This window comes from Hyperolius riggenbachi, chromosome 2 (genome assembly GCF_040937935.1).
Source record: "Hyperolius riggenbachi isolate aHypRig1 chromosome 2, aHypRig1.pri, whole genome shotgun sequence".
Classification (NCBI taxonomy): Eukaryota; Metazoa; Chordata; class Amphibia; order Anura; family Hyperoliidae; genus Hyperolius; species Hyperolius riggenbachi.
In genome coordinates, this window is record NC_090647.1 from 259,643,936 (window position 1) to 259,782,092 (window position 138,157).

The 138,157-nt window shown below is 43.4% G+C and overlaps 3 protein-coding genes across 11 annotated transcripts in view; 1 reads left to right on the forward strand and 2 right to left on the reverse strand.

The window, feature by feature from the left end:
* Nucleotides 1-15,083: 15,083 nt before the first annotated feature.
* On the forward strand, nt 15,084-73,882 carry SUMF2 (sulfatase modifying factor 2). 5 transcript variants are annotated; one of them, XR_011026223.1, is made up of 12 exons: nt 15,084-15,217; nt 19,130-19,286; nt 20,208-20,322; nt 22,785-22,829; nt 25,823-25,973; nt 28,787-28,842; nt 29,749-29,833; nt 31,644-31,800; nt 32,073-32,211; nt 55,711-55,766; nt 57,737-57,890; nt 73,605-73,882. XR_011026223.1 is itself a non-coding variant. In XM_068268580.1 (10 exons), the coding sequence occupies exons 1-9, from the start codon at nt 15,151-15,153 to the stop codon at nt 32,167-32,169; spliced, it is 930 nt and encodes a 309-aa protein (XP_068124681.1). In that variant the 5' UTR covers nt 15,084-15,150; the 3' UTR covers nt 32,170-32,211; nt 73,605-73,882. The 5 variants fall into 5 exon arrangements, 2 of the variants coding, with proteins under 2 accessions (XP_068124681.1, XP_068124680.1); XR_011026224.1 differs by lacking the exon at nt 55,711-55,766; XR_011026225.1 differs by lacking the exons at nt 57,737-57,890; nt 73,605-73,882 and adding an exon at nt 57,158-57,695.
* Nucleotides 50,167-109,268, reverse strand: PHKG1 (phosphorylase kinase catalytic subunit gamma 1). 5 transcript variants are annotated; one of them, XM_068268576.1, is made up of 10 exons: nt 109,181-109,268; nt 89,915-90,029; nt 80,283-80,458; nt 71,499-71,553; nt 63,038-63,103; nt 58,855-59,018; nt 56,842-56,932; nt 53,495-53,648; nt 53,258-53,383; nt 50,167-50,559 (listed from the first exon to the last, which is right to left on the reverse strand). In XM_068268576.1, exons 2-10 carry the CDS (start codon nt 89,995-89,997, stop codon nt 50,299-50,301), a joined length of 1,176 nt encoding a protein of 391 aa, XP_068124677.1. In that variant the 5' UTR covers nt 89,998-90,029; nt 109,181-109,268; the 3' UTR covers nt 50,167-50,298. The 5 variants fall into 5 exon arrangements, with proteins under 5 accessions (XP_068124677.1, XP_068124679.1, XP_068124676.1 ...); XM_068268578.1 differs by lacking the exon at nt 109,181-109,268 and adding an exon at nt 109,081-109,100; XM_068268575.1 differs by lacking the exon at nt 109,181-109,268 and adding an exon at nt 108,770-108,990.
* Nucleotides 109,269-131,573: 22,305 nt separating this feature from the next.
* Nucleotides 131,574-138,157, reverse strand: part of CHCHD2 (coiled-coil-helix-coiled-coil-helix domain containing 2) — a 20,484-nt gene continuing 13,900 nt past the window's right edge. The window contains exons 2-4 of the mRNA XM_068265350.1: nt 136,691-136,922; nt 133,101-133,263; nt 131,574-131,863 (exon numbers count right to left, since the gene is read on the reverse strand). Coding sequence (XP_068121451.1) covers nt 131,853-131,863; nt 133,101-133,263; nt 136,691-136,922 — 406 coding nt within the window. The 3' untranslated portion in view covers nt 131,574-131,852. The remainder of the gene's footprint in view (nt 131,864-133,100; nt 133,264-136,690; nt 136,923-138,157) is intronic.

The window sequence follows — 138,157 nt, forward strand, 5'->3', positions numbered from 1 at the left end:
TCAGAAATGACTACATGTCATATTGTATCCAGAACTGCCTAACCTCAATTCTGTAGGAATACTCTCTAAATCAAACAAGTCAGAGGCACATGCGTTACATTCCCATTTGTGCTTATCTCCTGCTATCTGCCCTGAGTTTGTTGAATAAATATTTTTTTAAATGGAGATAAGTGAAAAAGGCAGAAATTGATAAAATGGTGTAAGGAATAGTGAGCATTGGAGAATACTAATGCTAGGTACACAGGATACAATTTTCTGACCAATGTCCTGTCTGATTTGATTGATTTATTTCTGACAGGTTCGATATGATTTGCGATCAACTTTCCGTAGAAATGAATGGAAAATCTATCGGAAATCAAATCGGAGTTGTTGGAAATCTATCTGACAGTAAATCTGTCAGAAAATTGTATCGTGTGTACCTAGCATTAGAACCCTACTAAGCAGAAGCTTTGCTGATGCCACAAAATGGCAATTGTGGGCATCCAGAAGTAATAATTGAACTTTTAAGCTTTGCTTAAAGAGAACCTGAGGTGTGTTTAAAGAATGTTATCTGCATACAGAGGGTGGATCTGCCTATACAGCCCAGTCTCTGTTGCTATCCCAAACCCCACTAAGGTCCCCCTGCACTCTGCAATCCCTCATAAATCACAGCCATGTTGTGAGGCTGTGTTTACATCTGTAGTGTCAGTCTCAGCTGCCCCCCCGCCTCCTGCATAGCTCCGGTCCCTGCCCCCGTCCCTTCCCTCCAATCAGCAGGGAGGGAAGGGATGCAGGCGGGGACTGGAGTTCTGCAGGAGGCGGGGAGAGCAGCAGACTGACACTAAAGAGATAAACACAGCCAGCTCTGACAAGCTGTTTGTCAGCAGCGTGGCTGTGATTTATGAGGGATTGTAGAGTGCAGGGGGACCTTAGGGGGGTTTGGGATAGCAACAGAGGGTGGGCTGTATAGGCAGATCCAGCCTCTGTATGCAGATAATAATCTTCAAACCCACCTCGGGTTCTCTTTAAATTTATGTAGGTGGGAGGTTTCCCTGGGGCAAACCTAAAATCCTTACTTCCTTCATCTCCTCCTTCCGATGCCAAAATGGTATCCCCTCCTAACTGAATAGGTTAGTAGTACAAACCTGTAGGATAGAAGAGTTTGAATGTTTACTTTGGTGAAACTGCACCCAGGTGAATAGTGGAGCAAAGTGTTGTTTCACCCAGGACACCAGTTAGCGTCTCATTGCCTTTTCATACATCTATGTATGAGTATCTTCTCGGCCAGTCCAGGCACATTTGCTCATCAAGCTGAGTTGAAGGTACTGACATTTGACTAACATTGTGAATCAGTATTGCCTATGTATAATCTACCTCCTGACGCCTGGTTCGGTTTAGGTCAAGCGATTAATGGACATTATATTTTACTTGGGTTTGCCTTTCACTGAGCACCTGCCAGATTTGCTTGTATACACTCCTTGGCTGGGATGTTCTGAAAGGAAACCAAAAGACTGTCGACTATTGGCACATCCCTTTGGCTCCTGTTTTCCTACTGCAATTTTTCAGGGTCCATTAAGCATCTCTTCCAATGCCTAAAGGTGCATACACACATCATACCATAGTCTTTGGAAAATGAAAGATCACAGACCAATTTTACCCCCTTCCATGTAGTATGAGAGCCATACCTACACAGTCTATTCTATTGAGCTGAACTCCCCATCAGATAAAAATCTTTGCAAGTTGCTGCACACAAAGATGCTGTACACATGCAACAGATCAGTATCTGCAAAAGATCTGTTCCTGCAAAATGCATTCATAGTCTATGATATCTGCAGATCCTCATACATACATAATCTGCAGATTAGATCCACCAGGATGGATTTGCAGATCTGCAGATCATTGTCAGATCTGCAGACAAATGTCTGTTAAACAAGGTGTGTATGAGGATCTGCAGATATCATAGACTATAAATGCATTTTTCAGGGACGGATCTTTTGCAGGAACAGATCTTTTTCAGATACTGATCTTTTGAATGTGTACAGCATTTTTTTTGTGTGCAGCATCTTGCAAAGATTTCTGTCTGATGGGGAGTTCAGCTCAATAGAATAGACTGTGAAGGTATGGCTCTCCTACTACATGGAAGGGGGTAAAATTGGTCTGTGATCTTTCATTTTCCAAAGACTATGGTATGATGTGTGTATGCACCCTTACACAGACCTTATCACTAACTTGATGCTTAGCCTACTAAACCCACTTTAAAGAGAACCTGAGGTGAACCTCAGGCAAAAAAATAGATACTTGCCTAAGAAGAGGGAAGCCTCTGGATCCTCCACCTGATCACCGTGGCTGCCTGGACCCCTCCTGAAGATCATGATTTAGGAAAATTGTATACTTACCTTCGGTAATTTTCCTTTCCTGGTGTACTCCATGTCAGCATACTACTGGGCAATTCCGCCTCCCACTGCCCCAATAGGACGTCCCAAGATGTTAAATAGGTCCACCCCATGCCTACGACCCCATTCAATGTAACTAGAACGAGCCGACAGCATAGGGCGGGCCGTATGCTGACATGGAGTACACCAGGAAAGGAAAATTACCGAAGGTAAGTATACAATTTTCCTAATTCCCTGGTGACTCCATGTCAGCATACTACTGGGTATTAACTAGACACAAACAGGGTGGGAATGCCAGAAAACAAATGCTTTACTTAAAGAAACAAAATTACAGAACAGAAATTAAATTGCAGAAACAGTGGATGAGGAAATAACTTTTTTCCCAAATTGCACTGTTGACAACACTGCTGGATCTACACGATAGTGTCTGAGAAAAGTGTGTCCAGAAGCCCAGTTTGCAGCTTTGCAAATATTGAACAAGGAAACTTTCCCAAAAGAGGCCCAAGAGGAGGAGATACTCCTCGTTGAATGGGCTAAGATGTCCTGAGGCGGTTCAAGGCCTTTAGCTTTATACGCCCTCTTAATCAAAGTCACAATCCATCTCGCGATTGTTCTAATTGAAGCCTGTTTTCCACGACGATATCCTGCTGGAACTATGAATAAACTGTCTGATTGTCTGAATGTTTCTGTCGTCTGCAGATATAGCTTAACGGTAGAAGGTACATCCAATGTATGTGTACACTCCGGGTTATTCAATTTTTTAAAACTAGGAAGGGACCACTCCTGATTGAGATGAAATTCTGTAGTGACTTTTGGCAAAAAAGACTGTATTGGATATAATACAAGCCTGTCCTCAAAAAAAGTCAAATAAGGCTCTTTACTACTAAGTGCATGAATCTCAGAGACTCTTCTGCCAGACGTTATAGCAATAAGGAAAACTGTTTTAAGGGTAAGATCATAGACACTCAATTGTTTGATATCTGGGTTAAGATTTTGTTCTACAAATTCCAACACAATCGGAAGATCCCACTTCGGAAAACGAGGCTTAATAGGGGGACGCAATCTTATTGTTGCTCTAAAGAACTGTTTGATTAAAGGATCCAGAGCCCATTGAATTCCAGAGACTGATGATATGGCTGAAACATGTCTTTTTAACGTGGAGTAGGCTAAACCTAATGTGAGACCCTTCTGTAAAAAAGATAGCAGATGACATACCGAAAAATCCTCAAACGAAAAACCAGATTGTACTGAAAAAGATTTGAATGCTTCCCATACTTTATTATAAGATGCAACAGTGGGAGGTTTTTTAGATTTAAGTAAGGTTTCAATTACTTCCACAGTACACCCTGAAGCTAGAAGCCTAGACCTTTCAAACGCCATGTTCTCAGGTTCAAATGAGCAGGATTTTGATGAACTATGCAATTTTGAGATAGAAGGTCTGATCGGGTCGGTAAGTGTAGCGGATTCCTGGTGCTCATCTGTAATAGGAGAGGAAACCAAGGCCTTTTCGGCCAGTATGGCAGCACTGCCAACACTATTATCTTCTGAGTTCTTAATTTGAGGAGAAATCTGGCGATTAGAGGGACTGGAGGATAGGCATATGCCAGCTTGAAAGTCCATGGCTGGAGCAGTGCATCCACTGCTAATGCTCTGTGATCCTTGTATCTTGAGAAGTATAGGGGAAGTTTGCGATTGTTTGCAGAGGAAAACAGGTCCACCTCTGGAAGACCCCACGTTCTCACTATGTATCCGAATGCCTCTGGATGAAGTGCCCACTCGTTGTTGTCTATCAGATTTCGAGACAGATAATCTGCCTGAACATTTTGATTGCCTGGGATGTATACTGCTGACAAGTTCTGAAGATGATGTTGAGCTAAGTCCATTATGGGGTGGAGTTCTCTCAACAGGGACTCTTGTGCACGAGCATGGCCATACTGCACTTGCACTTGCGTAGCTGTGGAAGAAAATGACATAATGCACGGTGGACAGCTTTTAGCTCTAAAATGTTGGAAACTACAGTCTGTGCTGGAAATTCCCAAAGTCCTTGAGCGAAACTCTGTTGATATGTCGCTCCCCATCCTGTCATGCTGGCATCTGTTGTCAACACTTGCCAGTCTGGTTGTTGTATGGAATGACAGTTCATCAGATTCCTTGACGACAGCCACCAAACTAGGGAAGATTTCACTGTTTTTGACAAATAAATTTGTTGAATCATGCTTTGTTTGTCCCATTGACTTAGAAAAGAAATCTGAAGTGGTCGAACATTCCAGTGAGCCCACTTTATCATAAGAAACGTTGAGGACATGAGACCCAGGATCTGCATGCAGACCTTCGCTGACACTGATGTCATTAAGCTTAATTTCCTGATTTTTGTTTGCAGCGACACAATCTTTTGTTGAGGTAGAGAAATCGTGTCTTTCATCGTGTTCAGAGAGGCCCCCAGAAATATCATCTGACGAGTAGGAGACAACTGGCTTTTTTGGACGTTTATGATCCACCCGAATCTTTGCAGAGTGTCTATGAGGATACCTCTGTGTTTTAGCAGAACTTCTTCTGATTGGGCTAAGAGTAGTATGTCGTCTAAATAGTGAAGGACGCGTACCCCCTGTACCCGTACATAAGCAATAACCGCGAGCAAAACCTTTGAAAAAGTTCTTGGACTTGTGGACAGACCGAACGGAAGACAAATTTGTGATACGTCGAACGTACGGGCACATGGAAGTACGCGTCCTTGAGATCCACAGAACACATCCAATCTCCTGGTTGGATTGCCAGGAGAATGGATTGCAGACTTTCCATTTTGAATTTTGGAAGAAACACAAACTTGTTTAATTTCTTTAGGTCTAGAACCGGTCTTAGATCTCCAGATTTCTTTTTTACCAGAAAGATGGGAGAATAGAAACCTGTACCTTTTTGGGAAACTGGAACCTCTACAGCAGCTTTCTGAACTAAAAGATTGGTTACATAATCTAACATTCTTTCTCGTTTTAGCTTTTCTTTTGGAATTTTTGTTCGTACAAAGTGATCTGCTGGAACTTTCCTGAACTGCCATCTGTGACCTGACGAGACTACGTCTATTACCCACTGATCTAAGATCTTTCCCGCCCAAATTTCCTTGAAGTGGGAAAGCCTTGCTCCCACCGGAAAGAATTGGACGGGCAATCCTTCAAAAAGACTTCGTAGGATTTTGGGAGGAAATAGAGGATTTACTTTTGTTCATCCTTTGGAAGTCAGACTGAGGCCTCTTCCAGTTGCGTCTAAATGCTTTGCCCGGCATATAAGATCTTGCTTCACTGAATCTATTTGCCCCAGATTGCCTTCTATTTTGGGAAAATCGATTCTTAAAGAATCTACGATCTTGAGGGAGGAGGCCAGACTTCCCCCCCCGTGACCCTTGTAATAGCATCGTCCATCTTGGACCCGAATAGATTTTTACCATCATAAGCAATTTTAGTCCATGACTGTTTTGAGGTAGGGTCAGCTGCCCAAGGTTTGGGCCATAGCGCCCTTCTCGCCATTACCGAGTATAACATGGATCTGCTGGTAGATCTAATAATGTCCACACTAGCTGAGCCTAGAAAGTCAGCTGACAGTCTCAGTCCATCCAAAGCGATCTCAACTTGCTCTGAAAAAGCAGTCGTCTGTACTTCTGTTTGGATATTCTCAACCCATACTTTAATTGCTTTAGCTAGCGAGGTTAAAGTAATAGCTGCCCTGGACGCTTCCCCTGAAGACAAATATGCTCTCTTCATGTCCTGGTCCATCTGTCTGTCCATAACATCTCTGAAAGCGACAGCGTCCTCTAAAGGCAGAGTGACATTACGTATTACCTTCATTAAGGAGGCATCTACAACTGGAGAGACTGACACAAGAGCTTCATCCTGTTCAGCTAGAGGGTATAATTTTTGCAACTTATTTTTTAATGGAGGTTTCTTGACCGTTTTTTCCCACTCATTCACAATCACCTCTTTAATCTCTTCCATTAAGGGAAAACTAACTTTACTTTTATTAAGAAACTTATAATAACATTTTTTAGACTGTCTTGGAGAAGGAGCATCATCTTTCCAGCCAATAGCTTGCTTAATTTGAGAAATAAAAATAGGCACTAGAGAAAAATCAAAACCCTCTTCCTCTCCCACAGACAGCTCGTCTGAGGATATGTCACTAGCGCACAGCTGAGTCGGTTCAGCGACCGAAGATGGAAGATTTATATTCATTTCTGTGATGGTGTCTTTTACAACTTGTCTTATGAGTGTAGTAACGTCTCTATCTTCGCTTGCTATGTCGAAATGACATAGTTCGCACACTTTTTTATGTTTGAGAGACGGTCTGCCGCAAATCCAACACTGATTATTTGGAGGAGCAGAAACTGTTTCACTAGTGGTCGGGGCGAGACTTGAATCAGAATCACTAGTTGTGGCGTAAATCCTCCTTGTATATTTGACCTTTGGTGATCTTGATCCTGATCTAGACCTTGGGGATCTAGTAGCTGGATGAGAAGGACCTTTAGTAGAGGATCCTGCATCCTTGCGATCAGATCTGTGGAGAATCCAGAGACAAAATTAGTCTACTGGAAAAAAACCTATGGACCTTTATTATGTCATAAAAAAATAACAACCTTACCTATTTGTATTTGCACTCTCAACTTTCCTTTTCCCCATAGTTAGGCAGCTGTAATTTAAAATAAAAAACAACCTTACTGAATGCTACTTTATACTGAAAAAAATGACCACAAAAAAATGTGACAGCAGAGAAACTGAACTTCTATATACCCACAGATATATATATATATATATATATATATATATATACAGACATACATACTTGCATATGTATACATATATGCATATACACACATAACCTGTACTATACATAAACATTATATGAAACCACACCACACATCCAGCACCAGCTAATGGAAGTGTGCATAAACATATAAATCTATATCCCCATATAAATACACCTAGAGTATGGTAATCCTCTAGCCAGCACTCCTACCTAGCACAGAATCGGCAGAGTCCCCAGAGCATCCAGCGCGACAACCTCCTTCCTTGGACACAAGTTGTCCACTGATAAACTTGCTTAAATGCGCTGGACGCTCCGATGAGGACGCCGCCCCTAACCAAAATGGCCGCCCGGGCATTTCCGCCCAGAGAGTACAAAAACCGGAAGTGACGCGCGCGCGCGCTAGGAAACCGGCATAACGCTGGCAAACACCAGTCAGAGTGGAGCGCTCCGAGTACAACTCCTGACAGAGACAAGAAAAAGGTACCAACTTAAACAAGGCACAGGTAACTAACCTAAGCTGCCGGGGAAACGCCACAACATCATTTAAATGTTCAAGGAGGCCAGGACAGACAAGGCAATATCAAATATACATACCCCTGGAGAGCGCTAGAGAGGGGTTTCACAACTCTTAGGAGCATTTAGCATCCTGAGATGTGAACTCCGACAGGAAAAAGGTCCAGAAAACCTGCCGGTACCCACCAGGAAAGGTGGAGGTAAGGTAAAGGAAAAAAAAAAAAAAAAAAATCAAGGGACCTCCTCTGCTGGAGGCGAGGACGAAAAAAAGAATGGGGTCGTAGGCATGGGGTGGACCTATTTAACATCTTGGGACGTCCTATTGGGGCAGTGGGAGGCGGAATTGCCCAGTAGTATGCTGACATGGAGTCACCAGGGAAAATAAGCGTGTGCAGTACCTGCAGGGGTACAGCCATACCTGTGCAGTGAGCTGGAGCCGCTCGTGCATGCGTACTTACGCAAGTGCAGTATGGCCATGCTCGTGCACAAAGGCAAGCACAGCCGCAATCAGAAATCCAACCAGCTTGTCAGATTTATTTGGGGAAGATGTGGGAAGCCTCTGGGGAGTCCATAGGCTTCCCTCTTCTTAGTTAAGTATCTAGTTTTTTGCCTGAGATTTGCCTCGGGTACGCTTTAAAGCTAACCTGAACCAAGATTTCTTCCATTTGGCCCCATCTCTGCCCTGCTCTACATAGCTGAATAACCTGTGTTGTAGTAGTGCACAGTGTCATTTTGCCTTGCTGACTATTTCTGCAGAATCTGCTGTCTCTGCCCCTTTGTGCTGCCATCTTACTTCTTATTGATTAGTCTGTGGGCTACCTAATTATACTTTATATAAACGCTTAAGGGTCATCTCTGCCTCTGCTAATCCCCGGCTAGAAGTTTGTTTATACTAGATGTGCAGAACAGGGTCAGTTAGCCAGACAGTGCTCTCAGATTCTCAGAGACCTGAATATGTACTGGACAGAGCTGCAGATCTGCTGACAATGTAGGTGTGGAATTTTCTTTGTGAATGTAGTTTAGCCAAAGCTTTTGTCTGCAACAGGATTCCACACTTCAGGTACACTTTAATGCAGATGGTTATAGCTATGATACACTAATCAGCAGCATTGTGTATCTGTATAGTGATGCAGCCAGCTACAAAACTCTTCAAAATTCATATGTTCCATCTACAAAGTAGCTAGCATGCCGCAATCCTTACTGGACCTAGAACACAATCATTGCACTTTTCACTGCTTTGTTTATACGGGCATGAAATGTATCTGTTATTTTTTCAGGTCGCATAGATAAGTCATTTTACTTGCTTTGTAAGTTCATAGTGCAGAAGTTCATCTCCACAAATGTAACCAGTGTATTTTCCAATCTGCCAGTATTAGATGTACCGTACTTCCAGACCCAAAGTGGTTTCCAGTTTTAATGTAAATGTACTAATAAAGCCTCCTTGCAATCTGTCGTCGTGTTTTGCTCCAGTTTATTAAAGGGACACTTTGATGACAAATAGCAGATAATAATATTACATTATTTAGGATACCCAGGGGCGTTGTTAGCCCCAAAGATCAGTGGCACGTGCCACAGATCTATTCTGGGGTGCCCTGGATGTTTCCCAGGCAGAGTCAGACAGTGGGCGCAGTACTCACCTCTGGCCGCCTGGTCTCTAGACATCTTCTCTTCCGGGCATCTCCCCCTAATGTCTGAAATGAATCAGATGCTAGAGCCCCTAGCGATTGATTGAGGCACCACAGCTCCCAGCATACCCCCATAGAGCTATGAAGCCATGTTGGGAGCTGTAGTGCCTCAATGGCGGACATGCTGGGAGCTGTAATGCCATGTTGGGTACTGTTCTACCTTTATGGGGGTATGCAGGAGGTTGTGGTTCTTCTATGGGGCATGCTGGGAGTTGTGGTGCCTCAATGTACGAACGTGGGAGCATGGGAGGGGGTCCAGTAGAAGGTCAGGGAATGCTATGGGGAACTGCCGGATAACTGATGGCAGGCCAGCCCACCCAGCAGAAAGCCAGCCCACCCAGCACAGAAGCCAGGTAGCTCTGCCTAGTTATGTTTAAATGACACTACCTATTTATGTGATTTGCAACATTTTGGGGGGATTTTTTTGTATCAATGGAGAGGGGGGCCTCATCTAACATTTTGCAGGGCAGGCCTACTTAGACCACTGTTAAAGGAAACCAGAGCTCAGGTGACTAAAAAGATTTATAGATGCCTGGAGCTTCCTCCAGCCCCATCTGCTTGGATCACTCCAACGCCGCTGTCCTCCGCTGCCCGCAGTTTTGGTACCGGGTCCCGTCACTGCCGTCAGTCGGAGCCAGTCTACAAAGGAGAAGTGCACTCTTTGTGTATCTCTCCAGCATACTTCTCTTATGTCAGACTGGATCTAACTGATGGCAGTGACGGGACGCGGTACTGAAGCTGCGGGCAGCGGAGGACGGTGGCGTGGGAGCGATCCGAGCGGATGGAGCTGGAGGAAGCCCCAGGTATGTATAAATCTTTAGTTACGTGAGCTCTGGTACACTTTTTAAGTTTGTGTTCATTTGTCTCCACCCATAACCACACTGACATTCTGGTACATGGCCACACCTATTTTTGGACTGGAGTTCCTAAAGGTGCCCCGGATACTGGGGTTGACTGCGGTAGAGCGGGTTCCAGTGGGCGGACACTGAGGGAGATGTACATGGAAAAAGGACTCCAGGGAAAGTTGGGCACCAGGAGTGTGCCAATTGTAGAATATTGCTACATTTACCGATGATTCTACTATTTACAGTGGTAATTTTCAAAAGTAAAAGATCAGTAAACATTACTACAACTAAACCTAACCCTACTCTCACACTGAACCCTCCCCCCTGATACCTAATCTTAACCATCCCCCATCCAATCCCCCTTCCTGACACCTAATCTTATCAACTCCCCTCCCCCACTCGGCACAAACCCCCTTCCTTAGGCCTAACCTTAACCGCCCCCTCCTAGAGCAATCCCTCATCATGACTCTTAACCTTAAAGGATGCAAGAGGCAAACGTAAAAATAAACAGACTTACTTACCTGGGGCTTCCTGGAATGTTCCGCGCTGAACACTCCAGGCCCCAGGAGTGCTGCGGCAAGAGACACATACGCTTCTAGGGGCTGGAGAAGCCCCAGGTAAGTAAATATATATTTTTTAAAGTTTGCTCCATGTATCCCCCCGCCCCCCCCCCCATGCGCAAACCCCCTTTCTGACTCCAAAAGGAAACCCAAGGTGAGAGGGATTTGGACGCTACCAAATTTATTTCCTTGTACACAATCCAGTTTCATGGTAGTAATGTTGATCTTCTGGCATATGAAGTATCTGAGTCTAAGGCCACATACAGACATCAGACCATAGTCTTTGGAAAATGAAAGATCACAGACCAATCTTACCACCCTTCATATAGTATGAGAGCCATACCTACACAGTCTTTTCTATGGAGCTGAACTCCACATCAGAAAAAAATCATTGCAAGATGCTGCACACACAGATGCTGTACAGACACAAAAGATCAGTATCTGCAAAAGATCTGTTCCTGACAAAAATCCATTCCTGCAAATTGCATTAATAGTCTATGATACCTGCAGATCATCATACACACATGATTTAACTGACATTCATCTGCAGATCTGCAGATCCGAAAATCCATCCTGGTGGATCTGATCTGCAGATGAATGTCAGTTAAATCATGTGTGTATGATGATCTGCAGATCTCATAGACTATCATTGCAATTTGCAGGAATGGATTTTTGGCAGGAACAGATCTTTTGCAGATACTGATCTTTTGTGTCTGTACAGCATCTTTGTGAGCAGCATCTTGCCAAGATTTTTCCTGATGCGGAGTTCAGCTCCATAGAAAAGACTGTGTAGAGTATGGCTCTTATACTACAGGAAGGGTGGTAAGATTGGTCTGTGATCTTTCATTTTCCAAAGACTATGGTCTGATGTCTGTATGTGGCCTAAACCCTAGAACAAGCATATGGCTAATCCAGTTAAATATGAGTCAGCTGAGGCAGAGTATCTGATCTGCATATGCTGGTTCAGGGTCTATGGCTTAAAGTATTAGACACATAGGATCAGGAGAACAGCCAGGCAACTGGTAATGTTTAAAGCGGAACTCCAGTGAAAATAATGTAATAAAAAAGTGCTTCATTTTTACAATAATTATGTATAAATGATTTAGTCAGTGTTTGCCCATTGTAAAATATTTTAAAACCCTGATTTACATTTTGGCATTACATGGTGATATTTTTACTGTTGGCAGGTGATGTAGCTGCTGCATGTTTTTTTGGCAGTTGGAAACAGCTGTAAACAGCTATTTCCCACAATGCAGCAATGTTCACAGACCGGAAACTGCCATAAGTAGTACTTTTCTTGTTTCTTGTGGGAGGGGTTTCACCACAATATCAGCCATACAGCGCCCCCTGATGGTTTGTTTGTGAAAAGGAATAGATTTCTCATGTAAAAAGGGGTATCAGCTACTGATTGGGATAAAGTTCAATTCTTGAACTTGGACAACTGAAGTGAGGAGAATATGGAGGCTGTCATATTTATTTCCTTTTAAACAATACCAGTTGCCTGGCAGCCCTGCTGATCTATTTGGCTGCAGTAGTGTCTGAATCACACCAGAAACAAGCATGCAGCTAATCTTGTCAGATCTGACAATAATGTCAGAAATATCTGATCTGCTGCATGCTTGTTCAGGGTCTATGGCTAATAGTATTAGGGCTCGTTCAGACTATACGTGCTGCTGTGCGCATTTTGGCAGCACTGATACTGTACGACATGCAAGAACGGTAGAAGGGCATAGACAGCCCTTCTACCGTTCCCATCATATGCGCTGTGCAGCAGCGCGCTTGTGCTATCACGTGCTGCACGCATTTTTGGGAATCGCATCGCAGATCCCATTCATTGTAATGAATGGGATCTGTAGCGCAGATGGCATGCGATCAGACGCATTGCGTCCCGATAGCACAGCCATCTGCGCTAAATGATGTGAACGAGGCCTTAGAGGCAGAGGATCAGCAGGGCTTCCAGGCAACTGTTATTGCTTAAAAATATGGCAGCCTCCATATTCTTCTCACTTCAGTTGCCCTGCCAGTCCTGAAGTGCTTAAAGAGGAGCTGTTAGGTATAGGGTCTCAGAGAAAATAAACACATATATCAGTAGCTAAAGATTGGCTGTACTTACATTACATATGCATTTCACTGTCCACGTTTGGATTTCACAGAATTTGTATATAGTATATGCAGAGATAGATGCTCCTGACAGCTCATGGCAGGCTCCATGTTTTTCTGTCAAATGTGTCGTCATGTCCTGCCTGCTTCCTGATCACAGATAAGCTCCTACTTGAACAACACAGTGTGCAGTGAATATTAATGAGCCATGTGGCTAGGAACAATAGCTGACTCCTGCAGTGTACTCTGCCCGGATATTTATCAGTGCTACGCGCTGGACTGATTAGAAGCTCCTGTACCGTCTCATTAGCAGCTGAGGGGAGGGCCCCAGAATGCTTTGCAGTTTAGTATGCGGCTTGCGTCCTTATGGTTCTATAACAGCCTTTAAGATAAGCACACATCAAAGGTAACTGAGATTTTTATCTTCACTAATTGCTTTATGGCTTCCTTCTAAACTGTTTAACACAGGAGAATAGAGGTTTAAATTAGCTTCTGCAGCCTGACAGTTACTCTTTAAACTCTATAAGGCTCCCTGCACACTGCAAATCCGTTTTCCGATTCCGTTTCCGATTTTCAATTCCGATTTTCCCTGAATACATTTAACAGAAAAACGGATCAAAAAAAGCAGCATGCAGTAAAGATTAAAAATCGGAATCGTATGTAAAAAGCGGAATCGGAATTGCATGCAGTGTGCAGGGAGCCTAAACAAGACAAGGTCTTACATTGCCTCACAGCCACATAAGAAGTCAACTAGTTGTCACTTTTCCACTTGGGTGTATATACTGTAATTGGCTAGGGCTGAGGGGGACATGGTAGTTTAATGGAGCTGGGGGTATGGGGAGAATAAGAAAAAAAAAAGGCTAACTTTTTTAGTAAATAAAAGGCTATGGTAAATAAATGCAGTTGTACTGTGTCAGTGCAAGTATTGTTATGCCTGTGTGCCCAGCCAAAGCCAGTGGTAAAGCCTGCTATTGGTTACCACAGTTTTGCACGCCTTCAGCACCTAAGTTTCCATTATCTGCTGGTGTTTCTTCGAGCACCTACGGTGGTACTTAAAGGGAACCCGGTGTGAGAGGGATATGGATACTGCCATAATTATTTCCTTTTAACCTCCTTGCCGGTTATCCCGAGCTCAGCTCGGGGTAACCTGCGTAGGAGGATTTCTCAGGCCCCGCTGGGCCGATTTTCAAATTTTTTTTTTCCTACACGCAGCTAGCACTTTGCTGGCTGCGTGTGGTACGCAATCGCTGCCGATTCACCGCTACCTGCCGAGCCCCCCCCACCCCTGTGCAGCCTGGCCAATCAGTGCCAGGCAGCGCTGAGGGGTGGATCGGGATTCCCTATGACGTCGGTGACATCATCCCGCCCGTCGCCGTGGCGACCGGGGAAGGCCAGCAGGAAATCGCGTTCTGAACGGGATTTCCTGCTTACTCTGATCGCTGGAGGTGATCGGAGTGGGTGGGGGGATGCTGCTGCTTAGCGGCTATCATGTAGCGCTGCTACCCCCTTGCCGCGGGAATTGGACCGGCAAGGGGGTTAAAGGACAACTGTAGTAAGGGGTATATGGAGGCTGCCATATTTATTTCCTTTTAAGCAATACCGGTGGCTGGCAGCTCTGCTGATCTGCTTAGCTGCAATCCGGGCCAGCCCGCCCATGAGGCGGGGTGAAACTTTTGCCTCAGGCGGCACTTCTGGGGGGGCGGCACCCGCCCGTCCGTGGGTGTAGGGGGCCGCCCGAGCTGGAGGGGATAGCGGGCAGGAAGGGGGTATTGGGCCTAGCGGCGGGAAGGGGGGTTGGACCAGCCCCTCCCTCGCCTGGGTCCCCCGTCCTCCGCTCCCCTCCAGCTTTAAACAGTTACGTCGCTGGCTGCAGCTATAAGAGGCAATGGACGGGCGGGGATCACTCCCCTCTTCCTTGTTCCAGCGTGCGCTCCACTGATGTCACTTCCTGCGATTTCTTGAGACCTTAGGAGTCTAATATTTTTATTTTACACTTTAACACTACCTAGATAACTATGGAATTATGCATGGAAGCATTAGAAATACTTAAGTTTCAAATGTATTCATATTTTCAAAAGGATTTAGCATGTTATTTCAGCATTTTCCGATGATAAGTAATGAATATTACTCATTGTAAAGCTATGGCAAATTCATATGTCTCCACAAGATGGCGCTAGCTTTTCCACTGTCAACGCATTTGCACTGCCCGACATTAGCTTCCGGGTACAGCAGGCTGGTCTCTGACAGTGTGCTGTGAGTGAGGCTGAGCTGAGGATTCCCCTGGAGAATGAGAAACCGGGTGCAGGTTGCGGTGACGCTGCTGCTGGCTGTGCTGGGGCAGCGAGTGTCGCAGGGTGAGCTGGGGAGGCCGCTGTCACTTTTCCCTGTTGCTACAATAGCCTCACGCTGCGATTGGGTAGACGTGCACATGTATGGCACCCACAGCTCACGTGTATCGCTATAGTGATAAAACTAAGGATCTTTAGTTTCAGGTTTTAATAAGTACATTTTATTTTATTAATAGTTGTGGTGGGGGTGTTAGCCTCACGGTTTATCTAGACTATATTCTGATCTTACTGAAACAAAGCATATAGTGTATGGGAAAACCAGATAAGAATCTTTACACAAATATTTGAAAAGATACAAAATATGAATGACTGAACAAAGATATAAACTGAATATCACTAAATAACAATCCCTCAACGTGAACATCTGAGTTTTTCCACAAGCTTGTTGGATGTGTTCTCACAGTTGCTCTCCTACAGATCATTAAAGCAAACCTTCTATAAAAAAATACTAAGCGATGTAGTAGGGAGTATGATCATCATCGACCCCACCCACTGCTGGATAGGCCACTTTTTGTGCTTCTACAAGCTTGGCCATGGTACCCATGTGCGATTATGGTCCATGCCTGCGCACTAGACTACTCAGGGGCAGCCCATACTTGGGAGGCCTCTGGATCCTCCTACTACTTGAGTAAGTGTCTTTATTTTTTTTATTTTTTTATTAGACATTACAGGTTTGCGTTCATGAAAGTCATCTTTCACGGTAGGATTGGATCTTACCTTGACCAGACTGAAAACAGTTTTGCCAGATGCAAGTTGCCTACTCTACCTGGGTGGCTAGGAGCACACTAGGCAGAGTCACACGCATTACAGAAAACATGCATTTTTGCCTATAATGAAAGTCTATGGGATGCATAAAAAAACGCATATCTCTGCGTTTTCCAATGTACGTTTTTAAAATGCACAACTTGCTACATAATTATGAAAAACGCACATCATGTATTTCAATGGAAACAAAGAAGATGTGCTTTTTTTTTTAAATAAAAAAAAATATATAATACTTAATTGAAAAATGAAGAATATTGAAAAAATACAAATGTACAGAAAAAGGAAAACCTGCAGAAAACCCGTTGTATTGCTCCCAGCCTCATGCGGAGACACAGCTGCCTGCGCAGTAGAGTTCAGCTGTTTCCACCAGAGCCCGAGCAGAAAGCTGATAGTGTGCCTGTGCGCAGGCAGGCCTCTGTTACTACTATTGATTGTTCAGGGGTGCCAGTGCCGGATAAGGCTAGCTGAGGCATGGGGGAAACCTCATTAGGATGCAGAGGTTTACCCCTTTCACGGTATATGTTTTTGAATCTGTTTTTTATTTAAGCTGTTGCCGGCGGCCAAATTATGCTGTCTTTATCGTAATTTGGGCTCCGTGTCTGGACGGTCCAAAATTACTGCTTGAGTGCTACTATGGCCGTAAATTACCATATTTGTTTTTTTTGAGCGTTTAGGGAGCGCTTTCAATTGCTAGCAATTTTCCTAAACGCTCTGCTAAAATATATGGATGGGACAGAATCCACTAGAGTGATTGTGATTAGGCAAATTACAATTGCAGGACATGCCGCATTTTGGAAGCATTTCCATTCTAATGTATAGGAGCTGGGATATTGCTCCCAAAATTGCTTGCAAAGCGCTACCACAAATCACTAACGGTTGAAATATCGATTTGCGCTTTGTAGTGGGTCCCAGACCTGAGGGCCCATTCACACTTGCTGATCGCTAAATACTACCGATTTTGCTAGCGTTTTGCTCTGGGTTTTTTGGCGATTAACACCAAAAAACCACCCTTTCACACCTGGCGATTTTTTTTTTTAGTGATTGCGTTTTGCGCTTCTATAGCACTGAAATGCGATCACCGGGAAATCGCCTGAAAATGGTGCAGGCTACGTGTTTGCGTTTAGCGGTTTTGGGTCGATTTGCATCGATTAGCGCAAATCGCCCAAATGAGAACGGGCCCATAGACTTTTATTATCTTTGCGCTTTGAAAAGCGCTAGCGTTTGATCGTTTTGCCGAAATTGCCGGCAAAACGCTCAAGTGTTAATGGGCCCTAAAGGTGGCCACACACGATACAATAAAATGATCTGATTTTACGGCAATTCGATAAATATGATTGGATCTCCCGAAAAAATCAAAAGCTTTTTTTCATTAGAGTGAAAAATCTGATCGGATTTCCCATTTTTATCGATCCGGAATGCTGGAAAGTTTTCTTCAACTTTCTAAAGATTGTATGGTGTGTGTTAGATTGTCAATTTATTAATATACACACCCTTGCAATTTTCTCAGCGTTTCCAATCATTTTTATCATAATTGGGGAAAAAATGAACATATGTGCGTGGTACATTGGTCATATTTTTGAAATGTTACAATCAGGAAAATTGATTGCAATTCTTAAATTGATCAGATATTTAAAAAATTGTATGGCGATGTGCAGGTACTCTGCAGGAGAATGAGGGGATTATTCCTCAATGCCTCTGCACAACATTCTCAGAGGATTAAAGCCCCATCTACACCATGGGACTTCGAAGCGATCCGGCAGCTCGATTAGCCGCCGGATCGCCTCTTCCGCGTGCCCGCCGTGTCGCCGCGCGTGCGCCGCATTCGATTCCCCGCTCGTCCCCGCCGGCGCCGCTTATCTCCCGCACAATTCCCTGCCATTGTCCCCTCGCGGGGATCGAGCAGGGAATCGGCGGTGCGAAGATCCGTCCTGCCGGATCTTATCAATCGAGCCGCATCAGCGGCTCGATTGATAAGGAGCATCGCGGCCGCATCTACGCGTGTAGATGCGGCTTAACAGCTATGCAGGGAGTGCATATGAAGATTATAGTACCACTGTGTAACTTAATTTGTAGTCACCAACCCCAAATTTAACAGCATATCAAATTCATTGAATGAGCAAAGGAAGTTTGAAAAACATGTAGAATTGGTATGGGAGCTGACAAAAGTTACATATGTTAACACTCAAATGTACTTTCTAATTAAAGCTCACATATATTTCCTGTGTACACAATCAGATATGCATCTGATCTAAACACTGCTATTGCTGTATATACAAGTTATTTATTATGACTTGTCTGAGAAATACAACATTTTATCAGATTTTATCTTTTAACCCCTTTGTGGTATGAGTCTTTCTGGATTTTAAAGTCTAAAAGCGGTGCAATTCTTTTGCATGTTTTTAGACCTTAAAACTGTGAAAAATCATGCTGCTAGGCAGATCTGCAGCAGCTCAGCACTCACTCAACTCCCTGTGATCCAGCGCTGCAGTTTTCCCTCCATCCTCTGGGTGGCGCTGTAACCCAATAGTGAGATTGCTGGCTGTCGTCATGACGACAGACGTGATCTCACCAGGGGAAAGCAGAGACTTGGAGGAGAGAAAGAAGAATGGCGGCCGACGTCTTGATCCCCCGGCAGGTGAGTGAAAAATGCCCGCTGCGCGCATTGCTCTGCATAGACCTTCGGCGGCTACCACAAGTTCAGCTCGGGGTTACTGCTCCTGGCATGCTTTTTCCACCCTGAGCTGTACTGGTGATTACCGCTAAGGAGGTTGATTACAGTTTCAATTTATTAGGATTTGGAGTCGGTACATTTTTTATGACTCTGAATCAGGTACCCAAAAAATTGCTCTGACTCCACTCCATAGCCCTGGTTGCCTTGCATGCAGTGAAGCATACAATCAATGACAGTATGCTTCACTGTACCGTGCACTGGATGTGCAGTGTGCTACTATACCTCAACATGTTGGGCACTAGTCTAGTTTAGGGGACCCAGCAGGAAACCTCATAGTGAAATTCCACCAATGTGATTTGATGTCTGACAACTAAAGGAACTATTTTACATTAAGTATTGGAGTTTGGAGCAATGTTGTGTATTGGTATAAATATATGTTAATTTATGTTTCCCGAGGTCACTTTAAGCATTTGTATTTTCAGGGCAAGAACAACATGGTTCAATGGTCACACTTGATGGTGGAAAATTCAAGATGGGAACAGATGCCCCAGACAGTAAAGATGGAGAAAGCCCAAGTAAACCAGCAACTGTGAATCCATTTGCTATTGACAAATATCCGGTCACCAACAAAGATTTCAGGTTAGGTGAAAGAATTAGTTCTGTTTCCTGTTATTAGAGCCAATTCCATTGCAGGTATTAAAATGGATTTGAACCTGTTTTTAGCTGCTCGTCTTTTCTGGGCACCACAGAAGCTGCAGTGTCCTATATAAACAATGAAAGCCTATGGGAACTGTCTGCTCTCACTAGGCCTTTTCCTGTATCCCTTTGTTCGCTTCTTCATCTGTCACCTTCTGTTTCGCCGTCACTTGGCAAACCCACCACTTGGGTCCGCTGCTGGGGACTAGCGCTACATTACCAATGGGAACCCCTGGCAGCTACCCTCTGGGTTAACATAGACCAATAGGAATCTTCCCTGGTAGTATCTGCACAGAATATGCTGTGAATGCACTGTGGTACATCTGGCATAGTGTGGATCTAGCCTAATTCATATAAAACTGCAAATATAACATCTTAGTTGCACTCACTGCATCTTTCCTTTCTCACCAGCATTGCACACAGTTTACCGGCTGATATAAAAGTCATTTTAGGTCTTGTGATCACTGTATAATTTCCAAATGACCTAGCACATTACATTAAGCAACCTGCGTAACACAAAGGTGTTTTTAGGCATATTGCTGGGAGATTTCTATTGCTTTTGCTTAGCTATCTTCTGCACCACGATTCACTTATTGCTTTATTTTTAATAAAATGTTTTTTATGAAAAGACTGCTTGTGCCACTGCTCTTAAATTGTTTGTCCAACTTCAGGAAAGGTAAAGGAATGTAACTGAGCATGGGGGGATGTAATTGAGCAACACATACTGTTCCTGGGTTTGTAAGGAACTGAAACTGCAATTTTTTGGCATGTTAGAAATACATAGCTAGCATCGCAGATTGATTGCATAATATTTACAAAGTCAGATCTATGAAACAAGGTTTTATGTTATTTGTTTCTTTTTAGAGAATTTGTACGAGCGACAAAGTATAAGTCAGAAGCAGAGACGTTTGGTTGGAGCTTTGTATTTGAAGATTTTGTGTCAGATGAGCTGAAGAAAAAAGTCACTCAAAAGTTGGAGGTTGGTGGATTGTTTTTTTTTTGTTTTTGTTTTTTCCGTCTAGATTATACCTACTAACCAGAATGTAATCACTATAAACTGGATGTTGGCTCTATGTATTACTGCGTGTTACTGAGATGGCAGTAAGGTTTCAATAAATGCAGTTTTACCTCTCCATGGTATCTGCTTTGTAACATAATCATGCCCTGATGTAATTCTCTGACCTCTGGACCGGACCAATGCATGGGTCTGTGCACAGAAGGGGAACGTCGGCTGAAAATTTTAAATTATTTTCCTGTGGGGATCTGCTGAGGTTTACCATGTGACGTATTTTGCAAGGCAACTATCATGGTAGCTAGGTAAGGCTGTATTTTGTATTGCTGCAGGTAATGGAGCCTTAGGGCCCTTTTACACTTAATGCGTTGGTATGTGTTAATGTGCGTTAGTATGCATTTTTTCCATAGCAGTGCATTGTGAAAATCAGTTTAAACACGTATAGTGGGAACTGTGCCATAGGAAAACATGGAAATTACTTTGAAATCAGTTTTCTTTCAGTTTAACTGAGAGCAACTGTAAAAGGACCCTATAAGGGCCTATTTACACTGCACGTGGATTCTGGATGCAGAAAACTGACTCCAATGAATGCCTATGGGCCTGTTTCCACTAAACGCAATTTTTCTGATGCAGATTTCCCATAGGCATTCATTGGAGTCAGTTTTCTGCATCCAGAATCCGTGTGTAGTGGAAATAGGCCCTTAGGCTAACTTCACACTGAATCCATTGCGATGTACTGCATGCACGAGCGGAACATCACCATGGCTCTCAAAACTGGTGGCTCACAGTGATGCACACTAACTCATTGGTTATCATAACATGGGCACTTGCATTGTGTCCAGTAGAGCACTGCTTGGCTCGCGTTGCTACAACATAACCCAAAGCACCATGGGACCAATGAAATGATATGAATGCTCCAATTGCAGAATCATTGCAGCAGGTTTCTTTGCATTTAAAGTTTTCGCGCAGTATGGATCGGCCCTTCTTCAGGAGAGCTCAGGGACACGCGCACTCCTGAACCCTTCCCAGGGCTCATGGAGGTGTAGTTGGTCGAATAGCTCTAACGGACAGTGCTGGAACCAGGACACCGCGGGAGGAACGGGAAGGCTCTTCAGTATCTAAAGCCTCCCTCTCTACAGGTAAGTATATGACTTTTTTTTTCTTCATTTCAGTTTTACTTTAATCATTTTTATTTTTGATCTTCGCATTTGTTTTATTGAACTGCATATTTCCTACAATTATGCATCTTCTTTGTCAAGTTAAACCCCCCTGTCAGGTGACTGCCTTATTTGTTTGGGTTGTTTTCTCTACTCTTTCAGATTAATGTAAGCCTGCTTTGATAGAATCCTGGAAGTAGTAATTACTGACCTTCTGAAAATTCTAGATGCAGATTCTTTAGCAAGTGACTTATTGGGAACAGGTTTGCAAATCTGACCTGCACAGTTATTCTGACTGAGAAGTGATTGTAGGCAGAGAATCCTCATCAGAGCCAGGAAACTAGTATTAGTTAGTACTATGGATGGAGAATTACATGCAAATAATTCCATTTTTTTTTTGCAGAAATAAGCAAAAAAGAAAAATGTATGGAGCTTGAAAATATACCCATATCAAAAATCAATATCAAATCCCACCTCAGCTTCATTTCATTGGTCCATTTTCGAGCTCCATAAATTTGCATAATCATTTTGCATAAATCTGCATCAACTCAGAATTACATGTATCTTTCTGACCAACTCTGCTCAGAAGGGAAGGCAGTGGTACTGAAGTAATTTAAAGAGAGCCCGAGGTGGGCTCATATTAAAAAACAAAACTAAGCTACCTGGTGTGGGGTGTGGGGCGGATCAGGTAGCTGCCATCCCCGCTGCTCTCCGCTGCTCTGTTGGCCTGCTGGGACCTACTTTCAATTTCGTGACCTCTGGGTCACAACACTGGAAGGAGAGAGATCTCTTTCCCAGCGTGTAGGGAGGCGGGGGTGCAGTCAGGGAAAGAGAGCTGCCCAATGGCAGCTGGGGAAAGCCTGCAGGAACGCAGCCAGCGGGCATCTAAGCAGGGAATCATCACCATCACCCTACAAGATAACAACAAATATTGTTGCTAATTTCAGGGGGGCTATAGCGCGGCAGTGGGGGGACACAGGCGCATGCCATGAGGCAGAGAACATGTGGGAGAGTAATAGCCAGGACCTCACAAACCTTCCTTCGTTTGTGCTGCAGAGTTTGGCTTTTCCCCTACACTCTCCCCATTTCATCCACATGCAACACTGAGCTCTGTTGTTAGATAGAATGCTAAGGTATTAGTTGTAATGACAGCGGTATTCTGTCTTGTTTTAGCTTGTTACAGCAAGCATGTATTATTATTAAGATCATGAAAATAATGAAAGTTCTTGTTTTAGTTTTCATCAGTGTCTTACACATTTCTATTATTCACAGTCTGCACCGTGGTGGCTTCCTGTAGAGAGAGCGTTTTGGCGCCAGGTAAGCATTTCTGACAATAAAATATTGCTTTCCGAGGTTACTGTTTTTTAAAAAATTATTATTATTCGTAATACCAGCAGAAGTAATTAATTGCTTCATGATAACTATGCGCTGTAAAGTTTTGAAAAGAACATCTTTTGTAAAACCTTGAAACACATACCGGAAAGTATCTGAATATTATATACTTTACTTAAAGGGACTTCGAGCACCTCTCATGGGCATGCCTTTAAGACTCCGACCAGTACTGCAAAGTACTTAATAATGCATACCATTCTGTTGCTTGTGCTCTCCTCTTTCATCTGAAACGCCTTTCTACACCAAATAGTTTTCGTTCGATTTCAATTTAAAAAATGCTGCTGCCATCTTGGCTATGTTATAACTTCAAGGTCACCCCTGTCTTCTCTGCTAGAGAAGTGCATCACTGAATGAAGCAGGAAGAGGAAGTGACACGCATGGCCATTGCAAGAGGCTCCTCCAGAGGGGTCATAGCAGGGCTTTGTTGGAAGTCGTCTGTCTTAAAGGCATACCCATGAGAGGTGCTCGTAGTCTCTTTAAAACTTTTTGGGTACTTACATATTAAGCCGTCCAGCAGAGCTGCCCGGGTGTTGGGATTAAAGAGCAGCTGATTCATCACGGATTGGCTGCATTCCAATTTCGGCAGTGAAGAAACTGATCCATGACAATTCTCTTAAAGAGAATCTGTACTCTAAAATTTTTACAATAAAAAGCATACCATTCTCTTTATTATGTTCTCCTGGGCCCCTCTGTGCTGTTTCTGCCACTCCCTGCTGCAATCCTGGCTTGTAATTAACAGGTTTAGGCAGTGTTTACAAACAAATGACATGGCTTCAAACCAGAGTATGATAGGCTGAGAACAGCTTACTGTGTGACTCATGCAGAGCTTGAAGACAAGCAGTGCTGCACATTCCACACATTCCAGCCTCAGCCCGACAGAGCCTACAGATGAAAGGAGATAAGATTTATTACAGAGACAGTGCAACTACCAAAGGCTGCAGTAAGACAGACCACATACGAACAGGCATAGAAACTTATAGGATAGAAGAAATAAGGCTTAAAATGTTGTTACAGAGTCCCTTTAAGGTGGCCATACACTGGTCGATTTGCCATCAGATTTGACCAGCAGATAGATCCCTCTCTGATCAGAGAGGGATCGTATGGCTGCCTTTACTGCAAACAGATTGTGAATTGATTTCAGCATGAAACCGATCACAATCTGTGGTGGTGCTGCTGCTGGAGGATAAATCTGACCAATTATCATGCAGGTTGGAATGTGTGTACAAGTCTTTTGAACAACTTTTCATTTAGCTTGCGCACATAGTATTTTAGTGAGTTGGGTGTTTAGTTGGTTGGTGTGTGTGTGTGTGTACGTACTTGTAATGTAAACAACTCGTTGTACGGTTGGTCATGTTGTGCGGTTGGTTGGGCATTAAGTTGGACATGTGTATGAGCCTTAAGATTTACCACACAAGGCGAGTAATGAAAATGTTTCCCTCGCAGCCTGGTCAGCATACACTGTTTACTGAATGTCACACCCAGATCATCCTGAGCCCTTCAAATGCAGACACGCCTTGTTAGTGTGAGCAAGTTTAGGTTTTTTTTTCTCTCTCTGTCTTCTCCCACTCATCGAGTATAATGTCTCTGATCTCATCCATCAATGGAAAGGTTGTAAACAATTTCTTGAGATGTTTATAATTTCTCTTCCTCTTAGGAGCCGATGGGTCCGGCTCATTGTCTTCCTTGTCCCAGTCAATAGCCTCTGTACCTGCTTTAACAAAGGGTTGGACAAGGCCAAATCCAATCCAATCTCCAATTTGTCCAATCCTTGGGTACTGGGAACTGAGGAAGTTTAGGGCTGTGACTCACTCTGCTGAACTGGTACCTGTCCAGGTGGTATTTGGGACAGTATCAGTCATTGTATCCTGCACTGCAATGCAATGACTTCCTTGACATCAGCTGGATTGGAAACAGCCTCCCTGGTGTATACCAGTTTCCCTGGCATCACAGTCTTCTCACAGGCCCAACACTGCTTTGAGTGCTGTCTAGAGGATGATGATCGAGAATATAAATGACCATGAACTGAGTGGCTATGGCGGTATATATATATGGTCTGTGGGGGCATACTGGTGTCCAAAGTGGCAGCCAATGGAGCTGCAAGAGGAACGACAGGCTTTAGAAGAGTAGGGATAGGAGGTAACGAACAAAGACACAATGGATTCCCCACTGCTACACTAACCTGTACAGGTACTGCGTTTTCACCTTAAGCAGGCTGATGCTGCAGGCTACTGTGGTCTGTGCTGAGAGCCTGGTGAACAGCTGCCACACTCTGCTGAACAGCCGGGGATTAAATACAGTAGTCTGCGTGGCCTGAAAACGAGGCCTTTTTGATCCACCCTGTCCCACTTCTGTGTTCCAGAGTGGGACAAACTGCGTGATTGGCCACACAGCACTCCAGTGGGCATGAGAGATACGCTGGAACGCACGTCGCTGCTCAATCGAGGAAAAGGGAAGAGAAAGGAGAAGAGGACACTGCACCATACCTGCTCTTTTAGAGCAATATGTAAATTTATGCCTATGCGATAAAGACAAGCTTTTAACTTACATACGAGCCTCCTGATAAACAATATGACCCCCAAGGCCAGCAGAACTCAGGCACATCCTACCTCAGGTACTTTTATGACCTACATAGAGGTCATGATCCTGGTGGTAGCAAACCTGGGATGGACAGCCACATGATGTGGCAAGTTAGGGGACAACAAGTAAAAACGTTATGTGCAAAGACACCAGCTAGGTGAGGATGCTGATGGTGGGATTGCTTAAACTATGATTTAACTGTCCTATGAGGTAGTGGATGTGGAGCCACTACTCCCACAGGTGCTGCCATGCAGGCATTAGGAAATCGTTATACAGGGTGCCCTGGGGTACTTGGTTTAGTGAGATGAGTGATCTGCTATATTATCTTTCTTATTTTCCAGCCAGCAGGACCAGGGTCAGGCATCAAGGACAAGTTGGATTATCCAGTTCTGCAGGTCAGCTGGAATGATGCACGAGCCTTCTGTAAGTGGAGAGGAAAAAGGCTGCCAACAGAGGAAGAATGGGAATTTGCTGCACGTGGCAGATTAAAGAGTATGTTATAAACAGTCTTCTCTCTGGTGAACCAATTAACTGATTTTTTATGTATCAATATAGAAGCCATATCTGGAAATTTGAAACTTGTTTAAAGAGAACCCGAGGTGTGTTTAAAGAATGTTATCTGCATACAGAGGCTGGATCTGCCTATACAGCCCAGCCTTTGTTGCTATCCCAAACCCCACTAAGGTCTCCCTGCACTCTGCAATCCCTCATAAATCATAGCCGTGCTGTGAGGCTGTGTTTACATCTGTAGTGTCAGTCTCAGCTGCTCCCCCGCCCCCTGCATAGCTCCGGTCCCTGCCCCCGTCCCTTCCCTCCAATTAGCAGGGAGGGAAGGGATGCAGGCGGGGACCGGAGTTCTGCAGGAGGCGGGGAGAGCAGCAGACTGACACTATAGAGATAAACACAGCCAGCTTTGACAAGCTGTTTGTCAGCAGCGTGGCTGTGATTTATGAGGGATTGCAGAGTGCAGGGGGACCTTAGAGGGGTTTGGGATAGCAACAGAGGCTGGGCTGTATAGGCAGATCCAGCCGCTGTATGCAGATAATATTCTTCAAACCCACCTCGGGTTCTCTTTAAAGGTTACTTCATTTTAATGGAAAAATCTATACAACAGTCGGCATCAAGACATTTTGTAACAGAATGCCATTTAATATTAGCGTTACGCTCTAATCTGTATCTTCAGTAACCTTGAGGCCTTGTTCAAAATCACTCTGAAAGCGCTTGTGCAATGATTCTCTATGAGAAAGTTCATATCAGAGCGGTTCGTTTGTGATCCGCTTTCAAAAGCGGTGCTTGGGCCATTTTTCAGGCGATTTGCTTCAATGGAAGGTATAGGAAAAACGCAAAATGCTCACAAAATCGCTTTGGCAAGCGAATGCGTGAGCGTTTTAAAAAAAAAAAATACATTGTATTTATTTTTTCCGGATCAAAAGACAGAAGCGATCTGCAAAAGCGCTTACAAAATCGCCCACAAAAACGAGCGAACGCACAGAAAACGCGAAAAAAGCCCACTGCGGACAGACACGCGAGCCGAACGCAATGTGAACAAGGCCTTAAGGAAACTTTCTGGATGCCAAGGCAACAGTATGTGGTTTGCTGGAAAAAAAATGCCAGAATTCTCAGCTTATTTTTTTTGTCTCAGTGGTTAAACATAACAGGAACTAAAAGTTTCAAATAACTGTGTAGAACTGGCACTCAGTGGAAATAGGATTGCAAGGTATTGAGATCAGCCAGTCTGTCAATAATAATCGAAATTACAGTATATGCAATTATTTTATGAAAGACATCCTAAAAAAATAAAGCCAATCACTATATTCTGTACAGATCTTATAAGCCAGTATCCTCCTCTTTATTTTGTAGTAAACAGTAAAATTATGCTCAAAGTTAAAATACTTTACTGCTATGTCCTATTTTCAAGTAATTATCCACCACCTAGTGCAGTCTCCTGCCTGATGCTAGGGCACTAACACCAGGTTCAATGAATCACCACTGAAGATGTCACTCAGCATCCTGTGTATGCCGCAGATGTGTGGGCAGCATCGGGCTTCATACATTGGAACTTATTCCCTCTTGCAACTCTTTAAAGGGAACCCAAGGTGAGAAGGATATGGAGACTGCCATATTTATTTCCTTTTAAACAATACCGGTTACCCAGCAGTCATCCTGATCCTGTGTCTCAAATACTTTTAGCCATAGACAGTGAACAAGCATGCAACAGATCAATGTACTCTGACTCAGCTGACTCAGGTTTTACTGGATTAGCTATATGCTGTTCCAGGGTTTTGACTCAGACACTACTTATGCCTGAAGATTAACATGGCCGCCAGGCAACTGGCATTGTTTACAAGGAAATAAATATGGCAGCCTCCATATCCCTCTCACCTCGGATTCCCTTTCAGTCCTCTGTTGAATCCCTCCACTGATTTGTGGTAATGATGTGCTTCTGCCACGTGAAGGAGCTCTCCTGCTTAATACAAACTGTGCAGACTGTTTGTCTACCATCAGCTGAGCACTCTTTATTGAAAAGACTTAGAAGACAATTCTTGTGGCATGACTTATCACCCCACCCTGGTTTCAGCCCTTTAGCCTTCATCGGGACTGTGAATCAATTCCAAAAGGGGGTCTTTCATAAATATATTAGTTCTCCTCCCTTCTATTAGCATTACCTGCATTTGACAATCAAAAATTCTTTGCCACCAAATTAAAGGATACCAGAGCCAAAAATGCTTGGAGAAACAGGGGAGAGAAGGCATGTATGGGGAGCTGTCCTGACGTCCACCACTCCCCCGTTCTCCACTGTCCCTGTCAGCTGAGGGACACACGCAGCCCGGCTATTGCCTGCGTACTGATGCCCAACTCTGGCGACCCAGAAGAGGCTGCCGGAGGAGCTTTAGGTATGGAAGGAGAGGGATGGAGGGGAACGGAGAGAGCGGTGTCCCTCAGCACGGCTACCCATAAAGCCCCCCGTTTCTCCAAACATTTTCAGCTCTGGTATCCTTAAAATGAGTTCCACTCACACGAAAAAATATATCCAATAAGACCTTAAAAAGTCTGGATCAGTTATCATGGATGCACCTAACATGGAAATGAAAAACTGCAATAAAAACATATAAAGTTTATGTTTTTCACATTGAAATAGGCAGAGCTACTGAGCTGTGACCTGTGAAAAATAGAGTATTTATGTAATGCAGTCTGTTAAACAATTACTGGTATATAGAAATGAGCTGATAAAGATTGGGAAAGTAAAGATTTTCCTTTGGGAAAGTGGATACACACATTAAATGTGCCTGATTTTATGCTGACAGGCATGACATACCCGTGGGGAAACTCGTTTGAGGCCAGGCAAAGCAATCTCTGGCAGGTAAGCTCTTGCTTTTAAACAGACTTATCCAAATACAGTCTTAGCAATTTCCTATTCTTGACTAAAGTCTATTTCATTTTACGTCGATCCACACAGCTACTGGAGTTATAGTGGCAGCAGGGGCATTTACTAGGCAAGGGGAGTTATGTTGCTTGTGCAACACGTGCTATGTCAGTTGTGTAAAGGACGCCAGGGGACCTTGCGGGCTACAAATTGTGTTTTTAAAACCTGCTCAGTATCCCTTTAAGTCACTGGTCCAGAATGAGCATGCTGATCAGATGACTCTGGTGTGACTCCACTGGCTGCATCCGTGTTGCAGGTGTGAAGATCATGGTGGCAGCACAGTGAGACGACTGGGATATTTCATTACACAGAGCTTTCAGGAAGAACTTAGTGCATCAGGGGTGGCTATGATATTCTGTGAGGGTAAAATAAGACAAGGTTGTGTTTGTTATAATAGATGGAATGAAATGTTTGACTCTGTATTGTCCTGACGGTGTCTGTCATTCTATTAACCTTCCTGGCGGTAAGCCCGAGCTGAGCTCGGGCTATGCCGCCGGAAAGCACCGCTCAGGCCCCGCTGGGCCGATTTGAATATTTTTTTTTTTTTGCTACACGCAGCTAGCACTTTGCTAGCTGCGTGTACAATCCGATCGCCGCCGCTACCCGCCGATTCGCCGCTATCCATCGCGGCGCAGCTGGGGGAGGGGCTGGGGTGATGCCGCTGAGCAGCGGCTATCATGTAGCAAGACCTTGTCTCGCTATATGAGAGAAAAAAAAAAAAAAAAATAGCTTTGCTGCCCCCTGGCGGATGTTGACAAACCGCCAGGAGGGTTAATCATGTACTTATTATTTATACATGAGGTGTCTCAAAAGGTAAACCTGAGAAAATGCTTAATGTTTCAGGGAAAGTTCCCCAACATGGACTCTGCTGAAGATGGTTATCATGGTGTGTCTCCAGTAACTGCATTTCCTGCACAGAATGCTTATGGCAAGTAATCATTACATATAACACAGGAGTAATCATTACAGATGAACACAAGATGCTGTCTAGTACTTCTCAGGGCTGGTATCAAGTGTCTGACTGTAGAGCATTTTCTGCTCTTTGAGCAGCAGCAAACAGGCAAGAGTGCAAGCTATCATTGTGTAGATGTGGCTGGCTGTTACTACAGTCATGCATGGCTCCTTTTATATAAGTAGGGATAGAAATCACTAGTAGATGTTTACAGCAGCGAAAGTGAGCAAGATGCTAGCATTTTTCAAGCATTGCTCAGTGTCAAAGCACTTTTGGCTATTGCAGTCATAACTCATATATTGCCTGAGTGTTGGTTTCACTGCATAGCTACCACAGAAGTCCATGCAGTGTTAGGATGTCAATTCTTTTCCTGTCTTCAGTGATCTAGCTGCCAGCCATATGCTTCGCCCGGTGGGGATCAGTGTGGGGCACGGAGGTTCGGCCCACCATGCAGGAGGTCGACCCTTGATCTGCACAGAGTGTTTTTCATTGGTTTTATTGTGCATGTATGTCTTGGGACAACTCCTTTACATTTTTTCCAATTTTGACCACACATAATAAAGGTAATTTGCACTTGTGTACTAATTGTGGCTTGCAGCCAGCTTTTTCTTTCTCTCTTTTAATGTAGATCTTAAGGTTGGTACATACCATGCAATTTTCATTTGAGATCCTATTTCTGGTCAAGACAATGATCAAGAGCTTATTCAGTCAACAACAACAACAACAAATAACATTTGTAAAGCGCTTTTCTCCCGTGGGACTCAAAGCGCATAAGCATGGCTCAGACCATCGTGGTACAGAGGAAGAAATTTTATAAATCTGGAAATGCCAGGCTAAACAGGTGGCTTTTCAGTCTGGATTTGAATAGCTCCAGGGATGGTGCTGTCTTTACTGGGTGTGGTAGGGAGTTCCAGAGAGTAGGGGCAGCATGGCAGAAGGCTCTATCTCCAGATTTTTTGAGGTGCACTCTGGGAGTGACCAAGTTTTTAGAACTTGCTGATCTGAGGTTGTGAGAGGTGTGGTGCAGCTTCAGCAAGTCCTTCATGTATCCAGGGCCTAGACTGTGCAGGGATTTGAATGTCAGCAGTCCAATCTTGAAGAGTATTCTCCATTCTACTGGTAGCCAGTGCAGTGAGCGAAGGATCGGTGTAATATGACAGTGGCGAGGCTGGTTTGTTAGCAATCTGGCAGCAGAATTCTGCACTAATTGCAGGCGGCGCAGGTCCTTTTTGGGGAGGCCAACATAAAGGGCATTGCAGTAGTCCAGACGTGATGTGATCAAAAAGTGCACTTTACATGGATCCTCTTGTAATAAAAAGTTATAATTACCTGGCGGGTCTTTTCCTTCTGAATCACTCTCAGAGTCCTGTGTCCACTGGTTTTTGGCACATAGCCCCACCCCCTGCAGAGAAGTAGCATGGCACTATCTGGAGATAGGGAAGTGCCGAGGACCTTTTCTGCAAGGGGCAGGGCTACGAGCTGGAAGCATACACGACATATGGTTCTGGGAGTGATTTAGAAGGAAAAGACCTGGCAAGTAATTATATTACAAGAGGATCCAAGGAAAGTGTGTAATTTTGATTGAATAGGCTCTTTAAGAGTAGTAGTAGTAGTAGCAGTAGTAGTAGTAGTAGTAGTAGTAGTATCTTATGGCTTCTAGTTCCAATGTAAAGGTGAGCATACCCCATGCATATTTTTTTTTTCTAGATCTTTTACAACCAATCAGTTTTCTTGAATGAGTATTGTTTGAACAATCAAGTTTCATCTGCAGTCTTTCCTATATTAGGTTTGTACGATATGTTGGGAAATACATGGGAGTGGACATCCACAGAGTATAGAGGTTCTGCCCAGCAATCCAGACAGAAAATGTTTGTTTTGCGTGGAGCCTCATGGATTGACACCCAAGATGGATCAGCCAATCATAAAGCACGAGTTACTACTCGGTAAGAGCCCATTGGCATGTCTTTTCACATAAATTGTTTGCTATGAAATGTACATTATGGCCTAAATTCACAAATAATTACCAAATGTAGCAAAGCTAGAAGCATCTGATGTTATCAAACATTTTGCTAAATGTCAATTAATAAAGGCTGCTACCACATGGAAAACTAGAAGTAGCAACTTGTGAGGTAAATACCTCATAAATCAACTTATCAACAGCACTGTATAATTCTGACTTTCTTGTTGCCTCCTTTCACTAATTTGTGTGCATTAGGATGGGTAACACTCCAGATTCTGCCTCTGATAACTTGAGCTTCCGTTGTGCCAAGGATGTCACAAGGTCTGCCAAACATGAAAAAGAGGACCTGTAAGGGAAAGCTGCAGATTCATACTTTCTTGCCTCAAGAATCAAGGTACTTCCCAAGGAAGAAATCAGCATTGAATGTTAGGCGATATACTGGTGAAAATGACTGCTTCCCAACCAGTGGACCAGAGTTTCATGATCATTGTCTTCCACTTCAGTGGAGGTCCTTCTTTGTATATGGTTGAATTATGATATTGGTAAAAGACCTAATAATCTTTATTATACAATATGTTACATATACATCGGATATTCTCAGATAGAATGCTCAAGTGCACCAAGTTTGCTTTCACCGTTAAAAAATAAATAAATATTGGCATGTTGGTTGGCTACAGCCCTCTACCACAGCAGTTGTAGTAGGGGGCATCATACTATGACCCCATTTAAGGACAAGGAGCATTATGAACGGTCCAAATGCTCTCTGTAACGTGCTGCAGAGAAACAGTCAGCACTATAAATGTGTCAAATCAATAAGGGGATAGTTTCACAATGTATTAATTACTTCAGGTCAATCATATTCTACGGCAAAAAAACATTCTCTGTCATAAACCTTGTCGGCAGCTCTGCCGGCGTATCCGGGCAGCGGCGGAAGCTGCCCGAGTCGTTCTCCTCTGCTGGCATCCCCAGCTCCCCTGCAGGAGTGGATTGGCGCAGCGATCCCTGCCGTGTTCCCAGGCGGGCGCGCACGATTCACAGCAGCCTTTATAGGCTGAGGAGACGAGTGTGAGGTATGTCAGCTGATGCTGGCTCCTGCAGGAGCACTGCTGATTGGCTGGAAGTTCCAGGGGGCGGGGATTGCTAACTCTACTCAGTATATAACTCCTGTCTTGTCAGTTGTCTGTTGTCTGTGATAGCTATCAGTTCGCTGAGCGCTGGACCTTGTCTTGCAATTGTGCCTAGTCAGCTAGTTCTCAGAACTACAGTGGTTTGCAAAAGTATTCGGCCCCCTTGAAGTTTTCCACATTTTGTCACATTACTGCCACAAACTTGAATAAATTTTATTGGAATTCCACATAAAAGACCAATACAAAGTGGTGTACACGTGAGAAGTGGAACGAAAATCATACATGATTCCAAACATTTTTTACAAATCAATAACTGCAAAGTGGGTGTTCGTAATTATTAAGCCCATGAGTTAATACTTTAGTTGAGGTAAAAGCTCCGCCCACCAAGCAAGAGATGCGCACGCAGCCTCCTGCAAACTGCTGCCCCAGGACTTTACGCCGATTGGCGTTAGGCGGTCCTGGGGCTGCCACCGTGGCCACACCCATTGACCTGACGCGGTCGGCAAGCAGTTAATCACACTATCTGGACAGTTAACTGTAGCAGTTTACCACCTCTTAACTGCTCAAATAAGAAGTATCAAGGCAGCTGAGTGGGGCCGTACTCGCTAGAGAGCTTAAAGAGAACCTGTACTGAGTAAAAATATTTAAAATAAACACATGAGGTAACTTCAAATGAACATTGCATAGTTACCTTGCCATCAGTTCCTCTAAGAAGCTCACCATTTTCTTCTGACAATTATCCCTTCCAGTTCTGACAATATTTTGTCAGATCTGAAATATAACATTTGCTGTCAGTAAAATATCAGTTGCTGTCAGTTATAGCTTAGAGGAAAACTGATGTACCAGGCAATGTCCATGTTTCCCTATGTCTCAAGTGGGCGATGTTACAGTTTAACTGTGTGCTGACCAGAAAGCTGTTATGGGGTAATGGCCATTTTCAAAATGGAGGGTGGAAAATTCCCTTGATCACAGTGAACAAACAGGACGCGGGACAGGAGAAAGACACTGAGGAGTAGACTACATGGAAGGTAAGTATGACTTGTGTATGCTTATTTTGACTTTTAATTTTCAGTTCAGGTTTTCTTTAGAGGTATCCAGTGAAAATAATGTAATAAAAAAAGTGTTTCATTTTTACAATAATTATGTATAAATGATTTAGTTAGTGATTGCCCATTGTAATTTTAAATCCCTGATTTACATTCTGACATTTATTACATGGTGACATTTGTACTGTTGGCAGGTGATGTAGCTGCTGCATGAATTTTTGGCTGTTGGAAACAGCTGTAAACAGCTATTTCCCAATTCAGCAAGGTTCACAGACAGGAAACTGCCAAGAGGGGTTTCACCACAATATCAGCCATACAGCGCCCCCTGAGAATAGATTTCTCATGTAAAAGGGGGTATCAGCTACTGATTGGGATAAAGTTCAATTCTTGGTCGGAGTTTCTCTTTAAAGAGGAACTCCAGTGAAAATAATGTAATATAAAAAATGCTTCATTTTTACAATAATTATGTATAAATAATTTAGTCAGTGTTTGCCCATTGTAAAATCTTTTAAATCCCTGATTTACATTCTGACATTTATTACATGGTGACATTTTACTGTTGGCAGGTGATGTAGCTGCTGCATGTTTTTTTTGGCAGTTGGAAACAGCTGTAAACAGCTATTTCCCACAATGCAACAACGTTCACAGACAGGAAACTGCCAAGAGAACCACTGTCTTTAGAGTTTCTTGTGGGAGGGGTTTCACCACAATATCAATCATACAGCGCCCCCTGATGGTCTGTTTGTGAAAAGGAATAGATTTCTCATGGGAAAGGGGGTATCAGCTTCTGATTGGGATAAAGTCCAATTCTTGGTCAGAGTGTCTCTTTAAATAGCAGCAGATTTGAGCACAGTGAGAAACCCATGACATGCAGTGCGCGCAAGTGTTGAATACACAGGTGGCAGACCACGTCCATTGAAAGGAATGTTAACCATTTACAAGGCATTTCTGGGGTGCTTTCCCCCATGTAAATGTACTGTAGGGGCTGTCCTGAATTCTATCAGCTTGCTTCCTCCAGGCAAAATTACTATACAGTATGTGGCTGCCCTTGGAGCTTTTCAAAATGACTTAATATGAATGGAGCAATAGTGTTTCAGTGTCTTACCAGAGGTCATAACGTGCCAACCACAGAGGGGGACTTCCAATAGAGCCAGACAGTGCCCAACATACGGGGGAGAGCCCGTCCATAAAACTCTGTTTTTTTTTGTCAGCGGAATCTGTAAGTGCACAACTTTTATAGAGTTAATACATTTTATGGTTTTACACTATGAGAGGCTTTTTACTTTGCGGTAATGCTGCATATGAAATGAACAGGATCAATGATTGTGGCGTAGCCAGTGAGGTGGGGGACAGCCTAGTGTCCCAAGGTGTGTGCTGACCTATGCTTAGGGCTTGGGCTTTCCTTACTTTGAGGTACTGTCAGGAGGGAATTTGGGATTTGAAATATGGATGAGAAAAGGACTTCTGTCTCTTTTTGCTGTGTTGCTGTTGAGGTGGGGACAGCCTAGTGTCCCAATGTGCATGCAGACCTAGGTATATGTCTTTTGATCCAGTGAGTGTATACACAGCGGGTGGGGTGGAAAATTATTAATACTATCTTGTGAGTGCAATTTAAGTTTCATAAAGAACAGTTGACTTTTGATGGACTTTTTGGGGGATAGTGTGTTGTGAAGCGCTGCCATCTAAAAAATTGGACTTATGTTAGTGTGTAACTGTTTGGGAAACTGTTCATACACACGAATGTCTGTCTTGGACAGGCTTATTAGTAAACCAGGTATTTTTTTTTTTTTTTAAGTATACTGTATAATATTTTTGCGAAAGTACTTTTAGGTAAAATACTACAATTTCACAATTGGACAAATAAATACAAGGGAGTTAACATAACCTACATATTAAAGTCAATTAAAAGCAGTTACTGAAATTGTTACACTTTATAAAGAAACAAATTAAAAATGTATGATCACAAACCTCTATTGCTAACACCAGGCAGAGCAGCAGCAGTGTACTGTGGATAAATGATCTTCTCAGGCTGTAACATTCAAGCTTCACCTGCTCACCACTTGCTGTGTCCCTTCTTCCAACAATGTAGAGAACATACAACAATGGAAGTCAACCAGAGCAGGCACTTCTATAAGGGTAAACTGGACCATTGCCCTGCGCCGGTAGGGGCCCCCAAGTCTCTCCCCACACTTTTAGTGGCTATGGGGACATGGGGTGTAGCACACACCAGGTGCCCATGTGAGGGGGGAGATACCTTGTGGTTTATTCAGAATAAGCACAGCACAGTCTAATATCTCACCTGTCCAGCCAGGGCACTCCTCCTTCCTTTCCCAATCTGTCCTCCAGGCTCCACAGGTTCCCACAATAGTGTCTCTTTCCCCATGACTTACATCAGCGCATACATGCCTGCAGGGAATAGAAAAGATGCACCAGCAGGAGGATACAGGAGGCTGGAGCATGCTGAGGAAGGAAGGAGCTCAGTGAAGGACAGGTGAGATATGCTCCACTGTGCTTACTCTGCATTGTTCAGGGGGGGGACAAAGGCCACCTAATAACGCTTTCTGGGGGAGGAGGGGACAAGGGCCACCTAATACCACTATATTGGGGAAGGGCATGTTCATTTTGTCCAGGGCCTAATCGCACCATGGCATAATATCCACGCCAAGGTTAAGCTATTATATTGGCAAACTCCAGACATAAGCAATAACTTAGTAGGCGCCACAACTACACCTCTACTTTCCACATCCATCACACTGCCACACGTGGCCTCCCCACTCCTTCACATAGTCTTGCCATGAAGAGTTTATAAATAAAAGAATGCTTTTATTTTTCAAACCAAACTGGTAATTTCTTCTATAGCGAATTCTATGCATCCTAGTATTTCATTGGTAAATATATTTGTTTGTAAAGATCTGTACATGAAAAGTAAACAATGGACATTCGAGGATAGGATAGAGAACAAAGGTGCTGGTAGAATAAAAATAGTGGCAGTGGTGGACTTGCCTACTCTGAAGGGCATGCCATATACGTAGTGACCCCAAGGAGTAAAAATAAATGAAATCACTACTTACCTGGGGACTTCTCCAGCCCACCGTAGGTCGGGAGGTCCCCTTGGCGTCCTCCTGGCCCCGGGCCTGCTGCCGCATACATTACCGGCGACACCCAAACCGGGTGTCGGGCTGCCGCTTCCTTATCTCTGACGCTCCGCGTCATCACGCTGACCGGCATGACAGTACTGCGCATGCGTGGTTTAACCTCAGGGCCCCTTTGAACAGAGAAAATGTATTAATATACTCCACAACGATTTGCAACGCGTTTCGCAGGCGTGACCCCGCTTCATCAGGCAATAGGAAGGAGCATACAGCAAACAAAGTCGAGGTCCATATTGAGCTCCTCTGTCATTAGAGGAAAGGAGGGGGGTGAGTGGTTTTTTTTTTCTAAAAGAGGGATAGTTGGATGCTGTGTGCAGCAGTGTATGTGTGAAATTCCTTAATATACTGCACTGCCCTCAGCACAGAGTAACCAAAAGCAGGACATATAAAACACAGCGCCAACACACCTGCATGTGTTGTAACTGGACTGAGTTCTCTTGTTTGCTTCTCCAGCTACCCAGCAGTATATAATGCTTTCCTGCTTGGGTGGAATACAAAAGCGCTGTTCTGGGACTGGCACTGCCTGCAGAGAATTCTGATCTTGGTGTAATGCTCCAGTTACTTTTACTAGGCAATTGGTGGATGGTGAAGACAAAGTCCTGCAAACGAAATAAGATCATGTTCTGCATCTATATGAATGACAAAACGTTCTTTTCTTTTCATATCTGTTAGGAGCAACAGACTATTTTTGCAGGATTGCCCTGGTTCAGCTTCACATTTTTAGTGCATATGACAGCAAATTATTATTAATTAGCTATGCACATAGACTATTAACAATGTTTAGGCAGCATGACAGTGCAGTCTTATTGGACAGTTTGTTCAAACTACTCCCCTATCCCATCATTACCTGCATGAGGTAGTCAGGTAGGATCTGGGAGGGAGCGCCAGTCAGTCTTGTCCTCTGGGCACATATTTAATCACCAGGCTTCTCCCACCTCTTACCTCTTTTACAAAATCAACTCTGTGGCAAGCACTGCAGCTCAACAGAAATGAATTCCTCAATCCCTGCTCAATGTGAAAAAAAAATTGCCCCTATGCTCTATACAGTGCCTTTATACAGGAGTTAAATGAAAAAACATTGAAAATGACCTCTTATACCTGGCAGTATGGGATGAAAAGAAGAATATGTGGGGGGATGGGTGTGAAAAAGGTTAAGGGCTTGTTTCCATAGGCGCACTTTCAGCTTAAAACAACGTGATCGCAGGGACATCAGAGAGTGCAAAGACTGCATTGTGTGCTGTTTCCATACTGCGATTCACCACTGAATTGCAGCACCTGATTACCTGCATTTCGGGGCGATTGCACCCGCGATCCCATTCAGTATAATGAATGGGATTGCAAGTGCCACCCTCCTGGGGAGTCACGTGCAACGCAGAACCGCGCGGCTCTGTCTGCATGGCAAATGGAAATGAGCCCTAAATTCTTTATTATACACTTGAGTAGGGAGGAACCTGGTAGAACGATGATTAGGTTGCTGAACTGCAGTGCTAGCTACAAAGACTTCTCTTAGCAGAACAGAAAGGAGATGGGTGTGGTTAAGTGACCTGTTCAGTGCCAGCCACATGCTTTTAATATATTTATTGTAAAAACTAAGGCGTGCAATGCAAATTTACTTTTTTATTCTCTAACTAAAAAGTAGGCTGAACTGGGGCTTTCAATGTTCTCTGAAGATGCATTTATAATAGAGGTTACCATCCATTCTGAGAAGCAACACAGGCAGTCTAGATAAATTGGTAATTTAATTAAATTAAAACCCCGGTGTGACTGCAGACATAATTGCGTATACTAGCCTACGCTCCTGTATTGCTCCAGGCAATTGCTGTCTTTGCAGGCAGGAGAATCAGTGAAGTGAATAAATGGCACAGTGAAAGCTGAATAGTATCAGTATGTAATTTTCCTCTACAGAGTTACAGTTTAGATTCTGAAATGTCGTACACAATTTGGAACATTAGTAATCCTCTCTTGCTGAAATGACTTTGGCTCGGCACATCCTCACAGTGTGAATATAGTGATGTGACAGTGTAACAAAAAACACTGTAGAGGAGCAATCTTCAAACAGAACTGAGTGGCGTAGCAATAGGGGATTCAGAGGTTACAACCGCACTGGGACCCTTGGGCCAGAGGGGCCCTCCCTCAACTGTAGTATTAGCTCTGTATTGGTCCTGTGCTTATAATAATCACTTATATAGATGTTTTGAATAGTGGTAATCATTCACAAACTTCCCAATCCCCTTCTTGCACCTCTCATACTGTGGTTGTCCATGGCAGGTTTTTTATAGCAGTAATGATAGCCCGAGATGGCAATTAAGCCAATCTTTTATTTTTAATATAATGTACAGTTGTGGAACTTCCCAAATATTTTTTCTAACTTACAAATCTATTTTGACCATTCTGATAATGCACATCATGTAACATTAACATTTTAGAGTCTTTTTGTAATTATAATTTACCTCAATGCAAGTTTCACGTGTGAAAATAAGGTATGTACGTAGTGTATACCATCAGGGTAAAGCTACAAGAGCTGTACATGTACAGTGGCTCCTACAGCCCAGAAAGGATTATGTTTCTATGTGTTTCTATTGCGGGGGTAGGGGTTGCCAACGGGAAGATGTTTGGGAAGGTATGACCACAGATCTTTCCCAAAGTATATTGAGCTGGGTGGGGGCAGTGATTGTGGCAACTTGGCATAGCAGGGCATGCAACACTGGGATTGATACAGAGGAGATGCAGGGTTTGTGTGTGTGTGGGAGTGGGGGGTGGAGCGGAGGGGATTGAACAAACACTGAACAGGTGCTTTAGCTCAAACAACTGTCCATCCATGTCAATATACAGGAAAAGTGTGGTTGGTGGACAGTTGTAAGAACCATCTGCCTAAGGTTCCAATGCCAGGTATGAGAAACAAATACAATAACTGTTATTTGTTAAAGGGACACTTAAGTAAAAAATAAATAAATGAGTTTTACTCACCTGGGGCTTCCAATAGCCCCCTGCAGCTGTCCGGTGCCCTCGCCGTCTCCCTCCGATCCTCCTGGCCCCGCCGGCAGCCACTTCCTGTTTCGGTGACAGGAGCTGACAGGCTGGGGACGCGAGTGATTCTTCGCGTTCCTGGCCACAATAGCGCCATCTATGCTGCTATAGCATATATCATATACTATATAGCAGCATAGAGGGTGCTAATGTGTCTGGGAACGCGAAGAATCACTCGCGTCCCCAGCCTGTCAGCTCCTGTCACCGAAACAGGAAGTGGCTGCCGGCGGGGCCAGGAGGATCGGAGGGAGACGGCGAGGGCACCGGACAGCTGCAGGGGACTATTGGAAGCCCTAGGTGAGTAAAACTCATTTTTTTTGTTTGACTTAAGTGTCCCTTTAATGAAAATACTATTGAAAAGTTTTTTATGGTGGGGAATAAATGTCAGATTTGTATTACCTTTTATTCCATTTAGTTGAACTTGGCCTCATTCCCTAACATATGCCAGATCACAGTGCATCAGTTGCATTTCAGAATATTTCTGCTTGTCAGCTCAATGCTCATACAATTCTATAGAGCTGTTCACAGTACTCACAACAACTATGTAGTGCACATGCGCAGGGAGCTCCCAGCCGAGGGCGCGCAATCAAGGATGGCGTTACGCAGTAACACAGGGGGACGGAGGAGAACAAATAGCAACTGCTGGTCATGCAGCATTTTGGGAGCGTTTACTTTGTTCCTATAATGAAAGTATTGGAACGCTGCAAAATCGCTCCTGAATTTCTGTACAAAGGGATTTGTGTGTGATTAGTAAGTGCTGGGACTACCCACAAGCACTTGTTTTTCCCAGAATGCAAATTGCTCACTCTAAAATCAAAAGCATTTTTTTAAATTGCTCCCTAAATCGATGGAAATGGCACCTAAGGACTCAAACCCACTAAAAGCCTTTTCTGAGCACTAGTGAATTGAAAAAGCTCTTGCTAATGCAAAGCTATGGGGTATTTTTATAAAATCACATCCCTCTAGTGGGATCACACCCATAGCAATACATTAGCAAGAGCTTTTCAAATCACAAAGCTCTCAGAAAAGCGCTCCTAGTGGGTTTCAGGCCTAAAACCGCTTAAAAAATTATTGCAAAAACCGCTAGCGATTGCAAGTGGGTCCCAGCCTTTAGTGATTCTTTATCAAAAGACATGAAAGGAAGGTAAATGTAAATAGCATTGACAGAAAGAAAACTCAATATCAGATTACTTATTTTTATTTTATTGTGGTTATGTTACAAATGGGGGAAATGCAGTAGATTATGATAAATACAAGCTAATTCGGAAGAATGAAAACAGCTGACAAATTCATATTCAGTTTCCCAATTTTCTAAATATATATTTAGACCACACTGCGTAATACACAACTTCTCAAGGGCATGGTGGGCGTCGGCGACAGACAAGGGCAGTCTTTAAATTAGGGTGTCCAGAAAGGAATGCTCTGCCCTTTCCACAGATGCTTTCTTAGCGTGTTAAAGAACAACCATACGCATGCTGAAAGCTGGTTTACATAGAAGGGTTTAGTACTAAATTTAGAATGGATGTAGTATAGTACTGTGAATTGTTTTCTGCTACAAGCCTGATTTTGAATCCGTAATTGCAAGGAACGGTGATGAAGTTCAGCAAACTACAGAATACACATCAAAATAATAAAAGCATCAGATATCTAATTATTCTCTGGATCAGTGTAAATATGAGGCAACTAAAAAACTGCAGCAAGTCAATTCAAAGTAATCTTGGACAGTTTTCTTATTTCCAGATCCTAAATATTAAATTTTATCTCGATCTTTTGCTTCCATTTTGGTCAAAATTAACTTCAGCAAAGTATTAATTTGTGGGTACTGCTGTTGTGTTCTCCAGGGAAGGGAAGGTACATATCCGAGGGTAGGTGGCCATATGCATCCAAAGCTGGACTTCTGCAAACTAAGAGGAGTAGTTGTATCTGGAAGTGGAGGATGAGAATGGAATAGGGAGGCTGCAAATGGGGAACATCAAAAAGATGGGAGCTTCTGCCCAGCAAGGGCTGGACATGAAAGAGAGGAGTGGATGTATATGGATGTCATGTTACACATGGAGGTTGAACTGCACATGGAATGGTAGAACAAGAAAGTTGGCCTAGTAGTACAAAAAGTATAAATCTGGCATTGTATGCACCTGATCCAATCATTGCAACCTGTGGCCTAGCTAACTAGCTTGGGCAGATGAGCTATGCATGCAGGCTCATTCCTATATACAAGTAGGAGGTGGAGGTAACTGCCAGTCTCGGGAATGAAATAGTGAGCAGATGCTTTCTCTCTCCAATTAGGGTAAGCCCAGGATATGTGTGTGGTAGTATTAAAGTGAACCAGAGCTGTTTTTCCTATAAAAAAAAAAAACATACTTCCTGATCCGGGGGGCTAGCTGGATCAGGTAGAGACCCTTACTGCTGCTCCATTAATGTTTTTTGCTTTAGTTTATTTTTCATTGTACAAAACATGTCCATGACCCCGGGGTCACGACACTGCAGAGTTCAGCTCTGTGCTTCTCAGCAGAAGTGCAGACAGGCGGGGGATTGAGGTGGAGAAGGGATGGGATAAAGGCGAAGGAGCATAAAGGGGAAGGGGCATTATGCAGGAGTGCATCTCTTGCAAAGGACGCACCTTCCCCATTAGCTGCCAACAAGCTAGTTAAAAATGTAATAATAATAATATTTTCGGCAGATATGGGGAGGGGAGGAACAGCATGGTGCATGGGGGGAGAGAGCAGCGCAGAGGACACAGTGGCTTGGTATTGACCAAGGAACATGCCTCTGTGTCCCATTTGCCTCCGCTGAATCTGCCTCTGGTACACTTTAAGAAAAAAATATCTTCTTATCTGCTAAGCAGCCTCATTCAGGAGTAAGAAGTTAGCATTAGCCAAAGTTTCTAGCAACTGACTCATTTAACTTGTAGCTGTGTTAATCATTCATTCATTTTCAACTTCCCTTTGCAGTGTGAAGCTAATTAGCATGGAGTTCATAGTCATTAGAGATGTCGGCAAACACATCACCCTGTACTACTTCCGGGTCGCTATGACCCGGAGTAGTACGGCTGCGCTGGGCCGGCGGTGCGCGTCTTTGATCGTGCGCCTGTTGCCGGCCTCTTTCTGCGCATGTGCGTGACGTCATGAGTGATGTCACGCTTGTGGAGATATATTGGGGTGCTGATGCTGTTAAGGATAATACAGTAATATATTTTCATTTTCCCATTTTTATATCTGCTGTGGTATGTCAAAGGTGTAGAGATGCAGGCTAGATTCATTGACTGTTCCTGTATTTGTGTGGGTGGGTCACTAGACCTACATTTGCATCTAAAGAGGTCTTCAGTGAATACGACCAGTCACCTATCACACAGGACATCCTGCTGCAATGTGAAAGCCTTAATCAATTGTCACCTGTAACCTGGGGAGATTGGAAGTGAAGGAAGTCTTTTGTTTTGTGTGTGTGCTATAGTACCCTTTTCATGTATGTGGATCTCTGGAAATCCCATTTATGTCTGAGAACGGAGACAGGAAAACGCCTTAATCAAGTTTTCACCTGGAGTTGAAAGCCTAACTTCACAATCTTTGATGTATAGTAGACTTTTACCTGGGAAATCAAATTATGTCTGAGGATGTTATTAAATCTAGCTTCCCCCCGTCCACACAGGCTTACAGCCTCCAGGCGTATTTCATAGTATAAAACCGCAGCTAGGATAGCCACAACTTGTAGTTCTTGGAGGTAGCTCACACGGCTAGAACTAACCTGGTTCCTGACCAGAAGTGCGTACCGCCCGCAACAACACCAGATCGATACGCTGGTACGTTTATTTCCCGTTTATTTTGGTAAGCAAAATCGCTTTGTGTGTTATCTTTGTACATTTTATCTTGTAACTATTTTTACTTTGTTTTTTTGTAATCTTTTTGTATATATTCAGTTCTGCACTGTTTTATGTTTTTTCTGAAATATTAAATTATTATTTAATAAGTTTGACTTCTGCCGTACTAAACTAACACTCATAGCCTAGAAGAGACTGAAGTGTAACCGTGTATAAGTTCATGCCTAATTGTACGCTTGAGCAACACTACCGTAGGAAATTGTAATTGCATTGTGTGTGGGGGCGTTTGTCATACGTTGGCCTAAGCGCGCAGCTGACCCAACGTACGAACAACGCCAGTGCGAGTAGCTAACAGTATCGTTCGGAACGACTGTTAGTGGGTCTTTGCTTCACGACAGTGTAAGATTGCAACTGTGTGTGTGTGTGGGTGCGTGGCGTTCCCGTATTTGGCCTAAGCGCAAAGCTGACCCAAATACGAAAACGCGGAGTGCGCGCTGAGGACTCGACAGCAGAGTGGAAGTGTCTAGCAACGCTAGTGGTGGCAGTGAGAGGTGTTTTGAGGGGTTCCAGCCTTGTTTGTAGCTTAAATAAGGCTGTTCCCCGCTTAATCTGGTCAAACCCGCAGTCGGGAACCGTATACGCAGGCGTGCCGCGGGCCAGTTCTTGACATAATTGGTTGGCAGTGGTGGGAACGTTTAGTACATTAGTACGCAGTTTAGCTCGCTATTCTGAGTACTAAAGGCTGGAAGCTTGCTAGAAGCAACTAGCCTACAGAAGTCTACTCAGTGCAGAATATATATACGTTTTTTTTTTTTTTTTGTTCAAAGATACACACTTGGTGTTTGCTTTCCCTCCCCCCCTTTTTTTTTTCTTTTTATTTTGTGCAACACGATGGCTCAGAAAGCATCCAGCTATGCAAGGCAAAACAAAGAGATACTACTCAACCTGTGTGAGCACAAAGGCATCGAGACGGTGAGCGGCCAGACTAAGGAGCAGTTAGTTCGTGCGCTCGAGGAGCATGATGAGGCAGAACGAGCCCGTGCTTCAACGTCAGCAGATGCAGCTCACGACACGCCAGAGGAGGAATCGCTCCCGCCACAGGATGCGAGTGGAGACGATGTCCTGGATGATCCACCTAACACGGAGATGACATCTCTGGAAGCCGACCTACAGCTACTAGGTTCGGCTGAGCCCGAACTGCGCCTAAAGCTGATTCTGGAACATCGGCAAGCAGAGAGGGAACAAGCTGCCCAGCGACTCCAGGCCGAGAGGGACAGACTCCGGGCAGAGGAGGGAAGAGCTGAACGGCAACACCAGCTGGAGCTGGCTAAACTTCAGCAGCAGAACCGGTCTGCTGGACCCGCAGAACGCGAAGGTGAGCGAGTCCACAGAATCCCCCTGGATAAGTTCCCCGCTATGGACAAGGACTCTGACATAGACACTTTCCTACAGGGGTTTGAAAGGACTTGTCGGCAGTATGGGGTGCCCCGTGAGCAGTGGGCAAGATACCTCACCCCAGGGCTGAGAGGCAAGGCCCTGGAGGCGTTTGTGAGTCTCCCCCAGGAGGAAGAAACAGACTTTGAGGCAATTAAGAAAGCCATCATTGCACGATACCACCTCACGCCAGAGGTGTATCGCAAACGTTTCAGGACAGTGCAGCGAGGTCCTAATGACAGTTACCTGGATCACGCGTGCAACCTGCGCACTGCCTTCCAGCAGTGGCTAAAAGGACTGTCAGTTGAAACCTTGGATGCCCTGAAGGAGCTGATGATAAAAGACCAGTTCCTACACACCTGTCCTGTTGAGGTCCGGCTGTTTGTGCTGGATCGAGAACCAAAGACAGTGGATGAGGCTGCGGAAATGGCCGATGCCTACACCGCCCATAGAGCACCTGAGTCCCGGAGGACTACTACACCCAGCTGGAGAGGAGAACAGATGGCTAAACCGGTTTCACCCAGCACCCAGAGGAGGCAAGCACCGCTGTCTCCTGGATTCAAGCAACCTGACACTCGGAAATGCTTTGTATGTGACAGGGTGGGTCATATCCGCACGACTTGCCCAGAGAGGAAGAGGGAGGCCCCAAAATCCAGTGAGGCCTCAAACCCCAGTGAAGTCCCAACGGCTTTGTGTGCTACCAGGAATGCTACTGGCTATGCAGAGAATCTGCAGCTTGTCACGGTTGGGGGTACAGTTGCCACTGGGCTGAGAGACACTGGAGCAGAAGTGACTCTCATACATCCCCAGCTTGTGCACCCGGAGCAGTACATACCTGGGAAAATGATTGCTGTCAGAGGAATTGGGGGTGTCACCCCAGCCATACCCACCGCCTTGGTCCACCTGAATTGGGGGGCCGGCAGCGGACTGAAAGAAGTTGGGGTAACTGACAAAATCCCCACCAACGTTTTGCTGGGTACTGACCTGGGACGGTTAGTGGCCCGGTATGAGCCTACTCCAAACCCTGTGGAGCCTGCATCCCCAGCAGAAGTTCTGGACTCTTGCAAGGTACTGTTTGATAATGCTGTGCAAGTGGGGAGTGCTGGAGAGGCCCCAGGGGCTATAAACTGTGTACTAGGAGCCAGCCCTAGTGAGTCTCCAGTGCCTAGGCCTGGAGTGGGACCTGTTGACACAGAGAATGCAGAAACTGATGATGTCATTTATGACGCACGGACTATCGAGGCGATCGATGCAGGAACTGTTGATGATAATTGTGAAGTGCTGAGTAGCAATGTGTGTAATGATACAGATAATGTGGAGGTTTTATGTGATGTCCCAAATGACAATATATGTAGGGATGATAATGCTGATGGCATATGTGTTGTGCTACATAATGCTGTGTGTCATGTGGACACTCCGTCAGCTGCCGGAGTAACCAGCGGCGCTCGCTGGGCTGCAGCAGATGGACTGTCCACTGAAGGGGCAGACGGCACCAGGCCAGATCTTTCCCCTTCAGATGGTTTTAAGACAAAATGTGACGTGATTTATGATGTGTGTAAGGTGGGCACTCCCTCAGCTGCAGTGGTAACCCGCAGTGCTAGCGGGTCTACAGCAGAGGGACTGTCCACCGAAGTGGCAAATGTTGCTGGGTCAGCCACATCCAATTCGGAACCTGGCCCGGATGGCCCAGGAGCCTCTCCGTCTGCAGCCTTCCTAGAATGTGTGACAGGCAGCACTGAGCTCTCTGGGGCTGTTCGATTTGACAGCAGCCTGGAAGAGCTCAGGGGGCTAGCCAGCAGGTCACCAGCTGGGAGGGGCAGGTTGAGAGGGTTCTGGGAAGTTATTCCCTCGGAGCTGTCCGAAGTGGAGGAGGCAGACCGGCAGATACTCGTTCCCCAAAGGGACCGAGAGATAGCTCCTGCCACTATAGAGAGAGTGCGTGTAGCGACGGTTGGAACCCTTCCCCAGTTGCAGCACAGTCTCTATGGTTGCGAATTCACGGTCGCCACTGACCCACATTCCCCTGGTTGGTTACGTCAGGTTGCCAAGGGCAACGACACATTGCAGCAACCTGACCTAGCTTTCCAGTCGTGTAGCTTGGAGCTAACTGACAGGTGGGGAACCCTCCTGAGGATGCTAAAGGGTTTCCCCACCCGGCCAGGCCGTCAATGTAGGCTTTGGCAGGATGATGCGTTAGATTCACCTGCCAGCGCCATCTGGAAGGGGAGCAATCATGGGAATGCGGACGGGCTGTCCCGTCAAGCAGAACCAACAGTGTAGGTGCTGGCAGGATGATCTGGGAAGATCGTCTGCCTTGCACCAAGTTAACGGCGGAGGTGTGGAGATATATTGGGGTGCTGATGCTGTTAAGGATAATACAGTAATATATTTTCATTTTCCCATTTTTATATCTGCTGTGGTATGTCAAAGGTGTAGAGATGCAGGCTAGATTCATTGACTGTTCCTGTATTTGTGTGGGTGGGTCACTAGACCTACATTTGCATCTAAAGAGGTCTTCAGTGAATACGACCAGTCACCTATCACACAGGACATCCTGCTGCAATTTGAAAGCCTTAATCAATTGTCACCTGTAACCTGGGGAGATTGGAAGTGAAGGAAGTCTTTTGTTTTGTGTGTGTGCTATAGTACCCTTTTCATGTATGTGGATCTCTGGAAATCCCATTTATGTCTGAGAACGGAGACAGGAAAACGCCTTAATCAAGTTTTCACCTGGAGTTGAAAGCCTAACTTCACAATCTTTGATGTATAGTAGACTTTTACCTGGGAAATCAAATTATGTCTGAGGATGTTATTAAATCTAGCTTCCCCCCGTCCACACAGGCTTACAGCCTCCAGGCGTATTTCATAGTATAAAACCGCAGCTAGGATAGCCACAACTTGTAGTTCTTGGAGGTAGCTCACACGGCTAGAACTAACCTGGTTCCTGACCAGAAGTGCGTACCGCCCGCAACAACACCAGATCGATACGCTGGTACGTTTATTTCCCGTTTATTTTGGTAAGCAAAATCGCTTTGTGTGTTATCTTTGTACATTTTATCTTGTAACTATTTTTACTTTGTTTTTTTGTAATCTTTTTGTATATATTCAGTTCTGCACTGTTTTATGTTTTTTCTGAAATATTAAATTATTATTTAATAAGTTTGACTTCTGCCGTACTAAACTAACACTCATAGCCTAGAAGAGACTGAAGTGTAACCGTGTATAAGTTCATGCCTAATTGTACGCTTGAGCAACACTACCGTAGGAAATTGTAATTGCATTGTGTGTGGGGGCGTTTGTCATACGTTGGCCTAAGCGCGCAGCTGACCCAACGTACGAACAACGCCAGTGCGAGTAGCTAACAGTATCGTTCGGAACGACTGTTAGTGGGTCTTTGCTTCACGACAGTGTAAGATTGCAACTGTGTGTGTGTGTGGGTGCGTGGCGTTCCCGTATTTGGCCTAAGCGCAAAGCTGACCCAAATACGAAAACGTGGAGTGCGCGCTGAGGACTCGACAGCAGAGTGGAAGTGTCTAGCAACGCTAGTGGTGGCAGTGAGAGGTGTTTTGAGGGGTTCCAGCCTTGTTTGTAGCTTAAATAAGGCTGTTCCCCGCTTAATCTGGTCAAACCCGCAGTCGGGAACCGTATACGCAGGCGTGCCGCGGGCCGGTTCTTGACAACGCTCATGCACAGAGAGTAGCCGGCAATAGGCACGCGATCAAAGACGCGCACCGCCAGCCCAGCGCAGCCGTACTACTCCGGGTCATAGCGACCCGAAAGTAGTAGCGGACCATAGGGGTTCACAGCGAACGTTTCGCCTACATCCCTAATAGTCATCCAGACATTTTCCTTTCTCATCTCCTCCATCAAAGCAAAGCAGCAGTAACAGGCCCAATTATTTTTGATTTCTAAAGTGCCAACATATTCCATGGCACTGACCAATGGCATCAACAGTGTGCAATTGCTTGTCACATGACTATTCTGCTTCCAATCACAAAGTCTCATTCTGTGAATTGCTATGAAAAATGATTTGGTAGCAGTTCTATCATTTAAAGACACTACCCTGTTGGTAATTTTGTAGCATTACACTGTAAGACAAGCTGGAGTGATCGGAAATAGATGATTCAGTGGCCATACTGGACAAGCTTTATCCTTGGGGCTGCTACCACTGTAGCACTAAAAGGAGCTGTGGAAGAAAGGATGAGGGGGATTCCCTGCTGTGCCAATAACACTGGGGAGGTGAGTATAAACAAGACAGGATAAAGTACATAAAAAAGATTGCTTTAAGAAATCCAGCATTGAACTTTATTTTTCTGTCACCACAGTAGCTATTAACAATTGCCTTATGTATATATATATATATATATATATATATATGTACTTAAAGTATACCTGAGACATTTCAAACCAAAGGATTTAAACTTACCTGGGGCTTCCTCAAGCCTCTTTTAGTCCATCTGCTCCCTCAGCGTCCTCCTGCTTGTTCAGAGCGGAAAGGGGGGGGGGGGGGGAGGAGGGTGCAGCAGGGACCGCGTATGTGCAGTGGCCTGCAACTCAGCTGGATTGTGGACTCCACACTGTGGATATGGGGGGTAACGGACTATGTGAAGCTGGAGGAAGCCCTGGTAAGTATAAATCCTTTTGTTTGAAGTGTTTCAGGTTTACCTTATAAAGTTTTATTAGAGTTCTAAATGATATACTGTTCCTATTGAAATTGCCATGCCATTAAACAGATTGCTGTATTCTGAGTATTTGAAAGTGTTCATATTTATTATAAATATATTTACATACACAGTGATTATTTGTTTTAGGGCAGAGACTGATGTAATTTGGTGCACTGTCTTGGCACACATGCTTGCTACATCCACACAAAGTGGGGCATTATAATGACTTGGCTTCAGCAGCTTCAGCAGCCAGAGACAACAGGATGGCCTTTGCTGTGTTTTCAAAGAGTGCAGCTCTGTTCTGTTGCTCGCCTTTCTTTACCCAGTGTCCATAGATCCTGAATGCACAGGCATCAATCAACTTCCGGATAGGCTTAAGAGCATATGGGTCCCTTATTACAATCTCTTTGGTGATGGGCTTCACTCTACGATAGTAGTGGTAGATACGGACAGAGGCCAAAACTGTTAAACACACCACCTAAAAAGAGAGGTATTTTATGTTAATATTTGTTTATATCACGTGTTACATTTGCATTGTTAGTAAAGAGTCCCTAACAGTGTACTAGATAGAAGAGGAGCAGTACTCAGTTGTTCAAATTCAGATATCCTTGCCACCACAGTAAAGGTGGCCACACACGATATAATAGAATTATCTGATTTTACGGCAATTCGATAAAAACGTTTGGATCTCCCGAAAAATCGATAGCTTTTTTTTCATTCGACTGAAAAATCTGATCGGATTTCCTGTTTTTTTTTTCCGATTTTTATCGATCCGGAATGCCAGATATTTTTCTTCAATTTCTGTAAAGATTGTAAGGTGTGTGTTAGATTGTCAATTTATTAATATATAAACCCTAGTAAGTTTCTCAGCGTTCCCAATCATTTTTATCATAATTGGGGAAAAATTAAACATAGGTGTGTGGTACATTGGTCATATTTTTGAAGTGTTACAATCAGTCAGAAAAATTGATTGCAATTCTTAAATTGAACAGATATTTAAAAAATTGTGTGGTGTGTGGCCACCTATAGACTGACTTTCCATAAGGAAACGTGATTGCTGGAAAATCGTGCTGCAATGTGATTGTGCTACCCTCTATATCCACTACCTGCGACTGCGCCGCTATCTGTAGCGTATGAGGGCAAATGCATCAAAAAATCATGCAGGCTGGCAATTGCGATTCAAAAAGATTTGTTTGAAAGAACAAAACGCATTACTGGAAAAAGAGCACTGCAATTTATATGGCAGTGCAGTGCTCTTGCAATTATCAAAATGCAAACAATTTGCTTTTTGGAGTGGATCGCAGCTAGTAGAAAAGGCCCTAATCCCTAAATACTTGGACAATCAGGGCCAGGCCGAGGCAGAGGCGAGAGAGGCTCCAGCCTCAGGGCGCAGTGTAGGAGGGGGCGCACAACTCACTCAGCTTTCATTCCCCTATTGTGTTTAAAGCAGAGAGAAAAAAGGAAAGGGGATACTTGGCAGTGTCTGCAAGCCAGATAATTAGAGATTAAGGTTTTGGTGGGGGGTTGGGGGCCTTGGAGCACCTCTTAGTCTAATAGCAATCAGCGTGTGACGGCTGGGGTGGGAGGGATGGAGTGGTACACATTGGTGTCTCAGCCTTGGGTGCTGGAGGACCTTGTCCCGGCTCTGAGGACAATAAACAATTTAGGTTATATGTGGAGATATCAGGCTGGGGACTATCAATGGCCACCAAGCATCATTTATCCCAGTTAACTAGTAACTGAAAATATACCAAACTGTGTAATAGAATGCATGCAGAATGCATTGGCTAGTGAATGGTTGGCATACCTTAGGATAAGTAAGGTGTCTTCGGCATAAAGCACAACTTTCTCTTCAAGGGGGACTTATTTCATACCAAATATATTCAGAATAGATCTAATTATTCTAAATAGTATTTACATAAGTTTCATTATCTTTCAGTTTAGAAGAAGTGGACGTATATAAAATATGAACACAATTAAATTACTTCCAAAAACCAATTTTAGCCAGGACAGCAAACAAGTACTCCCATTCTACACTGTCAAAGGCCTTAGCTATATCCAAGGCCAGGACCACATTGATCACTGAGATTATTAGCTCAGACCTGCAATTTAACAAAATAGCTACCAGATATTTATAGCTGTACTGTAGATCTGAGTGGCATAAAACCTGATTGATTCAATAAAATTACTGTAGTAATTACTTTAGACAGCCTATTTGCCAGGCCTTAGCAAGTATTTTGACACCTGCATTTAGCAGAGATATGAGCCTCTAGGAATCCGGCTTCAGATGATCCTTGGTGGTGATGCATGTATACACAGTCTGAATTCTCCAAAACCACTCTCTTGGTTGTGTATGGCTATGCAAAAGTAGAATTTCTCTTTTGTGGTCACCCTCTTTGGGATCATTTTGTAAACCCCCCCCCCTTTCCAAATCCTTTCCACACACACCACACACACATCTATCTTGCAAAATAAATTCTGTACTGTTGCTGCAAATAGTAGTAGACATGTGATCACTGCTGTGAGCTTGCACTCAAATGATGAACAGACTTGGAAGAGGGCTTGAGTGGCATCTAAGCCATGACCTCCTGTATCATGATTAAATTGGGGTGGTGAATGGCAGCTTGGCCTTGCCCCCTCCTGCATCCTGATTGCATGGGATGGTGAGTGGCAGCTTGGCCATCCCCCTCTTGCATTCTGATTGGATGGGAGTTTGGATGGCAGCTTGGCCATGCCTCAACTCCCAAAAGGCTGCAGTGCCAGTGAGGACTTGGAACAACGCAGCATTATGAAGGTATTTTCCTGCCAGCGTTTTTATGTTGCAAAACTATTTTAAGGGGAATATACAGTATTTGATTAAAACAACCAGGGAATGGGTCATAAAATAAAATGTACTAGAAGATCTTGCAGTGCTCTAGTGCTGCTTACGAGCGACGGCCACATAAGCATATAAAAAAAAGTAAGCATTCTCTCTGCTCAGCAACTCTGACACAAGAGACCAGGGTTCGAATCTCGGCCCTGCCTGTTCAGTAAGCCAGCAGGAGACAGTAGGAGACCTTTGGCAAGTCTCCCTAACATTGCTACTTCCTATAGAGCACGTCCTAGCGGCTGCTGCTGTGGCGCTTTGAGTCCGCCAGGAGAAAAGCGCGATATAAATGTGTCTTGTCTTGGTTTACCTTGAATTTTCTGTATGGACTGAAGTGGCGAACCTCTTCTACCACATATTGCTGGAAGAACGGATGTGCCAGGGCCTCCTCTGCTGTGAGACGCTTCTTAGGGTTTACAACTAGTAGCCGGGCAATCTGATTAGAAAATAAATCATTCTATTTTTCCTTCATGATAGGAGTACAATAAAGTCAAATGTAAACACCATTATTTTGATTGTATGAACAGGGATTAGGTATTGCCCATACCAGGTCTTTAACAGTATCTGACCGATCATCCCATTCTGGGGAACCAAAGTGGTAGTCTCCATTCATAATCATTCGTAACATCAGCATCTGTTTTCTGTGCCAAAATGGAGGAGATCCAGCCAACAGGGTGTACATAATAACTCCACTACTCCACCTGCAGGACAAAAGTGATGCTATAATCCTGTTTCTTTAAGTCTGTGTATACTGTACTTTGTTTCAAACACTTTGGTTAACATTAGCGAGCTTGACGCGAACAATGTAAACTGAACATAGGATGATAAATTACATAACTGGAGGTGACCTATAGTGAAAATTCATAACAAAATAATGTGTTTTTTTTACTCTGGATTATAATAGGCAAATTAGCGCTGTTGATAAGTGTCAAGAAGAAATGTCTCCCGTTGTTTTATGAAATTGATGGTTTAATTAATCGTCAAATAATTTACTCCAGTGTGTGGAAGACTGAATATTAATATGCAATTTTCACTGTAAGTATCCTCTCACTATGGGGTATATTCACTAAATAAGGATACGCAAAATAGCATGCGTAAAGTCTTACTATAAGATGAGTAGAGCATAATGCAATAAATGCAATGCATTATGCTCTCTATACTCATTGCATGTTATTCTGCTTAACACAGCTTAATGAATATACCCCTATGTCCAACACATGTTCACAGGGCTGGCCACATGTATATGAAGCCCTATCTCACATAATGCTACATTTTGATGTTAATGATGCAGTGGCCCATTCATCTCAATGGAGGGTGAAGCACTAATACACATAGGTTATACTGTGGATGCTTGGTGGCTCTAATGGCTGACTGATCATGTGACTAGTCAGTCACCTGTGGATTTGTGAAGGATACCAGCTGTTAAGAGAAACATAATGCCCAAAAGGCAAGGGAATGTTCGGGCTTTCAAAAAAAACCAAAAAAACATTGCCTGCGCGGTACATTCCGGACAACGTAGACTTGATTGACAGCGGCGCTCACACAGGCACAAAAGAGGACGACCTGGCGAGGTCGGCCTCTGCACTGGCGGGGACCCCGGGCCGGCAACTGAGAGCAGAGCTGCGGTATGGGACATGTCGGCTGCAAGGGGCTGGAGTAAGCCCTGGGTAAGTAAATGGTTTTTTTTTGTTTTGTTTTTTTAGAGCTCGGATATTCCATTTAATGGCATTATGATTGTTTTCATAAACATAATTGAAATTGCCTAAACAATGTTAATGTGCATGCACCACAACAGCTGTTTCTGGGATGCTGAGAGCTCGAATTACTTTAACCTTCTTTACCTACAGTTGGACTTTAAAGGAGAACTGTACCTCTAAAGTGAAAGTCAGTTATCCATTCCTTCCCTAATGTGCAGTAAAATTGTATATACCGTGGTACTCCCTGCCTTGGATGTAACGTATGTATTGTACTGTATTAACATCCTGGCCTGAAGGTCCACAGGCTTCACTTCTTCAAGTAAGCAAACGTGGGAACTCTATTGTGTCTTCTCATGCATAGATCTGATGCTATACCACACATGCACCAGCTACTCTGCAGACCCAGGCCAGCCCTGGAGGTTCAGGTTAGGTTTGTTTTACTTTATGGGTCACTTTACCAAGCATCTGTAGTGTCAACCTAACTTTGCATTGTGAAGGTACTTAGTTCTCACAAGTTATAAACAGGATGGACAAATCATTAAACTTATGCCTCTTTTTTAATTCCTTGTACTACTGCACCTCTGTAATGTCTTTAAAGCAAACTTGAAAAGATAATAATTTTATGAGATAATGAATTATATGTGTAGTACAGCTAAGAAATAGAACACTAGTACAAAAGAAAAGAGTCTCATATTATTTTCCAGTACAAGAAGAGTTAAAAATCTTCAGTTATCTATGCAAAAGAGCTTCTCTGAGCTATTCGACCCAACTTGGTTGAATACAGTCCTGTTTTCTGGAGCACTTAAACAGCCAAGAAACCGTGTGAGACAGCTTAAGATAAGGTTTTACTGCAGGAAAGTTCAAAAGGTCACTATTTCTGCTTTGTTTTACAGCTTAAAGGACAGAGTGTGGTTTTAAAACTGTGACAGTATGATGCAATGTTATGGAAAAAAAAGCTATATAACTGAAAATAAAAATATCAGACTTTTCTTTGCTACTAATGTTCTATTCATTATCGGTACTACACATACAATTCATTATATCATACGTTTTTCTTTCGCTTCAGGTTTGCTGTAAATTGATCATAAGGGAATGATGTCATTATACAGACTGTCAGTTAAGGTAGGCATACTCCACACAATATTTTTAACAGATTAGATGTTAGATTCTACATATACCTTGAATCTAATGACCGTCTATTACAACCATAGCATTCATGGTTGATAGTACAATTGGAATATTGATTGAATATTGCTGTCTGGAATAAAGGAAAGCAGTACATGAACAATGTCTGCATTGCTTTGTACTGCATCAACTAGCAGCTGCAGTGATGCCAACGCGGGTAGAAAAAAAATATGATGAAAGTTGTAGAAAAGTTAAAGCAAACCTTTAAGGAGAAAGTTTTTCTTAATGAGATGTTCAATTCAGTAGAGTGACTATCCAGAGGCCTCCAAGATCCTCCTGCTGCTGTTGTGGGCTCTCTTCCTTTTTGTGGGCATGCTTCCATTCATGTACGAGTGCACCTCCGCTTATATGGTTCACGCATGCCTAGTAGCATGAAGCAGCCATGTATTGGCGGATTTGTGCTATTGAGCATGTGTAAACTGATTAGCGCAGGGGAATTATGATTTTGTACACATACAGGAGCACTGCCACAAGAACATATTCAACAAGCTCTTGTCAGCCATACTCAAATGGGCCAGCGCTGGTCTGGTGGGCATCAGGAGGATTAGGTGTGCATCTGGATAATCCCTCTACTAAGGTGAGTATCTAATCTTCTCACTACAGGGGGACTGGAAAATACTGAGTGGTTGCCTAATCTGTCACTAATTTAATAGTGTACAGTATGCCTAGCATTAGTGACTGCCTCAACAAGAATCCCACGCTCTGGTACCGAACAATCACCTTAATGGTAGACATATGCTATGAGATGTATGCACAACATGAGGTATGATCAGTATTCCCATGTATCAGAATAGACTGGGGACTAGCATCATGTGCTGTTACCCCAAGAAGCTTCAAAAGAAGTTTGATTCAATAAAAAATGGACAAATTCCTTGACAATAATAGATATTTCCTAGTTTACAATATATTGTTGTTAGAGTTGATGTTTTTATTAAATCTAACATCTAATGTATTAAAAATGTATGGCAGTGTATGCCTACCTAAGCACTCTACCTCATCATCATTAACCTACATGTCCACTTCTTTGCCATATCCTTCATGGGACTTGTCCATAGAGCACTGGAGAATTTCTGGTGCCAAATAACCTGGAGTGCCACAAATCTCTGAAATACAAAAACAATCACACCAACAAACATACGGCAAATGTAATATGGATCATAACATTTTAAATGTTTCGACTGTTTATAACAGACTAGGAGAAAACAAGCAGTTCTTAATTAAGGCATTACTAAGTCCAAAATTGAGCAAAAAGCAATGGTGTTTATTAATGTAGATTGAAAGTGCTGCAATTGAAACTGATCTCTTCAATCTGAAAATCCTTTGTGTAGCTGTGCTTATTGGAGTTATGCACCTATCCATATAGGCTTAAGACCTTGTCAACTAATTTGCATGGATGATGTCGCATCTCCTTCCTGTGAACTACAAAGTCCCATCACCTCAAGTGGAGATTTTGGAAAATATACTCTGAATCTATTTTGTCTTCCTAATTTCAGTGTTGCATGGTTAAACCTAACTGAACTGACCTGCAGCTGAATCCAGAGAAGAGATGACAAGTTGCACTGCAATAAAAGCACATTTAGCACATGTATTCTGTCCAGCACATTGCTTCTATACAGGGTGTATATTATCCTGAATGAAATTACAATTTGCCTTGTTCAGTTTTGGGGTTGGCTGGGCTTTAATGTAAAGGGGCACAGGGCACAGGGATCTCTATAGCCCAACTGATTGTAAACAGTAATACTGTCTCATTTATCATTTGTTATATGTAATACTGTTTGGAATTGCCAAATATAGTCAGTAGTTTGTTATAGAAAAAAAACCCATTACAAACATATGTTAATGCTGTACAAGCTGTTTTATAATTGACTGTTATTAAAACGTATCCTTCCACTGCAATATGCCACCAGCTATGCATTTCCAGAACCATCTGCAAGCTCAGCCTACTCTTCCTTGCAAGCACAGAATTGATGCCCTGCCATACAGACTGCCCAGGACTTCCTGACTTCCAGCATGAGTGATTAGGATATTACAACTACCTGGATGTAAACAATAGATGCAGAGGTGTGTGTGCATGTAAACAATGCAGTTTCTCCATCTTCATCCTAACACGAGTAGATGGTGTGTTCATACAGCTGCCAGCAATTTTATGTAGGTGTGGAAAACAACTAACAATGCTTTCAGTTTTGTGCAGCTGATTACTGACGCAGGAAGAGAAATTACCTGATCTAATGGTACTGAAATACAATATACAGATTGCATGCAAGACAATTAAGCACAGTTTGTATATACAACTAGTTCTGGACACTGATAACCAGCTGAAATTTTACATGGAAAGGTTTTTTTTAAAAAAAACAAAACGTAGATTAAACATTTTTACAGCACTGATATGGATTTTTGGAGAGCATGGAATTTTGCTTTAACATGCAAGCACAATACATCTTCCATATTCCATAGATCTAAAAGGTCTGACTCTACCATCATAATTACACTGGATGACAATTCCTTATTATCAGTTATTATTATAAGATATGTCCTATTTATACAGAGAAAAATTGTACTGTGTGGTGTGAAAATATTTTGTTAATGCTCAAAGCAAGGCTACTGCAGCTGCACCTCTGAGTGGGGCTAAATTTAAACCAAGCATGTTGTGTAACGCCCTGTGCTATAGAGCAGGCATATCACAACACACACTCTGCATATTGATTGCTATGGTAATATGCTCACTAACGCACACGTTATCCAGAAACGCACTGTAGAAAGTGAGTTCAGATAACATGGTCCTTTACAATGCAGAGATATGAACATGGCCATACAATGTATGGGTACAGCATTCACATCCAGCAACTCAGCTCACAGCAACATTCACAGTGTAAACCTAATGAAGGTTATGGAGTGACACATCTTTCTGCTTTCACTGAAAGCTTTGCATTTATAATAAAACTTGTTCTTTATCATTATCTCATTTGTTACTGCTCTGTAGAGCAGCATTGCAGTGTGTACTTGTCAGGAGTGGAGTACACATTACCTTTCAGTTTCTGCCCCTCACGTATTTGACAGGAGAAGCCAAAATCTGTCAGCTTGATGTTCATGTCGTCATCCAGAAGAATGTTCTCTGGTTTGAGATCTCTGTGAACAATATTCTGGGAATGCAGATAGGAGACCACTTCCAGAAGAGCCCTCATTATCTTCCTGTCAAACATTACAGCAAATGTTAATGATGGAAAAACTCTCCCAGCTATATTTGACTTCCATTGATTGACTGATTTAAAGGGGCACTATAGCAAAAATTATGCTGTTCCATTATCCCCACCATCAGTTATTTAATATGGACAGTATAAATGTCTCCTTAGAAATTGTGTTAAAAAAATAGCTCCTAACACTAATTCTGCTGTGCTACACAGCTGATCTAAGTCATTATATCAGCTTAACTTGATAAGGATGCGACGGGATGGTCTGTTTCCCTCTCTCTCTGCCAACAGCTTATTTATAATGCGGCTCACACACTCCAGAGCTGTGCTGTTGTTTCTTACATGTAACTAAATAAACAAGCTGCTAATTAGTTACTTAGCTAGTTACAGTATTACTCCATATGAGTAAAAACTGCATGGCTCTGGAGTGTGTGTGAGCCCCGTTATAAATCAGCTGTGCTATAAATCAGCTGTGGGCAGAGAGAGAGAGATGGAAGGCTGCTAGCTGTTAGAATGAAGCAGACCAGCCCGATGCATTTTTATTAGGTTAAGCTGATGTAATGACAGGAACAAAGGAGAAAGAGATATCCGGGCACCTTCCGTCTTCAAATTTATTGTGCAATGTCCACATTCATTAGGGTTACATACCACAGGTGCATTCCACGGGTGGTCTATATGGTGGCAGTGAGATGGAGGTGGAGATGCCGGGCATCAGTTGGGGCTTGCGACGGCCGTTTCGCGTCTCGCTAGACGCTTGGTCACGCTGTGCTCCAGTTACGTAACTGGAGCACAGCGTGACCAAGCGTCTAGCGAGACGCGAAACGGCCGTCGCAAGCCCCAACTGATGCCCGGCATCCCCACCTCCATCTCACTGCCACCATATAGACCACCCGTGGAATGCACCTGTAGTATGTAACCCTAATGAATGTGGACATTGCACAATAAATTTGAAGACGGAAGGTGCCCGGATATATCTTTCTCCTTTGTTCCTGCAGTTCCAATAGCTGTCACTTCTATAGTGCTGTTCCGAAGTGCACACGTCTGAGCAAACCACACACAAGGAGTTACTGGAAGGGAGGTGAGAGGAACAACTGTTTGCCTGCCATTTCTTGTCACTGACACCTGCTAATCATATGGTAGGGAGTGCCACTCACTAAACGCTGTGTCTACATGTAAAAAAAAATAAGCTGATGTAATGACACAGCTCAGCTGTGTAGCACAGCATAATTGGTGGAAGTTTTTTTTTTTAACACAAACTCTATGTAGAAATGTATGCCCATATTAAATAACTGATGATTGGGTTAATGGAACAGCATAATTTTTGCCATAGTGCCTCTTTAACCACTTTACCACTGAGGGGATTTTCCCCTTTAGGACTAATTACAACATATTATCTATATCTTGGGGTTTTTTCGCCACCAATTAGGCTTTCCTTGGGTGGTAAATTATGCTAAGAATTATTTTATTCTAAATGTATTTTAATGGGCATAATAAGAAAATAGTGAAGAAAATCATTATTTTTCAGTTTTCGGCTATTATAGTTTTAAAATAAAATGTTCTACTGTGGATAAAAGCCACACATTGTATTTGCTCATTTGTCCCGGTTATTGCAACATTTAAAATATTTCCTTAGTATAATGTATAACGCCAATATTTTATCTCAAAATAAAGGTGCATTTTTCAGTTTTGCGTCCATCACTAATTACAACCCCATAATTTAAAAATTAACAGTAATATACCCTCTTGGCATACATATTAAAAAAAAAAGTTCAGTCCCTAAGGTAACTATTTATGTTTTTTTTATCATTTTTTTTTAATGCAAAATGTTTTTTGGGGGTACTATGAGTGTGGGAGGGAAGGAGTTATTTTAAATGTTATTGTGGGTCTTTTTTTATTAAAATAAATGTACAGTGGCTTGCAAAAGTATTCGGCTCCCTTGAAGTTTTCCACATTTTGTCACATTACTGCCACAAACATGAATCAATTGTATTGAAATTCCACATGAAAGACCAATACAAAGTGGTGTACACGTGAGAAGTGCCACAGATTCTCGATTGGATTTAGATCTCGACTTTGACTGGGCCATTCTAACACATGGATATGTTTTGTTTTAAACCATTCCATTGTTGACCTGGCTTTATGTTTAGGGTCGTTGTCCTGCTGGAAGGTGAACCTCAGCCCCAGTCTCAAGTCTTTTGCAGACTCCAAGAGGTTTTCTTCCAAGATTGCCCTGTATTTGGCTCCATCCATCTTCCCATCAACTCTGACCAGCTTCCCTGTCCCTGCTGAAGAGAAGCACCCCCAGAGCATGATGCTGCCACCACCATATTTGGCAGTGGGGATGGTGTGTTCAGAGTGATGTGCAGTGTTACTTTTCCGCCACACATAGCGTTTTGCATTTTGGCCAAAAAGTTCCATTTTGGTCTCATCTGACCAGAGCACCTTCTTCCACATATTTGCTGTGTCCCCCACATGGCTTGTGGCAAACTGCAAACAGGACTTCTTATGCTTTTCTGTTAACAATGGCTTTCTTCTTGCCATTCTTCCATAAAGGCAAACTTTGTGCAGTGCATGACTAATGGTTGTCCTATAGACAGATTCCCCCACCTGAGCTGTAGATCTCTGCAGCTCGTCCAGAGTCACCATGGGCCTCTTGACTGCATTTCTGATTAGCGCTCTCCTTGTTCGGCCTGTGAGTTTAGGTGGACGGCCTTGTCTTGGTAGGTTTACAGTTGTGCCATACTCCTTCCATTTCTGAATGATCGCTTGGACAGTGCTCCGTGGGATGTTCAAGGCTTTGGAAATCTTTTTGTAGCCTAAGCCTGCTTTACATTTCTCAATAACTTTATCCCTGACCTGTTTGGTGTGTTCTTTGGACTTCATGGTGTTGTTGCTCCCAATATTCTCTTAGACAACCTCTGAGGCCATCACACAGCAGCTGTATTTGTACTGACATTAGAGTACACACAGGTGCACTCTGTTTAGTCATTAGCACTCCTCAGGCAATGTCTATGAGCAACCGACTGCACTCAGACCAAAGGGGGCTGAATAATTACGCACACGCCACTTTGCAGTTATTTATTTGTAGAAAATGTTTGGAATGATGTATGATTTTCGTTCCACTTCTAACATGTACACCACTTTGTATTGGTCTTTCACGTGGAATTTCAATACAATTGATTCATGTTTGTGGCAGTAATGTGACAAAATGTGGGAAACTACAAGGGGGTTGAATACTTTTGCAAGGCACTGTATGTAGGTGTAATTTTACTATATGGCCACACGCATTATTTCCTATTAGCGTACTATAAGTATGTGAACAAGAAGTCATGCGTGGATGCGTTACTTCGTTTAGTTACAACGATGCAGGAATCTCATTGATGCTGGGGATCATTGACAACGGGGACTTAGTTCAATGAATGGGAACGGTGTTCCTATTCACTGATCTCCCTACTAACCGGTGGTGACGCAAACGAGCGCAGGAGCATGTGTGGGAGACAGCGGGGAGTGCACACAGCGGTGATGCGGCAGGAGGCGTATATCTACGCCCCTGGAACAGTCCTCCACTGGGGTGTAGATACCTGCGATACGGCAAGTGGTTAATCTACAAACTAAAAGGTCAGTTCATCCAAAATAGAAGTTAATTTTAGAATGCACTAAAGCATGCCATACACACCAATTTTCCTGGTTGATTCCTAGCAGATTCAATCAGAGTGATCGATTCTCACATGAATCTATAGCACAGCATGCCTCATCAATCATAATTTTGATCAATTTACAGCAAAAGTTGATCAAAATGATTAATTGGACTGAAAATCTTGATTGATTTGAGCAATAGTGGGGAGGGGGAGGCCCGCTCCTCTTCCCACCCACCGTGCAGATTATTAGCGCAGCTGAGCTATGTTATTATATTTATCTGATCCTGCCACTTCTCATCTACTCTTCCTCCTGGCAATATAAATATGAGATTTATCACAAACCAATATACTGATCATTCTGAATATAATTTATGGTCATTACCGTGCTTCCTTCTCACTCAGTGTAACTTGTTCTGTTAGATAATCAAACAGCTCACCTCTCTTCATCCTGAATGGAACAAAAAAAAGTGCTTATTTATCAGATTAGTGCAAAGAATCCTGTGCAAAAATAGTTCAGTTGTCCAGATGAGCCAGACAGGTTCCAGATGGTACATCAAACAAAGATTTAGACTGGTTGGTACAGTAAAACCCCCGTTGTCCATAACTAAGTTATCCAGAAGTGTCAAGCAACCAGAAACAAAAGTCCTGGCCTTGCAGGATGCATGAATCTACTTTTACACTTCTTTATACAGTAATAAGCCTCTGTTACATTAAGCTAAGTCTGTCTTTTTGTCTTAATTTGTTTTTAACTGTATTTCAAGTTTTCAACAGTATTTAGAGTTCATAATATGGATATAGTCGGGTATAGTATTATATTAGCTAAGCCTATCTTTAACATTTACTCTCAAGCAACCAGAAACCACACGTAGGCCTCTTGCACACTGCAAGTGATTCCGATTCAGATTCCGCTTTTTAATCAGTTTTTACATCCGATTCAGATTCCGATTTGCAGTTTGCTCCCTGCACACTGCAAATCGGAATCTGAATCGGATGTAAAAACTGATTAAAAAGCGGAATCGGAATCACTTGCAGTGTGCAAGAGGCCTTATACAGCATCACCCAACCCCCGTTGGTGCCGGATAATGAGGGTTTTACTGTTTAAGCAGCCCCGTTTTTTGGGACGGGCAAGGTGGGTGATCGCCACAGGGCGCAGTATATGAGGGAGGTGCATTGTAGGAGAAGGCCGAGGGGGGAGCAGCGGGCACAGTGTGATACAGCCATGGGGAGGGGGGCCCGACTCCTCCCTTCCTCAACTCGAGCCAACCTCCATGCTCCCCCCTCTAGCACAGCTTCTCCAGCATGGCGCTGGAGACACAGAAGAAGGCAGCACATGGAGCTCTACTGTATGAAGACCGGAGCCTGGAAGAGGTGAGTTGTCAGAGCGCCCACTGCTGCCAGAGCTGTGCTAGAGGGGGGAACACGGAGCGGGGGCCCGAGGTTAGGGAGGGAGGAGTCGGGCCCCCCTCCTCGCGGCTGTATCACACTGTGCCTGCTGCTCTCCCCTCGGCCTCCTCCTACCTGGCTTCCTATACTGGGGGCACATGTACCTAGCTACCTATAGTGGGGCCACCTATGCCTGGCTACCTATACTGGATGCACCTATGCCTGGCTACCCATACTGGTGGCACCTATGCCTGGCAACTTATACTGGGGCACCTATACTTGGCTACCTATACTGGGGGCATCTATGTCTAGCTGCCTATATGGGGAGCACCTATACCTGGCTAACTATATTTGTGGCACCTTTGCCTGGCTACCTATACTGGGTGCATATCTGGCCACCAATACTGGGGGGCGGTCTTATACTAAGCGGCCACCTGGATACTTATACTGGGGGCTACATCTGGCTACCTAATAATGGGGGCCACCTCTGACTAACTCATACTGGGGGCTAAATTCTGACACCCTCGCCCTGTGAAAATTTAGCCTAAAAACTGCCCTGTATACAAGGAATGCTAGTAGCAGTCAAGGATATCTATGAAGCTAGCTCCAGCCTCGATTTAGATGCAATACATGCTCGTGCATGATCACATGAAATAGTGAGAAAAACAAACATCTCCATCAAGCCAAACCACAAATAAAACTATACAACAATAATATCATTACATAAAAAATGAAAAGTATTCTCAGGAGAGGGGAAAAATAAACAAAACAACAAAAGAGGCCATAAAACTGTCAGAACCACTGGAATTAGGAATCAAAGAGAAACACACATTGGGCCTGATGCTATTCAAGGTGGTAAGTAGCTTGCAAGATGTGAGCTACTTATCACCTTGCCATCGCGCGAGGATTACTGGCAAATCCTATTGCCAGTTTCACTCGTGCGATGGCCGATCGTTAGGGAGCATTACTCAGGCGAAAGCCTGAGCGATGCTCCCATGTTACAGGCAATGGGGAGTGAGGTTTTACCCTGTGGTGCTGTCCATCAGCACCACGGCCTCGCTCCCCACACATGTGCACACCCGACGAACATCCGCCGCTATCTTCTGCCGCTGCATCTGGGGGTCTCCTTTAATAAGGAGCTCCCCGCCGGCCGCCGCTCGTCTTTGCAACCCTCCACGTAGCTGTACAGATACTGTGAAGCTATTTCCCTCCTGCCGCTGGACACCCGCCGCAAGTCCCGTCCTGCAATTACAGTGTATGAGTCACTGTAATTACTCTCGCTATAGCAGTCCCTACAAAGCATCTTTGAATCAGCCGCCGGGGCTCCCCATTGGTTCACAGTCTAGACCAATGAAAATGGCTCAGCCTGTGAACCAAAGGCGGCTGATTCAAAGATGCTTTGCCGGGACTCTGCTATAGTGAGAGTAATTATAGTGATTCATACACTGTAATTGCAGGACGGGACTTGCAGCGGGTGTCCAGCGGCAGGAGGGAAATAGCTTCACAGTATCTGTGCAGCTACGTGGGGGGGTTGCAAAGACGAGCGGCGGCTGGCGGGGAGCTCTGGGGGTCTCCTTATTAAAGGAGACCCCAGATGCGGCGGCGATGACGTGCGTTAGCATGTTTAGATCTGCTTTCTGCAGGTCTAAGCTAACACTCATGTCTGCCGGGAAGCATCGCTTCCCGGAGGCATGCAAAGTGTAATAGGATAGGGTGTAAGGAACTTGCTGGGCGATAATATCGCCCAAGCGAGTTTTTTTTAACACCCTGCCTAGGGCTAAATGTAATTGGATCAGGGGACTTTATTGTCCCCTGATTATCGGACTCACCAGCGTTTAATGCTGGCGAGTTTGACAATTGCATCAGGCCCATTTTATTAAAGGCTGTATATGGTAAGGATTAGATTGTGAGCTCCTCTGAGGGACAGTTAGTGACATGACTGTGTACTCTATAGTAGTGCTGAACAAGATGTCAGTGCTATATAATAATACAGATAGAGTCTCGTTTATCCGGCACCGACAGGGATCTATTGAAGATGGATAAGTGTCCTTTTTGGTAGCTTGAGACTTAAAGGGACTCTGAAGTCTTATGAAAATTATCTTTTTATTTAAAAAATGTCTTTAATATGCTAGCCCTACCTAAAACGCCGCATCCCCACGGCTGTAATCTAACTAAATCCCCCCAAACTCCCTGGGGGGCAATCCGGGCAGCGCTTCCGTGTGCGCAGAGCTATGAGCCGCAGCTCTGCCTCTCAGCGCGTCTATCAGCCCGGATTGCCGCCTCTCCCGTGCCCCTCTCAGTCTTCCTTCACTGAGAGAGGCGGGGGAGAGGCGGAGATCCGCCACTCATAGACGCGAATGGAGACAGAGCTGCGGCTGAAAGCTCTGCCTCCAACAGCAGCAAAATCCACGACCAAGAAAGTTGTGGATTTTGCGGGGGAGAGGGAGGGGGGAGTTACGGGGGATTTAGTTAGATTACAGCCACGGGAATATATTAAAGTATATTAACCTTGGGGAAGCTGTAGAACCCAGTGCACAGCAGAGCACACACACAGCCTAAGAAGTTACACAGGAAGTACACAGGAAGTGTTGTGTGTTAACATTCACTTTGTCAATGACCACCAGCATCTCGCTGATGTTGGTGATCATTGATTACAGGCTCTTTGATTGGTGAATGGGAACATGTGTTTCCAACACGGATCAGTTCACTAATGGGCGGTGGCGAGGGAGCATGCACAAGCATGACGGCGGGTGACTGCAGCGAGGTACGTATAGCTACACCCCTGGAGCTAAGATGAAGTCTCAAGGGGCGTAGATATATTGTACCCGGATGCATAAGTGGTTGAACAATGCACATTGCCTGGCTGTCCTGCTGAGCGTCTAGCTCTAATACTCTTAGCCATGTACCCTGCACGAGCATGCGGCTCAGGTGCCCTGACTGAAGTCTGACTGGATTAACCCCATGCTTATTTCAGGTGTGGGATTTCAGATACTACTGCAGTCAGAGAGATAAACAGGGCTCAACAAAGTAAAGATCTGGCACATCCAAAGAAAATCTTTATTGGTTCCATGTAGAAGAAAAGAGGGTGTCATCCCTCCCTATTTCAGTTGTTGCACTCCCCATAAAGACAATGGGTTGGATCCTGCATGTGAGACAACACTATAAATGTGATACAGATCAGCAGGGCTGCCAGGACACTGGTATAGTGTCTCTCTGCCTCAAACTGGTTTAACACCTGACGGCCCTATAGTCCCTGGTCTGGTCTGATCACCTCTGGCCTCACTCAGTCACCCCCCATTCGCCTAACTACCTCTTGCTCTCAAGGCTCATTGGCCCCAACAACATAGACAGACAGTAGGGGATGTGTAGCAAGCTTCTCTCACGTTGCATGAGAAAATGGTTTTACAAGTTCTAAGACCTTATCACTATCTATAAGTTTGAGGCAAGTTAAAGGAATAAGGCCACTGAACATTGCAGTATGACAATTTTATCTATCATTATAATTTAATATTATAATTAGAGTTGGGCCGAACGGTTCGCCTGCGAACGGTTCCATGCGAACTTCTGTGGTTCGCGTTCGCGTCCCGCAGGCGAACCTTTGCGGAAGTTCGGTTCGCCCCATAATGCACATGGAGGGTCAACTTTGACCCTCTACATCACAGTCAGCAGGCCCAGTGTAGCCAATTAGGCTACACTAGCCCCTGGAGCCCCACCCCCCTTATATAAGGCAGGCAGCGGCGGCCATTACGGTCACTCGTGTGCCTGCATTAGTGAGAGTAGGGCGAGCTGCTGCAGACTGTCTCTCATAGGGAAAGATTAGTTAGGCTTAGCTTGTTCCTGGCTGCATACCTGTTCTGTGAACCCACCACTGCATACCTGTACTGTGAACCCACCACTGCATACCTGTTCAGTGAACCCACCACTGCATACCTGTTCAGTGAACCTGCCACTGCATACCTGTTCTGTGAACCCACCACTGCATACCTGTTCTGTGAACCCACCACTGCATACCTGTTGTGTTCAGTGAACCTGCCACTGCATACCTGTTGTGTTCAGTGAACCTGCCACTGCATACCTGTTCTGTTCAGTGGACCCGCCACTGTATACCTGTTCAGTGAACCCGCCACTGCATACCTGTTGTGTTCAGTGAACCTGCCACTGCATACCTGTTCTGTGAACCCGCCACTGTATACCTGTACTGTTCAGTGAACCCGCCACTGCATACCTGTTCTGTTCAGTGGACCCGCTACTGTATACCTGTTGTGTTCAGTGAACCCGCCACTGTATATCTGTACTGTTCAGTGAACCCGCCACTGCATACCTGTTGTGTTCAGTGAACCCGCCACTGTATACCTGTTCTGTTCAGTGGACCCACTACTGTATACCTGTTCTGTTCAGTGAACCCGCCACTGCATACCTGTTGTGTTCAGTGAACCCGCCACTGTATACCTGTTCTGTTCAGTGAACCCGCCACTGCATACCTGTTCTGTTCAGTGGACCCGCTACTGTATACCTGTTCTGTTCAGTGAACCCGCCACTGCATACCTGTTGTGTTCAGTGAACCCGCCACTGTATACCTGTACTGTTCAGTGAACCCGCCACTGCATACCTGTTCTGTTCAGTGAACCTGCCACTGCATACCTGTTCTGTGAACCCGCCACTGTATACCTGTTCTGTCATTCAGCTACATCAGCCAGGCGACCATATGGGCTGTAAAGCCACCAAAACCTGCACTTTCGCCATGGTGCGCACCAGTCCAGCACGGCCGTCACTACACAAACAGCTGTTTGCGGTGCGTTACACGGTGAGTTTGGTGTGTCAGTGTGAAGCAGTACCTTAATTACACTACCTGATTGATGTATACACATGCAAGATGTTTTAAAGCACTTTAGGCCTGTCATTTAGCATTCAATGTGATTTCTGCCCTTAAAACGCTGCTTTGCGTCAAATCCAGATTTTTCCCGGGGACTTTTGGCGTGTATCTCCCACTCCGCCATGCCCCCCTCCAGGTGTTAGACCCCTTGAAACATCTTTTCCATCACTTTTGTGGCCAGCATAATTTTTTTTTTTTTCAAAGTTCGCATCCCCATTGAAGTCTATAGCGGTTCGCGAACTTTAACGCGAACCGAACGTTCCGCGACAGTTCGCGAACCCGGTTCGCGAACCTAAAATCGGAGGTTCGGCCCAACTCTAATTATAATTCAATCTATGTAATTATTTAACAGAGACTCATCTAAAATGTCAGGATCTAAATGTGCTTGGACCTGTTAAACGATATTCTCAGTTGCATCCCAGCAATGACTCCGAACATAAAGTAAAAATAACATCCAGTGGTAATTTTAACTGACCAGTGTAAAGGGTACAGGGACATCTGAGCCAGCAATGTCTGTCAGCCAGAGGTTCGTGAGGGCAACAGTTACATAAGCAAGAAGGCGGGCACTGAACTCAACAATGCTTAGAATGCCTTACAGAGACTCGAGCAGCACAATTTGGCTTTGGAAAAAATATTATAAGCTCATTAGAATGACATTCATAAAGCCCTCATTCAGCTGTTGATGTGTGAACTCCTAGAGATGCCCTGTGTTCCTAGTAGTCATGTTCATGAATGTTTACACCGAAAGATCTAACTTAGTGCAGAAAGATAATTGTAATGGTGAACACTCAGATATAGGATCAAATACCAGCCTCTATATACACCATATTTGCACACTTTGGGTATGATTTTTTTAAGCTTCTTCAAGGCTGGGGAACATAAGGGAAACTGCAAACTTGGCCGAGACCTACTTGTTTTTCTCTAATGCCTGTTGACAGTTGCTGTACGTTTATCCGCTTTTCTATATAGAGCAGCAGGTAGTGCATTGTGAAAAGAGCTTTCAGTTATAAGGCATAGATGTACACTGACCTACAGGGAAACGTGGAAAATTCCTTCATATTCACTGGGCATCAGTTGTCCGATGTGTTATAGCTGAAAGCAATTGTAAGCCAGCCCTAAGAGATTATTTCTTCAGAAATACTGCCTATTTTATATTCATGAAAAAGATCTCACGGCAGGTTGAGGGCACAAGACTGCAGTAACACAAACAATAGCTCACCAACTTTTCACCAACTCTTGCTATGATCTCATATGAGCCAGGTGAAAGTTGAAAACTTGCACACAATTCTTTAAAGTGTATCTGAGCAGCACAGGGGGGGGGGGGGGCAGATGGGACATAGAGGCATGTTTGTTGCACCATGACATGTTTCTGCACCCCCCACCCCCCCTCTACCCCCCTGAACCTCTCTCTGTCCCCCAGACACCATGCTGTCACTCCCCACCTTTAAAGCTGGCCACTAACTGTCCAATTTCTAGTGAAAAATCATTCGAGCGATCAGAAATTCTGATCGGATTGGTTGCAAATAATCTCCATTGGTGGACACAATCGATTATGAACGAGTGAAAAAAATGTCGTCCGAATGAATTTTCGTCGAACGAAAATTTGGATTTTCTTGGTGGTCGTGATAGATAGGAAGCAATGATTGGTTAGTTGATGGTGTAGTGAACGATTTTTCGTCCGATCAGAGTTTCTGATCGCTCTAACGATTTTTCGCTAGAAATTGGACCGTTAGTGGCCAGCTTCAGACTCACGACAAGCAGCTTGTCAGCATCTAACAGGAAAAAGGGGTGTCCCTTGCAGGAGAGGCACTCCTCCAACGCACACTCTGGTGTTGGCAATGCCCATTCCCCAGTTCAGGTTGGGCAGATCTGCCTTTTCCCTGCCTCTCCCACACCACTCCCCCGTCTGAATGCTCTGTGTCGAGAAACACAGAGCCGCAGCGTCATGACCCCAAGGGTTGTGGCCATGTTTGTTTGTTTTCTTCACCTTTTGTCTGCGATTGCAGGATGGTCATTGACACTACCTGATCTGGCTAGCCCCCCGGGTCAGGTATTTAGATCTGCCTCGGGTTTACTTAAAAAAAAAAATTATACATATTCCAGTTAGTGTGCCTTATCACTTAGTGGGCACAAACTACAGCGCTAACCTTATCTGAGGTTAGTGTGCCTTATCTGAGGTTAGTGTGCCTTATCTGCAGTTTGCGATGTAGCTTTGTCCATCTTTTAGTGTGCACAAAGCTATTTAGTGTGCACAAAGCTACTTAAGGCACACTAACTCAGATAAGGCACACTAACTCAGATAAGGCACACTCACCTCAGATAAGGCACACTAACCTCAGATAAGGCACACTAACCTCAGATAAGGCACACTAACTCAGATAAGGCACACTAACCTCAGATAAGGCACACTAACCGACTTAGTGCCGGAAAACTCTTTTTTACTCTGGCGCTAACAGTGTCGGCTAGTGAATCAAGCCCCTTGTGTCCAATGCAAAATTATCAATCTTATAGTTTGCATCCTTGTATGTGTAAACGCAATAGGACTCAGTATTTTCTTTTTTAAGCACACATAAAAAAACATACTTACAGGTCAAATATTAGAAAGAAGAATGTGTTGGATTCAAAGCTGTCCTTCAGCCGGACTGTAACAAATACAAACAGCACCATCGTTATTAAATGCTTAGTTCTAGTTCTATGTTATCATTTAGCTAAAGAAAACTTAGGGTTGAATACGATTACTCCTTTATGAGCTGCTGTAAGTACTTCTTTTTGCAATTCATATATAAAAGCAGTGATCAGAGTTATTATTATCATTATGATGGCAGCATAGTAGCTAGTGATTGGCATTCTTGCCTTATTGCTTTGGGGGTACTAGGACTGATTATCTAAAGCAAAAATAGGCCAACTACAGATGCTTAGAGCAACCAACCAGTTTTATGTTTTTGATAGGTTGCTCTCAGTAACTACTTCACTTTATTCTTCAGTTTTCTTTGCACCTGTCTTGATAAATCTCTTCCATTATCTGCATGAAATTTGAATACTCTCCCTCAGGTTGGCCAGGTTTTCTGTGGCTATTCAGATTACCACCCATACCCCTTAGACCTGACAGGTTAATTTTCACAGTTTACCCAAGAGCGAGTGGGGGGGGGGGGTGCATTTGAGATTCAATTTGAGCTCTTTTGAAGGACAGTAAATAATGTTATTTGTTCAGTTTACAGGGAAGAAACTCAAGTGTCAAAAAACGAAAATATTAACGGCACACTTTGTTCCTTTTTTTTCAAGTGAGGCACCTTTATCTCACAAAATGGCTTTAGATTGTTTTCAGTCTTCAACATTCAACATATATACGCAAATGGAATTGGAAATTGTTTGGCCAAAATGACTTTAGATAAAATATCAGCTTATTTATTATTATTCACTTTGTGTACTCTGCATAACATTAGCCCATTTTGAATATGATCATTTCATAAAGTAAATTGATCATATTCAAAATAAGAAAATGTTAATAGTTGCTCCTGAAAAGGGTCAGTACTAGATCCAGTTCTCTTCCATTTATGTATTAAGTACTTAGAAATAGAAAGTATGGTAATAAAACAATTCTGATGAAGATGGGGTGATCCCTTTCGAAACATGTAATAACATCACTCTCCACAGCAAAGTTATAAAATGAGTGTACTTATGAAAATAAAGAGATTATTACTTGCCCACTTTAATCCATTAATGTTTGCCTGGAGTTTAGCTGTTACATGCAGATCATGTCCTAGAAGTGTGGGAAGCAGGTTCACGCTTTAATTAAAGAAATCGCAAGCCAAATTTTGGATTGGAGGTCAGAGGTTTTTGTCCTGCACCTGACTAGAGAAAGCATCCATTCATACAAGAAATCCTTAGTCAAACCCTTGCTAAACGCAGCTAAAGCTTGAATCCCTCTGAAGTGGAAGTCTTTGGATCGTCCCCCTCTCTCCTTGTGGTTCCAAAAAATAGACAAGTAGCTAAAATGGAGGAGCCGATCCATACTAGAGACGAGATGACTGAGAAATGTATTATTATGTGGTCACAGTGGTATGTTTTCCAGGATAGAGATAGCTATCGCTTGATTGTTTCCACTGTACCTGCACCCTCTATGGCTCCTCCCAGGCTCTTGATAACCCCCTAGATTGGTGTGTGACTACACACCTTGACATTACCATGTGTGATTTGTACTTGCATTGATGACATGATATATGTGGTCTAGGTCTATTGCTTTTAATGTTTTTTTGTGTGCACATGACGTGTAACTCGCAATGGCTGATCTGCGGACTATGGCATTTATTTAGAATATGGAGATCTTAGTTCTGGTTGGAATATGGTTGTGGTTTTTAATGGCATTTTAATTACTTGAGTTTCATGCTTATTCAAAGTGCTCTATAATGTTTTACTGATTTCTTTTATCCCCCTCTGAAGAGGACTTTTCTGCTGAACTGAACTATATACCCAGCTTTCTGGTCAAATGTTTTACTATCTTGGCCTCAACCTTTAGACCCCTTGGACTTCCACCTCTTTTTAGGGTCCATTTCCCTCACTTAAAGGGGCTGTTTTGTTTACTTGATCTATTCTATTGCTTGCCGGTGTTACAATGTATATGTAGGACTGACTGGGCTCTATAAGTCTACTCATGTGCTTTCCTTTTTTTTCTGTCTTTTTGCTACTAATAAAGATTGTTTGAAAAAAGAACCTCGAAGGCAACAGCAGTAGCAATCTGAAACTGAGATAGCAGGTGGAAAAGTACTACATATGGGTGCCAACTGAGATGCTGACCATACTGAGAGGCACCCAGCCATCCAGTCCAGTGGGAGGCTTTGATCTTTGGTTTGAACAGACCCCTTGGAATGAACTGGGAGCAACTTCAGGTGGTGTGGGAATGGAACAGTTTGAACACAGCTCCCCCTGTAAAAAGTGGGGCCTTTGTCCTTATGCATCCCTTTTTTCATATATTGAAACACACTAAATGATTTTAAAAAGCGAAAATCCAGACTCTGTTTATTCCTACAGGTGTCTACACCACTTTAGTCAGTTAAAATCACATTTTATCACATACGTTCTGGCTCCACCAGATCCAAATGGCTCAAATCTAAACAGATCAGAGAATCTCTTCATCACTGATCGACCTCGGCTGATTGTCCAGTCACCAAAGTAGAAAGATTTGAGAGTCCATCTGGATTTCCATAGGAGATATTTTTTATTTTTATGAACACCACAAATGAAATGTGCACAACATTTTTGTCCCACTACTTTTATGAAATTGTCTGTTGGACCAAAACATTGTGCATCTTTTATTTGTGGTGGCTATAGAATAAATACAAGATTTTCCTACTATATCCTAGGTGAAGTTCCAGATCTTTCTTTCATGGTGGTAGAGTAAAATTATACATAATAATAGTGAAGTTCTTTAGGCACTGTCATTGATATGCTACAGGCTACTCAGTCAAGAAATGGAAAACCACAGGGGAGCAATAAGAATCCTAAAAGCATTGCTTTAGAACAGGGGTAGGGAACCTTTTTGGCTGAGAGAGCCACAAACACGACATATTTTACAATGAAATTCCGTGAGAGCCATACAAGGAAATGTGTGCATTTTATGCAAAACCAACACTTTTAAAGTATAATAAGTGTCTGAATTATTTTTAATAACGTTGTTATGCAGTTGATAACGGTTGGCAACGGTGGGAGAGGCAAGTCAGGATTCCCTACAAATGTAATCTTATTGGCAGCAGATTTCCCCACAAATGCAATCTTATTGGCAGCAGTTTTCCCCACAAATGCAATCTTATTGGCAGCAGATTTCCCCACAAATGCAATCTTATTGGCAGCAGATTTCCCCACAAATGCAATCTTATTGGCAGCAGATTTCCCCACAAATGCAATCTTATTGGCAGCAGATTTCCCCACAAATGCAATCTTATTGGCAGCAGATTTCCCCACAAATGCAATAGCAGATGTCCCCACAAATGCAATCTTATTGGCAGCAGATTTCCCCACAAATGCAATCTTATTGGCAGCAGATTTCCCCACAAATGCTATAAGATTGGCAGCAGATTTCCACACAAGTGCTATGAGATTGGCAGCAGATTTCCCCACAAAAGCTATGAGATTGGCAGCAGATTTCCCCACAAATGCTATAAGATTGGCAGCAGATTTCCCCACAAATGCTATGAGATTGGCAGCAGATTTCCCCACAAAAGCTATGAGATTGGCAGCAGATTTCCCCACAAATGCTATGAGATTGGCAGCACATTTCCCCACAAATGCTATGAGATTGGCGGCAGAATTCCCCACAAATGCTATGAGATTAACAGCAGATTTCCCCACTGCAATCTTATTGGCAGCAGATTTCCCCACAAATGCAATCTTATTGGCAGCAGATTTCCCCACAAATGCAATGAGATTGGCAGCAGATTTCCCCACAAATGCAATCTTATTGGCAGCAGCTTTCCCCACAAATGCTATGAGATTGGCAGCAGATTTCCCCACAAATGCTATGAGATTGGCAGCAGATTTCTCCACAAATGCAATGAGATTGGCAGCAGATTTCCCCACATGCTGATGATGATGCTCACTCACCAGGCCAGGCAGCTTCCAGTCAGCTCTTGAAACACCACAGAGTTCCACAGCGCGGGCTCGGCTGACGTCATCACTGGCCGCAGCCACCAGTCCCTGCACTGCACGTCACCATGGGGGCAGAGCTACAATACGCTGGCCGCGGCGGCTGGATGAGGCAGCACACAGCACAAGCAATGTGAGGGGAGGCGGTTCCATTGCAGGGGGAGGCGGAGATGTAAATATAGAGGCAGGCAAGGAGGTGGCGGCGCATTGATTTAAAATTAACATGGTCTCCATGCCCGCTCCGTCGCACATGTTTTAGAGAGCCAGAGAGCCATATGCAGGGGTCAAAAGAGCCATATGTGGCTCGCAAGCCATAGGTTCCCGACCCCTGTTTTAGAAGTACTTAGTGAGAAGGTACAAAAAACGGTCAACCTCCACTAACATAAGTCAGAAAAGTGCAGGATCCAGGCTTCATAAAACCCAAATGGTTGCAACAGAAAATAAAAGGTTCTACATTTCGTTTATTTCAATGAATGTATAAAACTAGCACAGCCCGAACTGCAGAGTACAATATTGCCTTCTTAATACCAAATAGAATTGCAAATCATCACTACCAGCATGTATCCAAAAAAGCCAGAATATAATATACAACACACCAAAACTAAGTGGAGCTTTGTAACTGATTTGTTATGCTTTCTTTAGTGCCAGCTATGGATTTGTATGCATGTTTGTCTATGGTGGCATAAAGGAAGATTTGCTTGGCTCTGCCCACTATCGTGAAGTGATGCATTATGGTCTTTGTTTTTGACACAAGTTAAAATTACCTGTTTTAAGAAGGCAATACTGTATAGTAGTTTCAGTACAGGGCTTTTACATTTTTCTTTGGCCAACTACACAAAACCCTGGAGGTTCAGTAGCCATATACTTTATATAGCTATAGGGAATTAATATTTAAGTACATTATTGTGTAGAATGGAGGTTGCCATCGACAGGCCATGTTTAGCAAGCACTGTACTGTTGAAGCACAATACAGGACAAAGTGGTGCTTTGCAACTAATATATACATCTTGTATTGCCAGTACTTAAAAGTACTCAGAATATGAGAGGATCACATGCCAACCCTGACTGCTTCCTCTTGACATTTGGGTGTCCCCAGGCACACACACACATATATATATATATATATGCAGTGGTGTGAAAAACTATTTGTCCCCTTCCTGATTTCTTATTCTTTTGCATATTTGTCACACTTAAATGTTTCTGCTCATCAAAAACCGTTAACTATTAGTCAAAGATAACATAATTGAACACAAAATGCAGTTTTAAATGATGGTTTTTATTATTTAGTGAGAAAAAAACCTCAAAATCTACATGGCCCTGTGTGAAAAAGTGATTGCCCCCCTTGTTAAAAAATAACTTAACTGTGGTTTATCACACCTGAGTTAAATTTCTGTAGTCACCCCCAGGCCTGATTACTGCCACACCTGTTTCAATCAAGAAATCACTTAAATAGGAGCTATCTGACACAGATAAGTAGACCAAAAGCACCTCAAAAGCTAGACATCATGCCAAGATCCAAAGAAATTCAGGAACAAATGAGAACAAAAGTACTGTAATTGAGATCTATCAGTCTGGTAAAGGTTATAAAGCCATTTCTAAAGCTTTGGGACTCCAGCGAACCACAGTGAGAGCCATTATCCACAAATGGCAAAAACATGGAACAGTGATGAACCTTCCCAGAAGTGGCTGGCCGACCAAAATTACCACAAGAGCGCAGAGAAAACTAACCTGAGAGACCACAATAGACCCCAGGACAACATCTAAAGAACTGCAGGCCTCACTTGCCTCAATTAAGGTCAGTGTTCACAACTCCACCATAAGAAAGAGACTGGGCAAAAACGGCCTGCATGGCAGATATCCAAGGCACAAACCACTTTTAAGCAAAAAGAACATTAAGGCTCGTCTCAATTTTGCTAAAAAAACATCTCAATGATTGCCAAGACTTGTGGGAAAATACCTTGTGGACCGCCGAGACAAAAGTTGAACTTTTTGGAAGGTGCGTGTCCTGTTAAATCTGTTGTAGAAGTAACACAGCATTTCAGCAAAAGAACATCATACCAACAGTAAAACATGGTGGTGGTAGTGTGATGGTCTGGGGTTGTTTTGCTGCTTCAGGACCTGGAAGGCTTGCTGTGATAGATGGAACCATGAATTCTACTGTCTACCAAAAAATCCTGAAGGAGAATGTCCGGCCATCTGTTCGTCAACTCAAGCTGAAGCGATCTTGGGTGCTGCAGCAGGACAATGACCCAAAAGACACTAGCAAATCCACCTCTGAATGGCTGAAGAAAAACAAAATGAAGACTTTGGAGTGGCCTAGTCAAAGCCCTGACCTGAATCCTATTGAGATGTTGTGGCATGACCAGAAAAAGGCAGTTCATGCTAGAAAACCCTCAAATAAAGCTGAATTACAACAACTCTGCAAAGATGAGTGGGCCAAAATTCCTCCAGAGCGCTGTAAAAGACTTGTTGCAAGTCAAACGCTTGATTGCAGTTATTGCTGCTAAGGGTGGCCCAACCAGTTATTAGGTTCAGGGGCAATTTCTTTTTCACACAGGGCCATGTAGGTTTTGAGGTTTTTTTCTCACTAAATAATAAAAACCATCATTCAAAACTGCATTTTGTGTTCAATTATGTTATCTTTAACTAATAGTTAACGGTTTTTGATGAGCAGAAACATTTAAGTGTGACAAACATGCAAAAGAATAAGAAATCAGGAAGGGGGCAAATAGTTTTTCACACCACTGTATATATATATATATATGTATATATATATATATATATGTGTATATATATATATATATATATATATATATATATATATATATATATATATGTATATATATATATATATATATATATATATATATATATGTGTATATATATATATATATATATATATATATATATATATATATATATATATATATATATATATATATATATATATATATATATATATATATATAGTCTATTTATGACCATCACTAGATCTTACATAACTTGTTCATCACACCTGGCACAACAGGTGCACTGAATCCTCTCATCGTAATTATGTTCAATTTACTCAGCAAATTTAGAAGAAAGTTTTATTGGGGGGCTGGCTTACTCTTTTGACACAAGCCAGAACACTGTCATTAATTCCTGTGCCTCTGCCAGTCCATATAAAGGTATCAAACGCATAGAAAGTTTAGTGTTAGCTTTTAACTTAAAGATAATCTGTCAGCTAGAAAAGGATGTAGCAACTCTAAATTTACAATCTATTTAGGAGATAAGTCGTGAATGCCGTGGACACCTAACTGGATGGAGCTTTGCTCGTATCGTGTGTTATGGACAATATAGGAACCACCATTCGGCTGATGGAGCAGTCACCGGCTTGAAAGATAGATAATTCAATGTACATAGAAGAGAGATAGCCTGGAGCTTCACATCAGTAACAAAGTTTCCTCTTCATCCCATCCAATAAATACAATCCAATCATGTTTAAAAGACAAGCATAGGCCAACTTATGACCAGGCACATAACATGGACATGTGGGAGGAATCTTGGTCTAGATTTACTGTACTGGTTCTTGATTGCATTATACTGTGTCCTGCATGACTGGGTCATTTTTCATTGCGATATAAAATGTTACTGTTATTTTGTTTCTTGTATTTTACTTTGAATTGCTAAAGAAAAGCAAAATAACATCTAAACAGCAAAGCTTGTTAACTACATTTTTTTAAAGTACAATTTCCTACAATGCTATATTTGAAGTGGGTTTGTAACTGAGGTCAATAGAATCAATATAATTAAAGGGACCCTGAGCTGTGGTTAAAAAATGAAATTGGGACTTACCTGGGGCTTCCTCCAGTCCCCTGTGCCCCAAGAGGTCCCTCTGTGTCCTCTGGGTCCCTTCCGTGGTCCTACTGGCGGCTCCGGTGGATGCACAACTTTTACCAAAGTCATGCACCTACCAGAGCTGCAAGCGGGACCACGGAAGGGACCCAGAGGACACTGAGGGACCTAGTCGCAGGCTACAGGGTACTGGAGGAAGCCCCAGGTACGTCCCGACTTCATTTTCTAAATACTGATCAGGATCCCTTTAAGGTATTGCAAAGCCTTTGAAACACATAATGAATTTTAAAGCATTAGTGTAATTATTCTTATGGGTGCTTAAAATAACTTAAGATTAGGTGATGATCAATAATGCAATGTACTTGTGTTACTGATTTTGTTTGTGTTCTAAAATACAATCTTGCTGCTGCCAGTGCTTATACTACAGAACTACAAGACTGAAATAAACAATGCTGGATCCTATTAACAGTATATAGATGTCCTCTCCCACGCATACGTGTTAGTATGCCATCGGTGATTTGGGGGCAGGGCGAGCCGAATGACAGTTCTCCCTGCTGCCGCTAAACTCCCCAGTGGTGTTAAATACTATTCCCCTTCCAAGGCGTCGCCACTCAGAGGGAGCTGTAATTCTAGGTCCGGCGATCACCTGAGCCCCGAAATACTGTTACGCACCCAGTGCAGCATAACATTGCTGCTATGGGGCAGCTGGTTTTGGCGCTCAGCGGTGAGTGCCCTGCGTTAAAACCACCTGCTTTGCTCACCCACATCCTCAGGCTATTGAAGGAAGGGTGTACAGCAATTGGACAGCAGGTTTTACCAAAGCAATGACTGATATCACATGGTGGGCTGTACAGCAGGTATGCTGCTCATTTGTAAATTAAATAACACTACTCACTAATGTTGGGGTGTCCAGAAACCTTTTTCAAGATATCAATTTCCTTGACAGTGGCATCTCGAAGCTCCTCAATTTCCTTTTGTGTCAAGTGATCGCCTGTGATGTCTATAATCTTGACAGCAAAGTCTTCTCTCGTGGGCTTAAAGATACATCGCCGCACCACACTACTGACTCCCCTGCAGGTAATATGAACATACACTTATAAACAAGAGTTGGCTGTAATGTGTCAATTTATATGTGTACAGACCTAGAAAAAAGAACCATGCGGTCAATTCACTTAAAAAAAAAATCAGGTCGGTAAAGTACCGTAGTCAGCATTTTACACGTTTTTACCAAATTCACTATGATGTCCACACGTGGCAGAAGTTCGGTAATTTACCAAAAGTTGTTGCTACAATTCTCTATTCCACAGGTGTCGAACTCCAGGCCTGGAGGGCCGGATCCATGTCAGTGTTTAGGATGGACTGAGAAAGAAAGGAATGTGTTCTACCTGATGGACCACACCTTTCCTGATTCAGACCCATCAATTCATTTGAGCTGTATCAAAAATGTGTGAGGATCTCGGCCCTCGTAGGACCGGTTTGACATACCTGCTCTATTCCCTAAGGGCCTGAGAACACTGATGCAGTTGTGTCCGCTTTTCAGTTACACTTCAATGTTACAGATGCTGAAAAGCGGACAGAAGCGGACACAACTGCATTAGTGGCTTGGGCCCTAAGACATGCTCGGTTATGTCTCACCAGCTGAGGAGTAGGTCAGGCAGCCAGCTGTGATTTGTCTCTGCATGTGTGGTTCCTGTGTCAGTTTTGTGAAGTGCAAAGCTTCTTTTATCCCTTTAGATGTGCATGCAGCCACTAGAGGTCTCACTTCTGTGTATCAGTATAGTTATCTGCACATTTAAAGAGATGCAGAAATGCCTTTCTCAATGTCTCCTTCTTCTATTTGTTTCGTTTTTGTTATGTCCCACCCAGAGGCATATCTAGAGAGACCAGCGCCTATGACCAATGAAATCTGCCCCAAGGAAGGGGACGAGCGTTTGTGTGTGTGTGGCGGGCAGTGTTGCCAACTCATCCCTTTAATTACGGACACATATGAATTATGCAGGTTTTGTGGCAAGGAAGATGCAGTTAAGGCACTGATTATGTGCAAATAGCCCCAGAACCTGTATAACTTAATGTGTCAGTAATTAAAGGGATGAGTTAGCAACATTGGTGGGGGGGTGAGCGGTGCCATCCAACAAATTTAAGGTGTCGTCTCAGTTTTATTGGTTGTGTCCAAGTTGAAATAAAGCGTGGCCTGTAAGAATTAAGTATGGCAAAAGGTCTGCCTGTACATATCCCCCAAACAATTGGAAGCCCCCCCCCCCCCCAAAAAAAAAGAGGTGCACATGGCACATGCTATACCTGCACTCCTGTAAATAGCCCTCTGGTCTCGCCAGCCAAGGTATCGGATCAAATGGGGTGTATAGGAGGACCAGGAGACTCTTCCTATTGGCTGTCTTGCCTTATCTATCAATGTTATTGCATGCTAATTGTCAGTTACCTGCAAGTCCAAACAGGTCTTAAAGTTACACTGAAGCAAAAAAACCTTATGATATAATGAATTGAATGAATTGTATGCATAGTACATATAATTGATAGAACATTAGTAGCAAAGAAAAGTCTCATATTTTTATTTTCAGTTATATGGCTTCTTTTTTTTATAACATTGCATCATTCTCTAATATTTGCAGTTTACAAACTACACTCTGCATTTTAAACTATGAAACAAAGCAGAGCTAATGACACTTTGAACTTCTCTGCAGTAAAATCTTATCTGCATTTGTCTTTCATTGTTTCTTTGATGTATAAGTGGCTCAGAAAATAGCATTGCTCTCTGACTAAATTAGTCGGAGAGCTCAGAGAAGATCTTTAACATAGATAACAAATGAAGTTTCTAAACTCTTCCTGTACTGGAAAAAATATGAGACTCATATCTTTGCTACTAATGTTCTATTTCTTACCTGTACTACACATACATTTCATTGTATCATAAGTTTGTTTTCACTTCAGATTCCCTTTAAAACACCAAGCATTTTACTTGCTTTACCGAAATCTCTAATATTTGTAAAATTACATTTATTGAGGTATTTACTGCACAAGTCGGTAATTTACCTCACTACTCAGTAATTTTACTTTGCAGTGCTGTAATAGGTTTAGTGAATCAGTGTTTGAGAATATGTTATGTAAATTCTCCCGTTTTATGCATTATCGAATGCGGTAATGCTTAGTGAATTGACGCCTATGTGTGTTTGTATGCTATAACAGCACAACATGTAACCTGCGGGCCTCAGCTTGAAGCTTGATATTGTTGGGAGTCACTGACTGGAAAGAGGCTCCATCACACCTCCATACACAAGTCCAATCAATAAAAGACCCAATCTGGACTCAACCAATCTTCACATGTGGATTCTTCAAGAATACATATTTATTTACAGCGGTTATACAGCATAAAAAACAGCACAACGTTTCGGGCGTGAGGCCCTTTCTCAAGTGCTTAATCAACTGGTTCACATCTCTACAATATATAACCTGCTGTGACATAGGCACACCCTTCTGACACATCAGTGGGCGGGCACACACTTCTATTCACAGATTAACCCTATCCATAGAGAACAGCTATAAAACACCCATAAGAAACATTTCAGACTAAAGTCTTCGTTCAGGCCATGAGGAAGTTGCGTGCCCAATCGGTCCATCCACCATGCCTCCCTTCTCAGTAATAGAGTTCTAAAATCTCTTCCTTCTTGTGTTTGCACAACTTCAAGAACCTGCCACCTAAGTTGACTGACACTATGCCTCATATCAATAAAGTGTCTTGCCAGGGGGTACCCTCTCTTTTTACCCTTTTCCTTCTCCTCCTTTTCCATCCTTTCTCTCAGGGACTCAGGATTGCGTATATGGCACCTATGCTCATTTAACCGTGTTTTTATATTTCTAGAAGTCTGGCCAACATAGGCCAGACCGCATGGACACTTAATGACATATATGACCCCCTTGGTATCACATGTGGCAAAGTCCCTCAAGTGAATAGATTCAGCTGTCATGGGGTGATTTACAATTGGACACTTGATGATAGCATTACAGTGTTGGCAACTTAAAAAAGGGAATGTACCTTTTTTTGGGTTCCCCCAGGAATAACTGTCTAGCTGGTCTGGATCTACCAATGTCTGCCCGCACCAGGGTGTCCCCAACAGATTTCGCCTTCCTATACACAAACCTTGGGGGCGACCTACATGTATGGGCCAACTGGGCATCCGCCTCAACCAAAGGCCAGAACTTCAAGACTGTATCATGTAAGACACAGGACTCCCTGCAATACGTGGTCACAAAATTCACCTCACTATCAACCTCCTGCTCATGCTCCCTATACATCCTCAATGTTTCTCTCGCTATCTCTCCCACCTCTCTTGCATAATCCTCACATATTTTTTGATTATAACCTCTTCTCACAAAATCCTGAGTCAGGAGCTGCGCCTGCTTCCAATATAATGTATCACTTGACGTGATCCGTCTCAACCGTATATACTGACTTTTTGGAAGGCCATTCAATAAAGGCTTAGGATGGCAGCTGCTAGCCAGCAAGAAGCCATTTTTATCCGTGTCTTTACGGTATAAATCAGTATCGAATCCATTTGAGTTCTTAACCATCTTAGCGGTATGGACGAGCTCAGCTCGTCCATCACCGCCGATGGCTGCCGCTCAGGCCCTGCTGGGCCGATGTTGCTGAAATAAAGAGCAGCACACGCAGCCGGCACTTTGCCAGCCGCGTGTGCTGCCCGATCGCCGCCGCTCTGCGGCGATCCGCCGCGAGTAGCGGCGAAAGAGGGTCCCCCCAGCCGCCTGAGCCCTGCGCAGCCGGAACAAATAGTTCCAGCCAGCGCTAAGGGCTGGATCGGAGGCGTCTGACGTCAGGGCGTCGGCTGACGTCCATGACGTCACTCCGCTCGTCGCCATGGCGACAGGAGAAGCCAAACACGGAAGGCTGCTCATTGCGGCCTTCCGTGTTACTTCTGGCTGCCGGAGGCGATCGGAAGAACGCCTCCGGAGCGCCATCTAGTGGGCTTTCATGCAGCCAACTTTCAGTTGGCTGCATGAAATAGTTTTTTTTTTATTTAAAAAAAACCCTCCCGCAGCCGCCCTGGCGATCTTAATAGAACGCCAGGGTGGTTAATTATCTCCACATGCTGTTTTTTATGCTGTATAACCGCTGCAAATAAATATGTATTCTTGAAGAATCCATATGTGAAGATTGGTTGAGTCCGGATTGGGTCTTTTATCGATTGTTTGTATGCTATGTATGGATTGCAGTGATATGTCTCCAAAAAACAATGTTGAGCTATGTACTCACGCAGCTTTTCACTATCATCTCAGGCAATAAATCTATTGTGCATACAGGTGTCCCCAATATCATCAGTCCCTCTCCCCCCCTCCTTACATTGATCTGGCACAAAGTTGTATGAGTCTGTGATAGTTTATCTACTGTGAGCCTCACAGTTGGGTGCCTCCCACTGACCTTCATAGAACAGAATGGGAATCTAGGCAGATAGTAAAGATGCATATCTGTACAGTGATCACTCCTAAACTGTCACCCAAGCAATTATAAATGTTCATTTTATAGGTCCGTACACACGCCGGACTGAAGGCACTAACGGGTCCGTCGTCACCTCCCGCTGGGTGGGCGTTCCAGCGACAGTCTGGCATGTGTACAGTCTGTCTGCAGACTGATACGGCTGTTTCTGAGCGATCCGCCCGGTGGATCGCTCAGAAACGGCCGTATCAGTCCGCCGACAGACTGTACACATGCCGGACTGTCGCTGGAACGCCCACCCAGCGGGAGGTGACGACGGACCCGTTAGTGCCTTCAGTCCGGCGTGTTTACAGACCTTTAGCGACATTTATTGAGTGTGTACATAACCTTACTGTATAACTCTCATACCAGCAGAGCTTTATGTCAGCAAAGATTTACTCAGGTACTACCAAATAAATGTATGTACAGTATCTTATTCATATACGTAGCACTTGGTAACTGCAGTACTTTGCCTAGTATGCAGACCAATAACATCATATGTAGTTCCCTTGTAATGAGCCCAGCAACCTACACAATAATGGCATCTAATAAAGTAACAGCAATACGCATTCCCTGTAATTTGCCATATGCTTTGTTTTTTTCTATTATTTGTGTCCAAATACAAAATATAGTGATGCTGCCTTGTATCCCCATGAGTCTTTGAATTATTTTTTTCTTTTTCTATACAGTTTGAAGCTTCTTGTTCTTGCAAGTTAATTCAACGGCCCGTCAATGCTGTGAGAACATTGCAGTTGTGTTTAACCACAACTTACTAAATTTGGGTTCTATGTTATTATCTGCAGACATATTCCAGACAGTTCACACATAGAGGAAAAGCAAAACAGGACATGATACAGTGGTTTGCAAAAGTATTCGGCACCCTTGAAGTTTTCCACATTTTGTCATATTACTGCCACAAACATGAATCAATTTTATTGAAATTCCATGTGAAAGACCAATACAAAGTGGTGTACACATGAGAAGTGGAACGAAAATCATAAATGATTACAAACATTTAAAAAAAAATAACTGCAAAGTGGGGTGTGCGTAATTATTCAGCCCCCTGAGACAATACTTTGTAGAACCACCTTTTGCTGCAATTACAGCTGCCAGTCTTTTAGGGTATGTCTCTACCAGCTTTGCACATCTACAGACTGAAATCCTTTTCCATTCTTCAAAACAGCTCAGATTAGATGGACAGCAGTTGTGAACAGCAGTTTTCAGATCTTGCCACAGATTCTCGATTGGATTTAGATCTGGACTTCGACTGGGCCATTCTAACACATGGATATGTTTTGTTTTAAACCATTCCATTGTTGTCCTGGCTTTATGTTTAGGGTCGTTGTCCTGCTGGAAGGTGAACCTCCTCCCCAGTCTCAAGTCTTTTGCAGACTCCAAGAGGTTTTCTTCCAAGATTGCCCTGTATTTTGCTCCATCCATTTTCCCATAAACTCTGACCAGATTCCCTGTCCCTGCTGAAGAGAAGCAACCCCAGAGCGTGATGCTGCCACCACCATATTTGACAGTGGGGATGGTGTGTTCAGAGTGATGTGCAGTGTTAGTTTTCCACCACACATAGCCAGGGGCGCCACGAGGCATAAAGCGAACCAAGCGGTCGCTTGGGGCCTCACAATCTTAGGGGCCTCGGCGGCTCCGTGACGTCGGCGTGACGTCACTTTTTCCCCGCAGCCCCGCCGGGCTGGCACTGGCAGAGCAGGGCTACAGGAAGATGGCCGCCGCCGAAGCCCTGCTCTGGAGACTATGTCTCCAGTACAGGGCTTCGGGTGGCCATCTTCCCGACCCGTAGCCCTGCATGAATCAGCGCGGGAGATTGGAGGAGGAAGCCAGGGAGGGAGCTCCGTGGGAACTGCGCGCCTGAGCAGCCGGCCGGGAGAGGAGACCAGGGAGAGAAGACTTCTGCCAGTGCCAGCCTGCCAGGTGAGTAAATTCTTTTCTTTTTGCAGCCGCAGCCCTAATTGCGATTGATTTCTGCTGAACTGTGCCCTAATTGCATTTGATATCTGCTGAAAATGTGGCCCTAATTGCGATTGATTTCTGCTGAACTGTGCCCTAATTGCGTTTGATATCTGCTGAAAATGTGGCCCTAATTGCGATTGATTTCTGCTGAACTGTGCCCTAAATGCGTTTGATATCTGCTGAAAATGTGGCCCTAATTGCGATTGATTTCTGCTGAACTGTGCCCTAATTGCGTTTGATATCTGCTGAAAATGTGGCCCTAATTGCGATTGATTTCTGCTGAACTGTGCCCTAATTGCGTTTGATATCTGCTGAAAATGTGGCCCTAATTGCGATTGATTTCTGCTGAACTGTGCCCTAATTGCGTTTGATATCTGCTGAAAATGTGGCCCTAATTGCGATTGATTTCTGCTGAACTGTGCCCTAATTGCGATTGATTTCTGCTGAACTGTGCCCTAATTGCGTTTGATATCTGCTGAAAATGTGGCCCTAATTGCGATTGATTTCTGCTGAACTGTGCCCTAAATGCGTTTGATATCTGCTGAAAATGTGGCCCTAATTGCGATTGATTTCTGCTGAACTGTGCCCTAAATGCGTTTGATATCTGCTGAAAATGTGGCCCTAATTGCGATTGATTTCTGCTGAACTGTGCCCTAAATGCGTTTGATATCTGCTGAAAATGTGGCCCTAATTGCGATTGATTTCTGCTGAACTGTGCCCTAATTGCGTTTGATATCTGCTGAAAATGTGGCCCTAATTGCGATTGATTTCTGCTGAACTGTGCCCTAAATGCGTTTGATATCTGCTGAAAATGTGGCCCTAATTGCGATTGATTTCTGCTGAACTGTGCCCTAATTGCGTTTGATATCTGCTGAAAATGTGGCCCTAATTGCGATTGATTTCTGCTGAACTGTGCCCTAAATGCGTTTGATATCTGCTGAAAATGTGGCCCTAATTGCGATTGATTTCTGCTGAACTGTGCCCTAATTGCGTTTGATATCTGCTGAAAATGTGGCCCTAATTGCGATTGATTTCTGCTGAACTGTGCCCTAATTGCGTTTGATATCTGCTGAAAATGTGGCCCTAATTGCGATTGATTTCTGCTGAACTGTGCCCTAATTGCGATTGATTTCTGCTGAACTGTGCCCTAATTGCGTTTGATATCTGCTGAAAATGTGGCCCTAGTTGCGATTGATTTCTGCTGAACTGTGCCCTAATTGCGATTGATTTCTGCTGAACTGTGCCCTAATTGCGTTTGATATCTGCTGAAAATGTGGCCCTAATTGCGTTTGATTTCTGCTGAACTCTGCCCTAATTGCGTTTGATTTCTGCTGAAAATGTGCCCTAATTGCGTTTGATTTCGGCTGAAAATGTGCCCTAATTGCGTTTGATTTCTGCTGAAATGTGGCCCAAATTGCGTTTTTATTTTCTGGTGTCTGGGGTAACTGTTGCTGCATTTATTATTTAATGGTCATAGTTGGCTATATTTGCTGTGCTACGGTTAAGCTTCGCCCATACAATGTCATGGCCGCGCCAATCTTTCATCACCCCAACATCCATTTTTTTCCCCGCAAACAGCCCCGCCCCAATCCGCCCTCCTGCTCCACCCACATGTCATGGCCACGCCCACTTATGCGGGATAGCCACACCCATTTTTCGGGATAGGGCCTCTTGCTACAGTCCGCTTGAGGCCACAAAAACCTTAGCTGCACCCCTGCACATAGCATTTTGGCCAAAAAGTTTCATTTTGGTCTCATCTGACCAGAGCACCTTCTTCCACATGTTTGCTGTGTCCCCCACATGGCTTGTGGCAAACTGCAAACGGGACTGCTTTTCTGTTAACAATGGCTTTCTTCTTGCCACTCTTTCATAAAGGACAACTTTCTGCAGTGCACGACTAATAGTTGTCCTATGGACAGATTCCTCCACCTGAGCTGTAGATCTCTGCAGCTCGTCCAGAGTCACCATGGGCCTCTTGACTGCATTTCTAATCAGCGCTCTCCCACTCTCCTTGTTCGGCCTGTGAGTTTAGGTGGATGGCCTTGTCTTGGTAGGTTGACAGTTGTGCCATACTCCTTCCATTTCTGAATGATCGCTTAAACAGTGCTCCGTGGGCTGTTCAAGGCTTTAGACATTTTTTATAACCTAAGCCTGCTTTACATTTCTCAATAACCTTATCCCTGACCTGTCTGGTGTGTTCTTTGGACTTCATGGTGTTGTTGTTCTAAATATTCTCTTAGACAACCTCTGAGGCAGTCACAGAGCAGCTGTATTTGTACTGACATTAGATTACACACAGGTGCACTCTATGTAGTCATTAGCACTCATCAGGCAATGTCTATGGGCAACTGACTGCATTTAGACCAAAGGGGGCTGAATAATTACGCACACCCCACTTTGCAGTTATATATTTGTAAAAAATGTTTGGAATCATGTACGATTTTCGTTCCACTTCTCACATGTACACCACTTTGTGTTGGTCTTTCATGTGGAATTCCAATAAAATTGATTCATGTTTGTAGCAGTAATGTGACAAAATGTGGAAAACTTCAAGGGGGCCGAATACTTTTGCAAACCACTGTATATAATAAGGGTTTTGATAGTATATCTTATCATTATTCAACTGTAGGAATGGCATGTTAGAGATGCTCAATGAGATGCAAATATTTCCAAGTTCATGTAGGATTGTCAATTGTTATGCAAATGTATGCAGCTTGAAAATGGACCAATCAATTTAAACCTTGGTGGGACTCAGTCCATTTTCAAGCTGCAGAAATTTGCATGCACAGTTACATAATCCTGCATAAACTCAGAAATATTTGCATCTCATTGATGATAGCTAGTAGCTATTATATGTTATGCTGTAGTACACACCTGTACAATGTTGAGGGTCAATTATTTTTCAAAAAACAACAACTATTTCTGTATGTAAACCAGAATCCCCAAGCAGGTGGGCTGTGCACTTTACAATCGTTTTGATTCTGAATGGAGTGTACTATTGATGCCTTTATGTAAAACCTGATAGAAATAAATGTAAATGACTTTACCTTCCCAGGACCTCTTTGGGTTCATATTTCTCATAAAACTCTTGAGAAGTGTGCCAATCTGGTATATCTTCATCGCGCGTCATCCTGTGTTGTTAATAACTGTTGGCTCAGGAATCTGCAATATAAAAATTAAAATCACCACACTCATATCACTAAAACACGGAATGCCTCATGAAACTTTCCTTTTTTTTATCTGCATAGTATAATTTCCAATAATTTCCGTTTACTATGATGGGGATATCAGTGTGATTGCATTTACAGTTATAATACAACACTCTGAAACTTACCGTATGACAGCCATTGAACAGAGCAGTCTCTTACTGGCAGTAGAATATGAGATTACCATGCATCATACAATGCGGTGAAGTTAGGACAGACTTATCTGCAGATGAGTGGCATAAGTGGAATCAGCCCTCCTTTCACATCACACACAAAGGAGATCAACGTGACAGCACAGTTACATCTCAGTGTCCTTCCCAGCAGGTGCTTACATAGAGCTTATTAAGCACATCTATTAGATGGCAAGTGTTGTAGTTGTACACAGACAAATGAGTGTTGAACATATAAAGAAGCTGATTGTCTGGAATTAAAGAAAAAGGGAAGCTCATGCCAGAAGCAACAAAAATCATACTTCCTGAGTCCGATTTATCAAACAGGTGCAAAGAGAACATGCAAAAGTGAAGCAGTTGCTCGGAGCAACCAGTTACTATGCTAATTTTTCACAGCTGCAACTTTTTTTCTCCATATATGCCTGTCTAGAGAAGTCAAACTTATATGGACCATGTTTTAAAGAACACTAAAGCAGGTGAAGATATCGGTAAATACAGAAGATGCTGGTTATAAAAAAAAAAGTAGGCAGATATCCCAATCATCTACAAAATGGCAGTTCTCCTTTATCAGCTGACTAACTTGCTCATTTCCAAAAATCAATTCCGTTCAGTTTTTACCATAAAAATATTGGCTAAACTGGGTTCCCCATGGGAACATCCATAAGCTGCAGGGAAATATTCTTGCAAAAGCTGAAACAACTTAATTGTAACCATAATTCTGGCAATACTAGTAAAAGAAAGTTGAACCGCATATCTATATAAGTTTTCTAGCAACCTAATGCTCATCAGTACCTTCTCGTGAGGAATGTTCATGTATTTAGTAAATAGCCATTAAATTATAATATAGACATGTACTATGGTATTTTAGTATTACAAAATGGAGTATACCCATAGGATCCAAATCCCAGATGTATGTTTGAAGCTAGACATTATGCCCACGGAAGATCTAGGTGTCTGGGGCACGGAAAGGCTACAGGTAGAGAGGTTCTTGATGAACAAGGAACAGTGAATGCTCTAGGTAGACCCCCAAACTGTGTCATTTTAAAAGGTAGAACTTTGAACATTGTTACTTCAACAACTGAATAGCTAGTTTCTTTATTTGGCTTAATTAGGGCCAATCACCTACCTTCCCATCTTGATGTACACTAAATTCCTTTCATAAACAACATAATTTTGTCAAGAAAGACTGGGGCAGATTTATCAACTCAAGAGCAAGGGAAATTAGAGAAAACTGGCACAAAGTTTTGCTCCAATTCTTCTTGCACAGATTTTGAAAAATCTTGCACAGTGTGTTTCAGCAATAATAGCTTTCCTGAGTCTTTCATTAGAATCAGGGGCGCCTCTAGCCATTTTGTAACTCCAGGCGAGAAAACCTGTGGTGCCCCCCCCCCTCCCCGTGGCACCCTGACACGCTCCCCACTGCCCCTGTGGTGCCTCCTTATAAAAATAATTGTGATGCGACCGCCTGCCCTGTTCTGCCTGCCAAAGACTCCGCAGGCTGAAGGCGGCCGGTGAACTGGTGCTGCGTCTATCAGATGGCGCTAGCCAGTTTACCCCCCCCCCCCAGCACATCGCTCCAGGTGACCGCCTGTATGGCCTTGTGGATCAGGCGCCCCTGATTCCAGCATACTTTTTCACAAACATTATGGGATATGCAGATATGTTACCGCCTGTTAGGATAGTACTGGAGTGGGTACATCATGACATTAAAGGGTTGACATAGTCAGATGGTATAATAGTTTAGCAATTCATAACCCATTCTGAAAATAAGCACAGTGTGTTTGTAGTGTAAGTGAGACAAGATAAGAGAAGTAGAATGGAGGGAGGAAGGGTGGTAGAGGGTCAGAATTGATGACATGCATGAGCAGATATATATGAGCAGAATAGAGGCATACTGGATAGCACTATTGTACAGTATTATAGTGCTGAGTCCTAGGTTTGAGCATTGGCCAGGGCAAAATCTGCATGGAGCTACTATCTTCCCCAGAATTCATTTTGGCACTTCATATTGCCCAACATTCCTAAAGCATACTAATAAGTCAACTGGTTTCCCCCAAAAAATCCTATATTGAAACTATTATATTTTAACGATGTTAGGATTAGATTGTGAGCTCCTCTGATGACACTGTGACATGACTATGTACTCTGTAAAGTGCTGCAGGAGATGTCAGGGCTATATAAATACATAATAATAATACTATGATAGGACATTAGACTATGGCTATGGTAGGATTAGAGTGTGAGCTCCTCTGAGGACAGTCAGTGAAATGACTATGTACTCTGTAAAGTGCTGCAGAAGATGTCAGTGCTATATAAATACATAATAATAATAATAATAATAATATGGTAGGACATTAGACTATGACTATGGTAGGATTAGATTGTGAGCTCCTGTGAGGTCAGTGACATGACTATGTACACTGTAAAGTGCTGCAGAAGATGTCAGTGCTATATAAATACATAATAATAATATGGTAGGATATTAGGCTATGACTATGGTAGGATTAGAGTGTGGGCTCCTCTGAGGACAGTCAGTGACATGACTATGTATTCTGTAAAGTGCTGCAGGAGATGTCAGTGCTATAGAAATACTTAATAATAACTTGTATATGAACAATTATCCATTATTGTACCTTTGTAAGAACCTTATAAACCACTGGGAGATCTACAATTACCAGCATTTATTTGTGAAGATGAACTATAATTCCATACATGACACATACATGATCACAGTAGGACATGCTGGTACCTGTAGTTCCCCAATGTGCAGTCTATGATTTGGTAAACTGGCACAAAGGTGGAGCAAATTCTCAGAACCACCATTTGGAATTCTTGATAAGGGCAGTTTTGAACAAGTTTTGCTCCAATTCTTGCACAGATTTTGAAAAATCTTGCAAAGTGTGTTTCAGCAATAATAGCTTTCCTGAGTCTTTCATTAGGATCAGGGGCGCCTCTAGCTATCTTGTAACTCCACCGCCCCTGTGCTGCCTCCTTATGAAAATAATTGTGATGCGACCACCTGCCCAGTTCTGCCTGCCAAAGACTCCGCAGGCTGAAGGCGGCCGGTGAACTGGTGCTGCGTCTATCAGATGGCGCAAGCCAGTTTACCCCCCCCCCCCCCGTCAGGCGCCCCTGATTCCAGCATACTTTTTCACAAGCATTATGGGATATGCAGATATGTTACCGCCTGTTAGGATAGTACTGGAGTGGGTACATCATGACATTAAAGGGTTGACATAGTCAGATGGTATAATAGTTTAGCAATTCATAACCCATTCTGGAAATAAGCACAGTGTGTTTGTAGTATATTGGTAGGTGAACAGAGGCGCCAGAAGGATAAAAGTATATAAAATTTTTAAAAAATTGCTGGGAGGAAGTGGTGGACTCGCCTCCGTTAAAGCAGACACCAAGGACTGTAAATATATAGATATACACATTTATTGAAAATACCCCAAAGAAGCATCTTTGGGGTATTTTCAATAAATGTGTATATCTATATATTTACAGTCCTTGGTGTCTGCTTTAACGGAGGCGAGTCCACCACTTCCTCCCAGCAATTGTTTTAAAATTTTATATACTTTTATCCTTCTGGCGCCTCTGTTTACCTACCAATATATTTGAGTCCACCCCAGGTGGAGGGGTGATCTACCCCCTTTCTTCCTATCTACAGAGAGCGACTTCTTAATCCTGAGTGAGGAAAGGGCTAATCTCCTCACCTGCCTAATGAGTGGTTACCTAGGTGATAACCCGTGTTTGTGAGTATTACCATCTCACTGTTTCATTTATCCAATCAATTTTGACATACTACACCATATTGGGCTCTCGATTTCTCTTCAACTTTAGTGTGTTTGTAGTGTAAGTGAGACAAGATAAGAGAAGTAGAATGGAGGGAGGAAGGGTGGTAGAGGGTCAGAATTGATAACATGCATGAGCCATGCCCGGTTTTAGGGCTGTGCGGCACATGCGGGTGCCCTGAGCGCTGTTAGGAGGGGGGGGGCGCTGTAAAAGAGGGGGGAGCCGGAGCCGCAGGGAGGGCAGCCCGACCTCTCCACGGGCCGCTCTCCATGCTCCCCCCTCAGATGCAGGGTAATTACGCAGCAGGAAGCTCTGTACATAACTACTCACCTCCTTGCGTTCCACTCGCTGCTGATCTCCTCTCCACATAGACGCTGATACACACGCTGCTTCCTGCTTAGCCGAAAGCAGCGTGTGTATCAGCGTCTATGACGAGAAGAGATCAGAGGCGAGTGGAATGCAGGGAGATGAGTAGTTATGTACAGATCTTCCTGCTACGTAATTACTCTGCATCTGAGGGGGGAGCACGGAGGGCGGCCCGCGGAGAGGTCGGGGCTGCCCTCCCCGCGGCTCCGGCTCCCCCATCCATTATGGGGGGGTGGACCTACCTAACCTAAACTGGGGGAAGCTGCCTATCTAACCTATACTGGGGGGCACCTACCTAATCTAACCTATACTGGGAGGCACCTACCTATCTAACCTATACTGGGGGCACCTACCTAATCTAACCTATACTGGAGGGCACCTACCTAATCTAACCTATAATGGGGGTACTACCTAATCTAACCTATACTGGGGGCACCTACCTATCTAACCTATACTGGGGGGCAGCTATCTAACCTATAGTGGGGGGCACCTACCCATCTAACCTATACTCGGGGCAGCTACCTAATCTAACCTATACTGGGGGGCAGCTACCTATCTAGCCTATACTGGGGGGCAGCTACCTATCTAACCTATACTGGGGGACACCTACCTAATCTAACCTATACTGGGGGGCACCTACCTATCTAACCTATACTGGGGGTCAGCTACCTAATCTAACCTATACTGGGGGGCACCTACCTAATCTAACCTATACTGGGTGGCAGCTACCTATCTAACCTATACTGGGGGGCACCTACCTATCTAACCTATACTGGGGGCACCTACCTAATTAACCTATACTGGGGGCACCTACCTATCTAACCTATACTGGGGGGCACCTACCTATCAAACCTATACTGGGGGCACTTACTTATCTAACCTGTATTGGGGGCACCTACCTACCTATCTAGCCTATACAGGTGGCAACTATACTGGCTATCTATATTGCAGGCACCTACCTAACTATCCTATACTGGGGGCACCTACCTATCTAACCTATGCTGGGGGCAACTATTCTGGCTACCTATATTAGAGGCACCCAACTAGCTAACCTGTACTGGGGCACCTACCTATCTAACTTATACCGGGGGCACCTGCCTATCTAACCTATACTGGGGGCGACTATACTGGCTACCTATACTGAAGGCACCTACCTGGCTAACCTATACCGGGGGCAACTATACTGGATCACCTATGCCTACCTATACTGGGGGCCTATAGCTGGCTACCTATACTGGGTTACCTATTCCTGGCTACCTATACTGGGGGGACCTATACTGAGTGCGACTAGACCTGGCTAACCTTTACTGCGGGTGCCCATACCTTGCTCTGGGGGGGGGGCGCAATTTTTACACCCTCGCCCTGGGTGCATTTTAGCCTAGAAACTGCACTGGCATGAGCAGATATATAGGAGCAGAATAGAGGCATACTGGATAGCACTATTGTACAGTGTTATTGTGCTGAGTCCTAGGTTTGAGCATTGGCCAGGGCAAAATCTGCATGGAGTTACTATCTTCCCCCAGAATTCATTTTGGCACTTCATATTGCCCAGCATTCCAAAAACATACTAATAAGTCAACTGGTTTCCCCCCAAAAATCCTATATTGAAACTATCATATTTTAACGATGGTAGGGATTAGATTGTGAGCTCCTCTGATGACACTGTGACATGACTATGTACTCTGTAAAGTGCTGCAGAAGATGTCAGTGCTATATAAATACATAATAATAATAATAATAATAATATGGTAGGACATTAGACTATGACTATGGTAGGATTAGATTGTGAGCTCCTGTGAGGTCAGTGACATGACTATGTACTCTGTAATGTGCTGCAGAAGATGTCAGCACTATAGAAATGTATAATAATATTATGGTAGGACATTAGACTATTACTATGATAGGATCAGAGTGTGAGCTCCTCTAAGGACAGTCAGTGACATGACTATGTACTCTGTAAAGTGCTGCAGAAGATGTCAGTGCTATATAAATACATAATAATAATATGGTAGGACATTACACTATGACTATGGTAGGATTAGATTGTGAGCTTCTGTGAGGTCAGTGACATGACTATGTACTCTGTAATGTGCTGCAGAAGATGTCAGCACTATAGAAATGTATAATAATATTATGGTAGGACATTAGACTATTTCTATGATAGGATCAGAGTGTGAGCTCCTCTAAGGACAGTCAGTGACATGACTATGTACTCTGTAAAGTGCTGCAGAAGATGTCAGTGCTATATAAATACATAATAATAATATGGTAGGACATTAGGCTTTTAGGGCATTTATTGAACCGGAATGCTGGAAATTTTTCTTCAATTTTTCGAAAGATTGTATGATTGTCAAGTTATTAATATACACACCCTAGCAATTTTCTCAGAGTTTCCAATTATTTTTATCATAATTGGGGAAAAATTGAACACAGGTGTGTGGTACATTGGCCATATTTTAGAAATGTTACAATCAGTCAGAAAAATTGATTGCAATTCTTAAATTGAACAGGTATTTAAAAAAATTTATGGTGTGTGGCCACCTTTAGTTAAATAACCAATATAGCTGCTCCCATTATTGGGGAGACACAATAATAAGCAGTTTATTTTGGTGTTTGCAAACATTATTGATGTGTATTTTGCAGACAGACTAGAGACTTAAATTTGCCTTATACTGTATAACATACATCTATTTTCTTCAGAATTGTAAATGTTACTTCAATCGTTTCCCTATCTGAAACTGAAGCTTCATCTGTATCTTTTGGGTTCTCAACAAGATATTATTGTCTTTTATGAATATTCTGTAAGGCGCCATTCATGTTTTTATCATAATCTTAACGTATATATGAGGGTCGTCTAGAAAATAACAGCTGTTTGATTGTATTTGCCACACAAGTTATTCTTTCTGTGTAATTGAACTCGCATCTGTTAGGTTACCCTCGTCTCTCCCTGCACTGCTTGCCATATGACTGCAAAACACCAGTAACTGTTTGTTCAGCAGCATTAACAGGAAGCCTACCCCCTTGAAAACCTGTGGTGCGTAAAAAAGGAGGCGATTATAGGGAGAGATAATCAGAAAACACAGTGGCCCATATGCAATTCACTCTTTCTCCTGAGTTTTCTCCTAGGTGATATTTTTGAACTTGTCAATAAAATGCCTTTTAAGCCATCAGAAAGCAAAAAAATACTCAAAATAATTCTGATACTACTTTTTCACCTACTTTTTGGTACTTTCTTTAGTTGAAAAGTGCTGGGCAGTTATTATAAAATGTAGATTAAAAATTATCTCCTAGGAGAAAACTCAGGAGAAAAAGTGAATTGCATATGGCCTCGTATGTCTAAAACACAGTGGATAAAACATTTCCTCGATTCCTTGATTGAAAATGGGTGTTACTTTCTAGGTGATCATCGTGTTTGAATTATTTGCACCTGCAATTTTCCATTATGTATATTCTATGAACTAGCATTATAACAGTATTCAGGTATGTATAAACTATTAAATTCTACTTTAATTTCTAGTTTCCATACCTGTTGCTTGGGTTTCACAACAAAGATTTTTTTTATTAAATTCCCATGTTCTCTGTATCTAGTGTAAGTTTAATTCTATAACATTATTCCCTTCCACAAGAGTATGCTGTACACAGAGATTCTTACATAACCACTGTCTAGGGCTTTGAGTACCTAGTATATACCACACTCTGCTAGCTAGATGATACTTTTTTGTTTTGCTTACTAGAAAGTATATTGCTATGTCATTTAATTCCATTACTAAGCAGAACAGCTAGGATAAGAATAAAAGCCACTGAGATTTCACCAGCCAATAGTAGCGTCCATATTTCTGTCCTGACATATTCCCAGAAGGTGAAGGTAACAGAAACTCTAATGCGCATAGAAACCTGCAGATTTATGTGACAAGTATGTTCTGGGCTTTCACAAGCATAGCTTATTCCGGGACCTGTTATAATGATAAACAGAACAGCGTAAACCTTTGAGCTTCTAGATGTGCACTGCAGTTATTACTCACTGTCCAGGAAAAGCACTGATCAGAGTGACTCACAAGTCTGGATTTCACTAACCTGTTCTCTTCAGGATTTGGTTGCATTCACAGAAAACACTCCTACTCAGTTTGCACAATTTCTTGGCACAACACTAATATGCAGACGACTGCCTAAAGTAACTGCTCAGTATTGTCCTCTGGTAGATGACTATGCATATATTTATACAGTTCTGAACATTACATAAGTCATTTCCTTGCAGGAAGTTACATTAGTCCTGTGCCTGATAGCACAATACATTGAGGGCAGTACACTGCAGAAAGCTACTCATTATTAATTCTCTCAGTGGTTTGAAGAACAATTACAATGCATTATACTGCCTGGCAAAATCCTTTAAATCAGATCTTTGCAAGAAACATAAATTATTTATTTTACTTTTTTTTATATGTAAATGCCAGTTTAAATTGAGTTAAACATTGAAATGAAACAAAATACATAAATGTGTGAATATATCTTAGAGCCCTTTTACTGAACAAGTAGCCCATAGGCCACATCTGACCCTGGAGAATTCAATATGCTACTCTCAAAGGTTTTGCTCTGTTGCCTAGAAGACAAATGTTATTGTAACATCATGCTTCTAACATGCAGCTATATAGCGTGATCTCATTCTGCTCTCTTAGGCAGGTACCTCTCTGTGCTCATGGAGTGTGTGACTCTCATAGCACTCTGTGTAGTAACATCCTGCGTGCCCCAAAACATTGGCTGTATTATGACACTTGTGTATTAATAGATCAATTTAATAGATCCATTTTCTGTGATAAAATCATCTTCATGCATGACAATGTACCATCTCATGCTGCAAGGATTACCTTTGCGTCATTGGCTGCTATTGGCATAAAAGGAAAGAAAGTCTTGGTGTGGCCCCCATCCTCCCTTGACTTCAATCCTATAGAGAAACTTTAGCACAGCTTAACCTATTTTGGTTCCTGGACGTAGTGCACGTGCACACGCGCTCCCGGCCGTGGATTCGGTAGCCAAGGAATCAATGTATCGGGCTATGGAGCCCGATCACTGATTCCTCTCCCCCGCTGAAAAAGCGACAGCTTCTCTCGGAAGCTGTGCTTTTTCTGGCCGTCTCCTTCCCGATGCGTCACTCTAAGCGTGTGCTACGCTTAGAGTGACGTCATGTAAACAAACTCATGGCCGCCATCTTGTGGCCAAAAAGTAATACTACACCTGAAAAAAAAAAAAAAAGAACTAACACACATTTACATTATAAATCTATTGTTTACCTCCCACCCTCCCAAAAGTACCCAAATAAAATGTTTACTATAAAAAAAAAAAAAACCATTACAATAAAAAAAAAAAAAACATGTGAATATTTACCTAAGGGTCTAAACTTTTTAAATATCAATGTAAAGATGAAATATTTCTATATTTTTTTTATTTTAAACTTGTAAATAGTGATAGATGCAAAATGGAAAAAATGCACCATTATTTCCAAATAAAATATTGTCGCCATACATTGTGATAGGGACATAATTTTAATGGTGTAATAACCGGGACATATGGGCAAATACAATACGCGAGTTTTAATTATGGAGGCATGTATTATTTTAAAACTATAATGGCTGAAAACTGAGAAATAATGAATGTTTCCATTTTTTTCTTATTCTTCCTGTTAAAATGCATTTACAGTAAAGTGGCTCTTAGCAAAATGTACCCCCCAAAGAAAGCCTAATTGGTGGCGGAAAAAACAAGATATAGATCAGTGCATTGTGATAAGTAGTGATAAAGTTATAGGCTAATGAATGGGAGGTGAACATTTCTCACGTGAAAATGACGGAACCTGAATGGGTTAAAGAAAACCTGAGCTGAAAATTAAAAGTCAAAATAAACATAAACAAGTCATACTTACCTCCTGTGTAGTCTACTCCTCAATCTCTTTTTCCTCTCCTGCGTCCTGTTTGTCCACTGTGATCAATGGATTTCTCCGTCCTCCATTTTGAAAATGGCCATTACACCATAACAGCTTTCTGGTCAGCACACAGTTCAACTGTAACATCGCCCACTTGAGCCATAGGGAAACATGAACACATCAGTTCTCCTCTCAGCTGTAACTGACAGCAACTGATATATTTCAGTTCTGACAAAATGTTGTCAGAACTGGAAGGGAACATTGCCATAAGAAAATGGTGAGCTTCTGAGAGGAACTGATGGCGAAGTAACTATGTAATGTTCATTTGAAGTTACCTCATGTGTTTATTTTAAATAATTTTACTCAGTACAGGTTCCCTTTAACCACTTGCCGACCGCGCACTCATACCGCGCGTCGGCAAAGTGGCAGCTGCAGGACCAGCGACGCAATTCTGCGTCGTCGGCTGCAGGCTAATTAATCAGGAAGCAGCCGCTCGCGCGAGCGGCTGCTTCCTGTCAATTCACGGCGGGGGGCTCCGTGAATAGCCTGCGGGCCGCCGATCGCGGCTCGCAGGCTAAATGTAAACACAAGCGGTTATAATCCGCTTTGTTTACATTGTACGGCGCTGCGCAGCAGCAGCGCCGTAAGGCAGATCGGCGATCCCCGGCCAATCAGAGGCCGGGGATCGCCGCCATGTGACAGGGGACAGCCTGTCACTGGCTGCACAGGACGGATAGCATCCTGTGCAGCCTCGGATCACCGGGGGTGCCAGGTAGGAGAGGGAGGGGGGAATTTCGCCGCGGAGGGGGGCTTTGAGTTGCCCCCCCCCCCGCAACACCCAGGCAGGCAGGATCGATCAGACCTCCCAGCACATCATCCCCCTAGTGGGGAAAAAAGGGGGGCGATCTGGTCGCTCTGCCTGCACCCTGATCTGTGCTGGGGGCTGCACAGCCCACCCAGCACAGATCAGCTAAAACAGCGCTGGTCCTTAAGGGGGGGTAAAGGGTGGGTCCTCAAGTGGTTAAGCAAAAGATCTATGATGAGGGCCTGTTTCCACTACACGCAGATTTTGCATGCAGAAAACTGACTCCAATAAATGCCTATGGGCCTGTTTCCACTGAACTCGATTTTTCTGATGCAGATTTCCCATAGGCATTCATTGGAGTCAGTTTTCTGCATGCAGAATCTGCGTGTAGTGGAAACAGGCCCTCGAGTGGGAGTGGGAAGCAGTTTACGTACAAACAGCAGCTCTGTGTGGCTATTCTGATACTCAACTGCAACGAAATTCAAGCAGAAACTTTCCCAAAACTCACAAATTCAATGGATGCAAGAATTCTGAAGCTGCTATCAAATGTAACTTGACCTGTTAAGATATTTTTGATTGAAATAGGTTTTGATTTCAGTAAATATGAGCCCCTAATGCTGCAAGTTCATAAAATGACCATTATTAGTTCTTTACAACTTATAAAATGTGTTGAAACTCTATGTTGTGTAATAATTTGAAACAGTCCATTTTAATTTTTTTATTTTTCAAAAACGTACTGTTATCATTAGGAGGTTTATGCAATAACATTCACATTATACTCTAATGGTTGATTACCCAAAAATGATGCTGACTGCCACTTGCATCAACTATTTAGGAAAATCTGAGAAAAATATAATTTGCATAATAATTTGGACCGTGGTGTAAATGCAGTGTTTGTAACACCATGCGTGTCAGTGCTTGGCACATGGTGGGCATTACCCAACGGCAGTCAGTGCTTGGCACATGGTAGGCATTACCCAACGGCAGTCAGTGCTTGGCACATGGTAGGCATTACCCAACGGCAGTCAGTGCTTGGCACATGGTGGGCATTACCCAACGGCAAAGAACCGCAACATGTCAGCCCTCCGCCCCCCTGCATGGCAACAGGACATCTCATAAGCCTGCAGGCTACCTACATGTCTTTGCAGCCTTGACCCAGCAATGTCACCAATGGGATCGGATCCCCATCTCCGTTGGGTGACATCCATTTGTTGTGTGTAAGGGTGTTTAGATTTACTGCAATGACTTCATATTTCAATAGCCATTGTCAGATTTCCAAATATATGCACCTCTATGTCCATGCAGATTTTCCTTTCAGCACTCCCAGGCTTAATGCAAGTGAGTCTATTTCTCCTTGGCATTGCATCCAAGTTAGTGTGTCATCCAACTGTCAAGCTCTCTCCCCCCCAATATCTGTGTCAGGTGAGCCTTGCACAGCACCTTAAACAAATCAACTTCAGAGATGCACTGGAACTGGAGGCTGCATATGTATTTCCTTTTAAGCAGTTGCCTGGCTATCCTGCTGATCCTCTGCCTCTAAAACTTTGTCATAGAGCCTGCACAAGCATATGCAGATCAGGTGTGTCTGACATTATTGTCAGATCTGACAAGATTAGCTGCATGCTTATTTCTGGTGTGATTCTGATTCAAGCTATGGCAGCCTCCATATTTTTCTCACTTCAGTTGTCCTTTAAAGAGAAACTCTGACCAGGAATTGAACTTTATCCCAATCAGTAGCTGATACCCCCTTTCCCATGAGAAATCTATTCCTTTTCACAAACAGACCATCAGGGGGCGCTGTATGACTGATATTGTGGTGAAACCCCTCCCACAAGAAACTCTGAGGAACGTGGTACTCCTGGCAGTTTCCTGTCTGTGAACATTGTTGTTGCATTGTGGGAAATAGCTGTTTACAGCTGTTTCCAACTGCCAAAAAAGCCTGCAGCCGCTATATCCCCTGCCAACAGTAAAAATGTCACCATGTAATAAATGTCAGAATGTAAATCAGGGATTTAAAAGATTTTACAATGGGCAAACACTGACTAAATCATTTATACATAATTATTGTAAAAAGAAGCACTTTTTTATTACATTATTTTCACTGGAGTTCCTCTTTAAGTGAAATGCTGGGCGATTTCTGAACAAAATGCTGAGCCTGGAGCTGACTTCAGCACCTGGCTTGGCATTGCTAGAATGGCTGAGCTAGACAATTTGTGGCCCAGCCACCTGAACAATAGAAAGTCCACATGGTCCATGACATAGGGAGGTCTCTGCAATGTCTGTCCCCTCCAAGGTAAATTGGTAAGGAGGGCAATTTAGAAAAAAAAAATTAAAATTAGAAACTACATTAAAGGCATTTTTTTTCCATCTGTATCCTTCTGTTTTGTGAAGTAATCTTCCTCTGTATACTTAATTCTTCTGCTTTATCCCTCTTTTCTTCTGTCCTGCTTCTTATAAATCTTGACTAGACGGTTGCTTGCTGTCACCTCTCTCCCACCACGCGCACGCACGAACGCACGCGCACCCACACACACACTTCAGGGTACCCCCGCCACGCTGTTACCTGCCGTTGGTTGTCTGATGCAAAAAGAACTGCAATAAAAACTGACTGTACAATATCATTGGAAGATTTCTACTGGTACATAATATTTTCTTTTTTTCAGACTTATATAAATATATTTTGTAAAACATTCCCACTTTAACTTTATTTAAGATAAGACAATTGTTGTCAGTAGCCTAATAAGTTTTGAATCAGGATGATACTATTTATTGGCTAACTGTAAAAGAAAATGAGTAAGCGTTGGGCTATCTTCTTCAGACTCTATTCCTCTACTTTTTCTAAATTTGAGGTCCATTTTAAGTCTTGCCCAGAATAGGTGTTGTGGTGTTGAGTGAAGAAAGCAAAGATATAATAACCTTTTCTGCACATAGCCCTGGGAACGAATGATTCGAGCCAGGCAAGGACTCTAATTTTTCTACAAGATGGCATCCTAACTTGCTTGCCTTGGCAAAATACTTTTTCAGTATGGAAATTAAACCGTTAGACCAGCTAAACTAAAGTGAAAACTTTTTATATAACATTTTTTGTACTGCACTATTACTTTTAATAAACCTTTGGTTGATGAAAAAAAAAACACTAAAGTGAAAAAACTATAGTTAATGGACAGATTTCAAGTTTAGGAGGTTTTTGACTTTACAATCTATTAAGCCAATCATGTAGGGAACTGATGGCATTTGAGAAGACTTGTCTCAAGGAGGAGGGGCTGCAGCGATAACTCATCTCAGCTGTTTATAAAATGCAACTGGACTCCCTGAGAGATCACATTCTTCTTTTTAAAGGGCAGTGAGAAATGAACCTTGAGAGAGGTTTCTTGAATGAGGAGTGGGAGAGAGTATGCTCACTTGTACATAAGAGTTCAGTTAATGCTAACTGTCAGAAACTTTTCAATATTTTGTCTAGGTGGTACAGAACGCCAACATAGTTTAAAAAAATCTCGCTTTCTACTACTGATGTAAGATGGGGTGAGAGTGAGAAAGGTATGTTTCTGCATGTGTGGGTGGAGAGCCTGTATACATTTTGTTGAGGTGCCTGTGTATCCTGGGTGTTTACTGATATTCTAACCAGGGCACTTTCTAGGCTAAATTGCACCCAGGGCGAGGGTGTAAAAATTGTGCCCCCCTTCCCCCCTAACGCCGTGGACTCGCGAACCATTACTGTTTAGGGACAGTCACACATCCACAGGTCACAGGTAGATCTGCCTACTTACTAGTGACCAGCCGCTCATCGAGGAGGAAGCAGGGACCATGAAAACACATAGGCGAAAAGAGCCCAGAAAGCCGACTCCTCCACGGGCGCCATGCACTGACAGCCTGCAGTACCTCTTTGAGGACATCAGGTGTCATCACGCGGAGGTGACGTGATGATGACTTGACGTCAGACACAAGCAGCCCAGGAGGAGTTAAGGAAGGTGATCACACTGGTAATCTTCTTCTTCCATTTGTCTGCACCACGCGTCACCAGCTCCCTATCTGTTATGTCCTTCTGCCTGCTTCCCCCTTCTTCTACTTGCCGGTCTGCGCCCAGGGCGGTCGCCCTGTCCGCACTGCCCAAGAAACAGCCCTGATTCTAACTGTTGGATTCAGCCAAGTGTATTAACCAATATTCCACCAACAGCACCACAGAATATGTCAGTGCTTTATAAATCAGTCCTAATAATAACATTCTTGTTTCGGCCTTGAGACAGTGCTTTCATGGGAGATATCAACACTTCTCCTACCCTAACCAAAACCCAAACCCTTATCTTTTCTTATGCATAACCCAAACCTCCTCACTCCCCCAACAGAACATTCCTAACTTCCCTAATGTGAATCTCTAGATGGCATCATGAATCATTTCCTGATTCCTAACCCAAACTCCCTGCCTCTCGTCTTCCTTGTCAGGAATACAATGTAACTTGGATGCTGATGTTTAGCTAGCGCTGAGCTATTAAGGCCCTCAGCAATAAAAAAGACAAATGCTGGTCCCCAATTGATTAGAAAAAGTCCGTTCATAGGGGGCCTTTTTGGAGCCAAACACACAGTGTCACATACAACAGGATCTTTTATTCTTGAGTCTTCTTTGCTTAGATACAAAATGTAGGTTTCAAGATCAGATGCACAAAGTAGATTTCCAGTTCACAACAAAACAGCCTGACACGTGTTTTTCACAGCTACAAGCTGCTTCCTCAGAAGCACACAACATGCATAAAATCAAATGCACACCAGAACCGTCAATCAGTCTGTGATACTGTGGAATGGAGTCATCCACATGGATGCCCGTTCCAAATGAAAGGAAGGATGGTGTCCACATGGATGACTCCAGCGATAGTAGCAATAAAAACATCTAGGTTGCAAATTGTATTTATTTGCAGAAATCGAGGATATTAGCTTCCAAAATGGATTACATGCAACAGCATTCTGTACTAGACCATATCACAAGCATTGAGGTTATCTCCATAGAAATGGTCCCTACTCCACTTATATCAGTCAGCAAGCACACATTTCCTGAGATTCATGCTAAGGCCTGTCAGGTTTCCACCATTATATAGACATAACTCAGTCAAATGGGCTATGCTGGTATAGAGGACGAGAGAGCTGCAGCTTTCCACCAGATCACAATGGCTGCTAAACCATACAGACAAGAAAGGCAAGCAAGCTATGCTCATTCTGCTCAGGGACCAATATTTTAAAAGGGAAAGAAGATGCTGAGCATGGTGGTCAATTTACATACAACCAATCATTAACCTTATGCAATCATAACACTCACTGAGTGCAGAGGGTTAATGATTGTTCAAATGAAACACCTGATGCCACAAAGTTACACTGAGCACTATGGTGGTATTAAAATGATCCATAAACTATTGGCACTCATATAAACTACTTCAAAATGCAAACTGATCAGGAAATTCTAGGGAAAAGTCTGGTTTGGGTGAATAAGGAGAAATCAAGTCTTCACGAAGTCTGAAGCAGGTCATTTTTTTTAAGTTACCAAATAGAAAGATAGGGCAAGGGCAGTGTGATAACAGGCCATTGCATTTAAAATGGTTAGGCTTGTTATTACATACTGCATTACATAATGTGTTTTGTCTGTACGACTAGAATAAAGTGAGTGAATTAGTAGACAATATAATATAAAAGGGAATACTGTATCTTGTGAGTTAGAACAATTTGTTACAATCTATGTGGCTGTTCAAAAAGTCTAAAGCCCCAGGGAATGGATGCTAGGTAATGGCTGACTACTTTGACAAAGTGAAGCTGAATATGTGGATAATGTAATATAGTATACATGTGTGGGTGTAAATGGTTGCTTGACTGTTAATAAAATAGTCTGGAAAATGATTTACTGCAGTAGCTCAACAAAAAGTTGGCATCAGCATAAGCAACACTGAGAAAATGTATCAGGCTCTTCAAACTCTGATGAGGGATGGACTGATATTTGGGAATATGCATACGCTCAGTGTATGAATAAAATAATAAGTGCCATATTCACTGCATCCATTTGCAATCTGACTTCAAGCAGGGAAAACTGGGTGAATATTGTGGAGAATGCCATCTATCGAGTCTGCATACTGTTACCATAGAAATGAAGAAAAACCTGCATTTTATCAACACTAAATTATAAAATGTTCTCTGAAAAACGAAGACCTTAAATCACTGAAGAAGAGTGAAAAAGTAAAGCACTGTCATTGTTACATAAAGATCACATTGCAGTTGTAATGTACTCTGTAAAGTGCTGCAGATGATATCAGTGCTATATAAATACACAACAGTAATAATATGTTCAACAAAGATAAGACCTTACTACCAAGTGTCACTTGGCAACTTCTATCCAGGATACAAAAGGCAGTGTCAGAAGCTATTCCTTCTGTGTCCCCGTAAGGTAAACCACCAAGGAACATGGCCAGTCACAAGTAAACTAGTTATATTCTATTACAAAAACAGAAAGCTAATTATTTGATTTGGTCCAAATGATGCTGGCTTATCAATACTTTACACAAGGCACCATAAACCTCAAGGCCACCTCAGGATGCCAGCATAAATAGACATTAATAAATGGTGCCAGGGCTGGGATACGGTCCTCTAGCTCCCAAGGCAGAGATGATAAAGACAGAGTCACTCTCCCCCACCTTCCTTCCATCAGACATTGAATGCTTACTTAGGCCTCAGCATCTTCCAACATTCTGCTGAAATGGAGAACAGTGAAGAACACTGATGAAACTACATAATACAGCAAACCTGGCCTGGATGTATTAAACCTTGTCATATAATTATCTGCAAAGGTTTGTAATGCTTGCCTGGGTAATATCAGAACACAGTGGGTTGATTAAGGTTATTAAAGCTGCAACTGTGGCTGAAGTCATAAAACAACGATGTGAATACATTTAATTCATCCAGGCTAACCTAAATTGATTAAAAATAAGTTGTCCCTGCAGGTGTGTGCATCCAACTGTAATATACACAAGCATTCATTTGCTAACCTTTCAGCATCCCTCACTGTTTTGAGGATTGTTAAATTTTGTCACTTGACAGGCGGTTTAAAGAAAAATCCAGTCTAGATACATTATGTTCTCTAATGTACTCCAGGTCGGTAGTATGTTACCATCTATACTAAGGCTTAAACACCAATACAAACACAATCCCCCGCAAAGACATTACATACACAACCACAGGCTCACTTACCATTCTCCTCACTCACCTATCTGTGCACAACTGGATAAAGCAATAGCAACATAAGCCCATGCTGGACCTCCACTGAGGCTCTGCATCATGTCATGTGACATAAAATATAATACACAACAGACACATAGATGCTCTGATGGGTAGAAACTGTTTGTGTGTCAAACAGAAGCTTTGTGCTAGCTGCATAACACCAGATTTACTACCTATGAAGCTGAGACTGTCTATAGGGCAGGCATACACATTGCATTGATTTCTCAGACATGCTGCTCAGATGCTGAGTCACTTCATGCAGACACTAATACAACAAACACTCCACCTCCACTAAATTGACATTTACTTGAAACACAAGAAAACAGATCCTTATGCAGCTAAATAAATAATGAAAATGCAGCAGGCTCCTTTAACTTTGTCCACAATCACACTTACCTTACCTCTAGTGCAGTTGGGCCCTCCAGTGCTGTCCTGACAATGTTCCCATGTACACTAACAGCAAGGAACACAAAATCCTGAATGCACGCAGCCTGTCAGTGATGATAGTCTGAGCTCGTGTTCTGTACACTGCAGATCTAAGCAAGTGGCTTGCCAAAAATACATTGCTATTCATGCTAGAACACTAGCAGCAAAGCCAAGCCTCAACATGTGTTGCTCTTAGCTGACATGTGCCTGCTATGTAGTCAAAGCAACACATGTGACCCTAAGGGAAGGTGAATAGCAGTTTTAGAACAGACAATCCATGCCGTACCTTCACCATTTATAGAGTAGTGCCTTCATTCCTGCAGCTTCTGCATTGCAGAATTTACCAGCTATACACAGACACACTGTTACAGGGCTGTCCTACTTACCAAAAGCATCAAAAGTGTATCTCATCAGAGGCTCCTATGCAACTGTATCGATTACATCTTGAGACTAGTGTAATGCTGGTAAATATGGGGAGGGAGTGTCACTGAGAAACCTGGCAGGCTATGAATATGTCTTTCTTTAATCCTGTGTATTGTGTGCTGTACCTAAGGAGCAGGGAAAAGTACTGTACATCCTAGATGCTTTTCAACAGTCAATTCCTTGCAAAGCTGTAACATTCTTTTCAGAAGAACTGGGCGAGTTCTGTGCCCTTCTTTTCAAGGTTCATAGAATACTTTGCGAGTGCTAATGGCATATATAGCTTTTCATTTATAAAACATTTATTTAAAGCACCCCTGAAGTGAGAGAAATATGGAGGCTGACATTTATTTCCTTTTAAAGTATACCCGAAGTGATGTGTGACAGGATGAGATAGACATGTTTATGTACAGTGCCTAGCACACAAATAACTATGCTGTGTTCCTTTTTTTCTTTCTCTGCCTGAAAGAGTTAAATATAAGGTATGTAAGTGGCTGACTCAGTCCTGACTCAGACAGGAAGTGACTACAGTGTGACCCTCACTGATAAGAAATTCCAAGTATAAAACACTTTCCTAGCAGAAAATGGCTTCTGAGAGCAAGAAAGAGATAAAAAGGGGAATTTCTTATCAGTGAGGGTCACACTGTAGTCACTTCCTGTCTGAGTCAGGACTGAGTCAGCCACTTATATACCTGATATTTCACTCTTTCAGTCACAGAAAGAAAAAAAGGAACACAGCATAGTTATTTGTGTGCTAGGCACTGTAAATACACACCTCTATCTCATCATGTCACATGTCACTTCGGGTATCCTTTAAGCAATGCAAATTGCCTGGCTGCCCTGCTGATCCTCTGCTTTCAGCCATAGACCCTGAACAAGCATACAGATCAGGTGTTACTGACTGAAGTTTGACTAGATTAGGGAATGCTATAAAGAGAAGGGGGGCCTGTAGAGCACCAGGGAAACCTATAAGAGGTGAGGGGCAAAGCATAGGGATTGGTATTGTGCTGGGTTGCAGACTTAATTTTATGGAGGTACTCTGCCTAATTTCGTTTGGTGTTTTTGATGACACTGCCTACTTATGTTTGGTGGTTTAGGGTGGGGGACACTGCCTTATTATGTCTGGAGGAATCCCTACCTATTGATGTGAAATGCTGTGTAAATATGTTTGGGCAATGTGTCGTCTAGTCATCTTTTTTTAGGGGAAGCACTGCCTTTTTTTATGGTCAATGAGGTTTATCTTCAGCTGATTGGGATTTGTGGTGTGGGAGTTAGGAGGACTCAGTAGGTTTGCCCAGTATGGGGCCCTGACATTTCTGATGGTGGTCCTGGATTAGCTACATGCTTGTTTCAGGTGTGTGATCAGACACTACTGCAGACACACAGGTCAGCAGGACTGCCAGGCAACTGGTATTGTTTAAAAGAAAAACAAAAATATGGCAGCCACCATGTGCTTCTCACTTTAGGTTTACTTTAACTTGTTCATTTTTTAACTCTAATTTCTGAAAATGCGAAAAGTACAATATGTTAACTTTGATCAAAACAAGTTGTATTCATTAATCAAGCAGCATACAATCCAACGATATTGTCTTGACATACCTTTTTGTATCGGTTTACATCTCTTTCTCTGCAAGGTAAGCCGCTAAGCACCAGGGGCTAAAACCACCTGCTTCAAACTGGGGGGGCCAGGATCAACCAAGTACATTTTTATGAATTGAAAATCCAAAGCAGAATTTTTTGCACCAAACCTTATTTATAGAACTGTAGAAGGACCAAGATCCCAGAATATCCCCCAAAAAGACCTCATCTACAAAACTTGACCCCCAAGGTATTTGGCAAGGGATTTAATTAAGGTACATAATCACTTTATACTGCATACAAGCTACACTATATACTACCTTAATATTATGTATAATCATGCTACATACAGTATATACTAACTATATACTATACATATGTTATACTATAAAGAGGAACTCCAGTGAAAATAATGTAGTAAAAAAAGTGCTTCATTTTTTACCATAATTCTGTATAAATGATTTAGTCAGTGTTTGCTCATTGTAAAATATTTCCTCTCCCAGATTTACATTCTGACATTTATTACATGGTGACATTTTTACTGTGGGCAGGTTATGTAGCTGCTCCTAGCTGTTTTGGCTGTTAGAGACAGCTGTAAACAGCTAATTCCTGTCTGTGAACCTTGTTACATTGTGGCAGTTTGCCCAGAGTACCGCAGTCCCAGAGCTTCTTGTGGAAGGGGTTTCAGCACAAAATCAGTCATACAGCGCCCCCTGATGGTCTGTTTGTGAAAAGCATGTAAAAGGGGGTATCAGCTACTGATTGGGATAAAGTTCAATTCTAGGTTGGAGTTTCTCTTTAAATACTACATATAATCACGCTTAACTAGAGTGGCTTGCAAAAGTATTCGGCCCCCTTGAAGTTTTCCACATTTTGTCACATTACTGCCACAAACCTGAATCAATTTTATTGGAATTTCACGTGAAAGACCAATACAAAGTGGTGTACATGTGAGAAGTGGAATGAAAATCATACAGGATTCCAAACATTTTTTACAAATCAATAACTGCAAAGTGGGGTGTGCGTAATTATTCAGCCCCGAGTCAATACTTTGTAAAACCACCTTTTGCTGCAATTACAGCTGCCAGTCTTTTAGGGTATGTCTCTACCAGCTTTGCACATCTAGAGACTGAAATCCTTGCTGATTCTTCTTTGCAAAACAGCTCCAGCTCAGTCAGATTAGATGGACAGCGTTTGTGAACCGCAGTTTTCAGATCTTGGCACAGATTCTCAATTGGATTTAGATCTGGACCATTCTAACACCCGGATATGTTTTGTTTTAAACCATTCCATTGTTGTCCTGGCTTTATGTTTAGGGTTGTTGTCCTGCTGGAGGGTGAACCACCGCCCCAGTCTCAAGTCTTTTGCAGACTCCAAGAGGTTTTCTTCCAAGATTGCCCTGTTTTTGGCTCCATACATCTTCCCATCAACTCTGAACAGCTTCCCTGTCCCTGCTGAAGAGAAGCACCCCCCGAGCATGATGCTGCCACCACCATATTTGACAGTGGGGTTGGTGTGTTCAGAGTGATGTGCAGTGTTAGTTTACCGCCACACATAGCGTTTTGCATTTTGGCCAAAAAGTTCCATTTTGGTCTCATCTGACCAGAGCACCTTTTTACACATGTTTGCTGTGTCCCCCACATGGCTTGTTGCGAACTGCAAACAGGATTGCCAATGCTTTTCTGTTCACAACTGCTTTCTTCTTGCCACTCTTCCATAAAGGCTAACTTTGTGCAGTGCACGACTAATAGTTGTCCTATGGACAGAGTCTCCCACCTGAGCTGTAGATCTCTGCAGCTCATCCAGAGTCACCATGGGCCTCTTGACTGCATTTCTGATCAGTGCTCTCCTTGTTCGGCCTGTGAGTTTAGGTGGACGGCTTTGTCTTGGTAGGTTTACAGTTGTGCCATACTCCTTCCATTTCTGAATGATCGCTTGAACAGTGCTCCGTGGGATGTTCAAGGCTTTGGAAATCTTTTTGTAGCCTAAGCCAGCTTTAAATTTCTCAATAACTTGATCCCTGACCTGTCTTGTGTGTTCTTTGGACTTCATGGTATTGTTGCTCCCAATATTCTCTTAGACAACCTCTGAGGCCGTCACAGAGCAGCTGTATTTGTACTGACATTACATTACACACAGGCGCACTCTATTTAGTCATTAGCACTCATCAGGCAATATCTATGGGCAACTGACTGCACTCAGACCAAAGGGGGCTGAATAATTACGCACACCCCACTTTGCAGTTATTGATTTGTAAAAAACGTTTGGAATCATGTATGGTTTTCGTTCCACTTCTCACATGTACACCACTTTGTATTGGTCTTTCACGTGGAATTCCAATATAATTGATTCATGTTTGTGGCAGTAATGTGACAAAATGTGGAAAACTTCAAGGGTGCCGAATACTTTTGCAAGCCACTGTATATACTATGTACTAGGTATAATCACGCTTTAATATTTACTATCTACCTATATACACTATACTTTAGATTGTAATCCTCTGGCAGGAGTCTCCTCCCTAGTGTTTCCAGCTTGATTATGCAATCTTACTGTCAGTCACCCCTCTTGTGGACTAGAACAGTCTCTATTTTGACCTATGACACTGTACTGTTATCAAATTATTTGCATAATCTACTTTTGTTGTGAGTTTCCTGTATGTCCTACCTTGTATGTTAACCCATTTATCTATTGTGCAGCGCTGCGTAATATGTTGGCTCTTTACAAATACAATAAATACACTAAGTATAATCACACTACACTATATACTATGTATACGCTATACTACAGTATAGGTTTCCTAAATACTACGTTTAATCACACTACACTACATACTTAGCTTTGGTCCACACTACATGCGGGTGCAGAACGCAATCCGCGGTCCGGGCTCCGGTTTTCAAACACCGGAACGTAGGGATAAAAACACGGATCCGTGCTGCATTTTTGCAGCATGTTTCCAGTCCGTTCAGTGGCCGTGGGAGGGAGGGCCGCCATGCTGGAGGGGCTAGCAGGAAGGAAGGGGTGTAGCAGGCACAGCGGCGGGGAAGGAGGTCGGACCCCCCCCCCCCCCTCCCTCACCTGGGACTCCCCTTCCCCACTCCCTCTTCAGCTAGTTTCTTTTAAAATCAATTCAGCAGCGAGCGGGGAACTCACTCACTTTCTTGTTCCACCGCTCGCCGTGTCACTTCCTGCAAAGCAGCCCAAAGTACAGAGGGCGGCATTGCAGGAAGTGACACAGCGAGTAAATGTGTGTTCCCCGCTCGCTGCCCGATTGATTTTAAAAGAAACTAGCTGGAGGGCGAACAAGGAAGGGTCTGACCCCCTCCCCACCGCTGTACCTGCTGAACCCCTTCCCGTTTGCTTTCCCCTCCAGCCTACCTAGGGACACCTTGTCATTGAAGGGAGGAGCATGCAGTAGGCAATCCGGATCTCCCTCCGTTTCGGTGTCTGTGTAGAGGGAAATCCGGTTTTTGCATTGCCTGCCACTACCCCTCCGTGTATCCGGGCTCTGTGAAGTCCCATCAGGGGTCTGTGAAGTCACAAGAAGTCCAGACTTTCCCCATTCAGTTAGTCAAAATGGATCCCCCGGATCCGTTTTTTATTTTATTGAGTGAAGGCTACTGCTATTTTTAACATTGATATCCATGGCTCCCATTTTGGTCCGGACCCAAAAACGGAGCCACGTATACGTTTTTAAAACAGATGTGAACCGAGCCTAACTCTATACCTATATATATGCAACACTATATACTACCTAAAATCTCACAACACTATATATCAACTATTTACCTATATACTTTATATATATATTATGCTATATACCTGAATACTAAGTGTATAATCGCCACACTATTAGAATCAGAATCAGTATCAAGTTTATTGGCCAAGTACAGGGGTTTGTACCTGGAACTATTTTTATTAACTATAAACCTTTATACAGTACTAGCAAACCTAAGCCCGTTTAAAAACGGGCTGTAGGTCTGTTTTTCTCGCCGAGCGCACACCCGCCACCCGCCGACTACCTAAGTACTACATATAATCACGCTACACTATATACCTATACAATAACTATATTATATACTACCTAAATACTGTACTATGCCATGCTACACTATTAAAATGGGCATGTGTATTGCCATTAGTAGCATATTGGTAAATTTACCAATAATCTAATATCATCTGTTATCCACCGAAGAATATTGGTGGCGTTACCCATATTGGCCTATCCCAGTTATCTGCAAACTTGGCTCTCCAGCTGTTAAGGAACTACAAGTCCCACAATGCATTTGCCTTTATTAATCATGACTGTGGCTGTCAGACTCCTGCAATGCATTGTGGGACTTGTAGCTCCTTAACAGTTGGAGAGCCAAGTTTGCAGATTACTAGTATAGTGTATAAAGGTTTATAGTTAATAAAAATAATTCCAGGTACAAACCCCTGTACTTGGCCAATAAACTTGATACTGATTCTAACATATAGTTTAGCGTGATTATACTTAGTATTCAGGTATATAGCATAAAGTATATATAGTAAAGTATATATAGTATATAGGTAAATAGAGAGCCGTGTGCAGATCACTGGCCTATCCTATTTTCAAACTAACCTAACAGTAGCCTATGCTCTACCTACGCCTAACACTCCAGTGCTGTCCCTACCGCTGTATTCGCCACTACAGAACTCCCCCACCGCTATCACATCGGTCGCTGCCACTATGCCACCTTCTACTCAACCACTATTACATTGGGCACCACCGGCACCCAAATTATCCCCGCTGCTATTACATCAGGTACCGCTCCACTATTTTACATCAGGTGTGCGTGCCATTGCTCCCCTACCATTACATCAGGCGCTGCCACTTTAGCCAGTAATTTTCTAATTTAACATGGGCGCCTATTTCTTCACACCGCAATCAGGCCCAAGTTACCTGCTTCATAGCCAGTGTCCAACATCAGTAATATTGACGATATCCTACCAGGTGGCTCAAATTTCTGCACTCCCTTATTGCATGCACGCATTTATTTGTACTGAAAGCTTACCGCTTAAATGTTTTAGTTAGTCAATAAATGGTTTCACACATCAGAACTTTCTCTAGCTCTTATGGTTGATAACAGTACTGAAAATCTATTTCATAGCGCCATCTTGTGGCAAGTGGTATTCTTGCATATTAACAGTCGTTTTGTAACAGGAAAAAATTAGACCTTTTTGGGGTAAATAGTGATTTAGTTTCACCCATTTCTAAAGATACTCCGCACAGACTCTACCTCTTTTCCATATTTTTAAACAAAAATAATTTAGTAAAATGTCTAATGCACATATATTCCGCAGGTTGTAATGAAATTCCCCAATTTTTAATTAACTTATGAAAAAAAATAGCAAATGTAAGCAGTTTTAGGCCCGGGACCTATTGGTGCTTTTCATCAAATCGCTATTTTTACTTATATTCCCAAAGTATTCCCAATTTGGCTCTTCAGCCATTAATTCGATTGGTCCAGAATCGTTCCGAAAATGATCCATGCAGTGTCTGGCGATTGCTTTGTGATCAAAACATTGCAGGTGACCCCACCCCCATAGCGTTCCAATGTTGTAGTGCTTTGCCGATCGCTGGCAAGTGCTGCAACAGGGCTGCCAGTGGGTCCCAGGCCTTACTGTTTCTTACAGTTGGCTCATTGCAATCAAATACCTTCAAATTTGGAGTGGGTGTAATGGAACTGGTCAGCTCATTGGGAAAATAAGTGAGCAAATTTAATAGAGCAACTCTTTACAAAAAGCAAAAGGTTTTGCCGTATATGGAAACTGTATAAATGCACAGTATATTTTATGCACAAATATATCTAAGTGTTATAATGTATGGCTAAAAAAATAAGTTACTGTATACTGTACTATGAAAGGAATTGTTTCAGAATGGAGGTATCATGCTTTTACCCAGACCAGCATGAACCTACATTCACAGAGGGGCATTGCGGAGGCAAATTACCATGCAGTATCAAACTTCAAATGTAAATCTATGTGAAGTTCAGAGTGCATCCAGTGCAATGTGATCCAACGGACTCCAGTATCACGTGGGGCGGTTTGACATGATGCACCAAGCTAAGGGTGAGCAGAGTAAAGCTATATAAATGCAGACCAGGCTAGTGCCTGATGTACTTCTCCATTATGGCTGCTCCGTGCTAAGCTGATAACAGATTTCAGAGGCCACCAGGGCCTCTTTACCCCATTAGCAAAAGGTGTCCATCCAACCCCAATAGCAAGTGTGACCAGTATGGTAACCCCTATTCCTGATACCCCCCCTTACTGCAAGCATGGCCAGGACACCCACGCACAGCAAAGTGTGGCACCGTAGCAAGTTTGACCAGTGTGGTACTGCTGCCACAACCCCCATAGCAAGCATGGCCAATTCACACCCTATAGCAAAGTGGAGTCAGTATAACAATCCCTAACCCCAATTCCTCTTTCCTTCTGTAGCAAATGGGTCCAGTATAACCCCTTCACAACAAATGTCAGTAACGAGTAATGTTACTACAAAAAAAAATGTATTATAGGCTTTGTTTAGCCTGGTGAGGTTGGGGGTTCCTGTGGTAAGGGAGGGGTGACACCATGAGTTTCTGCACCAGGTGACATCAACCCTAGTGACGCCTCTATATGTAGTTATAGCCTCCAAGGAATATCGTGTTTTCTAATATCTGTAATATTGAGGCTTCATGAGTAGTTTTTATCGTGGTTTTCTAATTTTGAGGTCCCAGTTTCTTAGAGCAGATGATTTGAGGCCTGTAGGACCACTGTTTTCTATGATGTGGTGGTACCCAAGGGAACAGTGAAATATTTAGACAGTATTTTTTATATATTTTATACAGGGTTTGTATTTTTATTTCCGCTTTGTAAATTTCGTACAAATTTCATGTTAATACCCTTTCCACCACTAGATGTCATACTATACCATAGTATAATATAGCCCTATTTATTATTATTAGTTAGTATTTATATAGCACCAATATCTTCTGCAGCACTGTAGAGCATATATTTCCTTGTCACTTAACTGTCCCTCAGAGGGCGATCACAATCTAATCCCTACCATAGTCCTATGTCTTTGTGTGTATCATGTAGTGTATGTATCATAGTCTATGTCCAATTTTAGGTGGAAGCCAATTAACTTATCTGTATGTTTTTAGGATGTGGGAGGACACCTGGAATGCCCCGAGGACACCCACACAGGCAGGGGAGAACATACAAACTCTTTGCAGAGGTTGCCTTGGCTAGGATTCAACCCGGTAATCCTGGGCTGCAAGGCAAGAGCGCTAAACACTACACCACCGTGCCGCCCTGTTTGGTTTTAATTGACCACTATCCAAGTCTATTTATAGTCTTACTATTTAGTACTTTACATTTAACATAAGGAAAACTTAAGTCAAATAAAAAAAATGACATTTACTCACCTGGGGCATCCCTCAGCACCCCGAAGCTGGATGGTGCCCTCGCAGCCCCGCTCCGATCCTCCTGTCCCCACCGGCGGCTACTTCCGGTTCGGCGACAGCCGCCGACAGGCTGGGAACGCGGCTGATTTTCCGCGTTCCCAGCCGCTGCTATCACCCTCTATGCTGCTATAGCGTCTATAGCAGCATAGAGGGTGATAGCAGCGGCTGGGAACGCGGAAAATCAGCCGCGTTCCCAGCCTGTCGGCGGCTGTCGCCGAACCGGAAGTAGCCGCCGGTGGGGACAGGAGGATCGGAGCGGGGCTGCGAGGGCACCATCCAGCTTCGGGGTGCTGAGGGATGCCCCAGGTGAGTAAATGTCATTTTTTTTATTTGACTTAAGTTTTCCTTTAACATAGAATTCCCTTTTTTTCCTGTTTTATGTAGTATTTTTATTTTAGCCACCACTAAGAACATGCACTGCAACGTGTGTGTTACGTACGCACGCACACACGCACGCACGCACGCACGCACGCACGCACACACACACACACACACACACACGTTTGCAAAAGTATTCGGGCCCCCATGAAGTTTTCTACTTTTTGTTAAATTACTATAACAAACATGAATCAATTTTATTGGAATTCCATGTGAAAGACCAATACAAAGTGGTGTACACATGAGAAGTAGAGCGAAAATCATACAATTCCAAACATTTTTTACAAATAAATAACTGCAAAGTGCGGTGTGCGTAATTATTCAGCCCCCTTTGGTCTGAGTGCAGTCAGTTGTCCATAGACATTGCCTGATGAGTGCTAATGACTAAATAGAGTACACCTGTGTGTAATCTAATGTCAGTACAAATACAGCTTCTCTGTGATGGCCTCAAAGGTTGTCTTTTTTTTTTTTTTTTTTTTTTTTGCCTCAGATCGTTCACATGCTCAACTAATGAATACATCACTTCATTGCCATGCTCCCGAGTTGAGCTGAACTTTCATCATAGGTTGGCATTTTTTAATACAAAATTAATACTGTTTAATAGTACTCCTTTCTGAGGCATACAAAAGTAACTTTCACTCCTGCACATCCACTCACCCACAAAATTCCATACCTACAACCATATATCCTTCATCCATTCTCCAATCATCCAACCCTGTGCACCCCCCCCCCCCCCCCCCGCCCGCCTCTCGACTTATCCTATTCAATAATCTCCCACCATATCAATCTCCACCTATCCAGAATTTTACTATTGGTTCCTTCGTCATTCTCCCACCCCTCTAATTCCAGGAACCTTCCCATTTCCGTAATCCACTCCCCTAGATCCGGGACATTTGGGTTTTTCCAGTTACAAGCTATTATTTTTTTAGCCACCGTTGCTGCGGGGAAAACCCAACTACTGCTGTCTCCTAATCCAAAAATGGTTGCCAATTCTGTGAATTTACAACTTTTGTTTGACTTTCTACTACAGAAGGATTCTATATCCAACCAAAATTTATGTATCTTAGGGCATGTCCACCACATATGCTTCAAATCACCCCTATCAGTGTTACATCGCCAGCATAAATCATCTTGATTTGATTTAATCTTCGCTTTTCGAGCCGGGGAGATGTACCATCTTGCTACCAGTTTATAGTTGACCAACTGATACCCAGGGTTTTGTGCTAACCAAATGTTATGAAATATTTTGTCCCAATCCAGAGCATGTGTGGAGTCCAGCTCTTTAACCCACCTGCTACAGAAGGGAGGGAGAGGTGGATCCAAATGCTGGCTTATAAATGTATATAGATGGGAAATAGATTTTTCCCTCTTTATAGCATTGGAGAAACACTTCTCAAAGGTTGTCTAAGAGAATATTGGGAGCAACAATACCATGAAGTCCAAAGAACACACCAGACAGGTCAGGGATAAAGTTATTGAGAAATTTAAAGCAGGCTTAAGCTACATACACACATACGACAACAAACTTTTAATTGACAAAAGAACGACCTAAGTAAAGTTAGCTTTTAAAGGTGTGTAACGATCTGATCGTTAGAACAAACGTTACATCACGTAAAGCAACTATTGCACTTGTGCATAAAAATGAAATGTTCCATGGAGAAATAGCGAAATGCGCATGTCAAGCCTAGTACGAACGACCGTTTTCCAACAATGTACTACTTTTGCAAACGATCGTCGTTAGAAAAAATCCACCAAGCTAGATCGTTCGTTTTTAACGATCTAGCTCGTCCGTCGTTAGACTTAATGGTCGTTGGCTGCTTTTTTTTAAACGATCATTTGAAATGATCGGGGAACGATCGTTTCAAACGACTATAGTCGCATGTGTGTACGCACCTTCAGAGGCGTAGCTAGGGTTTTCAGCGCCTGGGGACAAAGACTTTTAATGCGACCCCTAAGGTGAAGGTTGCGCCGTGTCAAAAAGAGGGCGGGACCAAATAAATGTGGGTGTGGTTATGGGTGGAGCCATATGTACATGGAGGTTAGCAGGCTCACGCTCACCCACCCTCTCTCCCTCAGTATGTACCTTCCAGCATGTTCCAAGACAAATTCAGCAATCATGAGCAAACATGAGGCCCCACACATGACCAACTCAGCAATCATGAGGCCCCCAACAAGACAAATTTAGCAATCATGAGGCCCCCAACAAGACAAATTCAGCAATCATGAGGCCCCCAACAAGACAAATTCAGCGATCTTGAGGCCCCCAACAAATCATGAGGCCCCCAACAAGACAAATTCAGTAACCATGAGGCCCCCAACAAGACAAATTCAGCAGTCATGCGGCACATAAATAGACAGCATTTCACATAAATAGGCAGAATGCCCCCTTAATATGGTAGACATCTCTCACCTGGCAGCAGTTCCCCAAAATACACTCAATCTGACAGCAGTGGTTCCCCAAAAATAGGTAGCCCCAGGTCTATAGGTGTCCCCAGACTAGGTGGCCAGCAGTATAGATGTCCCCAGAATAGGTGGCCAGCGGTATAGATGTCCCCAGAACAGGTAGCCAGGGGTAGAGATGTCCACAGAACAGGTAGCCAGGGGTATATGTGCCCAGTATATGTAGGCAGAGGTATATGTGCCCAGTATATGTAGCCAGGGGTATATGTGCCCAGTATATGTAGGCAGAGGTATATGTGCCCAGTATATGTAGGCAGGTGTATATGTTCTCAGTATATATAGCCAGGGGTATATGTGCCCAGTATATGTTGCCAGGTGTATATGTGCCCAGTATATGTAGTGGGGGTATATGTCCCCAGTATATGTAGTCGGGGGTATATGTGCCCAGTATATGTAGTGGGGGTATATGTCCCCAGTATATGTAGTCGGGGGTATATGTGCTCAGTATATGTAGCCGGGGGTATATGTGCCCAGTATATGTAGCCGGGGGTATATGTGCCCAGTATATGTAGCCAGGTGTATATGTGCCCAGTACATGTAGTCAGGGGTATATGTGCCCAGTATATGTAGCCAGGGGTATATGTGCCCAGTATATGTAGCCAGGGGTATATGTGCCCAGTATATGTAGCCAGGGGTATATGTGCCCAGTATATGTAGCCAGGGGTATAATATGTGCCCAGTATATATAGTCAGGGGTATATGTGCCCAGTATATGTAGGCAGGGGTATATGTCCCAGTATATGTAGCCAGGGGTATATGTGCCAAGTATATGTAGGCAGGGGTATATGTCCCAGTATATGTAGGCAGGGGTATATGTCCCAGTATATGTAGGCAGGGGTATATGTCCCAGTATATGTAGGCAGGGGTATATGTGCCCAGTATATGTAGGCAGGGGTATATGTCCCAGTATATGTAGCCAGGGGTATATGTGCCCAGTATATGTAGCCAGGGGTATATGTGCCCAGTATATGTAGCCATTGGTATATGTGCCCAATATATGTAGCCAGGGGTATATGTGCCCAGTATATGTAGCCAGGGGTATATGTGCCCAGTATATGTAGGCAGGGGTATATGTCCCCAGAGTAGGTAGCCAGGTGTCCCCCTCCCCAGCAGGAGGGGAGCAGCGCAGAGAAGAGGGAGAGCTGCGGCGCAGCGGGCGGAACTCACCTCCGTCTCGTCGCAGCGCCCGATGGATTTGCCGCTACTCTGTCTGGTCCAGACCAGAGCAGCGGCTGCGGCACCTGAACTTCTTGGAGTGAGACGGAGGTGAGTTCCGCCCGCTGCGCCAGAAACCCGGACATTAATGGAGGAGACAGCGAGGGAGGGAGAGCACCCTTAAGGTGAGGGAGGGGGGGGGGAGATGGCCCCCTTCCCTACCGCTGCTCACAGCTCTCCCTCTTCTCTGCGCTGCTCCCCTCCTGCTGGGGAGGGGGACACCTGGCTACCTACTCTGGGGACATATACCCCTGCCTACATATACTGGGCACATATACCCACAGCTCTCTCTATTCTCTGCGCTGCTCCCCCCCCCCCAAAAAAAAAAAACACTGCAGCTCAGCTGGGCGCCCTTGGGGACCCGGCGCCCGGGGGCACTTGTCCTACCCCGACCCCCCCTAGCTACGTGCCTGCGCACCTTTAGGCTACACAAAGATTTCCAAAGCTTTGGACATCGCACGGAGCACTGTTCAAGCGATCATTCAGAAATAAAAGGAGTATGGCACAACTGTAAACCTACCAAGACAAGGTCGTCCACCTAAACTTACAGGCCGAACAAGGAGAGCACTGATCAGAAATGCAGTCAAGGCCCATGGTGACTCTGGACGAGCTGCAGAGATCCACAGCTCAGGTGGGGGAATCTGTCCATAGGACAACTATTAGTCGTGCACTGCACAAAGTTGGCCTTTATGGAAGTGTGGCAAGAAGAAAGCCATTGTTAACAGAAAAGCATAAGAAGTCCAGTTTGCAGTTTGTCACAAGCCATGTGGGGGACACAGCAAACATGTGGAAGAATGTGCTCTGGTCAGATGAGACCAAAATGGAACTTTTGTGGCCAAAATGCAAAACACTATGTGTGGTGGAAAACTAACACTGCACATCACTCTGAACACACCATCCCCACTGTCAAATAGGTGGCAGCATCATGCTCTGGGGGTGCTTCTTTTCAGCAGGGACAGGAAAGCTGGTCAAAGTTGATGGGAAGATGGATGGAGCCAAATACAAGGCAATCTTGGAAGAAAACCTCTTGGAGTCTGCAAAAGACTTGAGACTGGGGTGGAGGTTCACCTTCCAGCAGAATAGCGACCCTAAACATAAAGCCAGGGCAACAATGGAATGGTTTAAAACAAAACATATCCATGTGTTAGAATGGCCCAGTCAAAGTCCAGATCTAAATCCAATCGAGAATCTGTGGCAAGATCTGAAAACTGCTGTTCACAAACGCTGACCATCTAATCTGACTGAGCTGGAGCTGTTTTTCAAAGAAGAATGGGCAAGAATTTCAGTCTCTAGATGTGCAAAGCTGGTAGAGACATACCTTAACCACTTGCCGACCGCACACTCATACCGTGCGGCAGCAAAGTGGTAGCTGGAGGACCAGCGACGCACATTTGCGTCGCCAGGTGCCTCCCTAATTAATCAGGAAAGGCCGCTCGCGCGAGCGGCCGTCTCCTGTTAGATCACGGAGTGGGTCTCCGTGAATAGCCTGCGAGCCGCTGATCGCGGCTCGCAGACTAAATATAAACGCAGGAGACGTTTGTCTCCTTTGTTTACATTGAACGGCGCGTAAGGCAGATCGGCGATCCCCGGCCAATCAGCGGCCGGGGATCGCCGCCATGTGACAGAGGACATCCTGTCACAGGCTGCACAGGACGGATAGCGTCCTGTGCAGCCCCGATCACCAGGGGGGACAGGTAGGAGGGGGGGGGGGATTTTGCCACGGAGGGGGGCTTTGAGGTGCCCCCCCCCTCCCAACATGCCAGCCAGCAGGAGCGATCAGACCCCCCCCCCCTGCACATCATCCCCATAGGGGGGAAAAAAGGGCAAGCGATCTGATCGCTCTGCATGCCACCTGATCTGTGCTGGGGGCTGCAGAGCCCACCCAGCACAGATCACAAAAAACAGCGCTGGTCCTTAAGGGGGGGGGGGGGGGGGGAGGGGTAAAGGCTGGGTCCTCAAGTGATTAAAAGACTGGCAGCTGTTATTGCAGCAAAAAGTGGTTCTACAAAGTATTGACTCGGGGCTGAATAATTACGCACACCCCACTTTGCAGTTATCTATTTGTAAAAATGTTTGGAATCATGTATGATTTTCATTCCACTTCTCCCGTGTACACCACTTTGTATTACGGGCACACGTTGCAGTGCATGCTCTTAGTGGTGGCTATATATATATATATATATATATATATATATATATATATATATATATATATATATATATATATATATATATATATATGCACTGTATTTTAATACATGCCATTTAAATGTCTTTTGAAGATGTTTTTTCTATTCTCTCAATGTTAGGACACATGTGCAATGGATACTGGCATCCTCTGATGGCTTTGTGGCCAATTCGCCACTACAACTACTTTATACCCCCAGCAAACTCGTTGGCAGGCAGGCAACGGGATGCTATGGGTGTCCGTGACTACACTACCCATAGTGCCATGCGTAGTTGTGCATGCGCTATTTGCTACTTTTTCTGAATATATCGCGGAACTTCTGTTTCTTCATGTGGCTTATGACTACAAGTCCCATGATGCTTTTTCCGCAACAGATCGCAGAACTTCCATTTTATGTCATGTGACTTGTTTTAACTACAAGCCCCATGATGCCTATCACGCACTTCTGCCCGCATCAGATGGCCGGCGCTTGGCAAATAGATGCCTTGCAGCTGGTTACCAGGTCAATTATACTGGTGGTTCTCAGTCATTTAAACTACCATTCCCTACTTTCTTAGTGCGTTTCCCCAGCCCCCCCATCAGATGGCTGGCTGTCAACCAATAGACACTGGGCAGCCAGTTACTATGACAAAAGGACTAATGGCCGTGACATATCTTAATACCCTATCTTGGCCAGCCTTCCTAATCCCTTGATGACAGTGCCACACCAAAACCAGTAGGGATGGAGTCTCGGTAATTTCCTGATACCTACTAATGTGTTTTAGTACTCTGTAGGGATGCTCGGAAAATTCCGCGGAATTATGAATTCCGTGATTCCGGCCGGAATTAGCTTAATTCCGATTCCGGTAGTGCAACCGGAATTCCTATACCTCTCAAACGGAATGCCGCGGAAATTTAATAATTCCGACGGAATTTTCTCTCTCTCTCCATCCATTCTCTTATATCATCCAGTAGGGAATTGCAGATTTTCAAAACAGCTTAGCTGGGATTTGAACCCAGGATGCAGTGTAGTAGGTACTAGGTATCTGTCTTACCCTCTAGACCATGAACCACACTACATGGTAAAGCTTGCCTAGCATAAACCATACTACCATTATGATCAATTCAATAGAAAAAGTTGCATGATTAAGGATTAGTACTTTTTGAAAAGCATGCTTATATACCATAGCATATCTATTGATTTGATCATAATGGTAGTATGGTACATGCTAGGCCAGCTTTAGCATGTAGAGGTGGGACAAGGTCCTTCAGCACCCAAGGCTGAGACAGCAAAGTGCGCCCCCCCATCCCTCCCACCCCAGCAGTCACCCACTGATTGCTATTACACTAAGAGGTGCCCCAGGGCCCCCAACACCTTAATCACTACTTATCTGGCTTGCAGTCGCTGCCATGTATCACCTTTTCTTATTTCTTTCTGCTTCAAACACAATTGGGAATGACAGCTGAATGAATTGTGCACCCCCTCCTACACTGCGCCCTGAGGCTGGAGCCTCTCCAGCCTCTGCCTCGGCCCGGCCCTGAGTGTGGTTGATGGTCTAGGGGGTAAGACATACCTACTACCATGTAGTGTGGTTAATGGTCTAGAGGGTAAGAAACGGTAGCGGAATTTCAGTATGACGGAATGCGGAGTTGTCCCTGAAACGGAAATGGGCTCTTCCGACCATGCCTGGTACTCTGGTACATTTAAGGCGATTACAACTTGCTGGGTCCTTGTCATAGTAGCCCACAAGGTAAGTTGGAGTTACTACTATTGTTTTTACAATGTTTTATGAATTTGAAGAGCTAATCACTTTAGCTTAACTTTTCTCTGGTGACTGTTACCTGTGTTAAGCACTGGTGGCTGCAGGAGTTTTTTTATGTGATAGTTTGATTCTACTGGGAGAGCACATAGGTGAAAAAGATACTGTGTACAGTGTATTTCTTGCTCAACTGCCCCCATCCCATCGCTGCCCAGCACCTGACACAGGCACAGATATTCAGGGAAAGATAAAATAGTCCTAATAAGTCAGGCAGGCAAATATTCACCTGCCTGATCTTACAATTTTGGGCATTGCATAGGATCCCCAAACTCCTACATTTTTATCTAGAATTCTATTTTGATTATCAAGAGGGCAGTTATATTTTTCAGTTATTAATACCATTATTTAGCACTTGCGTTTTAGATAATATTTTGTGGTTTTTTCAACCTTGAATTTTAGTTTGTGCACAATTAAAGGACACCCGAGGCGAAAATAAACTAATGAAATAAATTATTATATCCATCTTCCTTTGCCATAAAATGACTAAGATATTCCAAAGTTTTATCTTTAAATCTACTTTTTAAGTTTTGACTTAAAGAGACTCCGTAACAAAAATTGCATCCTGTTTTTTATCATCCTACAAGTTCCAAAAGCTATTCTAATGTGTTCTGGCTTACTGCAGCACGTTCTGCTATCACAGTCTCTGTAATAAATCAATGTATCTTTCCCCTGTCAGACTTGTCAGCCTGTGTCTGGAAGGCTGCCAAGTTCTTCAGTGTTGTGGTTCTGTGATGCATCTCCCCCCTCCAGGCCCCTCTCTGCACACTGCCTGTGTATTATTTAGATTAGAGCAGCTTCTCTATTATCTTTTACAAGCTAGATAAATCGTCCTCTGAGCTGGCTGGGCTTTCACATACTGAAGAATTACAGACAAGGGCAAAGCTGTTTGCAGGAAGAAAAGAGCAGCCTGAAACTTCAGTGCATGAGAACTGCAGGGGGAAAGAAACACACAAATGATCTCTTGAGATTCAAAAGGAAGGGTGTATACAGCCTGCTTGTGTATGGATGTATTTTCTATGTGTGGACATACTGTACATCAACCTACTTCCTGTTTTGGTGGCCATTTTGTTTGTTTATAAACAAACTTTTTAAAACGGTTTTTAACCACTTTTAATGCGGCGAAATTGTGTCAGAGGGTAAAAGGAGATGTGCCCTAACGCACTGGTATGTTTACTTTTGTGCGATTTTAACAATACAGATTCTCTTTAAAAAGTATTATTGTTTTTGCTCAATGACACATACATTGAAGTATGCTAGAGCTAAACTCAATGAACTATTGATCCTTTTTATCTCTTTCCTGCTCTCAGAAGCCATTTTCTGCTAGCAAAGTGTTTTATAGTTGTAATTTCTTATCAGTGAGGGTCACACTGTAGTCACTTCCTGTCTGAGTCAGCCACTTACATACCTGATATTTAACTCTTTCAGGCAGAGAAAGAAAAATGGAACACAGCATAGTTATTTGTGTGCTAGGCACTGTACATACCTATGTCTAGCTCATCATGTCACTTCGGGTATCCTTTAAAGAGCATACATGCCTCCATGCAGCAGTACAAGCAAAATATGAAATGATGGGATGGAGTCTCCTCTTCCCTTACTGCAACTCCAATTAGTTCTGCAGAAAGCTGGGAGCACAAAATGACTACAAGCTTGTTTTTAGCACTTAAAGGGATACTGTAGGGGGGGGTCTGGGGGAAAATGAGCTGAACTTACCCGGGGCTTCTAATGGTCCCCCGCAGAAATCCTGTGTTGGCGCAGCCACTCACCGATGCTCCGGCCCCGCCTCCAGTTCACTTCTGGAATTTCTGACTTTAAAGTCAGAAAACCACTGCGCCTGCACGCCCGTGTCCTCGCTCCCGCTGATGTCACCAGGAGTGTACTGCGCAGACACAGACCATACTGGGCCTGCGCTGTGCGCTCTTGATGACATCAGTGGGATCGAGGACACGGCAACGCAGGTACAGTGGTTTTCAGACTTTAAAGTCTGAAATTCCAGAAGTGAACCGGAGGCAGGGCCGGAGCATCGGTGAGTGGCTGCGCCAACACAGGATGTCTGCGGGGGACCGTTAGAAGCCCCGGGTAAGTTCAACTCATTTTCCCCTGACCCCCCTACAGTATCCCTTTAAAGGGAAAATGAAGTGAGGAATATGGAAATTGCCATATCCCCCTCCTTACAATGTCAGTAGCCTGGATGTCATGCTGAGTTTTCGGCTTTAGTTGTGTTTGAGTCACACACCTGCAACAAGCATGCAGCCAGTGAAGACCCACCAGAGTTAAAGAATCTGATCTGTATGTTCATTCTGGGCCAGTGATTTACAGTATTAGATGCAGAAAAGTCAGGCAACTGTTTATTATAGAATGATGACTGCAGCCTCTGTATTCCTTTTACTTCCAGTCCTCTCATGTCCACTGATGAAATTTCCTTGCCATGGCAATGAGGACACGCGCAAGTGCAATGTCCATCGACTTGCAAGTCAGTGATAAGGAAAATTAGCCCCAAGCAGGGGACCGGAGGATCATTCCACGACTGCGCAGGCACATGGCAGCTGGCAGAAGCAAACTTGTGCCCCCTGGGGGGGGGGGGGGGGGTACTTACTTCAAGAGGGGGAAGCCTTTGGATCCAATCAAGGCTTCCCCGTCGTCTTCTATCCCACAGTGGTCTCCCTTTGAACAACGGCCATGGAAATATCTACCTTCCCAGCTCCAACGCAGTAGCGGCTCTCTGCTTTGAATAAGGTGGAAATAGCCGATCTCAGCCGGGTCCATTCTACTGCCCATGCACAAGTCCACTGCGCAGTAGAGCAGACCTGACTGGGATCAGCCATTTCCACCCGATTCCGACCCGAGAGCTGCATCTGGGCTGGAGCCGGGAAGGTAAATATCGCTAAAGCACCTGCGCCACAGCTTGACAAATTGTCGGCTGTGGCTTCGGAGGGGCCCAGCGAGACCACCATGGGACAGACGAGGCCTCAATATGATCCAGAGTCTTTCACAAACCCCCCCCCCCCCCCCCCCCGAGCACTATGTTTTCCTTTTGGGAGTTTCACTTACCTGTGGCTTCCACCAGCCCTCTGCAGCCATCCTGTGCCCTCGTAGCCACTCACTGCTGCTCCGGTCCCCCACCGCCAGCTAATTCCTTTTTTGCTGACTTGGAGTCAGTGGGCCGCCACGTGTACTTTTGCACGCATTCCCACTGGTGCAGGAAGCTACAGCGGACATTAACACATACAGTTTTAGGCATTGCAGGTTCAACAGGTAAATGTTTATGCGTTGAACCTGCAACGCATAAAAATGTGTTAAAGGGGCAGTATTGCAAAAATAGTCCTTTTTACTTCATTACATATAAGTTATGTACAAGTGGAGTAATACTTTAAACACGTTTAGTGGCTGAACAAATGTAACTAGTACACTGGCATTACCTAAGCTTGCTCATTTTTAGTTAGCCAATAAATGGTATCATCCTGATAAAAACTTCTTGCTTTTACTGATGGCTAACATGGTACAATACCCTACTGCTACTACTATTTGAAGCAAGGGAGCCACGTCAGAAGAAACATTTACTGACGCCGATTTAGACAATACCATTATGCTGTAAGAGGCAGCTAAATCAGCTGTTTGGGGTGGCATTATATTTCCCCCTTGAGACGTTAGAAATAGGATCCTCCACCTTGTAACTGCACTCTCATGCAGTTCTTCAGCTCATGTGAGCCGCGTGACGTCACCGCACTTCACAGATCCTAATGCTGCCTGCCGAGGCCCCTTCACCACTGCTGGCAAGGACACAGACACCTATTGCTGTCCGTTGCTGTGGTTACCAGCTTTCAGCTCTGCGCAGCATTGTGGTAGCAGCACGGAGCAGCCAGGAGTTGTAGCGGTGTCCTGCTAGCATCTAACATTACGATTAAAGTTGTTGTTTTATTCACGAGGCAAGCATTCTTAGAAGGAAAGCAGTAAAAATGTAACTCTTTCCTTCTAATGCTTGATTGTGAATAAAACAACAACTTTAATCGTAATGTTAGATGCTAGCAGGACACCGCTACAACTCCTGGCTGCTCCCACAATACTGCGCAGAGCTGAAAGCTGGTAACCACAGCAACGGACAGCAATAGGTGTCCGTGTCCTTGCCAGCAGCGGTGAAGGGGCCTCGGCAGGCAGCATTAGGATCTGTGAAGTGCGGTGACGTCACGCGGCTCACATGAGCTGAAGAACTGCATGAGAGTGCAGTTACAAGGTGGAGGATCCTATTTCTAACGTCTCAAGGGGGAAATACAATGCCACCCCAAACAGCTGATTTAGCTGCCTCCTACAGCATAATGGTATTGTCTAAATCGGCGTCAGTAAATGTTTCTTCTGACGTGGCTCCCTTGCTTCAAATAGGTAATGCCAGTGTACTAATTACATTTGTTCAGCCACTAAACGTGTTTAAAGTATCACTCCACTTGTACATAACCTATATGTAATGAAGTAAAAAGGCCTATTTTCGCAATACTGCCCCTTTAAGGTCAGTGATAGCTTCCTGCACCAGCGGGAATGCGTGCAAAAGAACGTGTGGTGGCCCCCCGACTCCAAGTCAGCAAAAACTAAATTAGCTGGCAGTGGGGGACCGGAGCAGCAGTGAATGACTACGAGGGCGCAGGGGGCTTGTAGAAGCCCCAGGTAAGTGCAACTTTTTTTTTGGGGGGGGGGGGGGTGCATCCGTTGTGGGGGATTTTCAGGTTTTCATTTATGCTTTTCAAAAGCACTCCCCTGAAAAGATGTATAGATTATACCAGCGGGCCTGCCTACTCACGCTAACCCTAGGACAGTTTTGGGGCTCAGCTATTGCTAGCTGCAGCTACATTTTCCACACTTAGGGCCCTTTTCCACTAGCAATCACTAGAGTTCACGCTAAACGCAAGCGATTGCTGAATCGCAAAGTGCAGAAAACTTCCGGCAATTGCGTTCACGATTTTGCAATGCACTGTACTGCATAGCAAAATCGCGGCGCAATCGCGTTTGATAAAAAACGAATTGCGGTAGTCGAAATTGCCTACCGCGATTCCCATGTTAATATGTAAACCGTTGCAATTTAAAAAGAAAAAAAATCACTAGCGGTTTGCGATTTTGCCATTCAGCATCGCAATAGCCGCTAGTGGAAAAGGGCCCCTAGGGGCATCCATTACCCAGAATTATAAATTATTTGCATCACCCTTCACAAAGCACGTTACAATAAATTCCCCTTATATTACAAATCTTACTAATTTGTTAGTTTCCCCGATGGAAAGACAACACAAGCATGTTTCCAGATATGGAAAATATTTATTTAAATACAATAAAAATGAACCTTCCTGCAAACAAAAATATCTTTTCATTTCATCTAGTCCCCGACACTGTTTACAAATCCTCTTAAGTGGATTGATTTGTTCCTTCATGGGGCCATTTCACTTCCGTCTCCTTAGAAACACATGGCTATGAAATATTATAATCGACATTATGCTGTACCAGGAAGAATAGTTTCTGTGGCTCTGCAAGTCTGCCACATTCTTCCCAGGAATGTCTTGTTTTCATGGTGAAATTTTCACTGCATTCCTGTAAAAGAAAAAAAAAAAAAAAACTAACAGTTAATTTTAATTAAGAGCATTGTGATCTTTATGTCAAGACAAATAGCAGAGCTTAAAGGGAATGTCCATGCTGCAAAAAAATAAATAAATAAATCTAGCAGAGGCATGGAGCAGTGCTTTTAGGCGCTGCTAGATTTGGGCGCAGCCGGCGCCACCATAGACTGTAATAGGAATCACATCTATAGCGGCGCTCAGTGAGCAACGTCGGCACCATCAGAAGGAGTTCGAAGTTGCTTAAAGAACACAATTTGGCCTTCAGCAATCGCTGGAAGCTGAATTATATTATTCCCCACTATCCATGGCGGCCTGGAGGGGGAATAGTAATTAATACGGCCCGAACTTGTGCAGAAGCAGGATCAGCCATATACCAGCTGTATCCTGCGCCCAAGTCTTCTGGCGCCGATTTTAAATGTATGCCAGAGGCAGACCTTGGACCACAGCCCGGACATTCCCTTTAAAGTAAACCCGAGGTGAAGCAGTAAACATGCCTCTGTGTCCCATCTACACCCCCCTCTTTAAAGGGACACTAATGAGAGGGCTGTGAAGGCTGCCTTCTTTACTTGTAAAAACTGGCAATTTCCTGGCTGTCCTGTTGATCCCCTAATCAAGTACTTTTAGCCACAGAAATCTGGTGATATTAGTCACATGCTTCTTTCAGGTGTGTGAACCAGACACTACTGCAGCCAGGCGATCTTTAAAAGCTAAACAATATGGCAGCCTCCATAGTCCTCTCTCTACAGGTTCCATATAACGTATTTTTCAGACTCTAAGAGGCTCCTGATAATAAGATGTACCTAAGCTTATAGTACAAAAACCAGGGGAGGGGGGAAAAAAAAAAAAAAAAAAAAAAAAAAAAGGTATACTACACCAGGTGTACCCATGGTGAAGGGGCATTTGTACTACATGCCCCCTTGTGTCCTTACCTGTACCCCTCTATGCCCTTTTGTGTTCTCCGTTTCCCCCCCACCCCCGTGTCCTCCGTTTGCCCCCCTGTATGGGCACAGTACAGGAAGTCCCCAATGTTGCGGCGGGTTGGTGTTTACTATTGGCAGGTGAGCACAAGTGAAAAACTCCCTGCATTTGAAATATATACGACAGTAACTTTCCCCCCCAACCCTAAACTGGGTCTGTGTTATGAAGTATAAGAGGAGGCATATATAATCCACAGTACTGTAAGTCACCGGTAAGAGAGGTGGGAAACAAACCATTTGAAAATCGACATTGCTTGAGCACCTCGCTGAAGCCCTCGCATAGCTTCAGGTCAGACTGATTCTGGGCACACTCCAAGAACTGTCTTAGCTCATACTGGCATGGCGTGTACTGAGCCTGCTGTTGCTGCTGGTACACTGGTTGCTGACCTGCAGGTTCCTAGCATGGAATGAGGAAAAAGAAAAAACATGAAACATTCTACTTCAGAGCACTAGACAAACAATCATGTCAATATCAGATACACTAAATAAGCCAATCTGGCACAGTTTCCTTTTATGTACAATTTTGTATATATAAAAACTAACTATAACAAGTAACTTTTCTATATATATTATCTAAAGTTTAGATAGTTTACACAGCAAATATAGCTGCAAACAGCTTTAATAGAATATGATCATTTGTTCCTGTGATACAATGACAGCAGCCATGTTGTTTGTAAACATTACACAGAGGCAGGCTTATCTGTATCCTGAGCAAAGAAAACTAATCCCCTCTCCTCCCCTCTGCCTCTGAAATCTCTGGCTAGTAATACCTCCCCCTCCTCCTGCCCAGACTGAGCTCCCATGAGCCCTTGCTACTGTCTGATAGTGCCTTGGCTCTCTGAAAACCTGTGGGAGTGGTTTATGTAGTTTATAGGGAATTAGAGCATTAAAATAAAAACAAAAAAGTATTTGGCTTGAGGAATGCCCTATAAACAATAGGAAAGGAACACAATTATGCAATGAGTAAAAGTTCATCTCGGATCCACTTTAACAAGTATTCTGCATTAAATGAACAAGTAGAAATCCTCAACATGCATGACTTCAGGACAGTTAGGGCTCACACCCACTAGAGCGATTTTGTAAGCGTTTAGGTAGCGATCCAAAACGCTAGCGATTTCCCTAAATGCTCAGCTAATGTTAATGGATGAGCCAAATTCCACTGGAGAGATTGTGATGACCAAAATCGCAAACACAGAACATGCAGCATTTTTGAGCGTTAGCGGGACAAATATAGCTGTGGTTTGCAGGCGCATCTGTCCCCCAACAATGCCCGAACTCTCTCCCCTAGTGTGCCCCGGTATGTAGACTACATGCCCACACAGGAAGTACACCCCTGGCTGAAACTGGAAGTGCGCGATCAGCATTACCAGGAAGTGACAGATACATTGCAGATTCCTTGCAAAGATGCAGAGAGGAGCAATGGCACCCTATGCATTGGACATGGAGGAGCGTCTAAATGGTAGCCAGCATTTCATTGCTCTAATTCCCAATCGAAATACCAACGATTGCACAGTGTGCAGTGACATGAAGACACCAGGTGGCAGAAGTAAAACCACCTATTGTGAAACTTGCTCACACAAGCCAGGATTACACCCAGGAAATTGCTTTAAAATGTACCATACCTTGACCAACTTCTCTGCTACCAGCCAATAGAAGATACCCAAACTATCCAAATAAGGTATTAAATTAAATGGAACGTGTCCTTTAAAATAAGACATACATGCTACTATGTTAAGGTGGACCCAAATTAAAAATACAAGATTTCAGAAATAAAATCTATTTTCTAAATTATAATAATAAATAGCAGCCTTTTTTCAGCTGCATGATGACAAATATAAAATATTTTACATTTATTGGAGGAACCCCTCCCTTCCTTTCAAATTGCTGGGATTTTTCCGGCAAACTGGTGGAGTAGATGGTGTCTGGCAATGGAGGAATGGCTAATGGCTGCCCCCAGTATAACCCTAGCTATGAAAAGAGAAGGGTGAAAAGCATGCACTGAAATGCTCATAGGCTTGAAGGAGTGTTTATTTATCTTTGTATGTGTCAGAGTGGTGCAACTAAATATTTTGAATTAAAAAAAAATATGTTTGGTTTCGGTCCGCTTTAAGTTCTATGTTACACTGGGAGAGAGAGTAAGAGGGAGAGTGCATTTTTGTAAACAAAAACAAAAAACCTCAAAGCAGAAACTATTGCCTTTAGGAAAAGGCTCAGAGTGGAAAGGGTAACCCCCCCCCAAAAAAAACACACTTTTCCAAATACCATCCTACACACAATCTCCGCTCTACTAACAATATTCTACTGTATTCCACTCTGGTCACCTTTTCTCAATCCCGCCTACAAGATTTCTCTCAAGCCTCTCCTGTCCTCTGGAACTCCCTCATTTAACACATCCGTCACTTAAAGAGAGTCTGAAGCGAGAATAAATCTCGCTTCAGAGCTCATATTCAGCAGGGGCATGTGTGCCCCTGCTAAACCGCCGCTATCGCGCCGCACAACGGGGGTCCCTTACCCCCCAAATCCCCTCCGTCCTCGCCTGGGATCTCTTCCGCATAGAGGCAGGGCTAACCGCCGCAGCCCTGCCTCACGCGCGTCTGTCAGCGCGTATCGCCGCCTCTCCCCCGCCCCTCTTAGTCTTCCTTCGCTGAAAGGAGCGGGGGAGAGGCGGCGATGCGCCACTGATTGATGGCGCTGACAGGCAGGGCTGCAGCCGTTAGCCCTGCCTCAACAGGAGCAAAATCTATGACCAAGTTGGTCGTTGATTTTGTAGAGGGGGATTTGGGGGGTAAGGGACCCCCGTTTAGCCGCGGGATAGCGGCATTTTAGCAGGGGCACACATGCCCCTGCTGAATATAAGCACTGAAGTGAGATTTATTCTCGCTTTAGTGTCTCTTTAACCTTCTTAGGCGCAACATCAAAACTCACGTATTCAGGCAAGCATACTCAATTAGCCCATCTGTATGTTTTAGGATGTGGGAGGAGACCGAACACCGATTCTTAACCACTTTATTCACCACTGCAGTATATATACACGTCCTCTGACTTCATCTAAGCCACAAGTCCGTAGATATAAGTCTTGAAGCAGTGCTGTGCAGGATTGGTCTAGCTCCTGTGCACATTTCTGGCACTATCTGATGCAGCACTAATTGGTGAATGGGAATATATGTTCCCTGAGCTCATGAGATTGATTTTTACCATTAAAAATGCTTTTATTTACTCAGTTCATAGTGAAAAATACACTCTGTAGCATTATTTCAGAATCAAATATCTTCACCATAAATTGTGACCGGAACATAATCTAAGTTTTGTGATAAGTGGTAAGAATAGCCCCCCCCCCCCCAAAAAAAAGAAGAAAAAAAATTGTATATCTACAGTAACACTTTATTTTTTACACTGGAATTGGTAAAACTGAGAAATAATGTGTTTTTTCTATTTTTTCCTCGTTTTCCCATTAAGATTCATGGAAAACAAAATTGTTCAAGGGAAAAAAAAAGTGGCATACAATGAAAGCCTAGTTTTTTTTTTTTTCCCCCTCTCAAGACAATATAGATTTCATTTATGTGTCATAAGTAGAGAAAGTTATTTCTAATTAAATAAGGACATAGCTAAACTGTCAAAACTGCTCTGGTCCATAAGTGGGGAAAAAAAAGGTCTGAATGCGAAGTGGTTTTCTTTTTGACATCACTTGAATGAACGAAAATGTATACAATCATGTGATGGCTAAAGTGGTTCTACTACATAAAGATGGATTACAGGAAGTAAAGATAAAAATGCTGTAGCATTTAGCTTTGAGTAGAATATACCAGTAAGCTCATAGTGCATACCTGATAAGTGACATCTGCCCTTGCAGGTTCAGAACTGCTTCCACCCCCAAATCCTCCAGTAAGAGCATGTCCTAAGGTGTGACCAACTGCAGAGCCAACTGCAACTCCAGCTGCTGTGGTAGCCATTTGTGCCATGAGTCCTGGTTGCCTTGGGGCTCCTACAGGGCCAACAGCAGAAGGGGCTACAGGAGCCGGCGCAGGAGGTGGTGCTGACCTCATCACTGGTGCTCGACTGAAGAAAAAGCAGACATATAAACCATTATCACCTATGGCATTGTTCAGCACAAGGAACAAACATAGGTACATAAAAATACAGACATTGGCACATAATACAGAAGTTGTAGACAATGTAACTGTTATAGTGACAAACATATTGTGAACATATTGTGATTAACAATAAATACAGCAACTTTTAAGACACAAGAGAATCCAGTCCTTCAAATCTTATGCTGGGAATACACCATACAATTTTGTTAGATTCTTCAGTTAAGCCCAATCTACATGATATGATTCTTTGTACGATTCGATTACGATTCTCTTTATGATCCGATTAAATCCGACCTGTCCGATGGGGATTTGATTCAATTCGATTTGCCATTGTTTTGCAATGGCGAATCGAATCCCCATCGGACATGTCGGATCATAAATAGAATCGTAAATCGAATCGTACAAAGAATCGTATTGTGTAGATTGGGCTTAACACACCATACAATTTTCTGTTAGATTCTCTCTTAGATTTACCTGCCAGATAGCTTTTTTCCCATGTTGTAGGTAAATCTAACAGAAGAATCTAACAGAAAATTGTATGGTGTGTATCTAACATTAGATTCTTCTGTTAGAATGCATAATTAGATTATTTTCTTAAAGAATGGTCATTATCTCTGGTGCATTGTCTTCTGTTTATCTCCTGCTGAGTAGAACAATGCCTAATTGTTTGGCAGATAGATGGTAAGATAGATACATTTCCAACATGTTGAACTTTATCTATCTGGCAGGTAAAGCTAACAGAAAATTGTATGGTATATTCCCAGCATTACAATGTAAATCAGGGGTAGGGAACCTATGGCTCGGGAGACAGATGTGGTTCTTTTGATGGCTGCATCTGGCTCACAGACAAATCAGTAGGTGTCGATTCACTAAGCTACACTGCTCAAGCAGCGCAAGTAAAATTTTCAAAGTAGGCACGTTACTCCTGTAGCATGCACTGCTAACTTACTCGTGCTCCCCCAAAATGAACAGCTGCTCGAATTGTCCCACTCTGGACCTTGTCAGGTCCAGTGACTTTGTACGACGAGATCCCAGCACTTTGATTGGCCCAATAGGTTGCCTGTCACTTGACAGGCAGCCTATTGTGCCAAAGTGCGGGGATCTCATCCTACAAAGTGAATCATCCCCCAAATCAGCTAGCTAATTGTACAAGATGTTAGTCGGTATCTCCGGTCTGGCTTTCAGGGAAATTGCTGATGT

Coding starts and splice junctions, on each gene's coding strand:
- SUMF2 (XM_068268580.1), top strand. CDS start 15,151: ATGAGAAACCGGGTGCAGGTTGCGGTGACGCTGCTGCTGGCTGTGCTG. Junction 25,974..28,786: donor TGCACGTGGCAGATTAAAGA/GTATGTTATAAA, acceptor TTATGCTGACAG/GCATGACATACCCGTGGGGA. Junction 29,834..31,643: donor TCCTGCACAGAATGCTTATG/GCAAGTAATCAT, acceptor TTCCTATATTAG/GTTTGTACGATATGTTGGGA.
- PHKG1 (XM_068268576.1), bottom strand. CDS start 89,997: ATGACGCGCGATGAAGATATACCAGATTGGCACACTTCTCAAGAGTTT. Junction 80,459..89,914: donor CCCAAAGAGGTCCTGGGAAG/GTAAAGTCATTT, acceptor TATTACCTGCAG/GGGAGTCAGTAGTGTGGTGC. Junction 53,384..53,494: donor CAGATACTGTTAAAGACCTG/GTATGGGCAATA, acceptor TTTTCTAATCAG/ATTGCCCGGCTACTAGTTGT.